General features: G+C 41.8%; 4 protein-coding genes across 4 annotated transcripts; 3 read left to right on the top strand and 1 right to left on the bottom strand.

Annotated features, from left to right (window-relative positions):
• Positions 1-26,040: 26,040 nt before the first annotated feature.
• nsun2 (NOP2/Sun RNA methyltransferase 2) lies at positions 26,041-38,229 on the bottom strand. The gene is made up of 19 exons (XM_078268581.1): positions 38,002-38,229; positions 37,126-37,283; positions 36,449-36,553; positions 36,258-36,363; positions 35,956-36,027; positions 35,711-35,795; positions 35,346-35,538; positions 34,105-34,179; positions 33,814-33,944; positions 32,470-32,543; positions 32,138-32,268; positions 31,293-31,389; positions 30,894-31,102; positions 30,516-30,608; positions 30,284-30,419; positions 29,162-29,242; positions 28,527-28,665; positions 27,397-27,436; positions 26,041-27,142 (listed from the first exon to the last, which is right to left on the bottom strand). Exons 1-19 carry the CDS (start codon positions 38,065-38,067, stop codon positions 26,842-26,844), a joined length of 2,292 nt encoding a protein of 763 aa, XP_078124707.1. The 5' UTR covers positions 38,068-38,229; the 3' UTR covers positions 26,041-26,841.
• A 304-nt stretch (positions 38,230-38,533) lies between these two features.
• Positions 38,534-48,086, top strand: srd5a1 (steroid-5-alpha-reductase, alpha polypeptide 1 (3-oxo-5 alpha-steroid delta 4-dehydrogenase alpha 1)). Its single transcript, XM_078268582.1, has 5 exons — positions 38,534-38,991; positions 39,278-39,444; positions 43,204-43,305; positions 46,279-46,429; positions 46,584-48,086. The coding sequence occupies exons 1-5, from the start codon at positions 38,681-38,683 to the stop codon at positions 46,648-46,650; spliced, it is 798 nt and encodes a 265-aa protein (XP_078124708.1). The 5' UTR covers positions 38,534-38,680; the 3' UTR covers positions 46,651-48,086.
• Positions 48,087-50,817: 2,731 nt separating this feature from the next.
• On the top strand, positions 50,818-66,444 carry tent4a (terminal nucleotidyltransferase 4A). Its single transcript, XM_078268580.1, has 13 exons — positions 50,818-51,875; positions 55,278-55,401; positions 56,782-56,828; positions 56,927-57,047; positions 58,039-58,146; positions 59,515-59,643; positions 60,264-60,477; positions 62,298-62,424; positions 62,513-62,616; positions 63,136-63,317; positions 63,847-64,005; positions 64,243-64,416; positions 65,866-66,444. The coding sequence occupies exons 1-13, from the start codon at positions 51,055-51,057 to the stop codon at positions 66,040-66,042; spliced, it is 2,487 nt and encodes an 828-aa protein (XP_078124706.1). The 5' UTR covers positions 50,818-51,054; the 3' UTR covers positions 66,043-66,444.
• Positions 66,445-82,908: 16,464 nt separating this feature from the next.
• On the top strand, positions 82,909-130,794 carry adcy2b (adenylate cyclase 2b (brain)). The gene is made up of 25 exons (XM_078268460.1): positions 82,909-83,555; positions 91,352-91,549; positions 96,918-97,079; positions 98,081-98,230; positions 101,017-101,165; positions 102,515-102,626; positions 103,648-103,775; positions 104,586-104,744; positions 105,898-106,030; positions 110,244-110,420; positions 110,529-110,569; positions 110,699-110,779; positions 111,969-112,038; positions 112,333-112,430; positions 113,201-113,285; positions 116,485-116,625; positions 118,681-118,830; positions 120,679-120,863; positions 122,252-122,336; positions 124,291-124,449; positions 125,086-125,232; positions 125,411-125,518; positions 128,976-129,090; positions 129,688-129,812; positions 129,899-130,794. Exons 1-25 carry the CDS (start codon positions 83,292-83,294, stop codon positions 130,049-130,051), a joined length of 3,375 nt encoding a protein of 1,124 aa, XP_078124586.1. The 5' UTR covers positions 82,909-83,291; the 3' UTR covers positions 130,052-130,794.
• The last annotated feature ends 845 nt before the right edge of the window (positions 130,795-131,639 follow it).

The following is a 131,639-nucleotide window of genomic DNA, read 5'->3' as shown; positions in this document are numbered from 1 at the left end:
ATAGCCTATGTATTAGTGTGATCGGGGAAGGTGTGTTTATTTGGGGGGATTTCAGGGAGTAAAGAAGGACAGAAGGTTGCAAAGCCTCAAGATTATAAAAGGGAGTATTTTCTTCATTGGGAGAGCATCAAAGTGGAATCAAGAAAATTCCTACGCTCCCTTGAAGACTTTCTAGTCACCTCCATGATGTCACTACTGTCCCTTCCCCGTTGGTCCTCCTCTAGACAGTGATTTGGCTTATGGGTAATGCAGTCAACACAAAGATCTGGACTGAAGTTTTCCCCAGTCACAGATCAGGGATCAGTGAGACCTCCCTATGCTTCAAATCCCGCTCGTAAAGGGAACGTGCACATCTGACCTGTGATCAGTTACTCTGGGCGACTTTATCCCACTCCTGACTCGAGTGTTTGGTCGAGACTAAGGTCTTAAAAGGTGAAAGGTCGTTGCAAGACCAAACAGGAATGTGCAATAAAAGTTACAGCTTATTCAAACTCTGCCTACTGGATTTGTGGTTTTGTTTCACATCTGCATTATGAGCTAATGTCACACCTGGGAGCTTCGTGTGCTGCTACTGTACACTTGCATGCATTTTAATGACCTACTTTAGGCTGCTGTGTCCTATGCGTGGCACCTGCATTGTCCTAGTTTCATTTACTGCAGTCAATAAGACATTGTTTCTAACATCCTCATTTAGGACAGACTCTAATCACACATCCTCCACTCTTGGGCTTTTATCAGATGGCCTCAAGCTTGATGGAAACACAGTGTTCCCTCTCTGTGTGTGGAGTGGTCGCCCTAATCTGACACAGGCGCCCATAAATGGATGTGTTAAAGAGAGTGCAAGGGTAATGCTGACAGACTCCTACTGAACATACCATTTAAAGAAAGTTTTGTAAAGATTAAGTTAGGTGTACTGTAAAGAAAATACACATCTTAAAGGAAAATTCTGTTCCATCATTTCTAAATTGGGGAGAAATTACCAACATTGGCTGCCAAGATTACAGCTATCTGGCGCTAGCATACAGCTACTTAATAGTTAGCACTAGGCTAACGTTAGATTGTAATGGAACAGAGCAGCACTTTCTACCGTCAAAAATCACAGATAAAGGCTTCTGAACCAATCGGAAATGTTCTTGCGACCAGAAATTGGGGAGAATGTAACAACATTGGTTGCCATGATTACAGGTTTCCCTGGCGTTAGCACACAGCTACTATAGTTAGCAGTGGACACTAATAGAATATAGCAGCACTTTCTACCGTCAAAAATCACAGATAAAGGCTTTTAAACCAAATACTACGGAATAGATAAAAAGATACCCGGAATTGGGGAGAATTTAACAACATTGCAGGCCAAGATTAAATTTTTTACTGCCATTAGCATGCAGCTACATGTGACAATGTTAACACCGCAGTAGCATAAAAAAACCACTCCAGTAGTTCCGGCTTGGCTGGAGCTTATGACCAATCATAGAAGGCCGGCTTGAAGTTGCGTAACAGTTAGACACCCCCCCTGGCCCTGATTGGTGCATCTGAACATCGGATTTTTTCAAATCGCACTACAGGCTGTAGGTGGTGCCAGAGGAGCTGGATTTTTTATTTTTTTATTACCTGCTTCATGTAGTTCTACTGGAACATAGGGTCAGTTTCAGCAAATGTGACAGAAACTTAGTTTTATAAGTCTTATCTACGGCACCTTTAAGGCCTTTGAACACCAAGTCTGAACCAAAATTGTCTAAAATACGACCTTGCGTTGTGTCAATCACGTTTCACTGATCATGAAACGTTTGTCCGTCATTAAAAAATTTGCAACAGGTTTGATTTTCAGCATTTTTTCATATGCACTCATCGTGACCACTCAGAGCCACCGTACATGTCATCATCCGAAATGGCATCTGATCATCTGATTCACTTAATCTCTCAGCACAAAGCACTTCACTTACAGATAGAGATTGGCAGGTGATTGCAAAACAGCTTGGTATTGAGGATTGGAATCGCAAAACAAAGTATGTGTGAATGGATTAGACAGTGATTGTGCATTGACAGCTAAATGTTACTTTTTGCTAATGTCATTCATTACAGGAGCGGGACTAGCGCATCCATGTAGGCTAATTAATTCAAGAAGTGAGAGGACCACAAAATGATTTACTGCTCGAAGATTCCATTTGGTCTCATATTGCGAATATTCGCAACAAATCGGAATCAGTGTGCCAGAGGTTTCTGTGGGTTAACGAAATACCGATTAAAAAACGCATATGACAAACACATTTTTGGTGTGCATAGGCCTTTACCAAAGGTGACCACCACACATGTAGCCTAGTGCTATGCAGTGAGGGACTGTAACTGACATCTCTGTTGTGTTCACTTTTACTTGCACTTCTAGAGAATTGATGGGGAAAATATGATTAAACCAGGGGTTACTTTACAACATTTCTGCTCCTGCCATATTGGACTCCACTCTAACGATGTCACAGCATTTTCAGTAATAAAGTTGAGTGAGTAACATGTTATCATAATTGACAAGAATGATGGACAAAATCCATAAAACAGCATGAACAACAGATGATATATCACCATAATCCATATTGTATCACACGAGGATTACTCCACCCACCTCCAACCTGAGCAGAGATCTAATCCAATAACTGAAAACACCTGTGTGGGCGTTTAAGAGAATTTGATTTTCGTCCAGTGAAAATCAAGTTGTACAAGTACCTGAATTGATCTCAACCCAGTTAAAATTCATTTCTTACGTCCAGAATATATGTTTTTCACTGAAGAAATGTTTTTGACATGTCATAGTACAAAAAGCACAGGCGCAAATAATAAAACTGATTTACCTGCTTCAGTTTCCAGGCAGTGTGCTCACAGACACAGCTTAAGTGAAATGGAGGCATCGTTATTAGTAACACCTGTGCTTTTCCTGCTATGAGTCAAAATGCCCGCTGTGAAAAAGTCATGTCTGTACAGTAGATATGTAAACAAAAGATATCTAAAATTAAAAAAAAGACCTGAAGGTAATCGGTTCCAACTAACCCACTGCTCCGAATAAGTGACAAATTAACGCCAACATGTTCCTATTTACATGTTGTGATTTGTATAGTCACAGTGTGTACAAATAACAAGGTCACATGAGACACAGCAATCTTCTAACCATATATAAACTGGGAACTATATTCTCAGAAAGGCGAAGCAGTGCTACCTCTGCTACTTGGGCGGAGTGATTTGCTAGCAGCACCTGAGAAGCCCCGAGCTGAGAGTAGAAATGCTTCGCCTTTCTGAGAATATAGTTCCCAGTATATATACGGTTAGAAGATGTGTGTGTCTCATGTAACCTTGTGATTTGTACACGCTGTGACTATTCAAATCACAACATGTAAATAGGAACATGTTGGCGTTATTTTGTCACTTATTCGGAGCAGTAGGCTAGTTGGAACCTGTTACAACTCCAGGATCCGTGCTAGGCTAAGCTACCGGTGGAGCCGTCGGAAAGAGTTACGACGCGCACGTAAATGAGAAGGGTATGTATGGACTTATCTAACTCTGGGGGTTACGGTGAATAAGCTCAAGTCCCAATAAGTCGGCGTGTTCCTTTAAAGCTCACTAATTTACATGTTATATCTAGTTTGCTTACAAAAACTGAAGTGTAAAGAACTTGGTTTTACAGGGGGTGACTGTTCACTGTTCAGTAGGTGTTAAACAACACTCCTATTTGCTAAACCACGCAAATTTGTAAACACATACACACACACACACACACACACACACACACACAACACACACACACACACATACATCATTGCTGACATATCCCAAATTAATTGATCCCTGAGCACTCTTGTTTTTGTCTAGTTGATATTTCCACACTGCTCATTAGGGCGGGAGAGAGACTGAGCAGTGTATCCGAGGGATTAAGATATTGATGACACCATGCTGAATGCTCTGAGGCAGGGGTCGGCCACCTTTTTAATGTGTAGTGCCATTTTAAAATGTTCTTGAATCAGTGTGACATATAATCCTTAAAACTGCAATCATCTACCAAGCCCGTTCTGGCAGTGTTATTTTTTTCCCTTTGCGTCGCATTCTGTGAAGAAGGCTATGAATACTAGCCAATCAGAGGCAGAGTAGGGCGGATCTTTGTGGAATGCGGATGGGGAAAAAGTCATTCAAACTACTTTAAATAACAGGCTCTGCTCCTGCCAATGGCTGTGAAAGAGGCCTTTTTTCCAGGTTAGAGCAATATCTCCTCCAAATGTCTGTGCACGTCCCTGGTTCTGTGTGTATGTTTGTGTATGTGTTTGCACTCCTCTGCTCCAGTGGAAGCAACAGACAAAAACATTTGATATTCAATTGTGTGATAACAAGACACAATCCCCTGAAGGTAACTTGACACACAAAACATCCAAAAGAACCTCAGCGAGGCTCTGAGAGACAGAAAGAAAAACAGGAGGCAGAGTGAGAGGAGAGGGTGAGCTAGGAGGAAGTTGGCCGTCACTGTGTTTATGTATTCAGGTTGCTTTTATTCCAAAAAATGAAAAAAGAAAACCCCGGAGGAAGCCGTTTATGTTATTTGTAAAAGCAACACGCAGCATGATGAAATAGCGGCATGACAGTCTGAGCGATGCAAGCGTATGGCACCTGTTTTCATGGGGCAAGCTTAGTTGTAATGAGATTTTAATAGGGGTGAGGAAATGGTGATAAGCCTTTTTTTTATGGGTGCTGTCGTACCTGGAGTATTGTTTTCTTCAGGATTATGGATGTGGTGGAGGGTAAAACCTCCTAAAACATTCTAGTCATGTTTTTATCTGTGGAATCGTTTTTTTCTCTCCTTTTCGGAGTGAACATAAATTTTTAGGATAAAGTCAGAGGATGCATCACTGCAACTAGTAGCACACTGGGGTGTTCTAAGGATAAGGTTTTGTAAGTGTTCCAGCTTAAATAAATGGTTTAGTATCCTGTAGATTTCTTTATATAGAGGTGGCTGTTTATACACCTTTTTATTTACCAGTCATTACTACAGGTGGTACGGTTCATGAAAAAACATCCGAACCGCTCGGTTCGCTTGTCTCGGTTCGGAGTGTGTGTGTGTGTGTGTCGCACGGTTCGTCAGTACACTGTTGTGTACTAACGTACTACCTAACTGTGCACTAACCACTTACTGCCGTAGTGCCCACTTTCGACACCTATGTTAAAACCCTTACTGGAAACGACGAGGGGGATGAGCGTGACGAACGCAACACGTGGCAGCTGATTGGACGAACGCGTCACGTGGGTCTTGCTGCTCCCGAATTTCAAAACAGACTCTAATGGCGTCTCGTTCTGAATACGATCTTGTATTTTACGAAAATAGCTCACCGAAAAGTGTTTCTGAAAACATTTTAAGCAAGAAATAGGCCATACAGTTGCTGAATCTGTCTGCTTTTTTGATCGACAAAGGTCATTTTAAAAGATTTTCGTCAGATTTTGAGAGGCGCCAAGCCGAGCGCTCCTCAGGTGGAGTGTGGAGTGCTGCAGGTCACGTCACATGCAGAAATGTCAAGTGGGAGAGATGAGGATGTTATGGGCAGCTCTCTCTCCGCCCTGTTTTGGGTGTTTTTGTTCTCTGTTTGTCTGTGTGTCTCTGTGTGTATCTGTGTTTTTCCACCTGGAGTACTGGAGGTGTGTTCAGAGGAAAGTAGGTAAAGGGGTGTGGCCGAATCAACACTGCACAGCTGCAGCTCATCTACAAGATTCATTCCAGCAATACTTAAACCCGGACTGATCACCTCTTCCGCGCCAGTTCATTATCTACACCCATGTGGTAACTTGGCTCTGAGTTCTCAGTTTACTCAAGTTGTGTCCGTGTTGTCTTGTGCACCCTAGCTTTTGTCTTTGTTCTCCTGAGCTCATACTTACCCTGTGCTTCTGTCCAGTGACCGCTCAGACCTGCTGCCTCCTCCGCTGTGCCTACAAGCTTCCAGCCTCACCGTCCAGCCTTCATTCTCCACCTGTGGAAACTTCTGTGAACTCTTCCCTGCCTGTCCGCCTCGAGTCTCGTACGACCTGGATCCTTCCCCCCTTGGCTCGCCTCGGTACTCGGACCAGCCAGGAGATTCCCCGCTCAGACAAAACCCACACTGTATCTCAGAGTACTATTTTGTTCATTAAAACCTTTACAAACGGCTTTCATTGTCTGTGTGTGAAATCTCTGCGTTTTGGGTCAGAACAAGCCCCTAACAGAACGAACTGGCCATGGACCCTGCAGAGGTTTCACAGTTACCAGACGAAGACGGCATTTTTCGAGACATTAAAAATCAAGGAGCTCTGTTAGGACAACACGACCAGTTAATCCATAAATTGTTGGAAACCAACCAACAATTATTCAGTCGAGTAACTCTGTCTTCTCAAATTACAACTGTCTCTTCCCAGTGCTCCTAGTGCTCCACCCCTCCCTGCTCCTCCTCCAACTCAGTAAGCGTCCTCTGCCATGGAATCTGCGCCATTCTTCCGGGAACCCCCTGTGACTTCTCCTGAACCGTTCTCTGGGGAATTGAACAAGTGTCGAGGTTTCCTGCTTCAATGCGGGTTAATTTTTCAACAGAAGCCATTGTCTTTTCATCAAAGGTACACAATGCACTGGGGTTACTCAGCGAAAAGGCACTAGTTTGGGCTGAAGCTATGTGTTCCAATCAACATCTCTCCGGATTAACCTTTTCTGATTTTTTTTCCTCACATTTGTGTACCGTTTTTGACCACCCAGATCATGACCACCCAGATCATGTCGGAAACGCTTCCAAGAGATTGTTGGACCTCAGACAGGGTACACAGAGTGTGGCTGGATACTCTATTGATTTTTGGACATTAGCAGCTGATTCCAAATGGAATGGTGAGGCACTACAGGGAGTTTTTGTTCATGGTTTGAATCACACTGTCAAAGATGAGCTTGCTCTTCGCGATGAACCCAGTAACCTGCATAGTCTTGTTTCTTTGGCTATTAAGATTGACAACAGGATCTGAGAGAGGAGACGGGAGAAGAGTGGACCCGCACCCGTTCCCATTCGGGTTTCCAGGACACCAAGACCCAGTTCATGTTCTCCCCGTAGAGAGCTCTTGGCAGCACCTGTCCCTGCTGCGAGAGATGAGGGAGAGCCCATGCAATTGGGTGGAGCTCAGCCTTCCCCAGCTGAACGCTTATGCCGCCGACAGGCAGGTGAGTGCCTGTACTGTGGCAACTCCTCCCATTTTCTCGCTAATTGTCCTGTACGCCCAAAGGAGGAGGCTCGTTAGTGAGAGTGGGTACACTAGCGAGCCCCATTCCTGTAACTGAGCCCACATCCCCTTGTCTGTCGCTCCCTGCAACTCTCCCATTGGGTACGCAGTCACTACCATTATCCGCCCTTATTGATTCAGGGGCAGAAGATAACTTTAATCTGACTAAACAGGCTGACATTCCCCTTGAATCACTCCCATCCTCTATTAATGTCACAACCATTGACAGTCAGCTACTGGCTAAAGTTACGCAACAAACCATCCCAGTTACACACGTTCTCTCCGGTAACCATCGAGAGGAAATCTCTTAAAGTAGTGTCAGCTTCCTCATCCCCTCTCATTCTCGGTTTTCCATGGCTCCGGTTACACAACCCTCAAATAGACTGGCAACACAAAACTATCAGCAGTTGGAGCAGTTTTTGTCATTCCTCGTGTCTCGGTTCAGCTATTCCTCCCAACGTGAACACCCCTTCTGTATCAGAGAAACTGCCCGATCTGTCATCAGTTCCCAAAGAATATCTGGATCTAGCGGTAGTGTTCAGCAAGGAGAAAGCATTATCTCTGCCACCCCATAGACCCTATGACTGTGCGATTGAGTTGTTTCCAGGAGCTCCCTTGCCTGCTAGCCGACTCTACAACCTGTCCAGACCTGAGAGAGAGGCCATGGAGAAATATATCGGAGAGTCCCTGGCCACAGGTATCATTCGTCCATCATCATCACCTGTGGGGGCGCTGTTCTTCTTTGTGGACAAGAAGGACAAGACACTGCGCCCCTGTATAGATTTTCGCGGTCTTAACAACATTACTGTAAAAAATAAATACCCTTTGCCACTAATCAATTGTGCTCAAACTGTCTTCTCTAAACTGCAATGCCTATCATCTCGTCAGGATTCGGCAAGGAGATGAGTGGAAAACAGCCTTCAATACACCACTTGGGCACTTCGAATATCTGGTAATGCCTTTTGGACTCACAAATGCACCAGCTATATTCCAAACTATGGTGAATGATGTGCTAAGACGTGTTAAATCATTTTGTTTTCATCTACCTGGACGATATTCCGATTTTTTTCTAAGTCCCTTAAAGAACACATTTCCCACGTCCGTCTCGTCCTGCAATGTCTGTTGGAAAACAAACTTTTTGTTAAAGCAGAGAAGTGTGAGTTCCACCGGGATTCCTTGGGTTCATTATTGAAAAGGGACAGGTTTCAGCAGACCCCGACAAGATTAAGGCAGTATCTGAATGGCCCATTCCCCAGACTCGCAAACAACTACAACGTTTTCTGGGGTTTGCTAATTTCTACAGGAGATTCATTCAGGGCTTTAGTCAGGTGGTTGCTAACCTCACCAAACTCACTTCCCCTAAAGTTCCATTTGTGTGGTCTCCTGAAGCTGATCTAGCCATGAGTACCCTGAAAAAACTGTTTTCCACCTCCCCTCTGCTCATTCACCCCGATACTTCTTTGCCTTTTGTGGTGTAAGTGGATGCTTCAGACTCCGGTGTTGGAGCGGTTCTATCACAACACTCCCCAACGGATCAAAAACTCCATCCTTGTGCTTTTTTTTCCCAAGAAGTTATCTTCAGCAGAAAGACACTATGACGTGGGAAACCGGGAGTTGCTGGCCGTGAAACTGGCGCTGGAGGCATTGGCTGGATGGGGCGGAACAGCCTTTTGTGGTATGGAGCGACCACAAGAACCTGGCCTTCATCCAGTGTTCAAAGAGACTAAACTCTCGCCAGGCCAGATGGTCCATATTCTTCAGTAGGTTTAACTTTACTCTTACTTACCGTCCAGGATCTCGCAATGTAAAACCTGATGCTTTGTCCCACCAGTTTTCCATCTCTGAGTCCAGTGAGCTCTCTACCTGCATTGTGGCCGCAGTTCGCTGGAAGATCGAATCTCTGGTCAAGACGGCCCAAGTATCAGACCCTGGACCAGCAGATGGACCATCTGGCCGGCTCTATGTCCCTGTATCTGTGCGGTCCGAAGTGTTGCAGTGGGTCCATTCTTCCCGTTTTTCCTTCCATCCAGGGATGCAACGTACCCTTACGTTGCTGAGAAGACATTTTTGGTGGCCGTCAGCAGAAGCTGATGTCCGGGCTTTCGTGGCAGCATGTACCACCTGTGCCCAAGGTAAAGCATCCCACCAGTCTCCCTCGGGTCTGCTGCAACCCCTTCCGGTCCCGAGTCGTCCCTGGTCACACATAGCCCTGGACTTTGTCACTGGTCTCCCTGTGTCCGAAGGTAATGATACAATACTCACCATTGTGGACAGATTCTCTAAATCTGCTCACTATGTAGCATTACCAAAATTACCGACTGCCAGTGAGGCAGCAGACCTCTTAGTCTTACATGTATTCCGTCCCCATGGAATACCTGTAGACATTGTTTCTGACAGAGGCCCACAGTTCATTTCTCAAGTCTGGAAAGATTTTTGTTCTGCTCTCGGCACGACTGAGTCTCTCCTCAGGATTCCATCCACGCTGTGTGGCGGCTCAGCATCCATCTTCTTGGGCGAAACACCTTCCCTGGATCGAGTATGCCCACAACTCCCTAATCACCTCTGCTACCGGCCTATCCCCTTTCGAGGTGTCGCTGGGGTATCAACCTCCTCTGTTTCCTGATCAAGAGAAGGAATTGGCGGTTCCCTCTGTTCAGGAGAACTTACGTCGCGGTCATCAGGTTTGGTGTGACGCCCGTGAAGCGTTGCTCAGGACCACAGAGCAGAACAAGAGTTGGGCAGATTGGCGCAGGACCCCAGCTCCCCAGTACCAGCCTGGACAACAGGTGTGGCTTTCTTCCAAGAACATTCCCCTGCGGACTGAATCGCGCAAGTTGGCACCTCGGTTTTTGGGTCCCTTCGTTATTGATTCGATTATCAATCCCTCTGCTGTGCGGTTAAAGTTGCCACGGACTATGAGGGGTCATCCTACCTTTCATGTATCGCAACTGAAACCTGTCTCATCCAGTCCTCTGTGCCCGCCTGCGGATCCTCCACCACCTGTACGCATGATTGACGACCACCCGGCCTACACTGTCCAAAGGCTTTTGGATGTTCGGCAGCGGGGCAGGGGGCTCCAGTACCTTGTCGACTGGGAGGGTTATGGACCAGAGGAGCGTTCCTGGATTCCCAGAAGTTTTATTTTGGATCCGCAACTCGTGAAGGACTTCCATCAAGCTCACCCTGACAAGCCGAGGCCTAGAGGGACACCGTGAGGCGTCCATTGAGGGGGGGGTCCTGTTATGTCAGAACAAGCCCAAACAGAGGAAGGCTGTCCGGAGCTGGAGGATGCGCCAGCATCGTATATAGTCTGGTGTGTGGGAACATGTTGGATTTCATGTTACCTATGATGACAGCGGAAATAAAACCATAGATAGAACTGCCACTGTGTGCATGTATTGTGCAACATGCATTCAATATGCTAATTTTAGCTATATATCATATGCTGAAGTATATTTCTGGAGTGTTAAAGATTAAAAGAAAAAATAACAAGAACCGTACAGAATCAAAAACCGTGACCCTAAAACCATGATACGAACTGAACCGTGGATTTTGTGAACCGTACCACCCCTAGTCATTACTGAGGAATAGAGCTTATTAACGACATTTATTTTGAATGAATAGTAATAGAACATTTTGAGAGACTTATTTGCTTTGCTTAGTTGGGATGATTGATTGCACCTGAAGGGAACGGTTTCTTTTCCATGCAGGAGTGTTTGATTTAACCTTCCTGCCTCAGGTGTGGTCACGTGGCCTCTGCTTGGAGACGTTGTCACTACCCAATGTGAGTCGAGTGCAGATGGGAGTTGCGCATGGATCACTTTGCAACAATGACCAGATTTCATGCAGATCTGTTTTGCTGTTAGCCACAGAATAATGAGATGGATACATTACATAGCAGTAATTTATTATTTAGCGTAATGCATCACATTTTCACGGCATGATCCCTGATGTCAGTTCTAGATTAGAGGCTGACGTAGCCTACAAGAACCTAAACAAGAGACTTGTAATGTCAATACAATAAAAATGGACCTACATAACGAAGTTCGTTCACTGCTGGCTACTACTTAGCAATCAAACACAACAAAAGCTGTCACTTGAATGGCGTTTTGAGCTAACGTTAGCAATCAGACAATCAGTTCACTGCTAGCCGGTTGTTAGTTTTATTACAAGTAGCTAACCTCTTGTGGTCATGCAAATAATGAAAATGAAAAAAGGTGGAAACACCAATAGGACATTGTTCTAGCGCTGCAAAACCAGCGTGGATGGTTGGAGGCAGCAGATCAAAGCATTTATATGAATACTTTTTTGTGGTGAAAGGCGTTGTATTTAAACTATGGATGCACCAAATCCAGGATTCAGACTCGGCTGAATATTGGGCTTATTGACGGGGTTCGGTTTCTGCCGAACCTTAGAATTTTTTTTCCAACGAACCAAACCCTACGTTTGCACTACGCGCGGTATGCTGGTCGACGTAATGACGCCGCCGTTGATTACGGGAAGGTGTTTACTTAGGTGGACCGTTCAATGCAGTAGGCTGTGAGAAAGTGAAAATGGACCTCGTGAGCAGAAAAAGTGTTGTTTGGTAGTACTTTCAGTCAAAAGAAGGCGATTCAAGTCCAGCTACATGTTCAATTTGCAATGCCGATTTGTCTCGTGGTGGCAAGGACCCTAAACAATACACAACATCGCCGCTGTTAAAACATTTGCGTATGAAACATCCGAAAGAATACGAGTTGTGCATGAAGGAATCTACAGCCAGCAGCCAAAATGCAGCAACTTCAGGTATGGCAAAGGAAGGACAGTCACAGCTAAAAACCTGTGGTAACCAGTCAGCCGTTCTCTCAGCAAATGAGTCTCCCTACAGTGGGAGCGGAGCGACCGAACGGCCCGCTGCTGCTCATTGACTAACGTTAGCTTTCTAATTTCACCCACCCAACATACCTTCATCATACACTGGTTAGCTGGTAATTTGCCAAACAAAATCGGCACTCATCTGGCGATAGGGATGCGCTTTCCTACGATGTGAAAAGAGGGTGTGAATTCAACATTAAGTTGTTACATTTAACTATTTTAGAGGCTGTGGACGTTGTTTACTTCATTAATGTGTTTACTGTGTTAATGGACTGAGGAAGGGAGTAGGGTTCGGTATTCGGTTTCGGATTCGGCAGAATCTTAACCAGTGGATTCGGTGTTCGGCCAAACTCCAAAAATCGATTCAAATGGATTCAGTGCATCCCTAACTTAAACTCATTGAAAACCCACTTTTTGCTTAGCTATGAAGCCTAGTTGGATTCATCGGTTATCAGTATTTTTTTTCCCATTAATTTTGGTCAGTTGACCAACCTATTAGAAACCTATAGGAATAGTGACCCTCTGTGAAACAAGCAGAGACAAAGAAAGAAGGAGATTGTGATAAAGAAAAAGGGATGTAACAAGACAATGAAATAAGGCCACATAGCCTGAAGAGGAGAGGGTTAGTTCCTCCTCTCCATCTGAATTATAGTAGCTTCATTAGATAAGATGTGATTTGTGAGTCCCCCCCATTTCCTCGCTGACACACCCGATGCCGAGGAGATTTCCCAGAATGTCTCTATATGAGATCAGCCATGTCGAGAGCTGGCGAGAGGACACTTGGTGCTGGCAGACCACACAAACGCACACCCCATTAGACACACGCATGCATCGACTGCTCTCACACACAGAAACACTTGCCGTTCAATAGGTGACAGAGTTAATGTCAAGAGGATCAGTAAAGGCAGAAAGGGGCTGTAAACGAAAAACCAGAAGGGCAGACATCTCAGGGTAGAAGCCATCAAAAAGCCTGTGTTACATTATAGACCCTCCCCTCCCTCCAACATACATAAGTCAATCCATGATGTATAGCTGTCTTTTAAAATGCATGAAGTACTGAAAGTGCTTTTGCATGGGTGATGTATGGATCACAAATAATATATCAGCTGTTGATTATGCTAATTCCCACAGGATGACATACAATGATGCTGTCATGTCAGAGTAGGAGCTGAAGGATGCTTCTCCATCACAGCAGGATGAGAAATGATATGAAATATTGTGTGTATAAGTGATGCCATGGCTTCAGAGCAGATGTAGCTTCACTGTGCAGAGTGAGGGACACTGGAGATGTGAGTTCCTTCTTTACAGGCTACATGCATTATGCATCCATGTCTCACTTGGAAATACGGTGTTAAATAATGAATTTGTTTTCCCTGTTGATACACAGCTGTATGGATAAGATGGACTGTCTGTGTGTGGGAGGATTTGCACATGGATCATGCATGCACTGTGCATGTGTGTGAACTGGGGCCATTAAAAATGAATTTTGCTCAATGAGAAAACATTGGCTAAATAAATTACACTTAAAGCAGTTTGAGGAATGGAAGCTGTTTTGCAGCAATTAAAATAGGCATGGCTCTATCAGAGCTCAGTTAGCATAGCTGTTGTTGCTCATTAGTACCACTGTGACATTTACAAGCTAGGTGGCTAACTTTTATGTATGGCATGCCCTCTAAATGCTGCTGATGCAATTTTCTCTGCTCAGCATTTCTATATTGTATTGTATTGTATTCTATGGAAGTGTTCATATAAAGTAAGGGATGGAAATCTTAAAACACTGCAGTGTGTTTGTAGTCTGCAGTTTTTTTAGCTTTTTTTTCTGGAAATCTGACCTCTTTCCTTTGGGCACAATCCGATTTCTTACAACAAGCGACTAAAAAGTTCTCACTCTGTGGATTTAAAGCGTTAGTTTTTGTTCATGGAAAAGCCACTTTGTTATCAAGTGTGTAGTCTGGTGCAACAGAAGTACATTGCCTGGATAAACTTTGCCCCTCCCCTTCTGCTATCTGTGTGTTACCATTCTCAAAATCTCCCCCCCCCCCCAAAAAAAACAAAAAACAACCCACTGAAAGAGTGGCAAAGATCCAGATTCAGAATGGTCAGTAAATCATGTAACATACATTTCTATTTGTGTGTGAAGTGCATAATAAAGGATCATTGGGTAATCAGAAAATGATAAAGGTACACTGTGCAGTGTTTTAAGTATTGTATTAGCTAAAATCAATGTCTTCATTCATAAATATGTCCTCATTGGAGTAAGATTACCTCTGCCAATGATCTGACTTATCCTCGTAAGCGAAGAATTTCTTATCTGTATTTACATTGGACGGGCAAGTCTAAGGAGGCTTCCATGTCGTCCCGCCATTTGGAAAAACTCTAATTGCTGAGAGGGGCATAAAGCACTAGCCTACCTGTCTAGCTAATCCACAACGCGTTTTCGTTCAGAGTCAGCGTCACATGACTGAAACCAGCTGAAACGGAGAAGGAGATCAGTGAGAGGCGCTTGTCGCTGCCCCAGCAAATTTGAAAGCCTGCACTGCACTTTAGTTCATAATGGAGTTCAAATACAGCAACGTGACACATACCGTAGCTGCAAGACGCATTTGAAAAAGTGAGGCGCTAGAGAGCACTATTCGCTTGAATGCAAAATACAATTTCACCGATGATAGATGGGAGAAATTCCTACACAGTGTACCTCTAAACGGTGACTTTTTGTTGAATAGATTCTTTGAAATGGAAATTTTTTTCCAACAAGAAAGTCTGTCATCATCCTGTATGAAGTGATGACATAACTGCCTTGAAAAAAATTATGCTTGATCTTTATAAGGAAACTATGGTGGAAGTCCACAACCTTCTACAGGGAGGAAGTGCTTTTCCCTGGTACAAATCATTTGTCCAAAAAAAATGTATTTGAAGTAAAGCTTGTAAAATGGGTATTTCCCACTTGACAGCCTCATGACAAGAGAAGTGATCTTTGATGTGCGCTGAAAACCCCAAATAGTCCAGAGAGTATGGACAGTGTAACAGCTAACTGTCGATAGTACAGTACCATTTTTTTTTTCAGCTTTCTCTTTCGGTTCCCCTGACTGTATTACCAGTTGCGACAGCGACACTGGTATTGTTTTAACCTGTGTGTGTTGTCCAAGCAAGGGTACCGGAAGTTGGGGGAGTAGGGAAGGGACCATCTTGCACCCCCCCCCCCCCCCACATTACGCCCCTAGCCCAATTTGGCGTTGCGTATCCCATCGCAAGAGGGTCTTTAGTTGTATACTAATGCATAATGGAATATTAATGCAATCTAAATCATAATTTTGTGTTCTTCCCTCACACGTTTCGGCTTTGAATGATAAATAAGTTTCACAACTGCAAGCTTGGTGAAATCAGGACATGCGTAGTATCGAGTTGTAGATTATAAAAAGGGATGATTCATTTAGATTTCTGGAGAAACACAGTAGAATCACTCCTCTCACTTTTCCCGTCTTTCTCTGTCACTCTGTTTGAGAGTGCATGTGTGAGTTTGTGTGTGCGCGTGTGTGTGTGTGTGTGTGTGTGTGTGTAAAGCTCTGTACTCCTCTCTTTCAAACTGCAGTTAGCTCTTATGTAAGCTCTGGCACTGGGATGGAGGCTACCGAAAGCTTTGGCAGCCACCCCTCTCTGTCTCTCTCTCCCTCTCTCTCTCTCTCTCTCATCTTTGCCATTCTTAGCAGACTGGGGCTCACTATAAATATTTTATATGGCACAGTGCATGTGGGAAAAATTTATTTTTAGCCCATTTCAGTGCTTTCGCTAGAAACCAGCTTTCTGTGAAGCCAGACAGCGTTTTGGTGTGGATTAACTCTCCTCGTCTGTGCATGTGTACGCTCATGTGCATCAGCGTCGGCCTTGATTAACCAGTCAATCAATTCTGACTGCTGTCCACTGGCAACAGTTGCATCATCGATTCTTAATGACTTCCTCTAAGGTAGGATATGCTATGTGAGCCTTAAATTCAATAAAGTTACAGTTTTAGGGACCTGCTGCGTCTCAGCGCATGTGTAGATTTTCCACAAGGTGATCCCTCTCTCCCAGAGGACAATTAGAAAGACACTGATCGCTCAAGATGGGGCCTGCAAGGAAAAATCAAAGAATAGGAAGAGAGAAAAGCCTTTGCAGATGTCGCTAGCGAGGGATGGGATGTTAAAATGCAAAGCACGCCCTTCCCCGGCCACCAAGACATGCATGCATGAACATGAGCGGCAGACAGCGGTCACACACTTGCAGAGCTGCAAACACCCGAGGATGTAGCCGTTTGTATCTGCTTAGACATAAGAGATAATAGGAAGATTAAAGAAAAAAACACTAGAGACACTCATTGGTAGCCCAGGCATTAGACATATCCTTGGATCATTAGCCACATCATCAGTGATGCAATTTGTGTGTTTCCGTGCATGGAGAGAGAAGAATCTGTTCGTACCACGTCATCATGGAGCAAAGATACAATGTGATCATCTGTCTCTCTGTATTTTTTACACCAGATCTGTTAGCTGCTGTATTTTTTAAAGAAGGCTGCAGGTAACTGGGTTGATTACACGCACGCACACACACACTCTCGCACCCAGAGTGCCCTCATTCTAACCTTGATCAATGCTACTAAGGATCATGATTGGATGGAAGCTACAATAGCACATTGAGTGCCTTATTGAGCCGCCTTCCATACTCATTTTATAAGCTCTCTGGTAAGACGCTGAATATAAATCTGACTCATTAAAAGCCATCATGTTGGTTGGATGTGTGCTGTGTGTTCGAAACAAGCTCTCACAGAGCAAAAATGATGAGAAAGTGTACCGGAGCAACAAATGCTATGGCAACAACCTTTGTGGATGTTTTCATACAGGAAAGATTTCATTGCATTTTCTCTCCTCCGTGTCTACTTTTTCTCCCTAATTCATCTCTCTCCTCCTGCCTCTCGTTGCCTTGTTGGTGACAGGAGGACAGCAGCCATCCTGACTGCTAATGAGGAACAGGGCTTTTGCTGTGAGTGTGACAGAGTCTGAGGGAGAAAGACAGAGAAAGAGTGTCTTTTGTCTGTGTGCGTGCCTGTGTTGGGATTTTGGAAGACGGTTAGGCCAGGAGCAAAAAGAGAAAGAGTGAAAAAATAAAGGGAGATGTGCTCTCCAGCTCTCGTCCCTCGATCGGTTTCCTCTCTGTTACTAGGCAACACCTGCAGGTATGCACTAAATAAAGCCTTGTACTCACTATTCAACTCCCCCCACCCCCCCAACTCCAACCCCAACTCTCACTCTCTCCCCTCATCAACCTCATCCATTTCTCCTTCTCTCATTCATCCCTCAAATGACCCTTACCCTTCACCCCATCATCCCAGCACCCATTACTTTCCCCTCACACATCATGTTCTTTCCTGTGTCGTCCTCTGATCAGGAACGACAGCACTCTTTGGTTTGGAAAAAAAAAACAGGGTTAGAGACACAGTAGGTAAATCAGGTTACAGGATACTTTTATCAGTAAAGATGAATGTGACCTGTAGACAAATGTGAAGTAGAGTAAACAACTAAGATACAAGGTCTTCAGCTGAATTGCGTTGCTTCAGCTATTCATAAATCCATTAGTAAAGAAGACCTTTCTAAGTTCTTTGTAACTACAAGCTAGTTTTAAACTAGTGATTTAGCTACTCAGGTTGCTAACAAATGTCTTAGGTTGAAGACTTTACCAATAATTAATAAGTTATTAGTAAACACCTGTAGCACAATGAAGCAATCAAGTATGTGAACAAAAGGTATGGCATTTCAAGCTTAACAAACAACAAAATCTGATGATGCTAACCTAGCTAACGTTATTAGGTAGTTTAGCAAAACCTTACTGACAAGGTTTTGTAATTGGGGGGTATGTTGTGTTACTTTTGTGAAATATATTGAATTTCATTTAAAATCACTTCATAAAGTTTATAAAATGTTATCAAGTTTCAAGTATCGACCATATTCCTTCTTTTTTACTCTTCACTCTAAACAGGGGTCATGTATTGGCAAGCTAACGTTAAAGTTACAAACTAGAAGATCTCTGTTTCGTTCTCTTTGTCGGCACCTGGCGATAAGCAGTAATTGCAGGTGTTAAGTTTCATCGTCAAATTTGACATACCTTATTAATCCTGCGAGGGATATTACAATTTCTGTCATTATCTGTAGTCATCACTCTTTTCTTTGTTTGTCTGGCCATGGTAACTGTTTATTTGCAACGCTAGCAGAGACGGTCCAGAGCGAGTCTGTTGCGGTAACTCCTTCCCCCTCTCTGGCGGATCAACCATTACTGGCTGACATCACTAACTGGGTGCCGCTTATTATTTTTGCTGGGAATGTTACCTCATTTAGCGATACATAGTGACTTAACAGATATTTTTATTTAAATGAAAATCTTTGAGAATATTTCTTTAATTTGTTAGTTAGCTCAGTTGGCGAACAGTTAACACCTGGCAGTTACTGGGTGTAAATATTTAGACCAGGGGTCTTCAACGTTTTTTAAACCAAGGAACCCTTAACCGAGAGAGACAGAGCAGGGTCCCCCTACTACATATGTATCCCCTCTGTAACTTTTGCTAGAAAACAGCAGACATCTCCATATTATCTCATGTTGTTTATTGTGACCTGGTAAAGACAGAAAATAACACACATGACAGGACAGACCCTTTGCATGTTAGGGGAGGAGATACACATTATATCAGTCAAAAAACGGCCTGATATGATGTGTATCCCCCCTGTAACCTTTGCTAGAAAACAGTAGACATCTCCACAGCAGACATCTCCATAATATATCATGTTGTTTATTGTGACCAGGTAAAGACAGAAAATAACACACATGATGACAGGACAGACCCTTTGCATGTTAGGGGAGGAGATACACATTATATCAGGTGAAAAAAAGCCTGATATAATGACTGTCTAAAATGAAGTTGCATATTAAACTGGGCCTAGAGTAACATGTAGGGTGGCCTAAAGCCTTTATACATACCTTTTTTTCCATATAATACTAAATTATTAAAATAGCCTAATAATTGATTGCATGATTTTATAAATCATGTTTTAATGTTAAAACAGAAACGTGACTAAACGTAGGATTAACTCACTGTATCTGTGGATGGCTACCATAGTGACTACAGTTCCTTTCCCTACAGGCAAGTAAGCTTATCATCAGTGGGGATTTATATTTGCTAATAATATTTTGGATTCATGTTAAACTTTCAAAAATTAACTATAATTTGGAGGCCCCCCTGCATCGACTCTGAGGACCCCTTAGGGGTCCCGGACCCCCTGTTGAAGATCCCTAATTTAGACAATTCATCTCTGTGTATGAACTAGTTTGTGGGGTGCTACCCTTTTTGATTTAGTAATGCATAAATCTACACTTCAGTGTACTACTCTGACTCACATAAGCACATTTAGATTGCCTATAGCTGCAATAAGTGCTTCAAGGCACTTTTAAAGCAAAAGCCATAAAATGCTTTATCGAATGGCTGAACACAAAAGTAAAAGTGGTCTTCATCATGGAGAACCAAATGAAAAGAACGTGTGCAGAGGCGCGTTGATTTCAAGTAAAAGTCTACAAGCTGTTCTTTTATAATTAGTCCATGTAATGGAGGCTTTTTATTCTATTTGTAAAATGCTCTTTTTACATATTATTTTTCATGCAAAGTGCCCCAGAACTCCTTGAGAGCACACCAAGCACCAACAAACCGCCTGCACAGAAACACTCTCCATCCTTCTCTCTTTGAGCTATACTATTCTTTTAATACATCGGCTAAAGAAGCTTCATGCATTATTAAAGGCTTTTTTTGGTGATAAAAGCCTCCAGCACTATTTTCTGTTACTGTACTTGTTGAAGATTATATTTGCCACTTTTTTGAGCAGTAAAGTGCAGAAACGTTGAGTGGTATGAGCTTCATCTGTTAAGAAAGACGGATCCGTATGGAGGCATTGCTGCCAATTTAATGCAGTGGGAATCCCATGAGCATGCAGTATTAATGTGCATGGTGAACAGGTGACCCGGCCCTCACTTGGATTCTGCCCTAAACCCTTATTTCATTTACCTTGAGATTATGATTTCTCTTTTGGTGATTCATCAGCGCAGGCAGGATAAGGGCTGAGGTTACAGAGCCACAAAGACGGAGATGGATGGCAAGAGAGAGGCAGTAGTTAAAGACAGCACACTTGGGGGAACAGACAGGTCAAACTAACTCCAAACTGTCATCCTGACATACTACCCCATCTTTCTCTCCCTGCTGCTGAGAAGGACAAATCTTTGGACCATATTTGAGCTCAGTCAACCTGACAAACAGCCAGCAAGTACAGTTTGTAAACAATGAGCCTGGGCTGTGCGGTAATCTTGGATTTGACCGATACGAAGGGATTTTGTGCTTTTAGACTCCCAAACCCTTCTTTTTAAACCCTGTTAAATAATAATAACACATACATGTATCCATATTACTGAGTCATTTATCAAGACTGTGATATTTGTTTAAATCAGGAGAGATTTCATTAAGAGTGAACAATCCATTTTTACTCAAGTGCATGATAAAAATTAGAGTCCCATTGGGACTTGGTACAGTATATTTAGGGGGGGGGGGGTAGTGATGCCGTGATTAATTCAGGACATTCCCCCCTGCGATCTAGACACTGGTGGTGGTGGTAAAGAGAGTTGCTGAAGACCTGGATGATGGAATGTGGAGCAGGACTGGGTGCTGATATGAAGAAGACTGGAGGTGAAGGGGTGGAGGAGGGTCACATCCGTTCTTATTGAAACGACAACTGACAGCAGCAGGGAGGAGAACACATTTTAAAGTTTGACAACATGGATACGATTGGCTAAGTGAGATCGTGGCAAGATCTGGTTGGACTACTTAAGAGTGAACGACCACAGATTAATAGCTGGAGAGAGACGAGACTGAATGAGTGAGTAAAGGGAGTGTCCCTGATTTAACTTTAGCTAAGCTTCATATCACTGATTTGACCACGTTTGAAGAATAAAACGCTGATATGAGTTTTATATTTGAGCTTATTTCACTTGTCACACTGATACAGTGATGTGTAAGCAGAGAGAGTCATCGTGATGTGGGTGCTGTTCAGCATTACCGAAGAGGACTGAGAAGAGGACTCAAGTGGACCTCTTGGCTTTAATTTGGCCTAATGCAAGAGTGGGTGTTTGCTCATGTGTGGGAGATCATTTCATAACACATTAGAGGTAAATTCAGGTTTAAACCCCAGATGTAGTCCTGGGACACATTAAGTGCTAATGGTGCCACAAGAGGAGTACGCACGCACACACACACACACACACACACACACACACACACACACACACTCAGGGAGAGAGGGGAAAAAATAGGATTAAGCCTGTGAAAGCTGCAGCATGATAGGCTAGAGAACAGTGTGTGTATCAGGGATAGGAATAAAATCGCATAGGGCGGGCTCTGTCTCTGTGCATGTGTAGAGTGGGGAGGCAGCTGCCTTAAAATTGTTAGATTTTAAGGATGCAGACACACACACACACACACACACAGGTGTTACACAATGACACTATCAGACAGACACAACATCCAAAACCAGGGATTTATCAGCAGATTTTAAAAGGGAGAGCAGTTGTTTTGTGTGTGTGTGTAAAGCTGAGTGGGCTTTGGTTTAATCCAAACATGAAACACAAGATTCCCCCCCACCACACACAGACACCGACACACACACACACCCCTCACTCTCTCTCCCTCTCCCTCTGTGTGTGTGCGCGTGCGTGTGTGTGAATTTGCCTCCCTCAGTCTTTTTTAGCGTTCCGTAACAGCTTGATTATATAATCCCAAACATATATGCATGTCCATGAGGCTGAGTGCTAGAGTGCATGAAGTATGCAAGAGCATCAAACTGAAGTGGGGGGGAGACGATGAGATGGAGGAAGGAAGGAAAAGAAAGAGGTGAAGAAGGGACAACATCCATAGCGGCACTGTGGGTACATTACTTGTCTGGATTAGAGCTCTAATGACCGATTCACACACTTACTCCTATAAATCATGTCGATGTAAGATCATCTAAAGGTGAGCAGAGGAGGCGGCATGTTTTATTAATTTCCTTAAATAGTGCAATGTAGCAAGCAGAGGGTGATGTTATAAATGTCAAATAGTGTACATATCAAATAATGTCCCTCAAACTGGGTTGAGAACAATAAACACTGAATGTATAAAAATGCTAAATAGCCTACTAGAAATTGTTTTCAAAAAAAGCATTTCAAAATGCTAGCATTTGCCTACACATTCAGCTGACACGGAGCAACATTAGCATTCATTTGGAATTGTGTTTCCAGCCACCTGGCAATAAATCCAATATTCACTTTTCTTTTATCTTTTATAGCGGCTAAATGTTTGACTTTCTTCACCAGCTATCTCGCTAACTTTGCCACTCTTGCGCTGGGCAGGTAGCCTACAGTGGGTTTGGTACCACTTAGATTCCAGGTACTGGTTGATGAGCGGAAACTTGTAGAATCCCAAAAAATAAAAAGGCTACTACGGAGCTGCCACAAAAATACAAACTGTCATACTACCCCACTACAGCCAACATGTGTAGCTTACATCTAGTACAATGGCTTTGTTGTTTGGTTTGTACAAATAAACGTGAGGTGCACAAACAGTCCAGAGGTCAAATTGGCACAAATATTGCAATATCACTTTCTTTTCAGTCGTCGCTACAAGTGATACCTTTCACATAGGCCACGTCCACACGTACGAAAAACGATCCCCCCCGTCTTCCCTGGCATCATTTCAAGAATATTTGCGTCCAAACGGATCCATTTGTAAAAGACTCAATACGCTACTTCAAATTCAGGCCTATAGGTGGCACTGTTTCTGCTACAGAAATTCACAAAAAAACGGAATAGAGGCGGCGCATGCGCATAAAGCTTGCGCGCTGTATACAGACAGTATATTTTGCCCTAGTAACCCTAATAGGCTCAATATCTTCTCCAGCAGGAACACAAGCATGTAGTCCGCCATTGTTGTTATCCATTGTGGATAACAGGTCGAAGACTCAAGTATGCGCCACGAACGAAGACGCAAGGGCGTCGTTTTCAAAAATTTTTTCACCCTGGGATCAGGTTTCAAAAAAGTGCGTCTTCAGGCAGTGCGTTATACAGGATTCGCTTTGGACGATTGACAAAACGATGCAAAACATGTACACCAAAAAGCGTTTCCATGTGGATGGCCCCTCAGTCTTTTGATCCACTGTACTATAAAACTATTAAGTAGTGCAGCAATACCCAGTTAATGAAATTACCGGGAACTAATACTTTATACTCTGATACAATGTCTTTGAAGCCTTGAAAAATCTCAGTGAAGGCTACCACACACATATGGATGACAGAAGATCAATAATGCCCCGTTAAAAAAAAAAAATAAATTGTGTATTGCGGAGGAACTAAAAGCAGAGACTTAAATCGAGATGACAGTTTGAGAACATTTTAGAATCTGAGCTTTGGGAGGCCGTGAGTGCTTTCAGAAAGCTCTTCCAGGGAGAGAGATAATCAAAATGGAAAGGGGAAGTGAGTGGTATGAATATGAGAGACAAGGACTGGATGGACATTTCAATTGAAAGTAAAAAGACAGGAGAGGAGATTGTGAGAGAGTATGAAGGAGAAAGAAGTTAACGTACGTGTCAGTCATTGCTAGTGTTAATAGGTTCGCATGAAAACTTGGGAGGCTGAAAAGGCAGAAGCTAGGCATCACTTCACACTCACAAACCAGCACACACACACACAAAGACGAGCTTAACCGAAGTATACACATATTCATGCACAGGCTTGACTCAAACACACACTCCCACGCACAGACAGGCCTATGACTCAGCGACAACTTTTGCCTCATCTCCAAACCTTTTTCTGGTTTGTCCAATTCAATTTATCCGCCCCCCCCCCCCCTCTCTGTAACCCTCCAGTCACTCATCTCTCTTCATCTTCCCAAGGCTTTTATCATTTTCAACTTCTTCCATTTTCATGTGCTATCCCCTACTCAGCTCGAAAGAATTGAGCATTTTTCTCTCCTCGTTCATCCTTGACTGACTCCACAAGCAGCTACCCCCCCCGGCCATGGCCCAACGTTCGCACTAAAATACACCTGTTCCAATCTATCCCTCAGCCATGTTGTTCAATCATCAACCATTTAGTCTTTCATTTCCATCTGTCTCGGTCATATTAGCAGGGACGAAGATTGGAAATCAGTCCAATTTGGTCAAAATGTCTCTCTGCTTTCCTTTCGAAACCGGTAAAACAAGATACAACCCTCCCACTCCATCCCAGCGTGTAACCTGAACATTGACTTCTTTTGTCCCAGACTTGTACCCTTCTGTCTTTGCAAACAGCGCCGTCACTGGCAGAGCCACAGCCGAGGGAATTGACATGACAGCCGCTCTCCTGCATGGCAATACTGCCGTGCGCTTTAGAGGTCAAGGATCAAACAATAATAAAAAATAAATAAATAAGACGACGCAGGGAACGAGGGACAACAGGGGATAAAGAAGAGAAGTGAGGATGGAGTTGGGAGAAGAAAATGAAGAGAGCGGAGGAGTGCTGGATGCTCTCTGTGGTCCCTCTGTCCTCTGTTCCCTCCCATCACCAGAGAGGTGAGGGGGCTGGTTGTCATGACGGCTGTTGTCATGGCAGCTGGACTGGGTAATAAACAGGAGGAGCGATGTCTGTCCATCCAGTGCAGTGAAGCTGCCGTGGCAACTACTAACAAGATGCAGCAAATATGCTGTTGTGATGGCAAGTTTAACTTTGTGTTTTTCATATTTTGATCATCGCTTAAAGAAAACCACGGCTCTCTGTAGTCTGAGGAAACTACAACCTTGGAGTTAGGAGACATCCGTCTTTGAAATTTGATTTCATGGCACCCTTCCAGAACTATGCCAATTGACTGAAGGACACTCCTGCACTTTTTCCTCTGCCGCTAAATTCTATTATATTCTACCTCCACCTCACGGTGAACCTAATAACAATCAGTGCTCTGTTACAAGTCTACTTATGCCCCGTCTTTTGTTGTCTGTCCTGTCCCTCGTCTGTCTTAAATGCTCTACTTTTAGTAATTGCACTTTATGTATATCTATAATGTGTGTACACTTAATGTAGCCTGTCTCAAATGTCATTTGTACATATTTTAAATGTAACAGTGTGCTCAGCGTGTAACACCACTTGATCCATGGTGAAACGTATCGTCTCACTATACACAGTGTATATGATTGAAATGACACTAAAACCCACTTGACAAAAACACACACGGCATCCTGCGTTGTTTATCCATTTTCATATCCTAGTTTTTCGAAGTCAATATCTTGATGACTTGTTAAAGAGACACGTATTGTCTTGATGTCCTTTAAGCTTACTTGGTATCACAGCAGCCTTAGTCTTTGTTTCCGATTGCTGTGAACCTGAAAAGCTCAAGTTTCGGTAAGTGTGATGCATTACTAGATCAGCTTATTTCTTTCATTATTCTACATTTGAAAACTGAATATGAAAATGTAGTTAATATAAATGACATTTTTATTAAAGCTTCCCGTCATTAAAAAAAAAAAAAAAAGTGACAAGTAAATAAATGCAACACACACATGGTCTGTCCTACCGAAAGTGCAGGGTGTAGGGCTGGGCCATATGGACGAAATCTTTTGATATTGGACAACTACATATATCACGATATGCATGTTTTCTCAAAATTAAATTAATGGAGTCTGTGTGAAATATCCACATGCTCCTGTGTTATTAAAATACGTACTGAGGATTTTCTAATTAATTAAAAACTTCAGTGCAAAATGAACATAACGTGCAAGGATCGGAAGGTAATGCATCGTCCAAAGGACGTAAATATTTTTGCAAACACAGTTTGGCTGCTGGTTGTTTGATATTGCGATAAAAACGATATAGAAAAATACATGCGATAGACATTTTATTACGTTGACGATATATCGCCCGGGCCCTAGCAGGATGCCGCAACACCCACTTAATTTACAACTTTTCAGGGTCCATACTTCTATTTAATTCCTCAAAGCCGTCTTATTGTCTGTAATTTGCAGAACCTAATCAACCCCTCAAACATGCCTTTAGTACTTCAGTGGGCCAAGAATGAGCATAAAGTTAAATCATTTGAACAGGTGGTGACACAGTTAACCTTTAACGCTTTTAATCAACCCCATATTTCTGCTTAATTACAGGTGTAAAAAAATTAGACCGTTCACGTAAACCTCTCTAAACATGATAATTGAAGCCACTAGGTCAGTGGAATAAGTTTGTTAAAATATAAAAAACAGATCAATAAAATAAGCATTCAACTAAAAAGTTCCTGTGGGCGTTATTAGGAATGCCACCACTTTCCTTGACAAGACCCGCCCTGCGTAGCAGCTGAGTGGTCAGGCAGATTGTGGAGGTTAGGCGTTGACCTCGAGTGGTTAGGTAATGGGTAGCCCATTGGTCAGGGGATAGGACATGAAAGAGCAAGCATGGAAACTTGGCCAATACTAGCGCTTGAATGCTACGCAGGGCGTACCTTGTCAAGGAAAGCAGTGGGATTAATAGTGACGCCTCCTGGGAGAGGTGGGGGGAATCCAAAAATTAACAATTCCAAAAGGAGTCCATCTGTGGGAGGGAATCCTTCTGCAATGGCAGTGATGTGAACAGAGAAACCCGGCTTCAGTCAGTCCTCCTTTCTCTCTGCCGTTTCCTCTGCATCCTCACCTGCTAGTCTCCTGCTTGCTTTTTTGGTTCCGATGATCGGTTCTCTTCACCGTTCTCCAAGTCCAGCTTTGTCTCGTTTTCCACAGCACCTTCCTCCTCTGCGTCCTTTTCCGCTGCATCCTCTACCTCTTCCTTTTCTCCACCCCTCTCTTTCTCTGCCCCGACGCCCTGTTTGTCTCTGAAGACCTCCACGCCTAACAGTCGGAGGTAATGAAACCTCTCGTTGCGCGGGACGAAGGCTCGGATGGAGGTCTTCCCCCTCCAGCCACACAGCTGGATGGGACACTGAGGCTCCGCCGGGTTACTGACAAACAAGAGGGTTATGGAGGGTGTCAGTATGACCAAAAAACTAAGAGAACCATTTGCTGACCTGCTGCTAGTGACATGGTGGTTGACTGAATGACTGCAATGCGGTTTATTTTGTTGTTTTTTATGTGACTGGTTGACTGCAAAATTGCATTGCCCTTTTGTAGTTTGATTGATTGAGAAATCACTTCCAAAAAACAAAAAAAAAGATAATGGACATGCATACACTTCAAATATAGAGAAACAACTTACTTTGGGTTGGGGATGTACTTCAACACAATGCTACCCATTACTGTGGAGAGAATAACAGAGAGCAACAACAGATTATTCCAAAAGCCATTTTGGACCACGACGCTTGTCATGTACACTTAATTACATCTGAGAATTAAAAGAGTAACTAGTTTTCTTTCGCTGGAAGTGCTCCTCTTGCGAGTGTGTTTCTGGGTCAGTGCCTTGCTAAAGGGCAGCTCAACACCAGTTCTTGAGGAAGACAAAGCATTACTCATTCACTTTTCTCTTTCATTCGCATGCCAGCCAAGTCAGAAACCTTCCAGTCACTAATCCGCTACTCTAACCTCTAGGCTGCTCCCCAAAGAAATATTTATTTTGTTTTGGTATCAGAAAGAAAAAAATGGTGTAGTAAAAAGTCTGTAGTAATACTGATTACAGAGCTTCACTTTTCTCAAAGTGGTTATTTAAGTTGGAATACATGTCATATTTTGGAGCAACATGGCATCATGACTTTGTGTAAATATACAAGCCAACTTTCTTAAGCCAAGTGGCGTGTTATCTGTACGCTTTTTGAGCTATCCGCGTGTATGTCCACGCTGTATACAGCGGGCGTACACATACACGCCACTTGGCGTGTTATCGCCCCTTGGTGATAGAACGTGTTATCGCGAGAAGAACGTGTTATCGCGAGAAGAACGTGTTATCGCGAGAAGAACGTGAGAACGTGTTATCGCGAGAAGAACGTGTTATAGCGAGAAGAAAGCTATGGTTGAGTTTAGGAAAAGAAGAACCGGTTGGCTTTAGTAAAAGAAGAAAGCGACGGTTGAGTTTAGGAAACGTCACACACGGGACGCGATCCCCGGTCTCCTGGGTCAAAGTCCTGCGTTTGACCCATCCTCCATCCCGACCAACCTCCCTGCGCGGATTGGCGCCCTTTCAAACAACTCGCTATGGCGTAAATCCACACGCAATCGCAAGGTAATGTCGCAAGGTAATGTGGAGGCCAAACGGCGTTGACATACACGCTAAAAAGCGAGTATGCGTTTTGATAAACACGCCAATAATGGCATACGAGTTGGCGTGTCATACATACACTACTTCATGAGATCAGTCTGTTTGGAGTGAGATTTTTTTTTTGCCGTGCCGTTTACCCATTTTCTTTGCCTGGGCGTGGGCGTCGTCCTCCAGCTTGCTGAGGAAAGGGTTCTCCTGGGTCAGCAGCACTTTGATGTCCTCCACACTCACTCGGATTATCCTGGAGCGAATATACGGCTGGAGAGTGTAGATACCCTTGTAGGACGGAGAGGAGATGTAGTTGACAATCTGCAGACCCTACATAGTAATTCCAGATCCTTTACACTTGCATGATGCATTTAAAATGAATTAAGTTACTAATTAAGTTTATTTGAAGTGTGAACTCGGCCGTCTAGCTCACTTGTTATTCAGCTGTGTTTGTGGCCTCTGTGCTGAATACAGTAATGATAGTAAGATTGACCTACTGCAAGTTTGAACACACCTTAAGGAGCTTCTTTTACAATGAAATGTAGTATAACATCAAAGAATATGTAAAGGGTTTGAAGCCCTAGAAATAGAAGCTATGCATCACTGCGTGTACCACTTCAAATCATGTTAGTTTGTACGCAAATAGGATTATGGGAATTACGTGAAAATGTGCAACTAAGGTGTGAAGATTCTGAGAGAATGCCATGTTTCACGATAAAAAAAACACCTTCTGATTGATTGGTGAAAAATAGGGTGCTGTGGTGTGTGTGCGCGTGTGTCCTACCTCCTGAGCCAGTCTGAAAGCACAGCCAAACTCCTCTCCATCACTGTTGCGAGACCACACCTTCACCCCTGTGTTAATGACCTGAGAAACCGAGAAAAAAAAAAGCATGCCGACTTTAGCTTCACTAATTAATATCTCTCCTGAAAACATAACCAAGGGTGGTAATTTAAATCAAAATTAACCTAATTATGTTACGGGCTTGTAGTATTACACTGGTAATGTGTTGTGTGTGTGTGTGTGTGTGTGTGTGTAAATAATTAGTGATGTTCCCCAAACTGCCTTGCTCAAGGCATCTACTGTACAAGATATTCTAAATGTGTGGGTAAACACCGTGCAGCTGGTCTCTGGTGTCCCAGCACGAGTGGGAGGAAACTGTCAGCGATCTGCTGAGCAAAATTCAACAACACTTCTGAAATAAAATCGCATTATTTACCGACCTACGGGAAGTAAAACAAGTACAATTAGCTTAACACAACAATTTAATTTGAGAAATAGAGATTAAATTCTTCTTAAGATTGAACTATTCAACGTTCTGAAAAGGCCCGATTCCACTGATTTTCATTTGTTGAACTTGAGATATTATTAGTGTGTTTTTCAGTCACCCCATCCAGAATGTGTGGAGTGAAGACATGCAACTCACTGTTGTTTAGCCCAATAGGAAGGGACAAAAAAGTGAAGAGCATCAAGACACAATGAGGAGAACAAAGACACTGAAACACACATTTACACACAGTGCCACCTGTGCAGGTGCTACAGGGTGGAGGACCAGAGGGATTTGGGATAGGAGTGTCCCATCTGTTAGGCTCAGACGGGTTGGTACTGTACAAGCACACACACTATGTGTGTGTATATCTAATGTGCCAAAGTAAAGCCAATATGTCCGTATCCAAAAACTGGCTCGTGCACCGATATAATAAGCATAATGCAGTTAGTCTGACTACACTGTATAGTGTGATCAATACTAAATGCATTGCATCCAGGAAAGGTTTGATTATTGATTTGTTGGATCCATTTTTAAAATCGCATTTACTTGCAAGAAAAAGCTTTGTCATCATCATCACCTGGCGTTCCACGTGTGCGATGATCTAAACGCTGTTTCAAAACAAACAAACACACACACACCTTCATGCGCTCGCTGTTATTGATCAACACGTTGCGGAGCTCTTTGGACACCATGTACAAGTGTCTCTTTTTGCCGTCGTGGGTCCTGGTCAGAACGTTGAGCTTGGGGAAGTTGGATGACAGATCATAGAACGATCTAGAAGAAAACCGAAGAGAAAAACAAAAACAGTTTCGCGACACTAAAATGCTGAAAACTATAATTTCCATATCTAACGCACATAGAGACACTTACTGTATGGTGGTGAAGACAGGGTCTTCTTCAGTAAGGAACACAAAGGGGTCTTCTTTATAACCAAACAGCCTCATCTTCTTAGAGGCTGGAGGCCTGGAAAACGCAGAGAGAAGACAGACATTCATTTATCACTCAATTTCTTTACTTATTATTAGTAGTATATTTTTGCAGCACCACACGAGTTATAAATAAACAAATAAGGAAACTTCTTATTTGGATATATAATAAGCAAATTACAGATCAAGAGTTTCAATAAAGCTTTCTTCAGGACCGGTGCTGGTTTTTTGTTAACCCAAACAGGAATTTCTCACTCAAAGCAATGACAAAGACCTCGCAGCTTTCCTTTGTTTATTAGCTCATCACACCAACATGACTCACCCGCACGCTCCGTCTTGTTTGGCAGTGGTCTCCTGGGCCAAGGAAGCTCCTTTGGTTGCCTCCTCGTCTGCCTCCTGGTCTACTTTCCCCTCTGGGCCTTCCCCCTCCTCCACAGCACTCTCGGGGAGGCGGGGAGTGTCTGCGGGGGTCGAGGCCGCCGAGGAGCCTTCAGTCGGGGCCGCTGAGCTGGACGAGACGTCCTTCCTCAGCTGGAGACAACGGACAGAGAAGAGCCGACAAAGAAGACAGAAGAAGTAGTCCCAGCTGTGATTAGTAACAAGTGAGTGATGCAGGGGGACAGGCGTACACACATGGGGGAATTCTGCTCCGGTTCCCTCCTCAAGTTAAGACCGACAATCTAATCATCCATTAAGTGAGCGTGTGTTTGGAAGGAAGTACCTTGGGATATCTTTTGTTCCAAGGCATCGGGGCTTTCTTCACTAGCACAGCCACAAAGAAACCTCCAGTGTTCTGGTGATGTGGCAGAATCCTCATACTGACATTTAAAAAACACACACACACACAAACATAAATCACGGCTGAGTTTTACGGTGCCACCTACTGTGAAGATAAACAAGGATCTTTTTTTTTCCCAGTGTTAAATACAAAGGTTCTTAGACGTGTGACAACAGCTCCCTCTGCTGGCCAGCCACGTGCCTGTGAGGCTGAGCATTAAAGTGAAAGCTGCAGAGGAGAAATGACATCATGCACCATTAAGTGAGAGTGCAGGTGTGTACATCTGTGCGCCAAGGAAATACATCAGACACATTACTCAGCTAATGAAGTTGGCATCAAAACAGAAACGTGTCTTCAAGTGTGTTTTAATGAGAACAAAATACTCTCAGTAGGATAAAAGATAAGGAAAATGAGCTAAATTAAGAAAAGGGTTGGTTGGTGTGTGTGTGTGTGGGGGGAGGGGGGGGCAGTTTGATCACATTAAATGACTCTTCCTTTTCTATACACAAAAATACCACCTGGGGAAATTTTTAATAGAGGGTTACATTTTAGGAGAATAAGAATACGCTCTGATTATTTTGGCACTCAAAGAGGCGTTAAACAAGGCTTCCTGTCTCGCTGCTCATGTTTGCTTTGGCTATAGAGCCTTTAGCTGAAGCTATTAGAACCATGCCATACATGGACTTAAAAGGTTACGGGTTTGGTATGGGAAAGGCCTTTGCTTAGGGACTGAAACAGAGTCCCTCACACTATATAACAGCACAAACCTTTATTGAGTGTGTACATACCATCTCTCCAGATGCATGCTAGCAAGTTTCTCCGGGTCTGTTGGCGGGAACATGGTGGGGCGGATCTGTGTGTGACGATGGTTCGGAACCTCGGACCAGTCAGCGTACCACTGGCCCTCTTTGGTCATCAGCTACAGAGACAACAACTGCTTTAAGTGTGTGAGCCAGTCAAGGTAATCCACGGTCAGAGCACACATACAAAGTACACAGTGCATACAAAGTTCTGTCTGACTGAAGCACTTCCATGACCTAAATACGGTTTGCCTTTATGGTTTATTGTCGTAGCGGTTGGTTTGTAGTAATGGCTGTCAAAGACTAAAACGTTACAGTACCTTCCAGGAAGTGACCCCAGGCATCCACTTCAGCCCTGGCAGCTCAGCCGAGCCGTCGGCCAGCTCCAACGCGCCTGCAACGGGGAGTGGAAAGACATTACAACTTGGCAGAAAACGACTGAAATTTATATCTAAATATAACGCAAGTTCAAAAGCGAATTAAATTGTGGTGTTGGCTCTGCAGCTATTGACCTTATGCGTTTCCAACTCTGCCGTTTTGTATGGTCTGACCAGTTCTACAATCTAACATACAGCGTTAAAACTACTTGATAGCTGGGAGAAAAGGAGACTTCCTTCCACGGCAGTCTGTAACAGTATAATAAACAACAGAAATGTTCTGTGTGGGCATTCAGACGTGCTAATACAATATCTCTGCATCCGGAACACACGGTCACATTGAAGACTCATTTCGCTTTAGTTACATTATGACACTACACAGGATTTTCAAATGGATATGATGTGAATGCACATGACAAAGTTATATGATCATACCAAAAATTTGCCGCACTTAATTCGTTTTAGTGAATGCTTGTTTTCATACCACCTCGATACGAGTAAATTAGGTTCAGAGAACCCGATATAAACCTATAAATGTACATGTAAACATCAGAAGAGTAAGCTTCCAGACCAACAAATCAAAACGTAGCAGGAATAGGGTGCAAATAATGTTAATAACTTATCAATATGCATCGCTTGAAGAAATTAGACCATATTTCTTTAACAAAAAAATGGCACACATTTTCTGGTTTTAGGATCGCAAATGTGAAGATTGAGTATTTTTTTGTGATTTTTTTGAGCTGAATATTGTTGCGGTTTAGACTGCTGGTCGGACAGAATGAGCGATTTGAACACGTCACCTTGGACTTCAGGAAATTATAGTGGGCAGTTGTCCCATTTTAGACCAACAATAATTGATTAATTGAGAAAACGATTGGGAGATCATTTAATAATTAAAAAATAAAATCATTGACTGCAACCCTAATAATAATTTTAATAAATTAAGCATCGGTGCTCTTGAAATGTTTCACCATCAAAACATACACCGTAGGTAACTTTGTGACAGAGATCATCTTTTAATTCCAATATCTGCTGTGGATGTGGTTGAGTCAGGCGAAATGAATTCCCCCTGAATGTGAACGCGTGTTCCCAACTTTGAGAAATGTATAGCAGGCTGCTTGAACCAATCAGGCCTGAGACTTTCGACTTGTGTTTACTCTAGCCAGCAATAACAACTGGAAGAGAAAAAAAAAAAAGAACTGAAAACAGAACATTGATTTAAATAAAAAGTCTAACGTGTATTGCTTAAATTGAATAGCCCTGTGAGCGTTTGTGTAGGTTGGTTACCTTCGCTCTTCTCCAGCAGTGCTGCGATGACAGCTTCGTCCTCTATAGGGTTGAGTGAACAGGTGGAGTAGACCATCCTCCCTCCTACAGCCAGCTGTTCAACCCCACGCACTGCAATACGCAGCTGGAGCCTGGTGAACACACACAAACTCTGTAATACTGCCACCTTTTTTAATTAGTAACAAAGGAACACACTCCATTCCCTTGTCCTTTAGTCAATTTGGTCTACCACACAAGTGCATGAATTCCTATGTTGTCACGAAAGCACAAAAGCTCAGTCTCCCCACTCACCCGTGGAGGTGCAGGCTGTTGCTGGTCGTCCATTTCTTCCACACATCTATGTTCTTCCTCAAGGTGCCGTCACCGCTGTAAATCACAGAGAAGACAGCAGAACCAGTCAGACACAACCCCAGTTTGGCCCGAGGCGCCGAAACCACAGGAGACCCCCCCCCCGACACTTTTCACAGGGCAAAAATGTCTGCCAAGCACAAACTGTCTACATGCTGGGCTTTAGCTGACTGGTCACATCACTGCTGCCTGCCTGCCCACCTCTCTCTGTCTTCATTACTGCTTTTCCTCCCCTCCCTCCCTCTCTCTCTGTTGTGTTTGGCAGGGGCTTCTGGCTTCAGCACCACAGCTGGCCAAACTCAGGCAGCATTCAAATGCAGTTCTGTTTTGGCTATAAACTGACTGGCTAGATTTCAAGAGGAGGATGTCTTACCACTTACCCCGTACTGAAACAAAACATTATTAAAAGCCATTCATAAAAGGGACCTGTAAATACCCTGCATTGGGCAGACAGGGTGAAGCCTCATCTCCATCTGTCACAAATTCTTTTCTCCAGCCAAACACCCACGCATACAGCAAAGCTCATCAACCATATTTCACTCTTTATCCACTTCCTCCTCAGACTTCCAAATCCCAACTCTCCAGGATTTTGCGGCCTGGAATTGTTGCGGCCCAAAATGCCTAATTTTGCGGCAGCTTTGTAAACAATTGCGATAAAAGTTGCAATGTCTTCTGTATTTTTGTAGCTATGGAATCGTGGAAGACCGTGAAAATTGCAACAACAACAAAAGAAATGCGATTTTTCTTTTTAAATAATTCTTTAAAAAGATAATGAAAAGTTGTTTCTGGGAGAATAAAACTACTCTGGGCTAAGTGTTCTAAGTAACCTTACTAAAAAGGCTGAGGATTCTGCAAATGCTGGATCAATATAAAAATGGCGGGTGGATTTAATTTACTATTGAATGAATGTTATTGAATCATCTTCACTAATATATCTGCTAGTGGCTGGTTGATGTTCACACTGTAAAATGTAAATTTCCCATCCTGGCCCGAGACAAGCATTCACTTACGGCTTGATAAAGAACTCATTGGCCTTTAACTTTTTATTGCACTAACGGTAACGAGCGATAACTGAATTGTTGCGATCGCGACGCCGCAAATTCCTGGAGAGACCGTGTGATGTGTGTCAGTGATGCCGACGCAAGCCAGATGCATAAGGCAAAGTCCTGCAGCCCTTTGCTGACCTGCAGGGCACGTCACACAGGATGCGGTCGTAGAAGAGGATGTCCTTCTGGCCGTCTACGTCGATCTTGAGCGTGGGGATGCAGGAGGCGTCGTGGTTGACCACCATGATGCAGGGGCTGTTGAGACGCTTGGCTTGGTGCACAAGCAGGTAGCAGCGTTTGTTGTCTACGTCGTTGGCAATGACAAAGCCCTCTGGAGGTAGAAGAGTGAATTAAAGTGAACTACTGTTAAAGTGACAGGGACTCCACTAGGTTATTTTGTACTATGTTTATATTCATAGATCACGAAAAAAAATTTTTTTAATTCAATACAAAGAAATCAGTTATTGTAGCATCTTTCCTGGTTTTAAATGTGTGAATCTTACCTGGAAATGGCACGTCCATGTCAGAATGGAGCATCTCAATCAGCTGGGCTGTCTTCGACCCTGGAGCTGCACACATGTCCAGGATCTGCACAGATACACATGCATGTTAACAATATCTTTTTCTTTAAAGACAGCGGGATTCAAGCCACAAGGAAAGTGTTTTACACAAGGGAGAGAAAACAGAAAATGCATTAAGCACAGACAGACCTACCATTTTTAACCTTCAAAGAGGAGAGTCCTTTTACCTTGTGGTGTGACTCAATCTTCAGGAGGAGAGGAGGGATCATACTAACAGCTTCCTGTCGGCTGATGTTACCCTGCAAGGACAAACAAGAATGATGCTCGCCTTTCCATTTCTCAGACGACTTCCGACATTTTGTTTCACTTGAGTTTTCTAACTTCCTATCCAGGGTACATTTTGTGAACATCGGCAATATGAACAGCTGCAATTCTACGGTTATAAGTTAACTTCTTTAACAGGGATAAATAATGACGTCAAAATACTGCCACGGGTGTTTGTGGTATATTTCTGTTTGTGTTGACTCACCGACTCAGTCTCGCTGACCAGAAACTGGTGGAACTTCTCCAGAAGGGGAGACTTCCTGATGATCTTCCTGCTCATGTTGGTGTGCCAGGCCTGCTCATCGGGATACCTGGAGAGGACAGGCACAGTGTGTACTGAGTGTCTAGTTTGAACCTGTGTGTTCTTTTAGCCTTGGGTAAACCATGACATCTTACCAGCTCAGAGGTTGTGGAGCCTCAATCTTCTGGCCATCGATCTCCACTTCCTGAATATCCTTAAAGTATTTTTCCTTCAGACAGTGGAGGATTTCCTTGGCATGGCTGGGGCATGACAGAAAGAGGAGAAATTGGACATGTAGTAACAACAAATACTGCAGTCATCAAACATGATAAATACAATAAATTCAAACCACTGTCCTCCTTACAATCCCAAACATGGTGACTTAGATCAAGATGATGCACATGTACCAAGTTGTGGGTTTACTCCTACATACCAACTTTCATTCATGCCTTACTCTTTCACATCTATCATTATTAGGGTTGGGCATCGAGAACCGATTCCTACTTGGAATCGTTTCAAATATTATGATTCCAGTAGAATCGTTTTTCTTTATTGGAATCGTTTAGAATCGTTTGGAGGATTTAGTTTCAAATCTGATCATGGGTTCAAAATTTAACATGTGCAAGTTTTGGTTTCCGAAGCGGCCAGACGCTTGTTGTGTTGCAGCCTTGGAGCACAGTAAGCAGCGCTCTAGTGTGGCTTTATTTTATGTTGAAAAACCTGTAAAACTGCAACTCACCACTCAATCAAAATAAAACGTTCCTCTTATTTGTGAAATAAGCACGTGACCTGTTTCAACTCCACCCATGACACACACATCTGTCTGGCTCACCTCTTGTATCCAGTGATGCGGATGGTTGCTGGCAGCGGTTCCCTCATTGCATCCATGAACTGTTCAAACTCTCCCCCAGGCACCAGGCCTTGCTCTTTGTAGTAGTGCTCAAACAGCTTATTCTCCTTGACAATGTCAGCATAGCCAGATCCCCAGCCCTGAACACATGAATGCATGGTTACTAGTATGGGTCATATCTACTACATTTTTTTTTAACTGTCTTTGAGTACAGTTATAACTGGAAAAGCAACTACTAAATAACAACTTTTTTAAACGAAAAAAATAAATGTCATTCAGAAATATGTAATTGTATTGTTTTCTTGCTTATGGTCGAGGGCGAATAACTAGAACACGTCATAAAACCTGCTACATTATTTTACTATGGTATAATGATCAATTCGGCATGTAGTAACTTTAATCCACAAACTACGCACTTATTTTAATTACATTTCAGTTTTCAACCCTGCTTGCTTCTTCCCTTCACGGTGTTTTCATTCAGACTTCAGGCTCGTAAGAGGTGAACCGATGTCTGTACCTGTACGCATGGCAACATAAAATAAACACATTTCGGAACTAAGTCTGGTGAAGCCCACGACCCCTCCGAGCAAAAACAAAAAGGCTCGTATAGACTACCGTCACGAATAATGGTCACACACTCAGGAAATAGCCAAAATAACGGTAACTAGCTAACAGTAGCTAAAGCTCTCTGATATTGCAGCTGTTTAGCAGTGTATAGCCTGACTGTGTATATGACTGCACAGGTTTTCGCAATTAACTAAATAAAGGTTACGCTAGTATGTGGCCTGACTGAGCACTTTACACCTAAGGTTGACATTAGCAAAAGTTGCTGCACAACGTTAGAAGTGTGAATCTTACAGCGTTGTCTCTGTCGTCCCTGCCAGTAGTCTGGTTTTTCTGCCTCTGCCTGCTTCTTTTCCCCATGTTGGTATAGCACACAACTCTGGAGAAAAGTCTGCGGGAAAACGTGGTGGTAGATGCTGAGAAATGTCCTTGCAACTCGGATAAAATGTGAATCTACTGGCGTTTGAAAAATAATTGCTATCCTCGAAACGTGTTGCCTCTGACGCACGTGAATCAGGACCGCTCGAGGTGGCCACGAAATCTGCCTGTTCCTTTGTTGACACCGAATACGATTTCGATTTTAATTGTTTCAGTGTAATATAAAATATAAAATTATTAACATTATTGCACTGTTAAACTCAACATTCAACAGTTCTGCATATATATATATATACATTTTCTAATTTAATATGTCAGTACAGAAGGTGATGTAAATAGTAATGAATATGTATTAGTGACATCAGACACAAAAGAGAGCATTTTCATTGGCTGATAAGATCCAATGCCATATCTGTTCAGGGACTGTGATTGGTCCTGCATAGGAAACACATGTCGCGTGTGCGTATAGGCTACCGCTTGCAATCGATTCGTCAGTATAAGCTAGTGATGCAGCATTTTGGCAAATAGTTGCAAACATTAGTTACATTTGCATTGTTTCTATTTTTATTTTTGTAACAATAGCCTCTCAGCCGTGATGGACGCACTCCTTTCCAGGCTCTTCTCCTCGGAAGAAGAGGAACTGTACATTTTGGACTGCATGGCTTACTCAATGGTTTTCATGGCAGCCTGCACTTGCGTTACTTTGCTTTTCGAAAATGTTCCATACGGACGATATGCTACCAGCAAATATGGATTTCCAGTTAATGTCAGGCTTGCTTGGTTTGTTCAGGAGCTGCCTGCGTTCCTGGTGCCTTTGTGTCTGGTAGTTTGGACATCATCTGCGAAAACCTCACTACTGCCCAACCGGCTGCTCATTGCCATGTATTTCTGCCACTATGTTCAAAGGTAGGTAATTACAATCAATTTAATCAGGAGTTTACACCTGGAGCCAAGTGTTTGCTGACTAAGTGTCACCAGCATAAATACGGTAGTAAGTGGCTGTGTGGCAAATAAAATGATAAATATCTGAATAATTATGTAGCTTAATTTAATGGACACAGGAAGAGATCAGGGTGTAAAAACGTACATTAGATGTATATTGTATTAGTAGTACTAGCCCACCATGTTAGAATGTCAAAGCAAGTATTTCAAATGACTTAGTTGTGTTGTTAATATTTTTGTTCTGCTGCAGATCCCTTATTTATCCATTTTTAATCCGAGGAGGTAAACCAACACCATTCGCCTCATTTGTCCTGGCCATTGTTTTCTGCGTCTATAATGGCTACATGCAGATCAGGTACCTGAGCCATTATGCTGAGTACCCTGCATATTGGGTTACACATCCATGCTTCATTGCAGGTTGGTGTTCTGTGTCTGCTACCTCACTTTCTACAAGGGAAATATAAATTGTTGTTTTGGTTTTTTTTTTGCACAAGAGCTTGTCTTGGTGAAACTGGTTTGGCATTCACTACCTTGACTCAAGGTATCAAATTGATGTTGTGACATTAGCATAGGTGAAATGAAGGATTTCTTCTATTTTATATTGTCAGATGTTGACTAGGGTTGCACGATATTGACAAAATGTGATATTGCGATATCGATTATGAATATTGCGATATCGATATGAATTTCGATATTTTTAAACGCATGTAAAATTACAAAAGTTACTGGAAAACGCATCAAAATAGATTCATAACAAATTAAACAAGTTTTCTTACAACACAAAGTTTATTTCAACTGACAGTCATATTGGACTGGTACAACATGATTCGTTCCGTTTTGTTTATCTATTTCTTCACTTACACTGTTGAAATATGCACACACGTCACGTAGTGGACCCGTACGCTGACGTGCACTAACGTGCAAGTGGCACGGTAACTGGCCAATGAAACATGATCCTTATAGCGTTTGAAGCGGGCTCTAAATCAAACACAACTAAGCCACACAGCCAACAGACGGGACACAGCGCTGCACAAAATGAAATAAATATTGCATACTTATTGCGACACTTTCGATATATTGCGATAACGACACTGAGTCAATATATCTTGCACCCCTAATGTTGACACACAAGGTACACGGATAAGAGAGGGTGCAGTGGTGTTTAAACTCTATGAGAAGAATACTCAAGTTAAATCAACATTCACATTAATAAAATAAAAATCAAGTAATAGTCAGGAAATGCAGGATCCCTACCTCTGCCATCTCTCCCAGTTCATCCCCTCTACCACTCTTTCGTCTCCTACTCCTCTCTTTTTCCATTTGAAATGAAATGACTTAAACACACACTGCTGTCATTCAAACTCTTTGGTCCATCTAGTCATTTCCCTCTTTTGGCTTTTGCTCCACTGCAAGGTGCTTAATGTGCTATAAATGCTCGCCTTACAATCCCTGTTGATCTGTGCGCAGGCCTGCAGCAGATAAAAACAAGTGTAACGAAATTAAAAAAAAATATCCTAGTATAATGGTGTTGAAGCCATTTCTATGGAAGTAATAATATTTTGAGTTTATTTTGTAAGATCTGAGAAAACCTGTGTTGCAAAATGGAACGTAGAAATTGGAACGTAAACAGTTGACTAGGGCTGCAACTATCGATTATTTTAGTAATCGAGTATTCTACCGATTACTCCATCGATTAATTGAGTAATCGGATAAGAAATACTTTTGTTTTATTGAAGAGCAATAATAAACAATAGTTTGGTTAAGTTTTCGGAAAAAGCAACATTTGTGTTGCCTACATTGCTTACAATATCATCTCTCCAAAAACTAAACATATGAAGTGCATTTAAGTGCCATATAACATTGTAAAATAAAAAAATTAAAACATTTTGTGAAATGACATCAACCTCACACTAAGGCATACAGTAAACATACATAAACATGACCTTAAGTTGTGCAACTTAACTTTCAGAACTACAAGTTTCATCCTGAGACTGATCTGTATATAGGCCTATATGTAAATATATGTATATGTAAATATTAGTTATACTAAACCTATTTGTATTTATATATTTAATTACAATGTCACACAGCTCTGTTACACTTATGCTAGTAGATCGTTGATCAGCTGTTTCTCCGTGAAGAGAGAGTGAGAGAGAGTGGTGCGCAACAATAGAGGATTTTCACCGACGTCACGTTCTGGGCGGTAATTAGTATTCTATCTTCAGTTGCATATCCCGATATAGTCACCTACCTGGTTTTCTCACCGAGCCCATACACAGCGGAAGACCTTAAATCCTACAAAAGTTTGGAGGCTTATAACCAGATGGTGTGTGGATGGGTGAGGGAGACGCAGTACCAAGTCATTAACGACCAATGTGTTGTGAAGGCCAAAGTAAGTAATGCAATAACGTCTTTAATCAACCTAACCTTAACTGTATGATATCATTGTGATACTCGAGGTGTAGCCAAGTGACTCTCAATAGTTGTTTTTTTTTTTTTTTCATTTCAAAGACACAAGAACAAGACAGATTGTTCCCTCGTAGATCCTGGTTGAGCTTTGCCAACCACAAGCGCCTCCTTTCCTCTGATAACTTCTGGCATTCCTCTCCCTGGTTTTTAAAAACTTTTGGAAGTCGATAATATTCCAAATGTTTTTCTCGGTCTGACCTATTGGTACAACCTAAAACAACAGCCCTCTACAGCCCAAAAAATTAAAACCGGCAGCTCATTGGACGAACGCGTCACATGGGTCTGGCTGCTCCCAGATTTTTCAACCGGGCATAATGGCGGCTCGTTCAAAATACGATCTCATATTTGACGAAGATAGTTCACCGAAACGTGTTTCTGAAAACATTTTAAGCGAGAAATAGGCCGTGCAGTTGCTGAATCTGTCTTCATTTCAGATCGACAAAGGTCCGTTTAAAAGATTTTGAGAGGCTTAGTCACACTCATCCCGCTCGTCATTTCCGGGTTAGCAGTCTACCAATCAGATTGTTCATGGAGTCCGACTGCCCGCCCTCCGACGCAACAAGTCAGGTCAGCCAAAATGAAGGCCGACCGCTCCTCAGACGGTCAACGGCACGGAACACACCGAACAGACTCGAGTCACCGACCTCGCCAGACTGTCTGACGGCCGATTATCGGCTTGGTGTGTCAGAGCCTTTAACAGGTCACACTGTAATTAACCAGGACAAACCTGTTAGAAGTGACAGAACTCATTGTCTGAAATATCATGTGTATGTTTAGTTTTTAAATAACTATTGTTACATTTGTCATTATGTAGGTGAATTTGAGAGTTTCTCATGATATGACGGAATATGACCTTCTAAACAGATATTAAGTGTACAAAAATACTATATATCTGTTTCATGAAGTGTGTTGTGTAAGAAGTTTATTTTGAGCATTGTAGGTCACAGAAGCAACCATACTGATGAATACTGTGTAAACATGCTCTAACTGTTAGGAGGGGGGAATGGATACAGCATAGTATCGCGATATTTTCCGTGGCAATACTGTATCGATACACAGACGTGTTGGTCAGTTTGTCTTGCTTGGCAATCCCCATTTTGCAGTAATAAAATTGAAGTGAGATGAACAAACGGAGAAATGTATCTTTGTAGACAAAACGGATGTTGACAACGTTTCCTTTTGGGGACATCATTTAAAATTGGGAAAAATTTGAAGTTGAAAAAAAAGGTGATAAATTCCAATATATATCGCAGAATGTTGCAATGTTTAAAATCGCGAAAATATCGTATCGTGACATAAGTGTCGTGATGATATCGTAGCCTGAGGCCTCTGGTGATTCCCACCCCTAGTAACTGTAATAGAAACGGTCAACATTTTTCGCAAATACGCTCATTTGCTTTCTTTTTGAGACTTGGATGAGAAAACTTGAGCTCAGAACCAAGCTCATGTCTGTGCATGGAGTGTGGCGCTGGAGCCGGGAGGAAATTAGCTGAGCTTAGCATAAAGATTGTAACCAGGAGGAAGCGGCTTGCTTATTGCATAGATACATATGAGAGTGGTATTGATCTGCTCATCTCACTATTGGAGAGAAAGCAAATAAGAGTACTTCCTAGAATGTTTTAAGTATTTTTTTTCTAAACACGAGTTGGCTTTTTGGTCAGTAAAATGTCATGCTAAAGCAGCTTTTGGTCCGTTGACTGTCTCCAGGGTCCGTACTGTGGTTGGTCGGGTGGCTGGTGAATGTGCACTCTGACCACATCCTGAGGAACCTGAGAAAGCCCGGAGAGACTGGTTACAAGATTCCCACAGGTAAGGGCTTTAGTCACGAAAACACTGGGCCAAATTATTTCTCTCACCACAGCGAACAAGTCTTATACTCCTGTTACAGTACATCTAACCTTCAAAGAGGGAAACTTGATGAGAAGTTTAAAATAATAAAATACATTTATTTAAAGATATCAAATGGAAAAAATAGCAGGTTTGGCGAATCATTGCTCCTAGATTGCAAGTTAATGCATGCTCTATTCCAGTTGGTGCCCTAAAGTTAGTTGCCAAGCGGCAAAAAAAGTAGAAGAGGAGGAAGCATAATGACGGATAGTGTCACGGAAGCACCTGCTGTAACAGACAATGACCACCCCGACGACAGTGGTGATGAAGATAGATAAAGTTCATAACCAACTTTTTTTTTTTTTTTTTACTTCTAATACTTAAGTACATCTAATATCAGAAAATTACTTGTGATACTTAAGTACTGTAAATATCAGCTACCTTAAGACTTTTACTAAAGTAATATTCTAAAAGGAGACTTCTACCAAAGTCTTTTTCTGGTGCTCTAAGCGATGTTGGGTGACGTCACTTCTTGTTGACGTTCAAAGTATTTTCAAACAAAATGAGGCTAGCTCGCCCCTCCCTCCTCCTCACCCCGTCCCCTCCTCGCACTAACCCCCCCCAACCCCCACCCCCAAATCCTTTTTGTCGGTTATTGGCTGGAACGCTGGAACACTGTTTGTTATGTTTGGTGGTGCAGGTTGGCGCAGTTTGTTTTTGTTGCCGTTTGTGGAGCCTGGGCTGTCTACAGAGACCACGTTTTTTTACAGTGTGTTCAGGGGACGGACAGCGTTTGCTGTATGTGATGTTTGCTGTATGTGACAAAAAATGTTGTAGCCTAAAAAACGCGTGACATCGCTTAGAGCACCTTCAAGTATTGCTTTCAAGTATTTTATACAAGACTGCTAGTTAGTGTAGCCAACCTTGACAATGTACAATTAAAAATTCTTATATTTACCGACTGAATGGCACCATTCTTCAGAGGGAGTATTTTTAATTTTGAATGCAGGACATGTAATGTCAAAGGCCCATTTGACATTGTAACGCTACTTCTACTTAGGTTTAGGACTTTTTTTCCACCACTGTCGTGGGGGTGACAAGAAAGTCAAGAAAGCAGTAATCACATGATGGCACAGAACTCTGCGGTCTTTGTACACAGTGCTAGATGCTAATTTTCCAGTGTGGTCACATGATTATACAGGATCAAACTGTAAGCAGAATCACAGGTTGTCAATAGTTATCTTTTCCTCTCTGCCTTGCCCTCTGTGAACCCTCACATTAGTGTTTAAAAATGTTCTTCCTGCTCTGACTGGTCTAACTCAGCTGTGTGTCAGTGACTCACAGTACTTGTAGTGTTTGTGTGTGTAGCTTTGCTGTGCTTGACACAGAGAGAAACATGTTCTAAACCACACAGTGTTTTATAATAATCATGTTAGACAGCCCCATGCTGGAACATGGACATTAAGTCTGTAACTTGACTGATTGAAGATACATGCTAAATAAAGTCAGTCAGACACTCATGTTTGTACGGCAAATATGAAGCTACAGCTGGTTAGCTTAGCTTAGCTTAGCTTAAAATGAACACTGGAGACAGGGGGAGACAGCTAGCCTGGTTCTGTCCAGTAACAAAGGTAGAAAAGTCTGCCTGCCAGCACAGCTTAAGCTCACTAATGTGCTATACATTGTTTGTCTAATAAATACAAAAATAAAGGGTAAAAAAAAGTTTTACAGAGCCATGCTAGCTGTTCCCCCCTATTTGATTTCAGTCTTTATGCTAAGCTAAGCTAACTGCCTGCTGGCTCCAGCTTTGTATTGAACTGACAGATATGAGAAGATCATCTAGCTCAGGGGTTCCCAAAGTGGGGTCCGGGGACCTCCAGGGGTCCTTGAGAGGGGTTCTAGGGGGTCCCCAGCAAAAAAGGGAATCGTTTATTTTCACAATAATTCCATCCATAATTATTACAATGGAAGAATGACTATTTTGGTCATGAGTTTCATACACTTTCTGTAATAAAAACAATGGTTGGGATCCACTGATCTCAGCAGGGAAACAGGTTTATTTCCCAAAATATGGAACTGTTCCCTTAAAACAAAGAATGACAGGGCATCGCCCTACTTGTATCAAGAAAATGAACATTTCTGAAAATTGTACAACAAGTTGATTAACAATGAAAACAATTCACTGACAAAACGGATGAAAGATGGTTTTGATGGTGGATATTTTTTTTAGAGTGTATGACCTTTACTGTGTTAAACATGGATGCACATTTAATAAGAAGTGACAAGGACAGGGGAGGGGTGGTTAAACAAGATTTTGGCCAATCTCCAAATTGACAAATAGTTTTGAGGGCAGTGTGTATTGGAAAAGCAAAATTCCTTTTCCTTTGGATTACATACTTGGCAAATTCACACAATAAGTTGGATTGTTTTTTCCTTTGCTAACTGAATCAGTAATTATAACAGGTTCACAAAGAGAGTGGCTCCCCTGACTAGAACATAAAGTCACAACAATAGCACCTTGAGTCTGAACTTGCGGTGAACCTGTAAAACAATCTGTCCCGGACCCTCAAGGAAAATAAAATGGAGAAGGCGAGGCAGGAGGAAGCTGTGAGCCGTGCTGCTCCAAATGAACTCCCAGGCACCTCTGGAATCCCTTCAGCCAAGAATGCCATTTTCACATAGAGGGTAGCAACACTACACACGGCCTGCAGTCAAAGAGGGAGTGCTCAGCCAGCTATGGTCAATGTGGAGCTATTAGCTTTGAGACTTTAGCGGCTTGCAGACTCAAAATTACATTGAGATCGTTGAAATGTCAGTACTCTTTCAGTTAAGTATTGTAGTAGATGAAAATCCATCCCATTTTATGTTCGTCCAGAGTAAAGTATTTGGGATGTTCTTGCTTCAGTGAACGTACGAAAGGGTAAGCGTCCTAATTCCTGTGTCTTCCACCCTCAGGCGGAATGTTTGAATATGTGTCTGGAGCCAACTTCTTAGGTGAGATAACAGAGTGGGCTGGTTTCGCTCTGGCTAGCCACTCTGTTCACAGTTCAGCTTTTGCCATCTTTACCACAGTGGTCCTCGCCAGCAGGGCTGTGGCCCACCACAAGTAAGAAATATAACACACACACACACACACACACACACACACACACACACACACACACAGATTAAGAAGGTTTTCATGGATTGTATTGCACACTGTGAAGCAAATACTTGTATTAATAGAAGAAAATGCCTTTTTTCCCCTCCTCTCTCTATAGATGGTACCTCGCTAAGTTCGAAGACTACCCTAAAAGTAGGAAGGCACTGATTCCCTTTCTGCTCTAAAAACACAGTGGGTACTAGAAGCCTGAAAAGCTACTGGTTCTTACAATGGCTAAGAATAACATTTTCACAATAAGTTCTTATAATGTAGGAAAGCTCTAATGTCAGAACAAACCTGACATTGAAGACACAGTTGTTTTGTTTTTTTACTGAAAACAGAATCACTCACAGGCTGCATGCTTTTAAATGCTCTCATCTGAGCTGCTAGCAAGCAACGGTTAAAAACCATCATCTTAAATGGATTAGTATCATTACCTTTGCTTATTACTTTGTTAATAATGTCCATAAAGCACAAAATAACCTCAACAACCATGAACTGAATGTACTGAAAGCGCTATGTTTGCTGGAGAGGCAACATTCAGCGCCCCTCCAGAGGAAATAAGCTATCAAATGGAGTATACCTCAACAGTAATACAGTGGATTTATAACATTCTGCACCAGCAAGAAACACTTTTAAGACTCTCCGCTGATCTGTATTTTCCCCCAGATGGAACATAAACTTGGAAATGCAAAGCAGACACTTAAAAGTTTTCATTCACTCTCGAGTCATCTGTTGCAAGTGCATCTTTTTAACATCCATTTGAATTGCACAGATGAAAGACGAAGGACCTTGAATGAAGTCCCAATACATTTCCCTACCTCATTTTGCTCTGGGTAAAGACTTTTTACTACTCGCCTTATCATCTCAAACTCCTGGAAGAGAAGCCACTTTGTAACAAAAGGTAACTGCATCACTGTCCTGTAAAGACTTGAGGCTGTAGCAGGCCTGTCCACAGCGTCTGGGCTGCAGGGAAATCAAGCATGGCCCTCAATAACTCAGCCATGCCTGAAATGAGAAGAAGATAGCGTTGGCTCAACACGTCACTCCTGTCGGGGCTTCTGAGAAAGAGAGCAAAGAAGACCTGGTGGAGAGATGAATGAGTTATGTTCAAAGCAGGAGCACGTTTGACGTAAACAACACTGAATGGATGAGCTTGTGTGTGACTGAATGAAAAGAGGGAGCCTGGGAGAGAAGATACGAACATTGGAATCGATTCTTAAGATTCTGTTTTTGTTTCATCTTATGAGTGGGAGTTGGGACTTTTCTGAAATCATGTCTTATTTTATAGATACTAACAATGTGATCTGCCTTATGTTCAGTATTTCTCACAATAGGTTTAGATAGGAAATAAGTGCAATTATCTCATCAATTTTTTCACAAGTTTAATTCGTATGCAAGTGAAAACGACATGATTGCACCGAAGCTGGGTTTATACTGAAGCGTTCCCTATCCCCAAAAGTGCCAGCTGCAGTTTCCTCCCATAACTCTTAATCAGTTCTCCCTTTCCAGTCACAGTCAAGGCCACGTCATTATGAATTTTATTAATGTGTTGTATTTGAAAAATATATTTTGTCATCGTTTTTACACATGGTCTCATCAATAAATAATAGGACCTCTGTGTCTGAGTGTGATGAAGAATGAAGGCTGCGTGTCGCTGAAGGCTATGCCGAGTGACATCCTTCATTTTCGAGGTCCCCACTGTCTCTCTCTTCTAGGCTATTTCCTCTGTGTATCCTCTTTGTCCACGCATCGTGTAATTGCATCTCTATATTACACAGCCAGTCTTTACTGAGCCTGCCATCTGACTATAATACCATTAATCTTTAGGCAGGCGCCAAGGGATTTTCTTTTTTATATGCTAAGTATTTCATTGAACTGGCTTTTAACTCCTCAAACATATTCATTCGCTGTTCTGAAATATTGTTTTTACATATGCCAACCTGGGCCCCCCATAAGAAAGCAAAGCAAAAGCAGCAGTAGACCTGCAATGTCACCTCGTACAGACAAAGATAGAATAGCTGCTTTCATTTGAACACCTCTTCAATTACAGCGTCAGTTATTCTTTCCTTTTGTCTTTAAAACACCAAATGTAAGCTCTAGAAGATGATGACTTTTGTTTGCAAGTTTTTTTTCAGGAACTGGACCATGAGAAACAGTCAGCTGATCAGAGCTAACTATTCTGGCCTTACACATGAGTAGTTCAATTGATTTAATAACGTAATAAAATGTTTAGATCAATATTACTGATTACAGAACTTAGTCAAATTACCGTACAATGCTGATTTCATTTGATCTTCATCTTTGGCCTTTGCATCCCATGGCCTTTTTGTGTGTGTTTGGATTGATACAATTTAGTAAGGATCCTCCCCCTCGGTTTCCAAACCCACCGATAGGTGTAAACAACAACTATGCTCTAGTTAACATAACACACATGACTGGCTGGTTTGTGTGAAAGCCTGATATGCAAAAAGCAAAAATAAAGCCTCAGCAATTGCCTGCAGGTGGTGCGAGTGTTAACATTAAAGAAGCTGGTTTTCCTTGCCTATTATGGCACACTTCAGGTCTAAACAGCTTTTGTAACTTTTCGCAGGTTGACTGGAACTGGCAGGTCCGGATTTGCAGTTCTGACCCCGCAGGAGCTGCAGCTCTGCAGTTGGATGATATTTGCTGGGCCCATTGTAACTCTGTCCTTGTTATGCTGTATAAAACCCCACAGCGCAGTTGACACACCACAGGCAATATGTGCCTGTGTAGCGATGTGAAATAGCTGTTGATATAAACGTGTAAATGCAGCTTTCCACTAATGTGGGTTAAATATCAGGAACATGCTGCGGCCTCATTATTATTCAAGCCACATGCAGTCTCACAGACTACTGGCTGCTTCCTTAATATTATCTGCCATTACTCTTATGCATACTGTTGTCTTTTCCAGCCCTGTCTCTGTGTATATACTGTGTGTATGTGTTTGTGTGTTAGACATCTGTCAGCTGTGGTCCAGTCGTCACCAATGTGGTAATCCCATGAAAGCTGACAATGAGACAAACCAGCCTTGAAATCGCACACGCACATAACTCTGGCACACCGTCAATGTTGGCGTTTGGCTTGAGCCGAGACTGTGACATGAGAAATGAGAGGAATAACCTACTCAATCTGGTGTTTCACTCAAACGCCTGTGTTTCACACAGTGTAAGATAGAGGGAGATAGAAAGAAGAGTTTAGATTTCTACAGGCATACAGTGGGAGTGAGCAGCTGTGTGTATGAGTGTCGTACAGAGGGCTGCATATCCTAGCTGGCACATTGCTCTGGGGGGTTTTCCTTGACTCTGTCACATGCTGCACGTGAGTAGCAGGGGTTGGGGGCAGGCATTATGCAAGACACTCACTCTCTCGTCCTCTCTTTTACATGCATACACATCCCAGAAGGTGGTGGTTATTCCTTATCCAGCCTGTCTCCGCTCCATCCTAGAGCTTAATGGGCTGGGAGATGGTTGTTACTCGGGCAGGGTGGCATACAGAGTCTGGGATGATCAACACCATCTACTGTGTATTGCCCCTTGACAATGAGCATTTTGATTCATGGGCTGCAGAGTACATCTGAAATGCTCCATTTGCACTTAGACAGTAAACCCCTCTGTGTGTTACCCTGTGGAATGCAGTTTTCTGCTCTTTGTATGTATGTGAGCAGCATTTCAAGGGCCAGAGGTTGTGATTATGGGCCCCAGCTGTATTTCAGATGCCAGCTGACAACACACTGTGGTCTCCCTCTCTGGCTAATGTTTATGTAAATTGTATTTTTTGAAGAGTGATGTTTTTTTATATTTCAATAGATTTTTTTTAGACATTCAAATTAATTGTTAACATTGGGCGATTTTATGTCAGAGCTTTCCTAAACAGAAGCACATGAAGTTGTGATCCCTGCCTGGCTTACTAGGACAGACAGATTCCCTTTGAATCACAAACTATTAATGTCCCCCAAATCCACAGCTTTGCTTTGCATGTAGTATGGATATGTTATGTGCCAATATTTAAAAATAGCTATCTGAGGCTGACAGTCATTGATGGGGGATGCCCTATGAACCCACCCTCCCGTTCCCCCACCCATTGGTGATGGCCGGGGGATATAATGTATAAGGACCTCTGGGTTCCAGGTCCTGCTTCAAGAGCCACTGGATCACAAGATCCTTATTCATTGCTGACGATTTACCGTGGACTCCGTTACTTGTTGTTCAATTAAATATTTATTAAAGTAAAATTAAAATATATATGCTGTGCAATTCATCAAACGGCCGGAGTGATAAAGAAGTGGGCGGATGGGGGGCGCAGTCATCGTTAAAGAAACCCCTCGTAGAGCGCATGCGCATGGATTTGAAGAGATAGAATACGCCATATTGAATTCCCGTAGGAAACTGCTAGCGGTGTAAAGGGGCCACTTTATCTATGGTCCTGATTCGGTTTCATGTTTAAATAATTATCTTCTTCGCAACCCCGGACAGAGCAGCGACATTTGAACGGCCCAGGTAGTGGCGCAGATTCACAACGGGCTCGCTAGTGATACTTGTAGAGGGGTTACCAGAGAAAGAAGTTGAATGGATCCGAGGGTAGCTTGGATTCAGCCCGAACAGAAAGGACCTGCGAACGCCTTATGGATGCACGTCTGGGAGACCTCTCAGGGAGTACGGACACTCTCCGCTCAGCACCAGCTTCACAATCAAAACCACAACCAGTGCGTGAATTATGCTGCGTTGGATGTTTTAAAAAATGTGGCGACCGCGGTGGCATCGAGCAAGAGCATTTGCAGCAGCACCGGGAACGTTACTGCCAGTTTAAGCAGCGGCAGCAGCCATCACAGCATCATGAACGGCACTACTAGTATTAACGGCGCTGCGATTTCCTCGCTCGGGATAGCGCTGTCCAACGGGAACGTGTGTAACTCCTTCGCCACGACAAACGCCGCTGAACCAGGTAAGGGTAGACCCCTGCCCCAGAAGACGGGATCTGTCTCTTCGTCCTCCTCACAGGAATCCGGGGCGGACAGCCCCCCTTCCAGCTGCTCACTTGAGAGGACTATGGGTAGCAATGTAACGGGCAACATTAATAAAAACGTCGGGGGTGCCAATCTGCTATTTAGCGTGAGGGACAGCATGGACAATAATGTCAACCTCTATCACAGTCGTCTGTTACAGGAGCACCCGGCTTTTAATTTACCGCAGGTTTGCGTGAGGCGCCATCAGGTTCACCCCTCTGTACCTGTAATTCACACACACAATCACCATCCAGGCCGAAGGAAAAGTGACAACAAAGCAAGCACTTATGGGATGAACTACTTGCTTTCAAACTGCACTAATGGCAATTATGCGAGCACTTGGACGCCCTGGAAGACAAGGAAGTACAACCCTGGGGTCCTCGGGTGAGTGAACACTATTACTGCTGTAGGATTAAAAGGCTAACGTTAACATTTGCTGTTTGTTTTCACGTTAATGGTTAAAAGACGTTGTTACATCTTGCGCAATGACGTGTGTCAAGTATTATGGTAACGTTTGAACGTGATGTAGCTAGCTATTTTCAACGCTATCCACGACAGTATACCCAGCATTGCAGTTTAAACTGGAGTTGGGCTGTTTGCTGGATAGCTAAAAGCCACCGATAGACAGCGATGGTTGGCTACAACAAGACCGGAAGTGCTCTGATTTCGTCTGCTGAAGTTTGAACTGGGCCGCTAAAAAAATACAAATATACAACACAACAAACCATTGTGAAAAACGATTAAAATACGTGCATTGTGTGAACTTGATTTAGAAGTGGTTTTTCGATGGGTAATTTATTTAGGTTTTGACCGGATATGTGCTTTTTAGTGTTTGTCAGCCTGATGAGCCTAACTTAACGTTAGCTAACGGTTGTTCCCTTTTGTGTCCACATTAAAGTTAGGAAACTAGCTATTTAAAAACAAAACGAATACACTTCTCCCGTCAAAATTATGCCGAATTAAAAAGTAGAGTTTAAACTCTTAATAGCAAACTGAAATAATTATAAAATACTTGAACCTGGCCTGGTCTTAGCTAACGTTGTTGGATAACACTTAACGTGTGTAATGGGTGAAGTTAACTGAGCTGTTGATTCATCCCCGGGAAATCCCAATTTTTTTTAATTGCTTGATCATAAAAGTTCCGTTGATCAGTCTGCTTAGAGTGAGAGTATAATTAAACTGTGGGTTTAAAGGAGGAGCCTTGGTATTGTATGTTTTAGTAGTTCCCACTGCATTAAACTAAATGAAGAAGTTAAACGTCTTCCCAAGTTATTCTGGGTGCAGTCACAGTTAGCTGTCTTTTTTTCCTTCAGGGTGACATAACAGATAGGGTGGGACTTAAATGTACATATAAGTACCATTGCCAAAATCTTCCAAAGTAATAAATAACAATTTCTATGAACACAGTTTGAATACAGCTTAAGTGGACTATATATATATTTTTTAGTGTAATCTCTAACTTTGTTTTCTGTTTGGTATTCATGCATGATTTGTGGGGGTTGTATAAAAATGCATGACGCCTACATTGTTGTAGTGAGAGCTGTGTAACTGAAATATATTAAGATTTTTTTTTAAAACATTTTAACAGTAGGTATTTTGCTCTGCCAGAAGCCTTTATCCATAAGAATTGACTAAAGAACTTCCAGATGTGTTGCAGGACCGTGTGATATTTGTAATGGCTGGTTGCACCCATCTGGGAATTTTCTGTACAAGGAATCGGTGTTGTTCATGACAGCACGTCCACATGCTTGATGTTTAGTTCCCTAATAGCCCACATCCTAAATGAACTGAACATTTAAGTTGTTAATTGATATTTTCTCTTGCAAATAGTGAATGAATAACAAGTGAATTTGTGTTTGTACAAGTTTTGGCTTGTGCACTGATAAGTCTTGCAGTAGTTTGCCTTCAGGGGTACCCTTTGAAGTCCCACATAGAGGGATTTGCACTTCAAATTGAAAATGCTATTAATTGTGTAGTTATGCTGCATTGATATTGGGATGATCAGAGATAAGGTTAAAAGAAACTGTGGTAGTGTGGTCATATACAACACCATTGATTACTTGGAACACTTGGCCCTAAAGTTGTTGAAGAGGTGATGTTTGACTAGTTTGTCAGGGATGGCAGTTCTTATTTTGACTGTGGGGGGGCTAACAATAACCATGCCCTCTGTCAGCGGTGGACTATTGCCATGGATATGCACTGGCTTGCTGGCAGAGTTTTTATCAAAGAGTGGGCACATGGGCTGACTGTATTTCCTCCAGGGCTCTGGTAATTGATTGTGACAGTCTCCCTGTTCTGTATTTCACACTGACATCATGGCATGCATTCCTAGAAAAATGAATGGCCACAGGGTTGAACAGGGTTCCACTCTTCAGAGGCATGTGACTAGTCAGAAATCTTTACATTATGTGCGTTCCTCTGTTGGGGGGGAAAAAAAACAAAACCATCCATATCCGCAATAACGATAAAGCCAGGGACATCAGGCACACTCTGGCTGATATGACCCTCAGTGTTTTAATAAACCCGCATCAAATTATTCTAAAAACCTCCATATGCGTGTGTTGTTGTACCCGTTTCTTGGCGAGGAACAAATGTTCTCACTGAAAGTAAGATTAGAAAACGTATAGGCTACAAAGTCTCCCTCCCTTTTTTATCACGACCTCATGGTTTCACAGAGTTGTGATTTTAAAATAACAATTCAATAGAAAAGTAAATGTAGTCATTAATACACAGAGTAATTAGTTTTTTATGGATTTCCCATTTTCAATTTACAGTTACTAAGATGTAACCCCCTGGGGCCGACAATGTCGTATACGACAGCAAACTACACGTTGTGTCATATTCAATATCTCCTAGAGCTGGGACGATATGCTTTTTCCCCGATTTTGATTATTTCACGATACATAAGAGACTTTTATTAATTCCACCCTGGGGAAATTCCTTAGGTACCGATGGGTGCCGATTAAATTTGTATTGAGATTTTCATTTATTGCAGTTCTAGAAGTATTGCGATTCCATAGTATTGTGATTTTCTATTCCTTCCTTAACAAAAACAAAAGTTGAATAATACACTTCTAGAGATATCACGAGGCATTTCTAAAAACCTAATTGTTTTCTAAAAAGAATGCACATCACAAGTCAGTCAGTCAATCTGACATGTATTTCATTTGTAAAGAAGTACGTAACATGTATTTTCTGCTTTCCGTCTGCTTTGCTGGAAACGGATATGATGTAGTCGCCGTCAGCGGTAATGTATAAACAGGAAATATTGAGGTGACGTTGGAAACAAAAATGTAAATCGCGATTCTGGGGAAAAGAATCGATAAAAAAAAAATCACAATACTTAGGATTTTGCTATTGTGCTATGCACCTTGTGCTTTTTGGTAATCAGGTCTGAAGTAAAGTAGAAGCTAACCAAACGGAACTCCATGATCATTTTTTAGTCGAACATACTATGCTGTTCCTTTGCTTCCCCGGCTCTGGATTGATTGCAGTTAACCAGCACAGAGATAAGAAGGTAGCATATCGTGGGCCATCTGGAGAGTGTTTTTAAATTCCAAAATGTAAGCCAAAAATGGTGTATGTGTAAGTAAAAATTTTTTTAGAAGATATTCTCATTTTGATTGTTAGTCGTATAGAAGTTTGCAATAAGAAATGTGAAATACTCCAAAGCAGAAGAGAGAGTTCCGCCTCATCTACAGGGCCTTCTTTCATACTGGTCTGTGTGGAGCATGACTGTTGTAGCTGTGAGAATAACCCTTATCTGTCATCCTCATCTCTGTCCAGACTCCACGAGGAGGTGATGGACTTCTACAACTTCATGTCTCCTCGGCCCGAGGAAGCCGCTATGAGGAAGGAGGTGGTGGACCGGATAGAGAGGATCATCAAGGAGCTGTGGCCCACTGCAGATGTAAGATACACACACACACATGCCGCTGTTTAATTTGGATGGATTTCCCCCTTTCAGATTCTTAATATCTTAGCGAGCACTCTCTCAAATCATGCAGTCCAGTCTTGGAGGAGGAATTATTGGTACACAGACGAACGCTTTCTTGATATGCTGTGTTTTAATTTTTTTATTTTTTTTTTAAAGGTGAGGCAGTGTTTTTACAGTAGCCGGCTAACTTAGCTTAGCGCAAAGACTGGAAACAGGGTAAACAACTAGCCCGGCGTTGTCCAAGCGTATCCGGCCACCAAAGTCACTAATTAACGTGTGGTGTCTCATTGTTTAAACCGTACAAAAACCAAATTGTATAGATGACAACTTGCCATTATGTACCAGACTATTTCTTGGTCAGGAGCAATAACTTCCCGGAGTCTCTACTGGTTGCGTGGCAACTGGTACTGGGCCAAGAATTAGTTTGGCACACAATGTCATACATAGGAATATTTCTTAACATTTTTAAATTGAGCTGCTATAATCAAATATAGTAAAAGTCGTTGTGACACATTTGTGGGAGGTCCCGCAAAACTGACACCCGACCAACACTGTATTCTGCCATTTTTCTATTTGTTAGCAATGGGGCTTTTACTTTGTAAGCTAACCGGCAAGTGCATTATCATGATGCTGAATGATGTTTCCGTAGAGGAAAAGACCAGGCCACAAAGTTGAAGTTACAAAAAGTAATACAAAAATTATATTTTTGAAGTGCACTCACTTTCTCTGTGCAAAAGTAGTGATGGAGGATCCTGCTTCTGGTTGAGTAGTGCAGCGACGTAGGGTTGACGTAATGTCCCTCTCATTGCTTAATCATGTAAAACACGCACAGTTGTGATTTGTTGGCTGCCAGTCTTCCCCTCTCTTCCACTGTGAGCCCGACTGTCATGGAAATGGATCAAGCCCCTGATTTGTACCAGCCTCCCTTTTCATTTTAACCTATCAATCCCGGCCTGTCTTTGTGCTATTGCCTTGTCGTATTTACCAGACGGAAAGGGAAAGAACTCTACTCTGCTTTCTTTGGAGAGCTTTCGCTTGCAGCCCCCAAACACCGCATTTTCTTTCCTTCTAGCTTTTGTATACTTAATTTGGCAGCTTACTCCGCTTGTCAGCGTTTACTGTCCCTGAAGTGGCACAGGGAAATACCTAGTTCCTTTTAGTTTGCAAACATTGGAGTTGGATTTGTTAATCATCAAGACAAATGAGCTGTTGTACGATACAGGATCTGTACTGTCAAAAGTGTGTGTGTGTGTGTGTGTGTGTGTGTGTGTGTGTGTGTGTTCGTGTGTGTTCGTTCTACACAACACTAATTTTCGTCAAAGTTTTCATATTTCTTCAACATTGCTTTTTCAGGTCCAGATATTTGGCAGCTTCAGCACAGGGCTGTACCTTCCAACAAGGTAAGACCATAGTATTTAAGAAAGGGGAAAAAACAACTCAAACTGATGTGTTTTGCTGGCCGGCATTTTAACGTTCGGCCTATTTTTTTTGTCTTCAGTGACATTGACCTGGTGGTGTTTGGGAAGTGGGAGCGCCCGCCACTGCAAGACCTGGAACAAGCTCTTCGCAAGCATAACGTGGCAGAACCGTTCTCCATTAAAGTGCTGGACAAGGCTACAGTAAGTAACTTTCTGTCTTCATATTGAGTCCCTAAATAAAGCCATACTGGTTTGCAGCAACAGATATCCATCAAACCCACATTGACACATCTTATCACACGTATTTGATAATAAAAAATAAAAAAAAGACCATTTAAAATTCCATGTACACTGGTGCAATGATTAATGATTTGGCACATAAAATAGTTTGACTGTTAATTTCCCAAAGGTTTAATTCTTCATAAGTATTAAGAATATTACAGCCACAGTAAGTGGGCAACCAATTGTAACAAACCTAGCCAAATGAAAATTTGGCAGCACTTATTACATTCCTAGAAAAGTTGTTCTGGACTTCAAATGGTCAGTTTGATGTACAAAGCTTTGGCTCTCATATCCATGAGAATGTGAGGGGCGGGGGAAGGAACCACTCAATTAGTGCCTTCCATCTGTTTGTGTGATAGGTGGTGCCCACTGCCAGTTGTGTGTTTTATGTTTCCTGTTAAACTGTAAATATACAGTGTATTGTTTATGCCCATTATAATATTACAATAGCAGTGAATACTTTGTCAGCTCTAGTCCACCTAAAATTAAAACTGGTCATCAACTACTCTGCCTCAGGTCAGTGATACTCCACTGTTTTCTTTTGTAGTTCTTCTTTATTGTTTTGGAGTTCAAATACAATTTTGCAGCTAAAAATGCATATTGTGCCTCAAGGCCATTTAATGTGGATCCCCACTCTGGTGGAAGTGTTTATAGCTAACAAAGTGGTATGGTAGCATGCACTGTCATCCTGTGGCGTGTGCACATAAACAGGCTGTCCACTGCAAGCTACAATGCTGTCTTGACTGACATGATAATAAGTAGTTAATGGCAGGATTTTTCATTTTTGAATTCATTCCGTCTAAAAGGCTGTCAGTTGTCAGTCGCCCCCCCCCTCCTCCTCACATAGTGACTAAGCTGATGACTTGACTGTAATGTTTGCTTATACTCTGTCACATTTTTCTCCCTTCAGGTGCCAATCATCAAGCTGACAGACCAGGAGACCGAGGTGAAGGTGGACATCAGTTTCAATGTGGAGACTGGAGTCAGGGCGGCAAGCTTCATTAAAGATTATGTTAAGGTGAGATGTACTCTATATATAATGACGCAAAGATATCCATGTGCACCTTTTGCTACTGCATTTTAAAACCAGATAGGGATTGTGAATTGAAGTCTTCGTGGACTAAATGAAATCCGGCCACAACGCACAATACAAGCAATACTTAGATATGGAGGAGGAGAGCTGGAAAAGGTTATGTAGACGTATATAAAAACCACCAGAGGAGTCACATAATTACCGTTTTACAGCGGGGTCTAAATACAGAACTTTGGATATTCCCTCTGTGAATCGGGCGAGCCAGCAGTTTAAAGCACGACACTTTACTTCACTCCAATCTTGCATTGGCACATCTCATTTCCAAAGTGGAGCTGGAACGGACCCCAGCAACCGTGCTCAGTATAATGGCCACTTAACTCAAACTGAGTCTGTGTGTTGCTGAAAACCTTGTTGCCAAATGTACTCAGCAGAGGTGAAATCCACCCCATGGCTCGGACAAGATTCCTGCTAAAGGTGGATCTCTGCCTGCTTTAGTTACGGTTGTAGTAGAATGCAGGAGAGGAATTCCAGGTGCTGATGTTCAGCTGAAATCTGACTTTTTCCCCTTTTGTTGTTGTTGATTTTTGTATTATGGGACTCTGGGAAAACGTGTCGGAGCTTGAAAGCCGGCTGCTGACAACCACACTTAGCATCAATCCAGGGATAGTTGATGTTGAATGATGAATGCGTGGGTGAGACCAGACTCCAGTGAAAAGGTCACCTCGAAGCCAATCCTCATACTGTATGTCAGATTCCCATGCAGCCACTTGGAGCAGCGTAGCGCCCAGTCTTGTTCTCACTTCTTAAAAGCATATTTAAACAGTCTAACCAAGTCCTGCTGCTCCACTGGCACAGATATGCACACACATACTGCCAGGAGGTCATGCTTTCCTTTTCAATTGGAAAATGAACATATTTGTAATTCCCATTCCCAGGCCTTCTGGGGTTTCAGCACATTATCAAGTCACAGGCTCTTGGAAGCCTCGTTGAACACCTTTTTTTTTTTAAAAAAAGGTTTGACCCAGTTGGAAAATTGAGTATTTATGTGGTAAGTGAGAGGGCTATCATTCATACATAGCATTGATTACAAATTATGATTAGTCAACTGCCTCAACTTAAAGCTTGGGGAGGCAGTTTCTGCCGTTGTTTTTAAAGGTTTACCTCTTGCAGCTTTAATTAAAATAAACAAGATTGAACCAGTGTGGTTTCAGCAATAACCGCGGCATCAGCAGGGGTTTTTCACTGGTTTGGCACAGTATGCATTAGTCACAGTTACTGCGGAAACATAACTAATGTATAAAACTGTTTACCTGAATCAACCATTCTCACGCCTATCTCTTCTTCCACTTTCAGATGTATCCAGTGCTGCCTTACCTGATCTTTGTACTGAAGCAGTTTCTGCTGCAGAGAGATCTAAACGAAGTCTTCACTGGGGGAATCAGCTCTTACAGCCTCATCCTCATGGTCATCAGCTTCCTACAGGTACATTGAGATGCAGATACACACCCCGAAAAAAGACGTGTTGTAATATGAGCAGAAAGTAGCTCTAGTACAGGATGTGGTAGCAGTTGCACATTGGGAGAAATTTCAGAGGTAGTAGCAGTGCTAATAATGGCGACAGTAGCAGTATATTAGCCATAGTGTGTCTTAAAGGTCCCATATCATGCTCGTTTTCAGGTTCAAACTTGTATTTTGGTATTCTACTAAAACACGTTAACATGCTTTAATGGAAAATCTGTCTGAATATACCAGTATCTGAAATGCTCCATTTTAGCACCTGTCTCTTTAAGCCCAGTCTGCTCTGATTGGTCAGTGTTTCCAGGTCTTCCACACATGCACTCTCTGCATCTCTGTCATTTCAGCTGAGGAATGACTAATGACACTATAGGGAAATCTCACTTTTTACAATATGGGGCCTTTAAGGTAGTAATACCAATACTGATAGTTGAAGCAATAAGAGGATTCATAGTGGAATTAGTAGTAGTAAACGGCTTCCCACATATCCAGTGTTGGGCACAGACATCTATGGTAATCTTGACTAATGCATAGTAATACTTGTTTTAAATACATACTAATCCAGTCTTTCTGTGCTTGCTCTTCAGCTCCATCCTCGTATCGATGCCCGAAACCCCAATGAGAATTTGGGCATTTTGCTGATCGAGTTTTTTGAGTTATACGGCCGCCATTTCAACTACTTGAAAACAGGGATTCGCATCAAAAATGGAGGCGCATACATAGCCAAAGAGGAGATCATGAAGGCCATGATAAATGGATACAGACCATCCATGCTCTGCATAGAGGACCCACTGCTCCCAGGTGTGTGTGTGTGTGTGTGTGTGTGTGTGTGTGTGTGTGTGTGTGTGTGTGTGTGTGTGTGTGTGTGTGTGTGTGTGTGTGTGTGTGTGTGTGTGTGTGTGTGTGTGTGTGTGTGTGTGTGTGTGTGTGTGTGTGTGTGTGTGTGTTGCTGACTCCAAGAATAAAATACCTCTGCAAATTTCAAACAGACAAGCATCAATCATAGAAGTCAGTCAGTATGAGGTTGTTAGTGAACTGATTAACCAGTGAAATGAGGCTGGACATGTCATTTTAAACAGCAGAACATGGCAAATGTCAGCTTAAAGTCACGTATGTGTAGGATTTGAAAATTTCTCATTTTGGTGACATCTGGTGGTAGTTTCAAGAGCGACACGGTGACATACAGCAATTTGACACAGTAATGGAGCTAAAAGCAACACAGACTGCACCAATTTTCACCAGGATTATTTTATGTATATATATATATATATATGGGCTGTCAAACGATTCATTTTTTTAATCGCCAAATTTCTATAGTTAATCACGTGTTTTATCACATGAATAGAATTGTATTTATTTTGCATTTCAGAACTGTTTTTAAGTACATATTAACAATGGAAAGCCATTCTTACCAGTGTATCATAATTTGGAATCAAATGAATGCAAAGAAAGTTACTTTATGAACTTGACTTTAAGATTTGTAGTTGTTTATTATTTATTTACGGTAAACAAAAGAAAAATGTGTGAATCTGTCATTATTGCACAATTCCTCCAAGTACCTAACCTAACTGAGATGTAACACTAACTTTGCTTATACAGTACAAACAAAATGGTCCAAAAACCAGATGCCACAGCAGGACATTTGTAACCTTTACATTTTTCTAATAAGGAATGTAACAATTCTCCTGGACAGAAAAGGGGGTGGACAATGTCCCAAATGACAAGAACGGTAAAAAAAAAAACGATACAAACAACACAGTCCTAAAACCGTATGCTGATATACATAGTCAATATAGTGTTTAGTAACTCCTAAATAATGTTGATTACTCACTGACGTCCAGTGATCACCGGTTAATGAGACAGCGTTTGCACTCTGCAGCAGTTCTAGTTGGGCTGCTTTCTCCATGGAGTACAGGCTGTGTATGTGTGAAACTACTGTCACCCTCGACAACTTTTTAAAAGTAAACTTTCCGTTCAGAATCTTATTAGCATCCATTTCTGCGTCTCGCGCTCGCCATCCACTCAAAACGTAACGTTAGCCTACTACTCTTTGGCATAGCTCTTTGGCCGGCTCGCAAGCCCAAACAAGTGTGTGCGGCGTGTCTGTTGTTTTGTTTCCGGTCTAGCTAGATCTGGTGTGGTGTTGTAGTTTTTCTAATGTTACTAGTTGTTGCAACAGCATGTGAAAAAAACTACAAAGTTTGCTAGGCCAAAAAGAACGTTAATCTCAGGATAAAAAAAATTGACGCCGTTAAAATGGGTTTGCGTTAACACCGCTAATAACGCATTTAACTGACACTATATATATATATATATATATATATATATATATATATATATATATATATATATATATATATATATATATATATATATATATATATATATATATATATATATATATATGTATATATATATATATATATATATATATATATATATATATATATATATATAGAATAAAAAGTTGTGGTGCTAACAGAAATTGCAAATCTCTATGTATGAGCATATAATATTCCACAGCAAAGGAAGAGTTAGTTCAGAGTTTGGGCCCATCTTATTTCTCTTTACCCTTTTAATATGTACTATTGTATTGTCGTGTTTGTCTTTACTCCATGTAGGTAATGATGTGGGGAGGGGTTCCTATGGTGCCATGCATGTCAAGCAGGTGTTTGACTATGCCTACACTGTCCTGAGTCACGCCGTGTCCCCGCTTGCACGGTCGTATCCCAACAAAGACTCTGAAAGGTTAGTATTCGATCCACTCAGCAGCACCAAAGATATCCTGGATATAGGTGGTGCTCTTTTAAACCCCTTCTCTCTCTCTTTCCCGCAGCACCATGGGCAGGATAATTAGGTTGACCCAGGAAGTGATCGACTACAGGGAATGGATCATCAAGAAGTGGGGGGGCAGGGATCTGGCGCGAACTGACAGCAGAGGTACGGTTCCTCTGACTTTAATATACAATTCTACAGTAATGAAGAAATAACTGCTTGTGCTTATCGTGATAATGTCTTTAAACTAAGACGGTATGAGGTCTTAGTTTGTGCAGACCTCTATCCAATTTCACCTCTGTATATTCTATATTATCTGATTATGCAATTGACATCCAACATAATGCAGTAATACCGCCACCCACTTGGTACAAAAACATGAAGCATATCCTATTTTATTCCCTCCAACCCATCTAAAGGAAGCACACCCAATTTGCATCTAATTTAATTGTAGTATTTAAAAGTAGTGTTTATTCTAGTAAGTGGAAAATGTGTTATTAAACAGATTTGTTTGCATCAGATAAATTAAACCTAATTGAACAGCTCCAGATATTATGGGATAACATTTGAGAGTTCAATAGTCTACTGAAAAAGTACACTATTTTTAATGTATACATAATAAAAGTCCACTTGGCATATCATGTAGAATTTGTGAGTCCCTGAACCTTTCATTTGTTTTGGTAGTTTCACCTCCCAAGGAGCCAGTGTCGGAGCAGGAGCCTTGCACGCTCGGTGGTGGTGTCGGATCGGAGGAGCAGCAAAGGGACTCTGTGTCGCCCCACAGCGCAGACTCCCCCATGTCCATCTCCAGCCCCCAGCAGCACTCTTCAGCCTCCTCTGTCTCCTCACTGTCTGGATCAGACAACGTAAGAAAATGCATACACACAGGCAGGATAAGCAGATGAAGCGCACACTGATAAAGCACTTTGTGGGTTTTGTAAGTAAGAGTTTACACTCAAAGATGGGAGATAGAAGAAAGATTTGTAGTAGAAGTAAATTCTGACATAGTTAAGAGTCAATTAACATAACGGCTACTCCTGTTGAATGTGGACAGCATGAAATGCAGTCGACACTAACTGGTATGAAACGCCCATGACAAACTGGTAAATTGCTGCAGACCTCTACCCAATTTCACCTCTGTGAATGATATATTATCTGGCACAACTACAGTTTGTTTGCGATTATGCAATTGACATCCAACATAATGCAGTAATACCTCCACCCACTTGGTACAACATGAAGCATATCCTATTTTATTCTCTCCAACCCATCTAAAGGAAGCACACCCAATTTGCATCTGATTTAATTGTAGTATGTAAATGGGAAACATACAGTAGCTACAAGTGACATGCTCAACCTTGCTCATTGTTTTCCCCTTTTTGTGTCATTTGCCAGGACTCTGATTCAACACTGCCCTGTCACGTCCCTCCGCCTGCCCTGCCACAATACCCATCTTTCCCGCATCTGGGCCTAGCTTTGCCACCAGGCCTCAACATGGGCACCGGCAAGCCCTGCATGGGAGGACACCATCTCCTCTTGCCTCCAGGCTCACAGGTAGGCACACAGCATTAGGGATTACACTGCAGTTTAGATAATGTATGGAAATTAGGAAGTGATGGTTAACATTTGGATCAGGAGTTAAGGGGCTATATATAGAATATCAGACCAAATAGCTCTAAGAGCAAGGGTGTTTTTGGACCCAGACATGTACAGCATTTGATTAAATCAAGAACAACTGGATATTGTTGCTCTTTCCTGTTACTTAACTTATTGTCCCTTTCGTCCTCCCAGGCTCGCGTCTCACTGCCCGGTGGTCTAGCAATGCACTCCATACCTGGCAGACAGGTGTGTATAGACACCGGGCTCCCCCCCTTCTTCCACATGCCCCCCCCAGCCCATGCTCATGCCCCTGCCCCCTCCAGCCCCCAGCCTCCGCCCAGCCCCCACTCCAGCCACACACACAAGGTAGGCGCCGGATGCCACAAACACACTCAAACGCACTGCACTGTCGAGGCAAACTTGCCACACACACTCTGTTTATCTCATATTTTCTGTTTCTCTTCCACAGTTTCTCTTCCAAGTGTGTGATTTCTCTACCCTGGAAATCCAGAATTCTCGCGAGAGCACAATTAGAATTTGCTCAGCGAGTCACTCTGGCGTTGAGTAATGATGCTCATTAACTATGCCCTTGTAGCCGTGCTGCACCGATCACATCGGTGTATCTGATATTGGCCGGCCAGAGGAGAGCTAAACAAATTACGACAGTTTAATCTACCAGTTACTGTAGCTCCGCTGGTAGCTAAGCGTATGGGGCTCTGGATACGTCACCCCGTGTATTGTTGTGATTGGTCGTAGTGTTATCCAATTGCGTGCAGTGAGATTTTCAAATGCATGCTTGGTGCCGCCCCTCGAGTTTGGCCATTTTCATTACTCAATGCCCGACACTTAATCTTTCGGATTTGGGTCTGGATTTCCAGGCTACGATTTCTCTCTCTGACATTGCCATTTGTAGTCCATAACTATCGCTGCTTCTCTGTGGCCTGATGTTCCAACATCTGATGTGTACCTGTTGCTATGAGAAATGTCATAAAGAGGGACTTTTTAGTTCTCACAGCCTACTGGCTTATTAAAGGAATAGTTAGATTTTTTTTTTTTTGGGAAAGATGCTTAGGCAAGGCAGCGTTATTTGTATAGCACATTTCAGCAACAATGCAATTCAACGTGCTTTACATAAAACATTAAAGAACAGTAAGAGAATATAAAAACAGCTAAAATAGAATGAGACCGGTATGAAATAAAAGAATATAAGTTAAATTGCTGTGTAAGAAATGAACAATTACTCAATAAAAGGCAGCGTCAACCAGAAAAGTCTTCAACCTTGGTTTGAAAGAACTGAGAGTTGCAGCAGACCTGCAGCTTTCTGGGAGTTTGTTCCAGATATGTGGTGCATTAAAAACTGAACGCTGATTCTCTGATATTTAGTTCGGACTCTGAGGACAGAAAGCAGACGACCTGAGAGGTCTGGATGGTTCATAATGTAGCAGCAGATCAGACATGTATTTTTGGCCCTAAACCATTCAGTTCTTTATAAACCAACAGTAGTATTTTAAAATCAACTCTTTGAGAGACATGAAGCCAATGTAAAGACCTCAGAGGAAGGCTTATTCCCTTTGATGCAAAGAGTTAGATGAGAAGATTGATACCACTCATATTTGTACGTTAATTATGAAGCCACAGCCTGCGGGGAATTAGCTTAGCTTGACATTTACACTGAAAGCAGGAGGAAACATCTAGCCTGGCCTTTTTGCTTGGTTGGTTATTTTCCCTTTTTGGTGCATCATCAGTAAAGTAATTAGAAGTTTGTTTATATATCTTCTCTCTCACACTCTCTCTATTCTTTCCACCCCTCTCCAGAACGGAGCCAAGTTCAACGTGAAGGGCTTCCACAACCCGCCGCTGGTCAGCAACCCTGTTCTGGCTAACCGCGGACACACGCACACCCACACGCACACACACACGCACACACAGTATCACCGCAACACTTGGCGACGCAGAAAGAGGGACAGCCTACCGGTTAGCCTCAGCAGATAGAAACCACTCCCCTTCCCCGACTTTTGCTCCCTCTCCTCTCTGGTTGCAAAAGCCCTGGCTCTTCGCTCGTCTCAAAGGAGGATGGACAGGCAGGCAGAGGACCAGAGACCAGCAGTTTTCACTCTGGGGCTGCCGCCACATGGAGCAACAGCCCTCAGCTCGGCATCTTCTTCCTACTATCTCTACCTTTTCATTTCTGCATGACTTTTGTCGCAGTTTTCTTTTTTAGTTTTCAGTATTATGTTGATTTCAGTATTTCCCCCCCAATCTTTGTTTCAGGTCTGTTCCTGTATTATTTTTTGTTGGACTTGGTGGCGCCACCAAGTTAACTTGACCTCGTGTTGACCGTTGCAGCCAAGCTGCCTGTGGTTCAGTGTAATTATTATCATTAATTTTTTTTTACAGTTTATACACTTAAAAACAAACGGTTTCATTTTGTGCAATAATGTTATTTTTCTTTTTTGGAACTAAAGTAAATGGTTATTTAATTTGTGTGTGTGTGTGTGTGTATATGTAAAGGCATTTTTATACAGTTGTTTTATTTTTGTAGAGTTTTAAAATTTTGTTTACAAAACCTTTCCCCAGGCAGCATCTCTGGAATGTGTGTGTGTGTTCCTCAGTTGTTGTTTCGGTGTGGGCGTGTGTGCGCCAGTCTGTCATCAGGTTGAGATGGACCCCAGTTCAAAAGCCCCCCCTCTCTCATTCTCTTCATCTCTTCCCTCTGTACTTGTGTTCTGTTTGAGAAAGAGAAGCAGGAACAGAAAGGGGTTACGAAAGCTCTTATCTTGATATTCCTTCCATTTTTTTCCTTCATCTGTCCTGCGATAATGGGCGAGGTTAACATGGAATTCCTCCTGGTAGTTTTGTTGCTCAGTCCAGTTAGTCTTAAGGCTTCTTGAAGGGAAGTGGGGGGGAATGGAAATTGCACCCTGGGATATCCTGAGAAACGAGAGGATGTAATTCTGTTTGGGCCTAGAAGAGGTAGCTCCCGAGCAGATGGAGCTTTAGCAGTGCGACCTCGAGATTGTGTGTGTGTGTGTGTGTGTGTGTGTGTGTAATGTGTATATCTCCGTATGTGTGTGTGTGTGTCCCTCTTATGGGACTGTACTGTTGCCATATTGCGTCGGTCTGGGGAAGGCTGGTAGTGGCCTGCTAGTTTTCTCTCCACTGGAGGAGATTTTTTTTTTAAAAGAAAAGCTTCCAGACAGTGCAGAATGTTGGCCTAAAAAGGCCTGTTCTGTTAGACATATATGCTAGTGTGTTTTGTGCTCGTCTCTTTTTATTACATGTCATAGGAGGGTTTGGGCCAAGAAGGCAACAGCGTGTCTGACTTGAATTTGAAGATCAAAGATTAGGGTGAGAGGGCAGAAAGCCACTGATTCCAGGTTCAGAGAAATCCTCAGTCTCTCTAGAACGTGGTTATGGATATCTGATCCCAGGGCTGAGGTCAACTCTTGCCCAAAGCTGTAAATCAGTGCAGACCAACACTAAGATGCTCAGCGATAAGGTTTTCTCCTTTATGGTCCTGGAAAAAGGAAAAGGAGGGAAGGAGAGAGAGAGGGGGGGTGGGGGGGGTGTCTTCCTGAACCAAGGACCCTAGTGAAAGGGAATTATATTTTGATTCCATTCAGGAATCTTGTGTATATTTGATTGCCAGGTACTTCCGCTAATTGTTTGCAATGCCTTTCTTTGTGTTTACTTGGAGTGTGTGTACGTCGTTTTCGGCGAGCACACTGTGTCACAAATACACACACTCACAGACAGGACTGTCAAAGGCTGTGCCTCGCCCAGAACACTACACACGCTGGTGTTATTACTATGCAAGTGGATTATTCTAATTATTGTGTCAACGCTCGTCTTTCTGTCAAATGACAACACTGCTTGTTGGACTGTAGTAATGTTACTGACTGTCAAGACTCGCAAGTCAACTACAAGTCCACCGCACCCCCCCCACCCCTCTGTATTTGTATGAAGACATGTCCTGATATGTTTCAAAGTCTAGTTTTCTACATTTATCAGTCAAATGTAAGGAATGGGAATTAATATCAATGGTTGGGTCTGTGTAGTGTGTGACTAGTGAAACGTGTGTGAGAAAGTATCGAGACTCATGCCTTGCCTTCACAGATTTTTTTTTAATCCGACGGTCCATGAGCCAAGTGCACTCAGAGAGCGACTTGCACTCTGCAGGTGCACTTCAGAAGGGGCCGAAGTGTCCACCAACAATTCTCTAGCTTTTACTGAGACTCTGTTCAGTACTGTTACACTATTTATGGTTCCCTTCTTCTTTTAAACCATCGCAACTCTGATCCCTCAGTCAAAACTGCACCTGGCATCAATTAAATCTCAGACGAAGGGTTTCTGTTTTGACCGATAGTTTACAGGCAGTGCAGATTGTAAGCTAATCATCACCTCCAGCTAGAGAAATCCCTTTCACGTTTTAATGATTTGACCCACACCACCAAAAATCATTATGGCCTCCACAGTCTTTTTCGGATATGTGCCCGGCCAAACTGTCGTACCCTTTCACCCTGTTTTTCCCCTATGGATGATTATTTCCATGCGTAGGGAGGTGATCACATTGGCGCATGAAATGCTCAGTTACATGCAGTCCTAGCCTGATATAAATTGGATAACTAGGTGGATTTAGATTCAAACTTGCAAGCTGCATCCCCTGTCAGCCATGTCTGCTTTTAGAGATTAGAACCAGCATTGATGAGAGGCTGAGAATGCAATTGGTAATGGGAGGTTTTTGACTGGGTTAGAGTTGCCTGCATCTCCACAGCAAAGACTTGACATGCAGTATCTAGAAAGTCTGTATGGATTAAAATCTATGTGCATCTCAGCGGTCTGAAGCGGCTCATTCTCCGTGTTCACGTTTCAGTGGGGCTCTGCCACATTGCTTTCATTTCTCCAGACTGGTATAAATGACGGTAAAAGGAAGCAACAGGGAGAGGCTAGGACCGCTGAGATTTTGGCGTACACAAGTACATGTAGATGCAATGTAATAGTACTTCCCCCATTGCAATACAATGAGGGATTTTAAACTGGCGGCTGCTGTTTCAAGAAAAGTGGCAGCCCGTCTTTGTCCTGGCTGATTCATGTGAGCAGTGGTGCTCTAAATGGACACTGAGCTACCGGTGGCCAGAGGGAACCACTGCCCAGCCTTTGGTTGTTGTGTTGTTTTTTTTGTTGTTGTTTTTTTTGTTTTTTTTTTGGACATTTTTATGTAAATATATTTTTTTCTATTTTATTTTTTAATAAACATTTTAAAACTGCCACTCAGCGTGTGTTTTTCAATTTGTATTGACATAGAATGATATGACAGGATTATATGGGCACACATTTCTGACCACATGGATTATCATCGTATGAAGTATTTATGCCGAAAATGTAAGTAAACCGTTATTTTTGCACTTCCAGCAGACACGGAGCAACATTAGCATTAATTTGGAGTTGTGTTTTTGGCCACTTGGCAAATGTAAGTCCAATATTCACGCTCCTTTTTAAAGGGATAGTTTGGATTTTTTTAAGTGGGGTTGTATGAGGTATTTATGATAGTCTGTGTATTATCTACAGTAGATGATGGTCGGTCAGCAGTGTACAGTGTTTTTTTTTTTTTTTTAGTTGTTTAAAAGAGCTGCCTGTTGTGTCTGGAAGCAACACTGAGAGTGGTGAGACGCAATCAAAACAGTAAAGGTGCTGGCCATTAAACCAAAAAAATGTGCTAAACAACATGCTGAACCACTGAGGTGAACTGCAGAGTCAGGTGATGATTCTCTTTGTATGTGTGTGTGTGTGTGTGTGTATATATATATGTATGTGTGTGTGTGTGTGTGTGTATATATATGTGTATATGTATATATATGTGTGTGTGTGTATGTGTGTATATATATATATATATATATATATATATATATATATATATATATATATATATATGAGATATATAGATAGATAGATAGATATGTGGATTAGTGTAGCTCTAACTTGCCATTCTTGAAAGAAACCTACTATGTGTCTACTACTACTGTATAAGAGCATACTCCAATCCATTCTCCTCTACTGTTCCCCCTGCTTTTTCAACATGTTAACTACCACCAACAGAAACAAACTCACTTGCGTCACCCAGATTGCTTCAAAAATAATTGGCCCTCCCACCCCCAACCTATCAGACCTCAACAGCAAAGCCACCAAACTTAAAGCACGGACAATCGCACATGACCCCAGTCATCCCTTCTACCCCTTCTTCACACTACAGGTCCTTGGCCTGGAGACGGGTCCACCACAGTAAGTCACAGTTTTGTGCCTTCTGCCATATCATCCCTAAATGAAGCTCCACAGCAATGATGTGTGTGTGTGTGTGTGTGTGTGTTTTTCGTTTCCATCTGTCTGTTTAGTTCCCACTGTGTCTATGAGGCTCTGATATCCTCTTTAGTCAACATGTGAATCTTCTCACCAACACTGGGTGGTGCACAAGTACTGCTGTCGGTGCTGAGTTAGGAGAACCTCTTAAACACAAGGTTGCTGAGCTCTCTGGTGTCTTCAGTTCTGTTAAATCCCTAAACCAAATATACAGTAGAGGTCTTAACTCCACGCTGCCAGACTTTGTCCACGAGCTTCATATCCAATCACAGGCCTTCAATGGATGTCAGGTGTTTGAATGTGTTTGGTTTTGTTTAGGATTAGGTGTACTGTCCTTGCCAGCAGCTGTGCTACTCGTGATAGAAAGGAATCAGTACAGCCCACTCTGAAGCACCTGCCCAGGCATATTGATGACGATCCTGATCCTCTTGTCTTAACCTCGCTGATATGACCCCTGAACAGTAATACAGTTGCGGAGGAAGGCTTAAAAGATTAGACCTAAAGCTTTGTTTGAAGGTGAAAGGGTCCAATAAGTGAGTGCGTTTGAATTGTGAAGCTGTTGTAACGTGAGACATAAGGATTAGTGTCCAGTGCAAGAGAGGTTGAACAACATAGAGAGGGATGACAGGAAAAAGATGAAGAGATGAGAATCAAAGGTTTCTCAGAGAAGCCTGGGTGCTCTTAAAGTGACAAAAACTCCAATAAGAAATGTGGAAACAGAGACAACTAAAGAGCCTTTTTTCTTTCTTTTTTTTAATGCTGTTGACATAGTGAACCTTTCTTCAGCTTGGAAAAGTGCTGTATTTTACCAGCAAACCAACAAAGAACTAAAGTCAACAATCATCAATATTGAATAGCAACAATAAAAACTATGCAAAATGTATCTGTTTTAAAATAAAAAGAGCTGTACAGTGTTTAAAATGAAGGCAAATTATTGACTATTTAAAGACCTGTTCACAGTACAAGGAATATGTGCAATAATAACCCAAGAATCTGTCCAACAAACAGATGCTGGCTTCAGTATGTCTGAGCAGTACCAGCCACTCAACCTGACGACCCAGGCCAGCACTCTGTCCTCAGCCAAAGCTGAATTAAATAACTTGAAAGGTAATTCAGCACTGAATGAACAGGTCTGTGATTAGCTGCATCCACACTTGGTTTGATTTTGCACAGAAAAGGCAGAGCAGAGTAGATTACAGGCAAATCTCCTCTCACCATAATGCACTTAATGCTTGAAATTTAATTTTAGAAGTGTGAAATTGAGCATATTTGTATTGAATTATAGCAAGAATGCCACACTATTACGTATGAGATGCCATTTACACCGTAATTCATACTTTCATGTACACACTATAACAATCTCATAAAGACACTGTTATGCCCCAAAGCCTAAATGGCCTCATACTGTTTTACTCATTACAAAATTGCACAATTTTAAAAATAAACATTTTTATGTTTTGTTTTGTTAATGATCCTATAAACCACAACCCTTTTGGCTGTTGACATATAAACATTTTTTTTTTGTACATTTTCTACTTACAGTTGACCCCCATCTTCACAGTTTGCATTAGAGTTGTGAGACGTTTAAAGCTGCTATAATCTATATTTTTATTTTAACAATGGATTCCGTGACTATTTGTAATGTGAAAGGTGTCACTTATAACAAACCCACAGAGAATTATCATGGATTGTGCAGCTCTCTTCAGCTCTATGGAACATTTCAGTATCTTTTAACTCATTGCTTTGGTTTTAGGGGCCGCAGCTTTTCTTTTTTGTTTCACTGTCACCGTTCTCATCCGCATCATCTTCATTCTGACTAAAAAAGCTTTAAAAACCCAGTGTACGCTACCTGTCTGGCACCAGACAACAGACAGGCAAAGTTAGCAACCAGCTGGGTAAGACAGATAGGCAAACTAAAAGGAAGGTAAATATTGGACTTAAATTTGCTGGAGGATGAGAAACTTGACTCCAAATGCTAATGTTGCTCCATGTCTGCCCAGTGTGTGAAAAAAACACTGTTTGCTGAAGGCTTGATGATACTCCGACACCATTGGCGTACTCACGGAGGCGGACTGTATAATTTTGGCTTAACAAGTTCATAATTTCAAGTTAAAACTGATCAAATGTTAACATTGTGTTTCCTTGTGTGGCCAAAAAAAGCTAGTGTGGATGATTCTTGGCCTGGCTATCACCAGACCAAGCTCAATCTTTTAAGATTGAACATTAGTCTGGGGAGTCTGCTCTGTATTTTCTACTGCACAAGAGGCGTGATCAACGGGCATGGTTCAAATGACTCTGTACGCAATTGGATAGTCCTTCAACCAATCAGACCACAACAACGGGGTTTGAGCTGAGCTCCATTCTTTTGGCCAGGCTAGCTGGTAAATTAGGCTTTTACCAAAGCCGGTTGGTAGTAAGGCAAACACATCCTTCTTTTGTAGGAATTGTTCCAGGGCAAGTTTCTGTTCCGTTTTCAGAGAAAACTTACCTTTGAAATCTTTTAAAACAGCAGCGACAGCGGCATCAACGGGTTGCTGCGCTTCAGTGGCCGTTATGTTGAATGTAAACAAAAAGCTGCTTGCCGTCGCTTCTCTATCGTCATCATGTTGAACCCGCCAATAGCACGCCAGGTGGATATGCCAGTTTGTGATTGGTCCCTGCAGATTTGTAACAGAAGCAGGATAGAAGAATGTAGAGGTTTCCAGCCTGAGCTGCAGGGCGAAATCAAATCGCCAGCAGATCAGGCTGGGTTTACCCAGTCTAGATGATTCTCCCTTCCTAGGTTGTTTCATTTGAACATTTTTATTTGGTTGAACAGGATTAAGGAGAGATTAGAGGGGATGTTTTGAATTATCTGTTAATTATCTTACATCCCTTAGATTTATCCTGTGGGTATTTAATGATGTTGTACAGCCGCAGGGAGTCTTCGACCTCAACAATCATCCACTTCTCAAGATTTTGTACTGCAGAAAACAAAGCCTAACCGCATTTTAACAAGCCTTGTAAAGATCCCCTGAACAATAGCAATCAATGGCAATTAAAGCAACACCAAAGATTATTTTGTATCTTAAAATAAAAGGTTTCCAAAATCGTTTCAGTGGTTCATCAACTTGTAACAGGGTGAACGGCACTTCTGCATTCGCTTTGCGGCCCTCTATTTGCTAAAACCGCACTATGCAAGTTTGCCAGATCGGGTAGCGGATCTGTAGTTCCAATGAGAACGGTAATGGACAATTCTGCTTCCAACCTGTAGGGGAACCGAAGACGAAACTGCTTTAGTGTTGCTTTAAAAGCCTTATTAGTGTGTGTGTGTGTGTGTGTGTGTGTGTGTGTGTGTGGGTGCACTGCACATTCTGTTTTGACCTTTTAATATGTGTGCGCTTCAGTGAATCTATTTGATTGAGAGGATTGATGTCCCTCACTGTTGATTTCCCATATGAGTGAAGGTGCTGATTTCTGACAATCCTGGTGGGTACATGTGTGTTGTTGCTGTTACTCGTAGCAGGCAGGTGTTTTCACTGAAAAGCTCTGCTCTGCTCAGATAAACCCACTACACACTACCTGCCCAGATATTTCCCTCAGGAGTTGGTGGAGACCAAAACAAAGCTAAAAGGAAACTGATTAATGCCAGTTAAACTGTGTAAGGTCAGATTATGTTTTCAGTTGGTTCAACTGGCCCCAAACGTCCCAAAAAATATGAATGCAGTTTTAATAATGTATTCTTGTCAAGGTGAGAAATCCTCAGAAATAGTAGTAATAGTGAAAGTAATAACATACATCAGTTTTAACCTTCACATTAGCCTTAAGCAATTAATTAGAGATTAATTGTGCATGCTCATTGCAGTATTTCCCACAGCACACAGAGGCAGCATAGCGCCGTCATCTTCTCTCCATCTGCTTGTGTTCCTCGTCTTCTATCCTGACACACAGTGCCTCTGTCAAGTGGGAGGGTGTTGATGCAGAATTAGTGTGTTAATGCCGCTCTTCCTCAACGTGCTCTCATTCTTTTATCCCATTTAGCTGTGTGTGTATGTGTGTGGTCTGTCTTCTATCTCATGAACCCTTCATCGAATCTACTTCACACTTGGTTTCATAGGTACCCAATGAATTTGGGTTTTGGAATTTGGAGCAGTTTGGACAGCGTTGGATATTAAACTGTGAATAAAATGAAAAGACTGTGGAAAAAAAGCATTTGAATTGCCTTCCACCTTTTCCACCGCCCTCTCTGTCTCTCTCTCTCTCTCTCTCTGTGTACACACACACACACTCTCACATTACGAATCTGTCTCTGTAGCTACTCGGTCCGGTTCTGTTGTTTGATTATCGCAGATATTTGCTGATTGCTCTCATTACGGGCTGGATTGGGTGGGGCATGGCGCCGACATCAGTCTGTAAGGCAAATGTCTGTGATTACTCCACATTTTTTTTGTGATATTTTGTGAGTAAATTCTGAATCTGCCACGCCTGTCAGGTAATGTGGGAGTACAATGTTTTTCTCTGAAGTAGGAGTATATAGTAAGTCAGTAGTAGGCTATAGGGCCTACAATGTGGTTGCTAAGTGCTTTGGGGTCCTTCTGTAAGTAATTTTGGGGTACAGTGGTTCTGGAGAGAACTTCAAGCAGCAATACTACAGGTCAAGCAATTGGCCCGTTCCAAATAGGCACATTTTGAACAGGCACTGTACTAGTCTCTCAAATAAGGCCTTTTTGTCAAGGGATTAAATGCAAAACAGGCTGAGTATACGGCATTGTATAAATCACTACGTTTGATTAAGAAAAAACATTGTGCTTCCAACTTAATGAATCCCACAATGTTCATCTTAATGATAAATCAGGAGTTTTCAGTGTGGATGGTCTCTCTCTCTCTCTCTCTCTCTCTCTCTCTCTCCATCACTCCCTCTCTCTGTTTCCCACCTTACCACCTTGTTTGCTACTTATCTGGGTCATCTCAGTGTGTTTTAATCACCATTGGGTTGAGAGAGACCCAGTTAGGTGATGAAGCCCTCTTTTCTCTCATCAAGGTGGGAAATCAGCTTAATTTCTAGCACATTGCCAGTCGTACTGTAATTATCATTGTTCATGCTCAGTTGATATCTCAATATCTTCAAACACTTATTATATATATTGCATATAGAAGAGCACATTCTGTTTTGACCTTTTAATATGTGTGCGCTTCAGTGAATCCATAAGATAGGATTGATGTCCCTCACTGTTGATTTCCCATATGAGTGAAGGTGCTGATTTCTGACAATCCTGGTGGGTACATGTGTGTTTTTGCTGTTACTCGTAGCAGGCAGGTGTTTTCACTGAAAAGCTCTGCTCTGCTCAGATAAACCCACTACACACTACCTGCCCAGATATTTCCCTCAGGAGTTGGTGGAGACCAAAACAAAGCTAAAAGGAAACTGATTAATGCCAGTTAAACTGTGTAAGGTCAGATTATGGTTTCAGTTGGTTCAACTGGCCCCAAACGTCCCAAAAAATATGAATGCAGTTTTAATAATGTATTCTTGTCAAGGTGAGAAATCCTCAGAAATAGTAGTAATAGTGAAAGTAGTAACATACATCAGTTTTAACCTTCACAATAGCATTTAGTAATTAATTAGAGGTTAATTGTGCATGCTCATTGCAGTATTTTCCACAACACACAGAGGCAGCATAGCGCTGTCATCTTCTCTCCATCTGCTTGTGTTCCTCGTCTTCTATCCTGACACACAGTGCCTCTGTCAAGTGGGAGGGTGTTGATGCAGAATTAGTGTGTTAAGGCCACTCTTTCTCAATGTGCTCTCATTCTTTCATCCCCTTTAGCTGTGTATGTGTGTGTGTGTGTGTGTGTGTGTGTGTGTGTGTGTGTGTGTGTGTGCAGTGGTTAGCAGAGGGTCAGCACACCCACACCTGTTGTTAATGTGATGGAGTATAATAGCTTATACAGAATGACCCATTTACAGTATAGCAGAATGGATACACACATACTGTAGATGATGAATGGGATGTCTGACATGTTACAAATAGGTGTTAGTACTGTATGTTGTCTGTACTAGCTGCGTATGTGTCTTGCATAAAATTTCTCATATCTGTGTGTGTGTGTGTGTGTGTGTGTGTGTGCATGTGTGTGTGTGTGTGTGTGCATGCGTGTGTGTGTGTGTGTGTGCGTGCGTGTGTTATGGTGGTAAAGAATAGGATTCCCCTGATTTGAGTTACATTGCTCAAGGGCTCACAAAAAAACACATTTATCACACTGAGCGAAGGACAAGTTGAATAAAGGAAGACAGTTCACAGTTTAAGCTGTCTCTCACTTGCACAATTACAAGCACACATTTGTGCACTCTTAAACTGTCACATGTTTGCGTACAAAGAGCTCAGCTCAGTTTATTAATCTTGTCTTTGTTGTTGCAAGGCAGACCTATTTAGATAACAATACACATGCTTAAACAAGGCAACCAAGCAGGAAGCATATGCTATGTTGCATATGGTATAAGCATGGTATGAGCACACACACACACACACACACACACACACACACACACACACACACACACACACACACACACACACACAGTCACCAAATACTGCAGATTAAGACCTCATCACACGTTTGTCAAATGTCTCTGTTACTACCAGGGAGATTTGATGTGACAATGAAACAAAGATTCACACCATTTTCCACGGGGTGAAAAAGCCGCCGGGACGGCGCAGACTCGCTGGAGGCAGAATGAGCAATACTAAATGGCTGTAAATACATCACACTTCATGTCATACAGCTACCAGCTTGTCAGGGAGAATCTTGGTTATTGCGATGTGGGACTCCTGGCATCAGTCATCCCTCCTATCTCTCTACTGTCTTTCCTGTTACTAACATAAATATTTGGGCTTCAGCTGTTCCAGAATGCCTCATCTTTTACAGCAGCGCCCTGCTTAACATTTAGGTTACTGACACTGAGAACTTGATCCTCTTCTGACCAACTGGAGCATTTGGCCTTAAGAAGACTGTGTTTATAATTTTTTAAGACTGTAGTGGTGTTGTTGAAACGGAGAGCATGATATATAGTTAGGGTGAAGTTGGGTGTGTTTAACTGTCTTGTCATTGATTAAAAAAGGAAGGTTATTCAAAGTGAAATATAGGCCACTTATTAGGCTACCTACGTACCAGAGTGACTAAAAACAAATCACTTTTTGTTAAGAATAATATATAAAAAAATTGTAAACAACATTACGGTTTCTTTTTTAATTGAATTAAACCCACTGAGAAATAACACCCTTCTGTGTAACTCTAGTTGCACAGCTGAGTGTCACGACTCTCATTACATCCTTTTATAAAACAGTCGTCAGCTATTTTCCCCAAAGAAGCTGCCCAGCAGTCAGTGTTGGGGAGTAACGGAATACATGTACCGGCGTTACATATTCAGAATACAAATTATGAGTAACTGTATTCCGTTACAGTTACAATTTAAATAGTTGGTATTTCGAATACAGTTACATTGTTGAAATCAATGGATTACATGACGATACTTCTCTGTTTCACGAGTTTATTTACTCTCTGAATAAATTAAGGCAGCTCCATGCATTTCCCAGAAGCCCCAATATGAAAACGAAAAAATTAGCTATTTGTGTGATCAGTCACAATGCACCCGGAACCAGCACAACAGAGCCAGGGCAGGAATGCGTTTCTATCTTGGAAATTCAAACAGCATTTCAAATTAAAGAAAGAATAGGGAGAACGAAATATAACTGTGCAGTGCAACCTCTGCTTGCCAGCAACCAACCTCCTTTCAGCGTCCAAATTACTCCACCTCCAACCTGAAGGAGCATCTAAGTTAGTAAGTTATCTTTTTTTAATTAGCCAAGGGTAGTCGTCTGCTGTAGTTTTACTGGTCACCTTGCCATTTTTATAGTTGACGTGCGACTTTACATTCTCCTACATGCTGATTTACTACTGCGGTCACGCCATCTGTGCTTCGGAGGAGCGCGGTCACGCCATCTACGCTTAAAAATATATTGCGCGTCTACACGAGGTTGCGTGGTAGGCTCAAGGTGTATGTGCTTGGTGTCGGCAGACTTTAAAAAAAATATTCATAATAAAATAAATAAAATAACATTGTTTTCTGCAAACTCCACCAGATTCTTGTTCTACATCTCACATACTACCACTGTGGTGATTTTCATGTTGCTTTACTGTTTTATTATTTAATAATTGCCTGCCAAAGTCTGGTGTCAGAATCTGGTGGAGTTTGCAGAAAACAATTTGATTTGAAATTTTTATGAATTTATTAAATATTGCTGTATAACAAGGTATACAGTATAGGACTTTGGCAGGCAATTATTAAATAATAAAACAGTAAAGCAACATGAAAATCACCACAGTGGTAGTCTGTGAGATGTAAAACAAGAATCTGGTGAATTTTTTAAAAAGTCTGCCGACACCAAGCGCATACACCTTGAGCCTACCACGCAACCTCGTGTAGACGCGCAATATATTTTTAAGCGTAGATGGCGTGACCGCGCTCCTCCGAAGCACAGATAGCGTGACCGCAGTGATTTACTAGCCCCAGAGCCGTTGAAAGACTGACTAGCCCCGTTTGACATGCTAGCTAACGTTAGCTAAAATTAGCTCTTGGCAGCTTAGATTGCGGTTCGATTTTTGTAGTATGCAGTTCGGGACTACAAATACAAAAATATATCTGCTTGTTCAGGTACACATTCAGCCAGTTGGAACAGAAGAACACACCAGAATAGGCCTGTTTATTAAGCTTTATGTGATGGCCGCATTCCTACACTTATAAAATGCAATTCAATGTGGAAGTAATCCAAGTATTCAGAATACGTTACTCAGATTGAGTAATGTACCGGAATACGTTACAAATTACATTTTTGGGCATGTATTCTGTATTCTGTAACGGAATACGTTTTGAAAGTATCCTTCCCAACACTGCCAGCAGCAACAAGAAAAAGACATGGCTGGCTGTTAGAAAGTCGTACACCTAGCAAACTAAAGACTGATATTTCTTCTTAGGAATGGGTTGACACCTGGTTGACACCAAAAACAGAGATGAAAGGTGAGTGTAACTTTTACCAGGTGACTATAAACTCCAGATAAATGCTAATGCTAAATATGCTAAAATTGCATGTTAGCAAATATGTTGGCAGAAAGTATTGATGCAGCCTTATACTAATACGATAAAGTTTACACTTTATATATATATATATATATATATATATATATATATATATATATAACATCTAGCTAGCATACAAATACAAAACATGCACAGAAGGATGTAAATAATACTGTGACATTAGCATGCTAACGTTACTGCCAAAGTAAAAATTGGAAACTCATCAGGAATAAAGCAAAATGTTTTCCCATATATTTATTACTTTGTTTTGTCTTCTATTTTATTTTATTAGTTTCTTTTCTGGAGCCTTCTCACCATTGTCAACAATTCGTTTTAAGTTCTTACACCTGTGAGTAGCTCCTTACATTTCGATGTAGGCCTAGCTACATGGCTTTGTGGGACAACACACTTTTTCATAGCAGACTTTCCACTGGTCATACATAGCAGGAAAAGCAATTGTGTAATTAATAACTCTGAATCAGGCAACCTAAATGGAAATAAATAATGTTGTTAGACCCAGCTGTGCTGTTCCTACTGTGGTATGTCAAAATGTCTGCCCTGAAAAAAATAAACTATAGTATCCATCAACAGCACACTGGAAATACTGACATTTTTGAGTATGATTGATATTGCCATTTTCCCTAGCTAAATACATTACTGGTAAGGATGCCCCCTGGGCGCCTCCCTAGGGAGGTGTTCCAGGCACGTCCAGCTGGGAGGAGGCCTCGGGGGAGACCCAGGACTAGGTGGAGGGATTATATCTCTAACCTGGCCTGGGAACGCCTCGGGATCCCCCAGTCGGAGCTGGTTAATGTGGCCCGGGAAAGGGAAGTTTGGGGTCCCCTGCTGGAGCTGCTACCCCCGCGACCCGACCCCGGATAAGCGGATGAAGATGGATGGATGGATGGATGGATAAATACATTACATTTACACTTGTCATCAAGTTTAGCATTTGCTAAATAGGCTAAATATAATGTAATTGACCTTTTTCATGTCATAGTAGGAAAAGCACAGGTGTATTCAAAGCCATTAATGATGGCTGCATTCCACTTAGGAGAGGTCCTGGTATTGTTCATGCTGACTCACTGAAATAGCTTACTGGGATACTTGATGGAATTGATCGTTAAGGTTATCAATTTCAGCTGTGCTTTTCCTACTATGACAAGTCAAAAATGTCTGCTGTGAAAAAGCTCCATACATTCAGTATTGAACTGGGGGAAACTATACAGTATGTCTCTGAAACCCAGTGGTCATAAAATTGCTGTTTGCAGCTTTGATTATATGTCAGTTATTAAATTGATTAGTTTTTAAACGTGTCAGATTAGAATCAACAACCAATTTCCAATTTGTGGTGTATGACCAAATACCTTGCTGATTGCAGCTTTGATTTAATGTCAGTTATTACATTTATTCGTTTTAAAAAATGTGTCAGATTAGAATCAACAATCAATTTCCAATTTGTGGTTTATGACCAACTACCTGCAAACCTAATGAGATTCCCATCAGCCTTAGCTGTACTTTGTGTCTGCTTATTGGCAAACATTAGCATGTTAACACACTAAACTTAGAGCATTTCAACACGGTGCACTGAGCATTTTGGCATTGTGATGTTAGAATTTTGCACAAAGCCCCGCTGTGTCTAACCCTGCATTCATGGGGTGTCAGAATATTTGGAAAAATTTGTTCCCAACTGGCAAATTCATGTGAACGCCACACTCAAAGCTGGATAACATCTCAGAAAGTGGGCAAAAACTTGACACACAACTTGCTGATTTGAAGTCATATTACGCAGAATTGGGGCGAAAATAAATGTTGAATTCTATGAATTCACATATTGTATATCAATGATTTGCTCACATGTAATTTGTAATATGGTGTTAGGTTGTAACCATTCGTTGTAGTGACCCAGATTAGTTAAAAAAAAGTTATTTATTAGCATCAACCTGATAACAGGTCAGGTAAAGCAATATTGTAATGGTTTTAGGGAATGTCCTGCTGCAGCAGCAAGTCTTGGACAAAATCACTAATATAAAGCTTCAAACTGGAAACAAATACTGGAAACAGCTATCAATGTGTTGTTTCAATGCTATGAGCAATAAAATACAAGACATTCTTGTAGCGTCCATGTTGTTTCGACTTTACAACCTAAGGTTAATAAACACACCGAAGTTGGAAGAACGACTTCCCCAACTCGGGAAGCAGTTTAATGCACCATAGGTACAGCCTCACAAAGCCACAAGCAGCATGGCTGTACAGTCTGTTCAATTTGTATAAGTTGTTACCAGTTCGCCCACAGGGCGGGTGTATTATCCACTATGGATGATATGTTTGTTGCTTTGCGTATGGCTGCCTGTAAGATTTAGTGCTCTGGGACAGAAGCTCATTCTGTTTGGATAAAGTCAACACTCATCATTTATCTGAAAATGACTTTCGGTTCTATGTACAGTAATTAGCATTATTAGACAAGCTGTAATGCTTGGCCTCAGCATACACACTCTTTCTGTCTGGTTAGATTGTGCATCTGACACATGGATGTGGCACGGCCATTTCACACTTCACAGAGCATCACATGTAGCATGGCAAGAGGGGAGAGAGGGTGCCCGCCGTTGCAGAACAGGAGTTGAAGAGAAATCGAGAGAAATGAAAGCTTGGAGGAGGAGAGGAATATTGGAGTTTATCAGATCTTATTTTACTCCCACCGCCGACATACACAGTCGCGCTCAAACTTTCACTCATTACAAGCTTTATCTTCCCGCTCCTTCCCCCACGTTAGAAGCACTGATCTCTCTTCCTCCCACACTCTCTGTCTCCTGAGGTTTTTCCCTTCCTCACTTTGTTTCTTCTTCCCCTTCCTCCCCGTCCTTCCCCCTTCTGTGTTTTGTTTCTTGCCCATCTTTTTATCTCGTTGCCGGCTGCTGGATGGCATTTTATTCTTTCCCTCCACACTCTGTTGCTCTTCTTAGTTTAGCATAGCTGTTACAACCCTTCTCGCAATCTCACTCTCTCACTTTTGCTCTGCTTTTCACACACACACACACACACACACACACACACACGCATACAAACACACACACTCTCTCTCTCTCTCTCTCTCTCTCTCTCTCTCTCTCTCTCTCTCTCTCTCTCATGTAAATTGTGAAAGACTCTTCTTTTTTCCACACCTTGCGCACACACACACACAAACACACACATTTTGCCCACCAGCTCTCCCCACCACACACATTGGTACACACCCTTTCGCTCTCTTTCCCTCCCTCCCATTTATACACATTCTCTCTCTCCCTCAGCTCTCTCTCCCTCTCATTTCTCATCTGCACCTCAGCAGAGTAACATGTTGCCTCGTCTGAGCTACAGCGCCGTGCAGTAAGCAGATGCTGCCGGCTCTCTCTCTGACTGACCAAACATAAAGAGCAAATAAGAAGGAGAAGCAAGAGGAAGGAAACTGAAGTCTCATCTCTCGCCTCTCGTGTACGACCACTTTCGCTGGAAGGAAGAGGAGGAGGTAGAGGAGATCGGTTTTCACACTGTCCTGACTCAGTTTGTCATCTCAAGCAGAGCGGCAGAGGATGCAAGGGAAAGAGGAGGAGCTGAAAAGTTGGCTGTCTTTAACTCAGTTGTCCAGCCATCACTCACAGCTGACCAAACTTTTTTTTGCCAAAGAGGAAGAGAAGGTGGACTTTTGAGGGTGAAGAAGCATCCCTCACCCCAGTTACTTTTGTGTGCACAGGTTTTGTTCAGAAAGAAAGCAGGACCGTCCTTCCAGAGGCAGCTACCCATGTGGCAGGAGGCTCTGTGGACCCGCGGACGCTACCTGCTGGAGAAGAGTGATGGCGCTGAGGGTGCCGAGGGACCCGAGAGCCTGGGAGACGGGTGCCCGGGGTTCCAGGGTGAGGTGTGTGTGGACGGTGAGAAGCCCCAGGACTGGCTGTACGAGTCCTACTACAGAATGAGCCAGCAGCATCCGCTGATCGTGTTCCTGCTGCTGATCATCATGGGAACCTGCCTCGCACTGCTGGCTGTGTTCTTTGCCTCAGGACTTGTGAGTAATTGTGTGTGTGTGTGTGTGTGTGTGTGTGTGTGTGTGTGTGTGTGTGTGTGTGTGTGTGTGTGTGTGTGGGGGTGTGTGTGTGTGCAGAGGTAGTCTGTCACACAGCACGTCCGTGCCAATAAACAGGAAATGTTATTACTGTTGTGAATGTCAACATTTTCACAAAAGTAACAAACAATATAATCAGAATCAGAAATGGTTTATTGCCAAGTATGTTTGCACATACAAGAAATTTCACTTGGTGATGATTTGGTGCATAACAATAAACGCATTGCAAAAGTATGAAGACATGATATACAATTACAATAAGTAAATTTACAGAAGAAAATGAAAAAAATATATCTGTCATTCAAGTGAATAATCACAGTCACTTAGTTGCATTTGGTCACATTTACATGTTTTGCTCTCTCGTCATCAGAAATCACTTTTTTTTATTAATAGGAGAAGAACTTGAAGGTGCAGTCAGAGATTCTAATCCAATACACAGTCCGATAGTTGTCCGTTCTGTGTGTTGAATTTAGTTAATATACTGTAGTGTTTTTATGCTGTGGAATGCTGCACAGTTCATTTACAGTACCATAGCAGATTCTGCATGGCTACAAGCATATGCAATTATCATGTAACAGATAGAAGCCCTCTTGTTAGGATCACTAAGAGTGTTGGAATAAAAAAAGAGTTTTGGCTCGCACGAGACTTAATTAGACAGGGAGGCCTATGTGCATGTGTGTGATTATGTGTGACAACATGAGAGGCTGTGAAGCGGCACTTTAAATTGCAATGCCGGGTTTGCAGAGTGGCTCAAGAGCGGGATGAGAGTTTAGTTTGCAGCTGTGTAGGTGTTGGTGCTTTTGTCAAATGAAAAGTGGTGTTTTGGACACAAACACTCAACCACGAACACAAGCTATTGTTTCTCAAGTCCTGCTTTTATGTTTTAATGAAAAAGCCGTACAAAAGGAATCCCACTCATTTCTGTGATTGTTGTTGTTTCAAAATGATTGTTTTGCTGCTATATGTTCCCGACTATGTGTAGCCTTATGCCTTTCTCTGTGTGTGCGTCATGCGCTCTCTTCAATCAGACCCTGGGGTGGGGGGGGGGGTGGTGGGGGTGACCAGTGTCTGATTGAAGTGACAGAACGCCCAAAAACGTTTGCACGCGCTCACAAGCCGCATGCACAGCTGGTTCACTGTTCACTGACATGCATACAACATGAAAAAGGATGAGTTCAGTGACCATCCATCCAGTGTGTTTTGGAGTCTGTTTAGTGACACTGAATTATGAAGGGAGTTATTTGATGAAGTGTCATTACTAATATTGGGAAGCATGACCCCCCTCCCCCCACAGCAATTAAGCGCTCGCTCGGGGCTGTCACTAAAGTCCTGTTACATTCACTTGAACCCCATAACAGGGTCGTTCCCAGGAGAACCTCCACCTTAATCGATTTCTCTACTTCTATTTAAGACAAATCAATAGAGCTTATTGCCCCAGCCGGTCGATTTAATTCTCCTTTGTCTTCGTGGGAGGGGAGGATGTTGTTGTAAGTGCTCGGGCTTTATCAGTGAGCCAGCAGAAACTCAACCAAAGCAGCACTAATGCTCCCAAAATTACTGCACACTTTTATCTTTCTTCACAGATCAGGGCTGTAGTGATCCCATACTGTACAGTGTGTGTGTGTGTGTGTGTGTGTGTGTGCGTGAGTGTGTGTGTGTGCGTGTGCTGTACGTATATGTACGCTTGCATACATTTTCCTGGTTGTGACTGTGTATGTGTGTTGTTTGGGTGTGTTTCTGAGGAAGTCTCTCATTTCCTTCTCAGACTTATTCAGCATTGTTTTTTAGAAAATAATAATTCTTGTTCTTTCTTCTTGCCTTAAAATTGTATTGATGTGAATCTTTGTTTCATTGTCACGTCAAATCTCCCTGGAAGTAACAGAGACATTGGACAAATGTGTGATGAGGTCTTAATCTGAAGTATTTGGTGTCTGTGTTGTATTCCTACTATTATGTGTGTGTGTGTGTGTGTGTGTGTGTGTGTGTGTGTGTGTGTGTGTGTGTGTGTGTGTGTGTCTTGTGTTTTTCAGTTTATGCTCATTGCAACACATATTCTTGATGTTATATTAATAACATCTGTAAACACTGATTTTAACATCTCAACATCTCAATGACAGATTGATAGATGCAGGGCAGTGAGAGCAGAGTATTTTTCATAATGATGGATCACCAATCCATTACTTGGGGGCAGGAAGGTGAATGAATGAGGTGAAATAGATGCTGTGACGTGACTGACTGAGGTGTGGTCAGAGCTGCAATACCACAAACCACTGATGTTCTGCACGCAAATACAGGACTTCATACAAAAGATGTGGACTTAAATATGGAAAGATTCTGACTTTTTGCCCATTTTGACTGGATAACAGATATTTTGTACCTTACCTCAGTATGTGCCATGAACAAGCCAACAATCGGTATAAACAAACCAAGACCATTATGTTGATCCCTTGAACTTTTCTCTCTCTGTTTAGGTAACACCCCCAATGACAGCTAAAGTGACTTTGGTGTCCAAAATAGGTGAAGTGCCCCTTTAAGGTTGCAAAATGATTTTAAAATGCCAAATGACTGTGATTTTAAATACAGCAGTAACTCCATTTGCTTAGTATTATTATTGCTGATTGGACCTTTAAGCTTTCAAGCTAACATTCAGATTTCCGTGAAATTCGAAGTGGTTCGATCCACTCAGCAATCCCACTGCTGTGCCCTCTTGCATGGATTATGAAATTACCATTTCTTCACACTGTACTGATGAAGTCCTCCCCTGGGGTGCTGTGATGAATGGATGTACGGTTACACAGTTGAAGTAACAAAACCTCTCAAGATCTCTTAAGTACAAAAAATACATGATTAAAGTAATGTATTCCGAAATATTATACTGTATATTGTAAATGTGTTAGTGTGTAAATCCACCAGATTTCATGACATAAGGTCCTCTATACAAGTGATCAGGACATCACATAGGGTACATATTATGCTTCAAACTAGTTTTAATAATTTCTATCAACATCTTTTGGAGAGCAGAGTGCAGAAATCTGCAGTGAATGCTGCTTCATCATGCAGTATAAATATAGAACAGGCACCAATGCATGGGAAGTGCATACTATCATGATTTCAACACATGCTTCTGTGCCACCTCTTCACTTCTCTCTTTCTGATAATGTATTTGGTGTGTTTGTGTCATTTCTATGCTGAATAATCTCTTTTGGCTGATGCTGCTACTGCTATACCTCCCTCTTCCCCCTTTTTTTCCTCCCAGTATAATAGCTGGATAAGCCGGACTGGGCTAAAAAAGGAAATAATTGTTCTGGATGACAATGCAGTATATTATGGCAGGCAGGCGCAACTCCCTCCCTCTGTGCCATGTCGAGGGAAATGGCTTTAAATGGTTTCAAAAGAGTTTTAACAGGATTAGATGGCCTACAATCAGAAATGTGCAAAGAGCAAATGCTTCTTTACCTCAAATACATTTTTGACACAAAGCTCAACTAGACAGGTGATTCAGGCTTTAATATTGTCCAATCTTGACTTTTGTCCAGCAATATGGTCTAATGCTACATTGGATACATAAATGAATTACAATTGGTACATGTGGCTCTGCTGTGAATACAGAAAGAATGTTGTTGCAATGCATAATTGTCCGTTATTTTAAGAATAGTTACCCTATTCATTGTATCAAAAATACAAAGGCTCTGTTTATTTTTTTTTAATGATAATATATCATTCAGTTTAGCTAGGCATAGGTTACACTCTTCAGACATGCTATAATAGCAACAACAACGCCATCAAATGAACGATCATGTACTGAGTAGAGATGCACCGATAGACCGGCCGGTGACCGGTGACCGGTTTTCACGTGCTCGGCCATGACCGGCGACCGGCAGGTCAGTCTGACATATGCCGATTTCATGCCGGTCAATGCTACAATTAACTGACAACATAAGTTATACGAGTTACAGTTTTCAAGGACGCATGCACGCACGCACACACGGACGTGACTGTTTGGAAATTCTTCAGCGTGTGTGCAGAAGATAACAAGTTTGCAATATGCAACACCTGCAAGGAAAAAGTAGGGCGTGGAGGGACGACACCAAAAACCCAAATCACATTTTTTTTAGTTGGATATTGGATGTGAAAAGAAGGAAATGGTTCTAACATTGTACTTTAGATGTGTGTGAATTTCTCACACCAGGAGTAATTTATATAGTTCTATTTTATAGTGATCCATTATCTGTTAAAAAAATTTCCTATGTTCTGTGCAAAATGTTCTATTAAAGAAAAGTACAAAATAAATATTTGTGTGTGCTGTAAAGTGGTTAGAAAAAATGAAATCAGAATCAGCCTAGAAAGTTGTAATCGGTGCATCTCTAGTACCGAGCTATGTAGGAATGAAATGTACTCCCTTAATATATCACTTAAGAACACAGTAAAATTCGCTTTAAGATTTTAGTAAAACCGCATCTTTTGACTAGAGACAATGAAAGAGTTTAATAAGTTTTGAACAAAATACAAAGTGAGTTTAATTATGTTGATTTGTCTTGTGTGTCTTGTGGACTCTTTCATATGTTTTGATTATTGTATTGAATAGTGGCTTGTTACGGACCATATTTATGATTTGTAACATGTTGGACACTGTTGTGTGATAGACTATTTAAAATGTTCTGATTATTGCTTGTTGTGTGTGTTTGTGTGTGTGTGTGTGTGTGTGTGTGTGTGTGTGTGTGTGTGTGTGTGTGTGTGTGTGTGTGTGTGTCTGTCAGGGGTCAAATTGGGTGTCACAGGGGGGGACCCGGGGTATTTTATCAGGTATGCATAGAAAATCTGCTTAGAAGTATAGGAAATATTGGGTCGGATAGAACAACACACTGTAATTTTGCTAAATAAAACACATCACAAGTATTATTAATTTCAATTGTTTTTATTTTCAACAAATTGTGTATCCAAATACAATTTTCTATGGGCAAAAAGTTGGATAGTCATCATGGAAACATTAATTGGTCATGTGTCAAGGGCTGGGATGATTTTTTTCACAGAACCATATAAAAAATAAAGTGCAGTACAATTACAATAAACTTGCGTCAAATTTCAACATAGAAAACATTGCTGTTACATTACAGTTTTCAGATAATAGGAAACAGAACGGTAATAAAGTACAATACACAATTTATTTCTTACAGCAACAAGTGCTCTACAGAGAGTTCAATAAGTTTCTACTTCTAAACTGGACTCAACATTTCAACAAAGTACAAAGTTGCCATACAATGTGTTTTAAAAAGTATATATCCATTAACCAAATGGCAAAGCAGCAATTGGCCAAACCTGCAGCCAAGTGTACTTTGATCCAATGGAAATCACAATTGTCAGATTGAAAGCACTCTAGCCCAATGCATTGGGGGGGCACCAGGGGAGGCCAATCATATTTCAGGGGGGCGGGTGCCACCATGGGCCCCCCCCTCTAGACCCGCCGCTGGTGTGTGTGTGTGTGTGTGTGTGTGTGTGGGTGTGTGTTTTAGTCTAGTCCTGTTTATTCTGTAAAGTTTTGGTTATGATGTAAGCTGCGATGGTTGCATTGTCATTATGTAAAGTCTTTTTCGTGGACCCCAGGAAGAATAGCTGCTGCAATGCTGTAGCTAATGGGAAAGCTAATTAGCTAAACTAAACTAAGTGAAAAAAATACAGAAGTGGTGAGAGAGCGGCTCCCTACCTAACCTGCAGTTGCATGTTTGCGTGTGAGCATGTCATTTGGGCAAGATGTGGGTCTTTGACGCACTAACGTCCACTCAGGTATCCCTGCGGTGTTTCAGTTTGCCAACATGCTCACATCCTCATTGGGATTCAGTCTGCGCTCCAGGCTGACTGTATAGCTGGTGTGGCGTCAGCAGTTATGCCACGTTCTATTTACCTCGCAACTCGGTTTTAACGAGGTCAAGGTCGTAAACACGCCCCCTGACCTCGGATTTACGAGCTCGGAACTCGTACAACCTCGCAGTAGCCCGAGTTCAAAATCCAACATGGCTGCCCCCTGTATCAACAGTTGTAAAAAAGCTGCAGTAACATAACATTATAAGCACTTCTGTCTTATTTGTGTCACTAAATCAGTCGTTCACACAGGCATGTTCAACTTCTATCTGTGGACATGTTGTTACGCTGTTTGCATGCACAAAAAACGGCGTAATGCGTTGTTATCAACTGGTATTGCTAACAATAGCTAACCGGGCTAGAGCTAATGAAAACAATGAAAATCCGACTTTTAAATAGAACGTATTCAACTCGGGTATGACGTCATTCCCAGCATTCCAAGGTTAAATAGAACGCAGCATTAGAACCCATGGGATTCCTTCGCCAGACTCTGACTAATACTACCTGTGTTACATCACGCTGATACACTGATACACAGCACTCTTCTCTCTTCCTGTTTTCGCTCTGGACAAAATAGCTTCTGCTATTCTCAACAAGCAGCTCCAGTCAATAAACTGTGAAAACAGCCTCAAATTCAAGGTTGAGTCCGTAACATCTTTTCATTCTGTTGCTCCAGTGAACTGCATGTTCTCATTTTCTGTGCTCACACTAATGTTCATGTTACTGTAAAATCGGTGACAACTAATCTCACAGTGGCTTGCTAATTTAGCATATACAGCTGCTGGACCTGTCAGTGCAATCATGACTTTAGAATAACTTAAAATGGTTTGCATGGGTGTCGGGTAGGATCGAGTCTGTGAAGGTGTGCTCTGTGCTCAGTGTTTGGAAGCCCTAAGTCCTCTCGTCGATGGGATTTTTGCTAAATGTCTTTTAGTCAAAATCAGAAGAGGTACTTTCACCACAGAATGTACAATTATGTTTAGCGCACACACACACACACACACACACACACACACACACACACACACACACACACACACAAAGGTATAGGGACCAAAAGGCTAAAAGTGCTAAGGATGACGACATTAAAGGGGCTGAAAGGTGCTGCAGTCTCCTGCTGTTAACACTAATAATTTATCGGGACACAATCAAACTTCACCTGAATCTTTCCAGATAACTGCACAAATGTTGGTTTATCATTTTGCAGTGTCTCCATGTAAGAACATTTCATTGACCCACAAACCGTGAAAGTTTGGTAAAAATTAAGTGTAGTGATTGATAGTGGAAACACACTTTCAACTGTAAAAAAAAGTTTTAGTCAAAGAGAGAGAGATAGTGTGTGTTGACAGCTTCTAAATGCTGACTTTGACAGTGTGAGCGCAGAAGTGATGCTGTGGCACATTCTCTGGGCTCAGACTGTCTGCCGAACTGTGTGCCGTCTGTTCATCTGATTGTGTGTGTGTGTGTGTGTCAAGGACTGAATGTCCTCACTAGAACACAAAAATAGGGAGAATTATCCTTAAGTAAGCACCGTTTTGTGTTATTTTAAACTTGTTTGTTGGGTGTAAAAAGTTTGGGGTTAACATTATCTGTAATAAGTCTGGTCCTCCGTGCTAACATTGTAGCATACAATGTGCTGAGGTCGAGCATGATTCAGAGTTGTTATAAATCCACATGGTTACAAATTCACCCAGTGGACAGTTTTCACTAGTATATTTGTATTACAAATTGTATATGTTTGTGTGAGTGGCCTACTGAATATGCAAACAGGGAAATACTGCAAATCAGTGTGTCCAGATTGTGAATGTGTTTAACCTAAAACTGTATAAACCAATAATTCTCTCTCTCTCTCTCTCTCTCTCTCTCTCTCTCTCTCTCTCCAGAATACAGAGGACCACTTGACGTTCTTGATCACGGTTCCCGCTGCTCTCTTCCTCTTCCTGTCCATCTTCATCCTTGTCTGCATTGAGTCGGTCTTCAAGCGGATGCTCCGCCTCTTCTCCCTCCTTATATGGGCCTGTCTGGTCACCATGGGCTACCTGTTCATGTTCTCAGGAGGGATACTCAGCCCCTGGGACCAGGTAGATAAATCTATGTGTTTTATGAGTGTACCCGTTCTCACTCAAAACTCATCAAATACAGCAGCTTGGTCAGTGGCTCTCAGCATCTGATCATGTTAACTTTTTTCAACCTAATCCTACCCTAAAAATGATGCCAGAAGGCTGAAGCTGCATGTCCCAGGTGAAAAGTCCCCTCATGAGTTGATGATAAATATAGAAGACATGGGGAAAAAACAGCACTGTAGCCAGAGGCGGCATCAGCCGATTTTGCTGGGGCTTCAGCCCCGAATGTTTTGAGTGTAGCCCCGAATGTATGTTGAAAAGTTGACTGACAAATATGAAACCGGACAATAGCCTATGTAAACGTGCCTGATCGCCTGGCCATTCTTACCTGACACTTATTTCTCTGTGCCTGTCACAAAGCAATCCCTCTCCTCTCTGCTGCTCTCGTTCTCTCTATCTCTCTCTTTCTCTCTCTCCGATAGAAAGAGACAGTATGAGTGGGGAAAACTGTGGTAGCCTAATTGTAGCCTATATGCAGCCCTTGCATTACAGTGTTTAGCCTACATGTTTTGGGGATGACTCTAATGTGCTGGGGTTTCTGGTTGTTACATGCTACAAGGTGTAAAGGGGAATCTAACTCCATAAGGGAGTGAATACATTATATTATATATATTATATTATATACGAGTATAAGGTGAAAGAAAAGTTCAAAATAAGTAGTTAAAGTAGGCTACTCCTCCACGACTCCTCCAAATCTCAGAGAGCACAGATGAGATATATTTTGAATGTGCAAAAAGTTTTGAACATGAGCAGAAATCTTGCTCAAACACATCTGAAATATTACAGTCCAGGGGTTTATTAATCCATTAAAATGAATAGTGTGTCATTGAGGTGAATAATTGTCATGTGCACATTTAAGGAGGTTACTTCCTCAACAAAAGATGCAAAAGAGGAGGGAAGAGTAAATTATAGGCTACATGTATGGTGACTCAGATATAATTAGAGAAGTCGATCCAAAGAAGAATAAATAGTTGAAAGCAATACAGAATGCCTGAGAGCCTTATTGCAATATATTCCATTATGTTTTTATATTTTGAATTGTCCCCTATGTTTCCCTTTACATATTTCCAGCATAAATTGATTCAGAAAAAGGTAGAAATATAGGTGCATAGAAATTCACCTGAATGCAGGAAATGAAGTGTTTAATGTTCAAAATGTTCTGGGGGAGGACCCCCAGATCCCCCGCATCATAGGTCGTCACACAGATCTGGAAACAAAACCTTGGCCTTTGGGTTGCCAGGCCAGTTATGATTAGGCCAAATGTTGGTGACATCTAACTAACATCTTCAAACTGGGCAGCTAAAATGAATATACACTGGCTATTAACAAGCTGAGCAAGCCAATTGCTGTTTTGCATTGCATTCAGTTTATTTAAATGGGTCCGCGCTAAGCCCTGAACCTCCTCAAGTCCTGGAAACGCCCCTGACTGTAGCAGCACTGAACTTTTTAAATGTAACCTGTAAAACCACAAAACAAGGAAGCATGAAATGTTACTACTGGACATGCTAAACTTGCATGTTACATTAGAGCAGACGGATTACTGTTTAATCCGTAGGCTACCTTACATCTCAGCTCTAATATTTTTGGTCAAGGAGACAGCTAAAATAATAACAAGTCACCATCTAAACTCTGTCCTATATGGAGCATTGCTTTCACTAGACATCATGTTGGCATGTGGAGATCTTTAAGATTGGCAGGCCTGCCGTGTAGTCACGGTTGTGAAGTTATGATTGAACAATCATTGTTCAGGATAGGGGTTTAAATAGAAAAGGTCAAAAATTAACTAACCAAATTACTGTACCGGCAAAGACAATACATAAAAGAAATCACAGCAGTACTAACTTAAAGGCATATTCCAGATATTTATTGTGTGTGTGTGTGTGTGTGTGTGTGTGTGTGTGTGTGTGTGTGTGCAGTCGAGAGTGAAGAATTAATTTCATATGTGACAGGTGTTAATGAGGCCTGATGAGAGCTGGAGGTGAACAGATCAGCAGGCAGACACATTAGTTTTCAGTGCCAGACTCCTTCTTTCTCTGTCTCAGGAATCCTATTTTCTCAGTCTAGCGCCCTGTCCCCCCCTATTCATCACATCCCATTTTCTCTCCCCTGCTTCTCCACCTGCCTCCTCCTCTGCTGTTAAGACCCCCCTTCCCCCAACCCACCATGCCCAAATTTCCTCTCTCCCCTCTTTCTTTCCCTTCACTCCTTCCCACACTCCTCTGGGAGATATTTTTATCATCAGCCACCTGTGAGAGCATATTCATTCTGCATTATTAATCACTCTATTCTTCTCCCATGACTCTCCAACGTATACCCCTCTACAGAGATGGCAAAAGTACTCACTTCCCGTACTCAAGTAGAAGTACAGATACTTGTGTTAAAAAATACTCTAGTAGAAGTAGAAGTACTGATTTCAATTCTTTACTCAAGTAAAAGTAACAAAGTACAGGCTTGGAAATTGACTTAAAGTATAAAAGTAAAAGTAGCCTAGAATGTCTTGCTGCTTGTCTGCCGAATCTCTGGGATCTCTGTTTTCTTCATTTTCAATCATGTCGCCCTCTGTACTACTATTTGCTAATGTTATCACCATCAAGCCGCAATGATTTGGCGGCAATGAATGCTGCCGAATCTGTCGCGTCATCTTGTAGTGGTGCGTCAAATGCAACGTATATTCCCATCCAATTAGATTGAATTTGGAATTGATGACGCGAAAAATAATAACGGTAACTTCACTGAAATTATTTGAAACTAAAGTAACGAGCCAATTTTGTAAAATGTAAGGAGTAGAAAGTACCGATATGTGTTAAAATTGTATGGAGTAAAAGTAAAAAGTTGGCACAAAAATAAATAGTAAAGTATAAATATCTGAAAAATCTACTTGAGTACAGTAACAAAGTATTTGTACTTTGTTACTTCCCATCTCTGCCCCTCTATGTCTATCTCTCTAGATCTATCTATCTATCTATCTATCTATCTATGGAAAGACGGAATGACAGGAAAGGAAAGAAAGAAAGACAGGAAAAGAAAGAAAGGAAATAAATAAAAGAAAAGAAAGAACAAAATACAAAATGTAGGAGAGCAAAAATCCAGTGAAAAGAGAACAGCTGGATTTGCAGCCCGCTCAGTGGGTTGGATTGATTGTGATTACTGAGGGAACAGCATGTCTGGTGGAGAACACAGAGCTTATAACAGTGAAGGCCAGAGAGAGAGAGAGAGAGAGAGAGAGAGAGAGAGAGAGAGAGAGAGAGAGATTTGTTCTGCTTTATATATGTAAGGCGTCCTTGGGTTCCTTGAAAGGTGCTATATGCTCGCCTGCTCACCCTCATTCCGTACATATACAAATACATTTCTCCTCCACATACAGCACAAGCCATGTCTGCCACCATCTAGCTACACTGGTCTGGGCTTTATTCAATTTCTTTTCAGAAGGCAGATTGAACATAGCTCCTCAGAATCATGATACTGTGTGTGTGTGTGTGTGTGTGTGTGTGTGTGTGTGTGTGTGTGTGTGTGTGTGTGTGTGTGTGTGTGTGTGTGTGTGTGTGTGTGTGTGTAAGTAAGTATATGTTGGCACATATTCTTGCAAAAGACGAGGGCGCTTGCATCCAGAAATGCTGCCGAGCTCCTTGCGCTCATAAATGCTAAAGTGAGCAAAGAGCAAACATTTTTGATGTGGGTATTCAAGGATGCATATCTGTGCGCCTGTGTGTTTGTACGGAGGCAAATGAGCGTGTGCTGCTTTTGTCTGAAACACAGAGGAGGGTTGGGTATTCAGAACAAGAGAGTGCAAGAAAGTAATTGAAGAAGCTGAAGTGAGGTAATGGCTGCAGCTCCAATATCGAGGTGTTTAAGGGTTTATTAGGATTCAGGCCGGTGTGCCGTGGAGGTGATGTGTGTCGGCTGTCTGTGTGGCCGACAGAAGCAGGTGACGCACCTGAATTTGGACCGCCATTATCGATTCCCACAGCAACCCAAACCGACTGTATGTCACGCACTCCAACTGCCCTCTGTCCTACGTTTTTTTTTAGAGATGGAAGTTCAGTGTTCTATACAGGACCTTCAAAACGCTGCATCTGCTCCAACGTCATCGTCCTTCCCTGTTAGTTCCCCTAGCAACTGAAAGCCACACAAAACACCTCTCTGCTCTCTGTGTTCAGGTCTTCTTTTAGAAGGAACTCGGTCATCCAAACATTCACTTATATCCAATGTTCTAGTCATGTTTTTTGCTTGATAAAACACACAGTGTGGGAGTAATAATTAGCTTGTAACGCTTCACCAGGTAACCTGTCACTGCAAATAATGTTCATAATGTTGACGTCATAAACAATGTGAGTAGCATGTGAAGAGCTCTTCCCGGCTAGCACTTTCCTTTTTTTTTTTTTTAGCAAATGTGATTAGCTCCAAGCTGTCACTCTCAGTGGATTTGTGTTTGTAGACCGACTCTCTGAAGCTGAAAGACACAGGAAGACACAGAAAATAAACAGACAGGCAGGAAGGTCAAAGTTCATCTGGTGTCCCAGTTGAAACTGTGACCCGTTTGAGCTGGTTTTCCACCAAAGCATAACAGGAAGGGATGGACTGACAGCAGGGGAAGTGGGCAGGGACGAGGCGAAGGTTATGGCATGAGGTGTCGATGAGCAACACAGTAGGAACACACACATCTAACATGTGTGCACATGACACAGGAAAATGCATAAACACACACACACACACACACACACACACACACACACACACACACACACACTCCCAAAGTCAGAGCAGATGAGAGGTCAGAGTAATAGGCTTTGATGGAAACCTGGAAAGAGAGAAGACTAAATACAGTAAACAAGCAGAAAGCTCCATCTAAACATTTCCCACAGTACTGCAGTCTTTCATTCATTCCCATATTCAAGGAAATATTTGAGATGTCATTGTATTATACTTCAGTATCCAGTTGTTATTTGTAACGATGAGTGAGCAGCCCACTCATCTCTAAATAATTTATCATAAGATCAGCAGTTTAACGTTTAATATTTTTGTGAAGGCTGGGCAGCCCACTCAACTCTAATAAGTTGCACAAGATCGGTTGACCTGTGACGTTAATGGTAATTTCAGGGAATGCTGTCCACTATGCTAGTAGTTCTGTAAATCAGACAATGATCATCATAGCTGAAGCATGATGGTGTTGAATGTTTTTTTTGCTTACATATTTCTCTCAAGCAGCAGCTGAATAATTCAATGCACTCTGTTTACTTATATTTATAGAGCGAGGAAAAGTTACACAGTTGGAGAAAAGAATGTTTAGACAAATGTGCCCCTTTCCCTACTGTTTCCCTGTTTCCAGGTGTCCTTCTTCCTGTTCATCGTGTTTGTTGTCTACACCATGCTGCCCTTCTCCATGAGAGGGGCCATTATCGCCAGCGCCATCACCTGCTTCTCGCACACTGTCACCCTCAGCATCTGTCTGGCCTCCACCGTCACAGAACTGGAGCCTCTAGTCTGGCAGGTAAGACAGATAATTGTTCATGTAAAATGTAACTGTTGAAATCTACAATTTACTTCCAGCTTCCAGCTTCTGTGGCAGATGTGGCCGAGACAACGTTTCTGTGAGCTTCCTGTTTTGGTTTTCTGAAGGCCTAAATTAGTGCTGCGACCTGGTTAGTTTTTTGAAATCAAAATTGGTAAAGATGTTTTATTCATGCTTAAAAATGTGAGGGTACAACATTTTATTAAGGCCTGTGTGAACCTATCCTGTATCATCGTGACACAGCACATTCAGCAAAGCCTCCAGAGTCAAATGACCTGCCTTTTAATGAACTCAGGGAACAGCTCTTCAAACACTGGTTCTAAATGAACCTTCTGTTGATACAGTAGCACAAAAAAGTCTCACCACAAAACAGAAACCTCATAATGCTTTTTAATAACACACCAAACATCACAGCCCAATAAGACAAGTATAACATCTGTACATTTAAATTAAGATACAGAAATGTGCCAGATAACATAGAATTGATTTTGGATCACATGACATGCATGAGGCTGTAAACACACTGATAACACACGATCAGGATAGTCTCTCTCTCTCTCTCTCTCTCTCTCTCTCTCTCTCTCTCTCTCTCTCTCTCTCTCTCTCACACACACACACACACACACACACACACACACACACACACACACACACACACACACACACACACACACATACACAGTGGAAAAGCACAACAATAAAACATGCTCGGAGATGCTCATTGCCCTTGGATACAGCACTGAAGACCAACCAATTGACATGCAAGGCCAGATTTTAAAGAGCTTAAGGTTGACATAGTGGTGGAAAAGCGCCGTCAAAGTGGGCTCTGGCCTGGTTTTTACGAGCTAATAATGTAGGCTGAAGTGGAAGAAGGTAGACAGTGGGGAAATTACACATACAGGTATATCTGGAACATGCGTCACCTCCTGACATTATTTTAATGCCTTATTCTTTGTGTGTGTATGTGGTGTATGTGGCAGCTCTTAGCCAATGTGATCATCTTCAGCTGTGGCAACCTAGCCGGGGCGTATCACAAACACCTGATGGACCTGGCTCTCAAACAGACCTACCAAGACACCTGCAACTGCATCAAGTCCCCCATTAAGCTAGAGTTTGAGAAGCACCAACAGGTACACACACACACACACACACACACACACACACACACACACACACACACACACACACACACACAAAGATAGATTTGAGATGGATGTGTGATTAAACTCTGGTTTCTGGGAATGCATGTGACTCATTAAAGATGATGTTCCTGGTGCTAACATGTTTCAATACAAGACTACAACATTTTAATAAATAACAATCTATCTGATACTTTAGTTTAGTTACAACTATTCTTGACATCAACTCATTACTGTAATATCTCTGTATACTCAGTAGAACTACTTTTTTTTTTTTACATGTAGGAATGGCAATGTGTGTTGGTCCGTCGGTTCACCACTTTGGTCGAGAGTGAAATGTCCCAACAAATGTTGTGTTGCTTTGAAATTTGGTACAGACATTCACGTTCCATTCAGAACTAATTGTGATAGTTTTGGTGAACCACACATACTGGATAAGAGCCCAAATTAATTTCAAACTTCAAACTGCCAAAATATTTCAGTTTTGTCAGGGATGAAGAGTTGGTAAGTCAGTCATGTCTAAAAAGGCATTATGCAGTGTGACATTTGCTTGACATTAGCGTCTTTTCCGTGACATTAGCCATTTTCTCCGACCAGGGAAATGACATATAAAATGACACATTAATAAATGGGGTCCACTCATTAGGGACTAGCTAGGATTCTTTTTTTTAGAATTGAATCATTTGGTGTATTTCCTTGCTAATGGTAAAATACATAATTTATGATTAATATATTATTTTTAAATGTATGTTTATGTAGGAATATTACAAATATCAAAAATCATTTAAGTAATTTATGTATATGTACATGTTATATATGTAATTTATTCTACAGGTGGGCAGTACAAACATATACTACATAATAGTTCATTTTTATTTTTCATCTGAGTTCAGTTGTAAAAGGTGTATTACCACATGTCAGTTACACACTTTATGAATATTTATGTGTGCTTGTAGATGGTATTTGAACAGGAAATATATACCTTTAGCAATAATTTTCGTGTTGGATATGTTCACTGGCATAATGTTTCTGTGTAGACTGGGTAAACCCAGCCCGATCTGCCGGCGATTTGATTCCACCCTGCAGCTCAGGCTGGAAACCATGGATGTATTAAGGGAAGAAACCTGTACATTTTTCTATCCTGCTTCCGTTACAAATCTGCGGGGACCAATCACAAACTGGCTTATCCACCTGGCGCGCTATTGGCGGGTTTAACACGATGACAATAGAGAAGCGATGCCCAAGGGGGTAAGCGATCATCGGGAAAGCGTACCTCCTATGGGGAGATTCTGAGGCTAACAAGCCATCACCTTTTGTTAGCATTCAATTGACTCCCATTCATTTTGGCGTCACTTTGACAGCGAATAACTTTACATCTGAAGTGTACTCTATTTGTCCATTGTTTATTTCTTAAGAAACATGACTATGTATAAAAGGCTCCATTACCTTGTATCTGACGTAATGGCCCCGTAGCAGGCATTTTTGTAAAAATAGGCTAACGATTGTGTCATAACCACGCAACTTTCTGTCGCACAGTAGATACATTACCGTATAGTACAGGAGAAGCTCGCAGTCAGTCAGGGGGACGTGGAGGCATACAGTCGAGGGAGAAGCCCATAGAGAGTTTTCTCTGAAAACGGAACAGAAACTTGCCCTGGAATAATTCCTACAAAAGAAGGATGTGTTTGCTTTACTACCAACCGGCTTTGGTAAATTCTTCTGGTGGCCAAAAGAATGGAGCTCAGCTCAAACCCCATTTGTGTGTGTGTGTGTGTGTGTGTGTGTGTGTGTGTGTGTGTGTGTGTGTGTGTGTGTGTAAAGTACATCACCTGGATCGTTGGTCTGATTGGTTGAAGGACTATCCAATTGCGTACAGTCATTTGAACTATGCCTGTTGATCACGCCTCTTGTGCAGTAGAAAATACAGAGCAGACTCCCCAGACTTTCTGTGCACTTGCACCAGTCTATGCATTTGTGTGTGTGTGTGTGTGTGTGTGTGTGTGTGTGTGTGTGTGTGTGTGTGAAATGCCAGTGTAAAATTAAACAATGCCAAATCTTATTCAATAGCTAAATACAGATCACTTTAATTTATTAATCAAACACATGATTAATGAAGCTACAATCTCTTCAGGCTATTATATCCCCTCTGCATGCTCACAGTAAAGTGTTAATATTGCTTCAGTACTGAATAAATAAATAAGTGCAAGTGGTGTGGATTTCTATTTTTAGTGCATTCCCCCCCTCTCTCGCTACTTAATTTGCTGCTGTGTTTTAGGAAATGAGCCCGTGGTGTGTGAACAATGTAATGACCCTCTCTGCTGTGAGCCGCATTTATGAGTCACACCCCCTCAGGCAGCTATACACACACACACACACACACACACACACACACACACACACACACACACGCACGCCTAAACACTCACGCACGCTCAAAATCACCCTCAAACAATCCTCCATCCGATGTGGATGATGCTAAATTAAAGCAAAAACACACAACTGCCATGGTTATACAACAGCTGAGCTATGAATGATGGATCTTGCATCTCATCGCAATGTCTCTTCCTCAATCTCACTTTTGTACTTGACTTAAGCTTCCTGTGCTTATTGCTGACCAATTAGCCCCAATGAACCATAATTTAGGAAATGTATAAATCTATTTAGGAGGTTAAATATTATCTGTGGACGACAACCGCTATATTTATATGTACATATGTACTCAAGTGGCTTTCATCCCTACCCATCCCATTCCTACCTTCCCCTCTCTCTGTCCTCAGGAGCGTTTACTGTTATCCTTACTGCCAGCTCATATAGCCAGAGTGATGAAAGCCGAGATAATCCAGAGGCTGCAGGGACCCAACTTTGGTCGAACTGAGAGCACCAACAACTTCCACAACCTCTATGTGCAGCGGCACACCAATGTCAGGTAAGATTCCTTCTCCATTATCTGTGCCTCCACATAATAAATGTTATTATTTTCTGCTCCCCTATACCATCCTGTCCGCCCCTTCATCACTGCTCATCCCTCGTCTTCTTTTGTCCTCCCCTGTCTATGTGCGCTCACATTTGGATTGCTTCTTTATGGGCTTCTCTCATCCTCTATCATCTCCGTTTAATTCTCCTCTCTTCTCTTCTTTTCTTTTTCGCCATCTTCTCTTCATCCCCACAATGGCCAAATTCAATTGAGAGTTAATCTGCTTCCATTGTACTCTAAGGTCACTCCGTTCTTGATGACGCCATCCTCTATACTGTGGAGGTTCATAGAAACAAATCCAGGCTGGCTATAAGAGCCTCTTCATAAAATGTAGTTTTCCGTCTTACTGGAGCCTTAATAGTAAATTAAACAATATCAGCGTCCTTTTTAAGAGGGCCTCAGATGGATGTATGCACGTCTGCGTGCTTGTGTGCGTGCATGAGGGTGTGTGGGTGTATGTGTGTAGGTGCATGTGTGCGCTCATGTTGATCTGCCTATCATCCTTCCAATAATAACAGATTTTCACATTGTAAGGCTCAGTGAAGAGGGCAATCTTCCAGAACAAAGAACTGACACCCAAGGACATGTGGCCGTGTGATTCTGCTGGGATCCTCCTACACTAGGCAGTTAGTGGAGAACCAATGCAGCCACTATCCTGTCCACAGCTTTAATAATTGCTTGTTGGTTACATTGTGTTTTTCTTTTGCTTATTGAAAGATCATTCAGTCTCTTTGGGAAATCGTCAATACTTTTGCAGACTTGTCATATTTTGGAGCTGGAGGCATAATGTATAAAGTGCTGTTTGTTTTGTATATTAAAGAAAAAGAAATCGAATGTACATGTAAAATATTAATAGGTAAGGAAGTGCACAATATTAGCATGATGGAAAAAAACAGCTTAGCTGCATAATCCAGAGAAGTTAGCTGCACTCTGGATATAGAAACCAGCACAATACAGTATGTGTCTTGCATTATTTCTTTTTATTGTATTGGAAACCTGAGCAAAAACAAATGTGTTTCTTCATTCAAACCTGTTAGATTAGCACGATAAAAGTGCTCACAAACTCAGTGGGTTAATTCATTAATTTACAAGTTAATTCAAAGCAAGTGCAACAGTGTTCTATATCCATGTTACTCTATTAATAAAATGGCCCCCAAAGATGAAAAATTGTATCCCTGTCCTCATACAGTACAACGAAAAACTTGGTATGCAGTGAATTGTGTGCTATTTGACTGGTTGTTATTCAGTATTTCAATATTAACCCTGGTATTTGTTGTTGTTGTTGTTCTGGTTTTGTGCAGCATATTGTATGCCGACATTGTGGGCTTCACTAGGCTGGCCAGTGACTGCTCCCCAGGTGAACTTGTGCATATGCTGAATGAACTTTTTGGCAAGTTTGACCAGATTGCAAAGGTAATTCAAGACAAGCCCATCTTCATTTATGTATCATGTCATACACAATGACACTGTGTGCTTCAGATGAAGAAAAAAAATCATTGCAGAAATGGATGAAACGGTAGAAAAGAACAGTATCATATCTCCTAAAACACACATATGCATACACTGTAAGAGGATCCTGTAAAAAAGTAATTTGGGTTAGAGAGGGAGACAAGATGCCATTTAAACTATGATAAGTAAACCACTAATTGCCATGTAAACCATGAAAAGCATGTGTCACATATTCCTTAATTTCTAAAGCCTCAATGACTCAACCCAATAGCAATCAACCCACACTATCTTAAATTGCAGTATGGCTTTTTTGACCAAGAATTAATTTTGGATTTGATTTTATTTTGGATGTTTAAGACATAAAATAATGTGCTTTTGGTTCACAAATTAGGTTACCTGCCTATAACAGTTGACCTAAATTGAATAGTGTGCACAAATTCGTGAATTACGCAACAACCAAGAAGAGAGAGCAGGATTTGTCTTGTGCTGTCAATCCGAAGAAGCACGGCCTTGAAATTAATGTTTTCTCTGTCCTGCGGCCAGCGTCGGCCTCCATACCGTACCTTCCAAGAGCACTGTGCATGTTAACAGCTGCAGGTTGCAGCAGTGTGGGCTGGTCAAAGTGTATCTGGCGGTCTCATGGGTACTCTGTTATACGGGTCTAAACAGTTGAGTCACGCTCTCTCAACTTTCTGTCCTCGCCGTTATATAAACCCGATCCAACGATGAGCTGTTACACATCCCACATGTGGAGTGAGAGCTAATGTGTTATGTGTGTGGGTGTATGATTTTGGGCTTGATGGATGTAACCGTGTGTGTGTGAGGGTTGTGTGGAGGTGAGAAAGAGCACGAGAAGCATAATTTTATAAATGAAATAGTTAATTGTGACTAAAGATATTGATACTTTTGGACAGATTATGGAGTGTGATGATAAATGTACACTGCTTCCTGTACCACTTTAACCCCCTCTTTACCTCTCTTTAAGGAAAACGAGTGTATGCGAATCAAGATCCTGGGAGATTGTTACTACTGTGTGTCCGGTCTGCCTGAGTCACTGCCCCACCACGCCAGGAACTGCGTGAAGATGGGCTTGGATATGTGTGAGGCCATCAAGTAAAATACCAGATCTCTTCCAGATCTCTCTCTCTCTCTCTCTCTCTCTCTCTCTCTCTCTCTCTCTCTCTCTCTCACACGCACGCACACAAACAGAAACACAAACAAGCACGCCTGTCAAACAGATTGAGCAGAAGGAATGCCAGACTCGATTACAGCTCTTTTTGAACTCTATAGTAAACACATTATGAATTCAATATGATAAGCCTCACAACTGGATCAAATTAAAGATGCCATGTCGTCCACCTCTGACATGATTTTCAGTATTTTTTTCAGAATTTTCATATTTCAGTGCTGTTTTCAGTGCTGGATTTTCTACCCTGACTAGAATTAAATTCCAGAGGAAACACTGACTCATGTTGACATATGTCACAAAATACAATATTGGTTACTGGCAACATTGGCGGTAGTAGTGGTGGTCTATAAATGACTAGTCTCCACAGTGCTGTGTCAGCGCTGGAGTATGGTTTGGTCTAAAATGTGTCTTTTGTTGGGGTAGTCTAACAACTACTTTAAACCAATCACAATCGGCTTGGCCAGTGCTAATCCCCGGAGGCAGCGCCGGTGCCCTTGCAAAACAGTCCAGATGTCAGGCTTTATCCTAGCACTTCACACCTTATACGTTTGAGCTTCAGAGGTGTATTTATGAACTCTGGACAGGTCCAGACTAGCAGTTTCCTCCTGCATCCAGTCTTTATACTATGCTATGCTATGCTAACCACGTCCTCATCTCAAAAAAGCGAATACGCACATTTGACACTTTAGCGAACTGCTTCTTTAAAGATTAATTCTGCTCCGCACTCTCCACAGGAAGGTCCGAGATGCCACTAGAGTCGATATCAACATGCGTGTTGGTGTTCATTCTGGGAATGTCCTGTGTGGTGTGATTGGCCTCCGCAAGTGGCAGTATGATGTGTGGTCACATGACGTAACGCTAGCCAATCATATGGAGGCAGGAGGTGTGCCAGGGTAAGATATAACCAATACTTCAAATAATGTTTCACTTGAGCGATGTATGTTTCACTCGCTGGTTCTGCTGTGCTGCTTTGCAAATCCACAACCACAAATTAGAGTGTGGTTGGAATATATATTACTACTATAGGCATGTACCTGCAAGGTTGCCCGTTTCAGTTTGTAAAGCAGACAGGGAGCCTTGGGATTTGACTAACACTTCCTGCTCTCTCAGTGATTAACGTTGAGTTGCACTTAGCATTCCATGTGGCCTAAAGTAGAAGTGAGCTAGTCCCAGAGGCCAGCAGTGCACAGGTACTATTATCTTGAGTTTCAGAGTGGAGCTAGTGTTTCAAAGAGGCTGTTTTAGAGGCTTTTCACTCTGGAAAGAATAACACTCAATGCTTGCTTTTTTGCTCGTTTCTTTTCGTCAGCATGAAATATCATAGATCGGCCAGGCCAACCTAAAAAATATTCATATCAGTATTAGTGTTCTAAAATCAGTGTTGGCTGAGCCACAGTAAACCACCCCCTCAAATCCAAATATGAAGATACACCTGAGGGAACAACATATTGATGTGTTGCAGCAGCACCAAGAACAAGCACAATCAACACCCAGCTGAAAGCATTTCTATTTAATTCTACTGTATGAATAATGTTCCTTCTTACCCCATTGTTAAGTTTTACATCAGGAAATGCACATGTTTACAGACTGACATGGAACATTGGATATATGTCTGTTCTAACTCTACCCTGTTATAAACATTTTAGTCAATTATAGCCACCTCATTTGACCAATCAGCTCTTCATTTATTATGTGGGCATTAGCTCTGCCATCCTAGCACTGTAACAAGCATGGGTAAATTGGCTGGCAGTTATGTGTATGCTACACAGAAAATCAGCTCTCCAGTGGCACCACGTTGTCTCACTGGACTGCTAATGGTTTTATCCGCTGTTATGCCTGCTGAAAGATGAAAAACATATTCCCATCTCTCCATCCCTCTCAGTTTGCAAGGGTAACAAACATAGCTGAAAAGGGGGTATTGCAGGTTAGTGTACTTATAAAGCTGGAAAGTTAATCATATGTTTGAGAGAGCTGTTAATGGCACAATGACGCAAGCTCTTAACCTCTCATCATCTGTCCTTTTATCCCTTCCTGTCTCATCTCCAGAAGGGTCCACATCTCGTCAGTGACGTTGGAGCATTTAAAGGGCTCGTATAAGGTGGAGCCTGGAGACGGACAGAGCCGAGACTCCTACCTGAAAGAACATGGAGTGGTGACCTATCTGGTCATCAACCCCAAGGTTAGATACCATAACCAACATTGTTTTAAACATTCACACAAAGTCAGAAAGCAAAGAGTGTACTCTTAAACAAGGAAGAGCAGAGGATGTAGCCAATTATTACTTGGAGAGTGATTTCTAGTCTACATGTACTGTATACTGTAAAATGTTATTGCTATTATTATATTCATACACATTAGCGTAATAGCTCTACAATAAGTCCTAACTTTATATGACGTTCAGTTTTTGTTCCAGCATTGTTGAAAAGCTGTTTATTCGACTCTGTGGGGATTCTGGTGATTGATGGTGATAAGGTCTTCCTGTTAAAATGCCCAACCACTGACCCTAACCCTGGCAAAAAGCAATTACTTCACAGACAATATACTACATATTAATTCTGTCCATAGAAAACCATGTATCTCCAAATTTGCTGCTTTTGAATTTTTTTGAATGTTTCAGATTAACTGTAGGTTCTTGAAGTGAACTTTTTGAGCTAAATAAACTGTTCAAAAACCCAGTGGCTTAGCTGAAAAAAGTGTGGTCAAAAAGCTGAAAGCAAGAATATTTATCTTAGTTCATGAAAAGTTGATGTTTTGGAGATGCATGGTTTGAAGATATATTCACTCTAACATATCACTATGACATATACAGTATCCTGTATATGTCATCATTTATGATCCAGTTTGAATATTTACATGCAGTAGTTGTCAGTTTGCATGCTACTTATAGTATGTGTGTTTTGTGTTATGACTTGGGTTTTCATGTCAGTTATAGTACAAAGTAGATATAATGAGCTAGAATGCAAAAATACTGCCACACTGCTTTACAAACATTTGGAAGTGCAGGCCAGGTTACACATAAAATCCCACGCCACCTTCTCATCCAGCCAAGAGGACAGCAAGCAGCTAAACAATATGACAATATAGGAAAATAATACTAGTGTGCAGTGAACCAAAGACACTATTATCAAATGAACAACATCTCTGCAAGTGTTCAGTCAGTCACTTTACTGAGAGGAGATGATGTTTGAAGTGAAGTCCCTTCAGAGACATAGTGCAGCGCCTCCTGTCAAACCAGGACATAAAGGGCTGGCTAAGGACATTTAAGATCTGCCTCTTCTGTGAACTTTCTGCTGAGAATATCTCTATATAGAATATGTTGTTGGCATCCAGTCTGTGCTCAATGTTTTTGGCTTGGCAAACGAAAAAAAAAAAACGCGCTTAGCAGTCCTCTGCCTTTCTAATCCCTCCATAACTCGGCCAAGATGCACCCACCCCCTTAAATATGTGCACTAAGGCCTTCCTTTTTTCTCCTTCAGGCATCCTGTGTTCATTGTCTGCTTGCTTCATAGACATCAAGGTTCTTCTGAGTGGTAGCTCTTTTCTGAAGAATTAAGGACTTTATGCTTTCTAGTGCATCTTTTGGAAATGCCACCAGTGACACAAAACGCATCGGTGTCTTTTCAGCATTGATTCCTCCCTAGCTTGTTCTTTTCATCTTCTGATTCCTCTCACAAAGAGCTTGACCAAGCATTGGTAGCTTTCCCTTAAAGTCATCACATCACTTTAAACACCCTCCCAGTTCTTAGAGTGAAGAATATTGCATTTTCTGTGTAAGAAATATGTTATTTTATCACGCAGGAGTATCAGATGTTCACTGTTCCCATAGCCTTCATTGATGTTGTGAATATTATCTATAACAAGGTTGGATAAAGAAGAAGTCATCTTTCTGTGTGTCCAACAAACATTAACATATTTTAACACAGTTGTTGTAATTCCATCGGCTGTGTTTCCGTTTTAAACAAGAGGTTATTTTGGCAATCATACAAGCTGCATGTTGTCAGCTGCCTTTTTAAAAGCACTCTCTCTGTTCTATGCAGTATATTAGTGCATCTCATGAGAGATTGGCACTCACCCTGTTTGCATGTGTTCAGCTTTTTTCTGGTATCGCATTGAAGAATGCAGTGTGGCAACAATGGAGTAGAGGGACCTAATTTACTTTTGCTTCATGCAGCCCTACAGTAATCAAGTAAACCAGCAGTTTTAGGCCTAACCTGAGTCTCTGGGTATTTAAATTGTCTTCTTACAACGTAACAGTTTGACCTTACAGGATGCCTCTACAACACAGACAATATGCTACTCTCTATCCTTTACTGTAATGGAGATATTCTTTCAATTTTCAGTATATCAGTATCAGATATTAAAAAAAGGCTGTGGGTGCTCCGTGACATTTTCAAGAAGCAAATATGGAGTATGGATCACAGGAGGTGTCATCCCCACTGTCATTGTCATTGATTGTTACTGTCAGATCTGTTCAGTACACCCGCAGGAAATGAATACCGCCATTATGGACAGCGTCTTTTTTCATTTTTTATAGACTGATGTGCCATGCTTGGTCAGTCACAATGCCTGTCTCTATGAGCAATTTAAAATGAATAAAGGAACATCGTCTGACTAATCCTCCTAGATTTTACCTATTTCATTTTGGCAAAAACACGTGTACTTTCACTGCTGTATGGCTCTATGCCGGGCAATGATTCTGTCAACAGTAAAATGGTGTGGTGTTGGTAAGAGAGACACACACGTGCCAAAATAAGAGGAGAGCTGCATCATTCTCTAAAATGGTTTGAAGTAGCTCAAAACATTGACAGGCAGGACACATAAGTCAAGAGTTGCCAATGTAACACTGTTCCCAAAGTACCTAGTGCTTTTTACTTTAGCATGGACTGCTGTTGCAATATTTATTTATTTCTACTCTTAGAACATCAGCTTGGTCAGAAATGAAGGTTTGTGCATGTGGTCCCAGAAACACAATGTATGTTTTACTCCAAACGATAATTTTAAAAATGTTAACAGCTAGTGTTTTTCAACTTCTGTGAGGTTGACTTTTTGGAAAACTATACTTTTTGGTAGAGTACATTGCAGGACATAGTATTTTGAAGATAAATGCAAACTCAGATTGTATAATAATATTGATAATAATGATACACTTTATGAAGCACTTTTCATACAAGAGATGTAGCTCAAAGTGCTTTGCAATAAAAAAAAAAAATGCAACACATTAAAACAAGGGCAGACAGACAATAAAGTTAGACACTAAAGTAGATTTAGTAGATGATAAAAAATGTAAGTAAAAGTAAAAACCGAGACTATTAAGAATAACAGTAAAAAGGAAAGAATTAGTAGAAAATAAGAAGAATGACATCAATTGAAAGCCAAGTTAAAAAAATAAAAATGTCAACAGAGCCATGTAGCTTTTGGTAGCGTATTCCAATTGTATGACATTGACATCGTGCATTGTTAACTTTAATTCAGTTGAATGCACCTCAGTTTACCTACTGTACATTAATCACAATGATCATTATTTGCATGACATGAATTAACTGAACATGTTTTAAAAGGGTTCACAATGAGAGGAAATGATCGCAGTGTTAAATTGTTCAGGTATCAACATGGGTTACACAAGTGTTAAAGCGAAGTTATGCAACTTTTGAACATAAAATTGTCTGTGTGTAAATTGGAATTTATAAGCAGTAAAACACACCCTTGCTCAGTTTAATACACTCAGCCAACTTCAGATAGATTTAGACAGTGTTGTGACCAAGTCATCTTAGCTTGAGTCCCAATAAGTCTAAAGTCATTGGTCTAAGTCTCAAGCAAGTCTTGAGTTATTTATTTTTGGGCAAGTCGCAGGTTATGTCAAGTCAAGTTTAGTCCTTAGTTAAGGCAAGTCAAGTCACTTTTTTTCATCACTAATAGAGTGTTTGGTAGATCTTTTCAACATTTATTGAAACAGCACATTCAAATAACCATCCATGGAAATCTAACATATGCAAACACACTTCATCATTGAATGAACTGAAAATACTTTTAAAACAACATTAAAAACATTAAAACTTATGAATACATGCAAGTCGTCCGAGTCATCATGCCTCAAGTTGCCTCTCAAGTCATTCATTTTTTGTCAAGTCAAGTGACTCGAGTCGACTCGAGTCCAAGTCATCAAGTCTCATGTCCATATCTCTGGATTTAGGTAAATCAGACTTTATGAAGCGAGTCCACTACGCTACGCTATGCTACCTTATCACATAATTGTTAAATGTGACCACGGGGGTCACTGTTTCAGCAAACGTTACATAATCTGACTCTGTTGGTTCCGTGTCATTCAACTCACAACAAAGTCACTAATGTCAGTCATCATCTGTGTCCTTCCCTGTCCCTGTTGGTTTTCCCAGACTGAGAGGCACAGCCCTCTGTTGGCTGTGCGCTCTCGTCCCTCTCTGGACGGTGGGAAGATGAGGGCGTCTGTCAGAATGACCCGATACCTGGAGTCCTGGGGTGCTGCCAAGCCCTTCGCCAACCTCCACCATCGAGACAGCATGACCACAGACAATGGCAAGATCAACACAACTGTAAGTAGTACAATGCAGTGCTCTCTGTCTTTCATACATACACACACAACTTCCCACACAGCTGCAGATATCAGTCATTAATAGGTTAACGTCTGATTCCTGTTTCAGGACGTTCCAATGGGGCAGTACCACTTCCAGAGACGAGAAAGGTGAGCTAGGAGCAATACTGCGTGTATAATCTTGACACATTGCTCTGTCTTTACATTTCATCACACATATGGGAGCACCTTTATTATGTCTCCATGTTTGAATCTGTCCTTCCTTCCCTTCTACCCCAGGTCCAAATCTCAAAGGAGGAGGTTTGAGGAGGAACTCAATGAGCGAATGATACGCACCATCGATGGCATCAACTCGCAGAAGTAAGCATCCTGTCTGCTGCACAGCTCATATCTGCATCACTCTTCACAATTGCAGGTCATGCACAGTCACTTCAGATAAAGGTCCTCCCAGTACTAAGTAGTGGAAACATTAAAGTGCCCATATTATGAAAAAAACACTTTTTCTGGGGTTTGGGGTGCTATTTTGTGTCTCTGGTGCTTCCATACGCATATAAAAACCCATCCATGCTGTTTTGAGTGAGATACGGTTTCTGAATGTGTTCTGCCTTCAGTCTCCGGGTGAGCTGTTCAAAATCTGCACGGCTTTGTACATCACTAGCCGAAACAAGGGGCCTAGGGGGCTAACCGTTAGCATGCTAACCATTCTCAATGGCAAAACACTGCTACAATACACACAAATTCACCCTAATCTACAAAATAAATTGTATAGAACTACTTACATGTCCCTGTTCTGCAGGTATTCCACACAAAGTTGGAAGTGCGCCCTCATTTAGAAGAAGTCTCCCAGCTGATCCTGCCTTGTACAGGCCGAAGTTGCACAAACACCTAACTAGCTCATCCAATCCTTACTTAGCTACTGAGCATGTGCGACTGACAACAAAGATGTTACAGAAGTTGTGAGGTCTCACTCTGTAACTAAAACAGAGACCTGACACAGGGTGAAAAGAGGTTCTGCAGAAATGTGCAGTACAGCAAAAATATGGTGTTTTTTGAAAATTAAACCATGTAAACCTATTCTGATGCAATCTCAAATTACAATTATGAACCTGAAAATGAGCATAATATGGCCACTTTAAATCAGCATCTACACTGAGAAGAAGAATCTTTAGGAGTTATTTGATTATGGTACTGAAGTTATTATATACTGAACTATAATAAATATAAAAAGTCAGTCTAAGAACATATGTTTATATGTATTATCCTTTATTTTGTTATACGTGAAACAAGAAAAAGTGTTTGGGTTGGCTTTATTCACTGAAAACAATTATGTCTTTGCCATTATCATAGAATCGTAGCTATTTTAAAATTGTAATAAATATAAGTATTAAAGACTAAAAACGGTACTGCTCATGTTCAACTCATACTTTAGTATTTGGCTCATTGCAGCACCGTGAAGAGTTACAGAATAGTTTTCAGATAGCACATAACGCCACCCAGAGCCTGGTCCCTCTGCACTGTCTGAAACCGTCTGATTTGCTTGTGTCTCCAGACAGTGGCTGAAGTCTGAGGACATCCAGAGGATCTCATTGTTTTTCCACAACAAAGCTCTGGAGAAAGAGGTAGGCGAAGTGCATACAAAACACCTGACAGTATTGTTCAGTGGTGTTCAGTTGTCAGTGAAACACAAGTCTGTAGGAGGCTGTACAACCCTTATAGGACATAGATTGTCCACACGACAACTCTGTCCTTACATTCCTATATTCTTTTCATCATTTATGTTCATTCCACATAGAAGTCTGGTATATTTTCATATTGTGTACTTTGCCTTAGCATGTTTTACTGCTGCTATGTTGCACATCCTCATAACGTTGTACCCAGTTGTTTTTTTTCTTTTCTTTGCCTTCTCTCAACAGTACAGATCCACAACATTGCCAGCCTTCAAGTATTACATCACCTGCGCCTGTCTCATATTCTGCTGTATATTTATAGTGCAGGTCCTCGTCTTACCCAAGTAAGTATGCACCCCTTCACAGGATTTTACAATGCACAGTCCCCTTGGCATCAGCCAACTCCAGCTGTGGCAGCTGGTTGATGTGAAAAAAAGCCATTTGGCACCTGCTGTCTCATCAACAGGACCACACTGAAATTAAAAAAAGGGAGTAGGCCAAGAGGCAGAATGCTAAAAAGAAGATCAAATGAGAGGGCAACATGTCTGGTAGTTATTAAAGATCAGGTGAAATCAAAGTCTGTTGTAACTTTAATGGGAGAAGAGAAATTCACAGTCATGCTAATGTACTGCCTCTGAGGGCCAAAGGTATAATTCAGCATCTAAGTGGTCATTGATTGTTCAATTCACCTTTCCCTCACTCTCTTTATCTTGGCTCCGTGTGTCGCAGCATCACTCCGCACATTTATACGTGACATCATCTGTTTTATGGCAGGGAGCCCTAAATCAGCCATATTGAGTTCCTCCAGAGAAAATGTGATACACAAGCATAACTGCATTACGAAGCACATACGGTATGCTACTGTACCATCCACAGTTCTGCTTACTCAGTGTAAATGGATTGCAGCTCTGACATAGAATACATTAGAACCTGCACTACATTTATTGCCCTGGACGGCACTGCAGAGGGCCGAGAGGTGCCAAGAGGGTTTAGGGTAATGTGTGTGTGTGTGTGTGTGTGTGTGTGTGTGTGTGTGTGTGTGTGTGTGTGTGTGTGTGTGTGTGTGTGTGTGTGTGTGTGTGTGTGTGTGTGTGTGTGTGTGTGTGTGCTGCAGAACTGCTGTGCTGGGGATCTCCTTTGGTCTGGCATTCCTGCTGTTGGCTTTGATCCTGCTTCTATGCTTCGCTGGTCACATTCTGGTGGGTTTGCATGGATTTATTAGTTAACACACACACACACACACACACACACACACACACACACACACGCACACATACGCTACATACACACACACACACACACACACACACTACACATAAACAAACAATTTGGAAAGTACCTTCATTCAAGTCCTGTTTGTTTTCTATATGCTAATAATTTTACCTACAGGTTGACATCATTAACCTTAACACTTTAAAATGTTTTTTTGTAGAATTGCCTGCAACTTAATTACTTATGCACCAGAATATTTGTGTCTGAAGACAATTGCCATGCAAAATGTCTGACTTTCAATCTTCTAGTAAATGACTTAGAATTCTCTACAAATCTCGTCTATTTCATTGAGAATGAACGTGGCAATCACCACCAGTAAGCAGTTCACAAGATAAGCTCTGGTGTTGTACAACACTGACTTTTCATAACTGATTCAGTCATTAATGAAAGTTTTACTTTCAATTTTAAAGCTACTGTGAAAACAAAGAAACGGTTGAATTCCCTATTTTTGCATTGCATATCTAATCTTGTATTTCTTTCTTTTTGTTTGTATTCTCTGGATTTACACTTACATTGTTTGTCTCATTTTAAGGGTGTTTTAATCAATTAGTGATGTGGTAATTGCTTAAGCTGTTTGACGTAAAAACGTTTCTTCATGTCAGAGTCAATACTTCCCTTCTACACACTCTTTAAAAACAAAACTTTTTAATCCAAGAACCATTTTAAATTTAAAGATGTAACTGATTCTTCTATAACAGCTACACAATTCAACAGTGACATGTCCTATAGGGGCCCAGTTGTCTCCTGTATTTTGCTGACCAGATGTTTCCAACAGCATTATGCTGCAACTGTTGGAACTTTTATCAGCTGCATGCAGCCATTCTATACAAGGTGTATATGAGCTGATCTACCCTTTGTTCTCCTTCATGAAATAGTTAATTCATTAAGTCTCTGCTGTTGTTTGTTATCAAGCATAAGTGCATATTTGGGGTTATTTAGTGTTATTTACAAGCTGCTGCAGCTACCTGTCACAAGTATTTTATGGACAATCAATAAATGATGTCAACCCTAAGAGCCTATTTTATCTATTTCCCTTCCTCTTGCTTCTTAAGAGAGTATGATCATGCAGTAAGTGGGTCACTTAATTAATATAATATAAATAATAATTAATGGGGGGGTTATCAATAACGTTGGGTCTGCCCTGACCCAGACACTGCTTCAACAAGAACAGACCATCAATTTAACACTCAACGTGTTCTCAGTAAAAGCTGTTGTGGTTCATCGGTGAAAGAGCCCACAGTTGACTAGGGGCATGTCTAACATAATCTGTGTGTGTGTATGTGTGTGTGTGTGTGTGTGTGTGTGTGTGTGTGTGTGTGTGTGTGTGTGTGTGTGTGTGTGTGTGTGTGTGTGTGTGTGCGTGCTTGTTTAACTATATTCGTGGAGTTCAAAAACCGGGAGCCCAGTATACTTGTGGGGTCCCGACAGCTTTGTGGGGCCAAAATGTTGGACCCCACAACTTTAAAGGGCTGTTTGAGGGTTAAGACTTGGTTTTAGGATTAGGGTTAGAATTAGGTTATGGTTATGGTGAGGGTAAGGGTTAAGGTTAGGCATTTAGTTGTGATGGTTAAGGTTAGGGTAAGGGGCTAGGGAATGCATTATGTCAATGACGGGTCCCCACAAAGATAGTGCCACAAACCTGTGTGTGTGTGTGTGTGTGTGTGTGTGTGTGTGTGTGTGTGTGTGTGTGTGTGTGTGCGTGCGCGCGCCTAACATCCATCCATTACTTTTTAAAGTGGCATATTAGTTAAACAACATGCTCTGTTCATTTGTGAAAGAGAGCATTACACGGTTATTGTGATCAAACACGTTTCTTGGGAAATGTCTCTTTAAGTAAAATGAGCTAAGCTGTTGCTAAGAAGAAAGCAAAACCGTAACCACTGGACAAATCTGTTACACCTAAAGAAAGAAAGAAAAACAACACACAGTCTCTGTTTAACGGCAGTAGGGAAGGAAACATCATTTTGGCAAACAAGTGTTCAGTGTTCATTTTTGTTCTCAGCGGACTACTCTAATGTCACAAAACCAAAGACTCAATCCAAGTGTGAGAGCCCTGTTAGAGCTCTTATTGAAGTATGAACATACTGTCCTGAAAGAAGAGAAAACTGTCACACTAATATATAGTTGATAATAATTTAAAAGAGGAACAGGAAGGGACACGATATTAAGGATTAGACTCTAATAAAAGAAAGATGTGTTTCAGTCAAAACTCTTAAGTAAAAACAACAACGTTTTTTCAACTAAACATAATTTCACTTCTCCAGTTGCCATGAATTCAGCCTCTCCTTTTCTTTCACATGAATTAATTTCCCTATGCAGCTGTGTGCATTAGATAACACTGATAAACAGATATTTCCCTTCTCTAGTTGATTGCAAATGAAGCTCATCCATGTTTTACATGTAAAGTATGAAGAGGAAGAATAAGAGGTTACACTATGAGTTGTATAGGTATATTAGCCGTCGCCCGGAGTCATTATCTTTTTTCGGGCTGTCCTTCCAATCCGTCCGTCCCATTCTCATGAACGTGATATCTCAGGAACCCCTGGAGGGAATTTCTTCACATTTGGCACAGACTTCCACCTGGACTCAAGGATGAGGATTAGGACTTGGTACACACAGTCACTTTGACCTTACATAACATATTTTTGGCCATAACTCAAGAATTCATATGATAATTATGACAAAATGTCACACAAATGTCTAATAGGATAGAATGATGAAGTGATGATATTTTATACCCTAAAGGTCACCTTTGTGACATCATAATATTCTGCAAAAAATGCTTTTCAGGCCATTATTCTACTCCGTAACTCAGAATCAAAAGGGGAGACATTTGGTCGGATACTGAATTGGTGACACTAATCTTGAAACTGAGGTGATTGTACAGATCTTGTGTGCTGCCAGGTTGAAGATGTATGTGAATGTTGCCAAAACTTACACTTAATACCGCTATCAAATTCTTTACTTCATATATTATATGAGTCTGGACAGACATGGATGTAAACTGCAACTTGACTGGTTGGTGGAGGCAGTTTGTTCAGCAGAGGGGAGTGCTTTGGGTCTATCCACTGCTTCTCCGTCTTTCTTCCTGTTGTAATTATTCCCTCTGATTCTTTACGTCCTTAGCAGGGAAGGAAGGGGTCCTTCTGCTCTCTAACCTGGTTCCCCACTTCCTCCCGCATCATCGTCACCAATAATCCCTGGCTGCGATTGGTCCTCACCATGACGACCACTGCTCTCATACTTGTGATGGCCGTCTTCAATATGGTGAGAAGCCAGTTACAGGTTAAGATGTTGTGGATGTGTTTGGTCCATTGATGTGGAACAGTCTGGGTCACTGCATGGTTAAACATCTCTTTAATTCATTGCTGTTTAATAATTACGGTATTCAATTCAATTCAATTCAGTTTTATTTATAGTATCAAATCATAACAAGAGTTATCTCGAGACACTTTGCAGACAGAGTAAGACAAAGCCCCAACAATTACAATAATTCCCTCAAGAGCAAGCATTAGTGGTAGCTATTGCGACAGTGGCGAGGAAAAACTCCCTTTTAGGAAGAAACCTCGGCAGACCCAGACTCTTGGTAGGCGGTGTCTGACGGTGCCGGTTGGGGGTGTGATGAACAGTGGCAATAATAGTCACAATAAAGATAATGGAACAGTGACTACAATGGTAGTCGTAGTAGTTCATGTCATAGTAGGGCACAGCAGGGCATTACGGGGTGTAATGTGGGACAGCACAGCATGGGTGGACGCGGTAGGACGCAAGGACGCAGCCGGACACTGCAGGGAATCGCAGAGCATAGCAAGGTGTAGCAGGTCCACAGCGACAGCTGCACCCAAAACCCAGGTCTTGGTGCCACCCTAATCCAAGGCGATATTCTGGGTGAAGAAGAAACATAAGGACTCCGGGGAGTAAACTCCCCAGAGCTAGATTAGTAACAAGCATTTCTGGGAGAAGGATGCACATAAAAGGAACAAATGAAAAGAGAGATGAAAGAGCAGCTTATTGTGTCATAGGGAGGAAGGAACTTCCCCAGCAGTCTAGAATTATAATAGCATAACTAAGAGAGGCAGGCTAAAGAGAGGTGCCGGATCGGGCTTGAACTCTCCCCTGCCGGAACGGGCTGTACTTCCAGCCTTCCTCTACTCTCACTATATTATTGATTATGTGATAGGTAGATCTATTCTATAGTTGGAAAAAGAACATAAGGACTGCGGGGAATAAGCTCCCCGGAGCTATGTTAGTAACAAGCATTTCTGTGACACGAATACACACAGATGGAAAGAGAGAGGAAAGAGAAGCTCAGTGTGTCCTAGGAGGTACCCTGGTAGTCTAGAACTATAACTGTATAACTAAGAGCTGCAGAGAAGGGGAGATAGGGAGGCTGTGTTCCGTGATTGTGGCTACACTCCTTCCCCCCGGTATGACGCCAAATATAACACTTTCAATGGCGTTCATAGCTGCATTATACAGTGCTGATGCATTAATTATAAGAGTTGCTAGTGATTCACACAGGACACATGTGTGTATGCTATTTTGAAAATAGCTAATTATTGCCTCATAAAAAAAGAAAGAAAAGTGTTTCAAATGGTAACATGTACTGAGTAGAGAGATTTTTGTAGTGTTATGTTATGTAGTGTTCTAAATACTTGCGTCCCCTATGAAGATTGGAAGGATAAAATGATTATAGACCATCAATTTAATGAAATATATTGCCTAATATGGAAGATAGAATCTTTATATGAAGTGAAACTGCACTCAGCTTCGTCTAGCTCTGCTTATCTCCCCACATTATATATATAATATTTAACAATATTTTTAGTCAGAGAACAGTAAACTCTGGTAACTTGCAACCGTAATGTGAATCCGTTCTGGCTGCTGCGACAGTTATGCAATTGTGTTAGTTCAGGACATCTGGGGCTGGCCTACTGGCTATTAGACAAGCCCGACTCTGACCACTTCTGTCTGTCCTATTTTACACTGCCTACTCTACCCAGTAATGGCTTCAAATGTATCTTATTAGCTTAGCTTTTAATTAGCCTTAATTTGAATGTTTTTAATGTTTCTAATATAATTGAATTGTGCATCTTAATGTGGGAGTGTTTGTACTTTTATGTTTTATTTTCATTTGAATTAAACTGCACTTGCTTACTTTTTTAAATGTTGTATTCATATCACTAGCCTGTACGTTTTCACTTTATAAGTTGTAAATATATTTACGTACCTTTGCTGCATTTTTACTACCCTGTAAAGCAAATTGAAATGTCCTGGTGTATGAAATGTGCTATACAAATAAAGTTGCCTTGCCTTGCCTAGTTCTTCGTGGAGGACCCTGGAGGATCCACGGAGGACGTCCTGACAACTACTTCACCTGAAGTCCTGATAACTACACCTGTGAATCTGACTAATGACAGCCTCCTGGACTACCAGGAAGAGAACACAGGAGAAAACAAGTTTTATCTGCCAGTAAGTACAATAGGGAGAGGTCACTAGTATGGGCTGGAAAGTGTAAAAGTCTAATTACTGGCCTCCAGTATCCAAAAAAACATCTTAAATGAGTTGATAGGTATCTAAAACATCATATATCTTAAACTGCAAACTTTGAGATTTGTATTTAAAGTAATCTAGCTTTCATTACAGCATTCACCGTAACATTCAGGAAAACCTTCCTCTTTAACTTTAAATACACACATTTATGCTCACATAGACTGAGATATTTCAGCTGTGTAGCTGTCCATCTTTATATACAATCTCCCCCTGGTGGCTGGCTGCAGTAGAGGTCTTAAGTCCCGCCCCCTCTATAGCTTTCCGACCGGAGGGATTTTTGCAGTTCCTAGAACATAAAATTCCTAGAACCCTTTTTTTCTCGTGTTCCAACTGGACCACTTTTGGGATTTTTAAGTCCCTGTAACTCTTTCAGCTCCTACTTCAGGGCAGGGTCTTTTCTCTTTTCCCTTTTCAGCAAATGAACCTAGGTGAACAAGGGTCGGTTTTCCGGTACAGACAGACCAACAACGGGACAATTTTAACAATTTTCGCCATCTTATTCATCACTAATTTCACTTCTGACAACGTTTTAGGCGAGAAATTAACTGTTTAGATTTTGAATATAGGCAGTCTTGCGAAAATTGATGCCGAATTGACAATTTGTTTCAAAGTTTTCAGAGTTGAGAAGCTCCATGAAGTGAGGCGACAGCCAGCAAGCGCCTGCCCCGGCCGCTAGCTCATCGCTCGGCCAGTCATGCTCAGAGACCCCGTTGTGAGCTGGAGGTCTCTCAGACCGCTCTCGTAAATAAGAGGCTTTTATTTCGCCGTTGACGGTTCGTTTATTTAAATATCACAACACATCACGTCCATCATAAGATTAACGGGAACCTGTGGTTAACTGTCTTTTCGGAGTTAAACTCCACAAGCGTGTCCTCCGGCTGGCCGGCCATCACACACACACACACACACAGTCACACACACACGTCCACAGCGCAGCAGGCAGAGGCGGGGGAGAGAGATATGTTTCTCTTCAGGAGACTTGTTTAAAATATGACAAATATGCTATATACATTAGATTTAGTATTTAGTTCATACTTTTTTGGTGTATTTGTTTTCTGATTTTAACGCTATAAAGACCGTTGCATTCCAGTGCGAATGCAATTGGAAAAAACGGTTTTGGGGGAGAGTAGTTAGTAGATCTGTTTAGAAGTGGACTTTTCCTATAACTACGTTCCTGTAACTACTTGGTCAGAAAGCGGCTTATGTTAGCGGATGTGATATGGGCCAAACAAAAAAAAGAAATGTCAAATCCATTTTTCCCAAAGATGGTCTGTAATTTTAGGTAGTTCTTACCACGCTAATGTTTGTTTTATTTTTAGTTATTTGATCCAACAAAAATGGGGTGAAAAGTCATGATTGACAGCTGTGATTGATTCGTGATTGGTCGGGTGGGTGTATGGGCGGGACTTCGATATGCATTATTACAGTAAGAGGCAGCCATGACAATGTTTTCCAGTTGCACGAGGAAACTTCTGCGTAACCGTTTCAAAACTGTACTGCTGATGACATAATTTCACACCAAGCCAGAAGAAAAAAATCACCCCAGACAAACCAAGATGTTTATTGTAATCATGAGTGGCGCCAGATTATACACACATTTAGACACACAAAATAAATGTGCTGGTTGTATAAGAATATTGACATATTTTCATGATAGTATTCAAACTAAATGAAACATCAGGGTTATGTGTTGCTGAGGTCACACAGTGCTTCACCTCTGCAGAAAAGTTGTTTGGTCACCATGTTTCTTTCTTTCTCGGTCTCCAGTACTTCATTTACTGCTGTATACTGGGGCTGGTGTCGTGCTCAGTGTTCCTGAGGATCAACTACGAGCTGAAGATGGTGGTGATGCTGGTTGCCGTGGTGATTTACAACATCATCATCCTCCAGACACACGCCTCCCTGCTGGATGGATTTAGCAAAGCACCGTACCCCACCAATACACTGGATAGGTACCTGCAAACTGTACACGCACGCACACACACACACACACACACACACACACACACACACTCTCTCTAGCCCCCCCTCTGACCCTGCAACCTGCCCGCATCAGTTGAGCAGAGCCTATTAAAACGCCTAATGAGACTGGACCCAGGGACAGGTCCGCTGAGGGAGCAATATCCCATATGAATGTTGATCAAGTGTAACCCCTGGAGAGGAGGATGATGAGTGGCAGAATGAGATACAGCAGTTTGTGTTGATGGAGCTGAATTCATTTCTCACATTTGAGTGACGGCTGGAGTCTCACTGCTGAAGAAATCCCATTATGCAAAAAGTTTTCAGAGCAGTAAGAAAAAAGACTGGGGAAGAAATACTTTTTTTCCAACTCGCTTCTGTTTCTCTTCCTCACCGTGGCTTTATTAGCATGAAGAGTGTACTGCTGTTGCCAAAGCACTGGGAAATATAAATAGAATTGTAAGCCAGCGCCAAATAAAACTTAACAAGCATCAATTTACAATGCAATACCTTAAAAGATAGGTTTGCATGGCATTAAGCTGTGTGTCTCACTACAGTTTGGTGAACTGACGTCATATAAGTTCATCCTCTAATGTACACCAGTAAAAGCAAGTTGATACATGCCAACCATATGTTCTACTTGAGCAGTGCAAAATGAATGAAAGCAAATGATCTTGTAAGTAGAATCGTACAGGTGTTAAAGGAGACTTCTCTTCACCATGCTTTTTCCATTTACTTCACATCTACATCAATAAACAGACACAGGGAACTTTGAAAAGATTTAAAAGACCATACTGTACCAGGGATTTACAAATCATAATTACTACACATTATTGCTGATCTATTTTCATCATTTTTAAACATGTTTTTCCTAAAAATCTGGGGAGACATTTCCTTCTGTTCATTAAACTACGGTACAGAGTAGCAGAGTTTGGCAATCTATCATAGCGAAATTAATGTCTGCTTCAATGTTAGGGTTAATGACGCTCTGCCTTCAAAATGAGTAGGCGGTTCACCAGTGGTGGCAGAAGAATTCAGACCTTTTACTTCAGTACAAGTAGCAATAATACAGTGTAGAAATATTCTGTCATAAGTAAAAGCAAAACAAATTAATTGAAGCGATTTTAGTATGAGGCTGCAACATAACAACATGTGAAAAACTGTATGTGTTTTAATAGTTTGGACAACAATGGAGCACAGCACAGAGGAATGTGTTTAATCAGGCATTGGCTACGCAGACAATACATTTTGGTAGGATCAAGTCATTGTTAGTTTAGTTTTTTTCAGACGATTTGCTGACATAATAATTGATAATTGTATTCTCTCTCTCTCTCTCTCTCTCTCTCTCTCTCTCTCTCTCTCTCTCTCTCTGTGTGTCCAGACCAGGAGTGCTGAAGGATCTAAAGACGATGGGCTCTGTGTCTCTGTTCATCTTCTTCATCACCCTACTGGTATTAGCCAGACAGGTCAGTAGTCTTCTTAAACTGGCCACCACAGTGACATAACTAGACATGTCTATGTAAGCCATTCAGCGCTGTCACAGAATGTGGTTTTATTGAAATTCTCTGCATGAGGAGAGGCTTTTGATCAAGACACTTAATACCAATGGAATTGAAATGACCTGCACTACTTTCCAGAACAAAATTTGGAAGCAAGTGAACAAGGATTTGGCTCAAAATGCTCAAAGATCAAAATACTTGTTCAGACTGACATTTTGTAGCAGTGGGGTAGCCAGCCTGCCCCTTCATATGAGAGCTTAACTCAGCTGACACAGATTTGGTGTGTGTGTGTGTGTGTGTGTGTGTGTGTGTGTGTGTGTGTGTGTGTGTGTGTGTGTGTGTGTGTGTGTGTGTGTGTGTGTGTGTTTTATCTTTTCTTGGGGTACCATCTATCATCTCTGACCCCAAAACAGATGTTCTGTACAGAAGGACTCCCCCAAGAGCTTCTGTACCCAAAACTAGGGCTCCTCTGAGAGCCACAGTTGGTCCAAACAGCTCCATATGTTGTTCTCATTCTGGGTCACTGTCACCAGAAGGGAAGGAAGTGTTTTGGAAACATAACTTTGCCGGGGTAAACTCTTTGTTGCTATCATGTCTTATTCCAGGGGCTGCGCTCTTATCAAGGTCTTTCAGGGGTAATTGGGTTCGTCTTTCCAGATGCTTTTCGAGGATAAATTACTGCAGCAAAATGCTTCGTCAATTATCCTCAAAATAACAGGTCAAAAGGTGTTAGAAGTGACGTCACCCGAAGCCCTCGACGCAGAAGTACGTAAGCCGGTGCCGGATATGAGGGCACAGGGCCAAGGGGCATCCATTTTTACATGCTATTAACAAATTTGCCTTGCAAAATTTTCATCGTCAAATCTAATGAGCCCATTTCTACCCATTTAGTCAGAGGGAAGAGAAAGCAGGTTAGGAGAACGAATGCATCTGTAATTCATCCCTCAAGAACAGATGCACGATGGAGCAAAGTTCATTTACAGGCTTGTTGGCTGGTTTCTAAACGGCCTACTTTCTAGACTCCGGGATGTACTGAAGTTGTACTCGCTCCACACATAATTATAAATACACAAATGCTTCAGACTAACTATTCTTTCTATCATACTGTATTTCTATTTCAGCCTCAGGCTATCAACACTTTAGCACAAGATCTCAGCACAGAGCAGTATGGGCCTACTAAATTGGCACCACTTTTATCTCAAGGGAAAAACACTGAGTGCACACATACAGCATCCAAACTGCTAACTACACATATGAAATATGTCTCACAGGAGACAGAAAGTGCTCCCACATACATCCATACACACACTGTAGGGGCCAGCCCACAGGTAGCCTGGAGCTTTCAGATATACGCCAGCATAATGATGGTGTGTTCAGGGGACCCCATCTGATCAGCACAAACACACACTCCTGGGATGTTATGACCCTGATAGAAAGAAAACTCCCTCAAGCATGAATAATCCAAACATAAAAAATAAAAAGCGGTGGCTACCTTTTATGCAAATCAGTTCTGTCAGCTTCCTATTTCTTTGAGCAATGAGAGCAGAGAATCTCACACTGTTTCATCATCGTCTTTATTGGGACGTTCATTTTCTATGAATACCAAGCGAGCCCTTTAGTTTCAGTTGGTTAGGTTTGCCCTGAAATCCTGTACATTTTCCACTTAGTGGCAAATGATCAGAACATAATTCAGGTGGCCTATCTGTGAGAAATGCTCTCATATCATGGACACATTCGTGTAGCTGGAGGACTACTGTATAAGAGACAAATATCAGAATTTAACTGTCAGTTAAAACTGACAACTTTTCAGTCTCTTTCCTTAAACTTGATGAAGGTTTTCTTCTCTGTGGCCTGTAGCTTTGGAGCAGAGTGCTACGTGTCAATGACAGGTTTCTCTTTACTCTGTGTCCTCCTGTAACAGAATGAATATTACTGTAGGTTGGACTTCCTGTGGAGGGACAAGTTCAAGAGGGAGTGTGAGGAGATCGAAACCATGGAGAACCTCAACCGGGTTCTGCTGGAGAACGTTTTACCTGCCCACGTCGCCGAACACTTCCTGGGGCGCAACTGGAAAAATGAGGTGAATTCCCGAGAAAAGTGACAGTCTTACTATATTCATGTTGGTGTTGTGGTACTTAGGTGTAGGGGTGTGTGTATTTCCCAAACTGTCAAACTATTCCTTTGAATATATGAGATTGGATCTACAGTATTTGAGTGTGCTGTCACATGTTTTTTATCAGCATATTATTTTGTTACCCGTTGTATGCGTCATTCACTTTCCCAGTATAGTTTCATATTTTCTTTTCATTTTCTTAGTTTCCCTCTTCATGCTTTGCTGCTGTTGCATGCTGTCCCTGCATACATGCTGTAATTGATGTATAACATACTTTCCATACCTATATTTCTCCTTTAGGCTTACATTTTTGGTTCACTTGGTACCCTCATTTAGTCTGTTCTTACTTCTGTCTTTCCTGTGATGAATGCTTGTTACTATCTTGCTGCTGCAGGGACCCAGTGTCCCAACAGAGATGATTAGTTTCATTTTATTTATTCAAAGAGTCCGTGTCATTGATCTGTGTTAGGTATTCAGCTCATAAATCTTCTTTCTGTGGTTGGGACTCATTGAAACCACGGACTATTTGTCTTTAAGTCTCTTTCACCGTTGCTCGATCAATACAACACATCCAGTTGTTATCTTCTTCTTGCTTGTTATCAGGACCTTTATCATCAGTCGTACGAGTCGGTGTGTGTGATGTTCGCCTCCATCCCAGACTTCAAAGAGTTTTATACTGAGTCTGATGTCAATAAGGAAGGACTGGAGTGCCTCCGTCTTCTCAACGAGATCATAGCGGACTTTGATGAGGTAAACTCCACTCAAGCTGATCATCCTGCTTTTTAGAGAAGCAGCCACACTGGGTGATTATGCTCTAAAGTAGTAGAAGAAGCAGGCAAATGTACCAGCAGTGTACCAGGAAGCTAGCGTTATTTCCTACTCCTGTGTATGTCGTGATATGTACTGTATTCTTTTTTTGTGTCTCCAGCTGCTGTCCAAACCTAAGTTCAGCGGGGTGGAGAAGATAAAGACCATTGGTAGCACCTACATGGCTGCAACGGGACTCAATGTGACACCAGGACCAGAGTGTGCACAGGCATGCATTACACACATGGTGTCTTTGCTAGTTAAAAGCTGCTAACACACCAACCAGATGGCCAACCGTCGGCAGAAAAGGCAGTTGGACTGATCAGTCTCCCTGAGTTGGTCAAAAAAATGCCTCAGAACACACCAAAGAGACGAGACGTAATACTCCATAACAGCAGGCGGCGCTAATCTGTATTGTCGCCCAAAAATGAAAACCGGCAGCTGATTGGACGAACCCATCATGTGGGTCTTGTTTCTCCGGAAATTCAAAGACAGACTGTCATGGCGGCTTGTTCAGAATACGATCTCATACTACTAAAATAGTTCATCGAAACGTGTTCCTGAAAACATTTTAAGCGAGAAATAGGCCATGCAGTTGCTGAATCTGTCTTCATTTCAGATCGACAAAGGTCAGATTAAAAGATTTTTGTCTGATTTTGAGAGACTCTAGTCACGCTCATTCCGCTCCCCGTTTCCGGGTTAGCACTCTACCAATCAGATGGGTCATTTGAGTCCGACTGCCGGCAGTGCCTGCCCCGCCAATTATAAATGTCAAATCGGCCAAAATGAAGGCCGACGGTCCCTCGGATGGACGACGGCACGGAACACACCGAACAGACTCGAGTCACTGACCTCGCCAGACTGTCCAACGGACGATTATCAGCTTTGTGTGTCAGCGCCTTAAGACCGACGCAGTTGTCAGTTTCCCGTCCAGCGCCCACGTCATTTAAATAGCAAATGCACCTGAGCCCATCTTTGCGCCCATGGGCGTGCTGGTCTTACAGGGAGGTGTGTTCAGGTGCATTCTTGGCGTATTGTTATCTTGAGGCTTCGGGAATTGATCGCGCCATTGACCAACAAAAACCTGATCTAAAGTCAATAGCGCAGCATTTCATTGTTGTTTTAACATTTACCTGAAGAAGGTCGAAGACTGAAACGTTTTCTAAATAAATTATTGCTTGTAATGATCAGTGTGCGGGACTTTCTCTAAGCTTCTGATCTGCTACTTTTGATCATATCCTACGCACCTGCCCGACAAAAGAGGTGTGCAAAAAAAAGCTTTCCTATGTAACAGCGCATTAGTAAAATGTGCCTAGGCTTCTGCACAGCGTGCGCACACTATGCTTGTTACGCACACACAGGGAAGCGCAGCAGCACACAAACATGCAAAAGAGTACAAATAAAAATATTATGGTGCAAATCCGCCCTCATAATAGCAGTGCGCCAAGCAGGGCCGGCTCTAGCCCTTTGGTTACCCTAGGCGAGATTGAGTTTTGCGCCCCCCCCCCCTAGTCTCGCATTGCCAGATCACAGCGCTGTGTCAGCGATAGAGTAGGTATGTATGTTCATTTTAGTTTCTAGCTTCCATGTAAGTTAGATGGCACCAACATTTGGTCTAATCATAACTGGCCTGGCAACCCAAAGGCCAGTGCTTTGGTCTGGGGGTCCACCCCCTGAACATTTTGAGCATTAAACACTTCATTTCCTGCATTCAGGTGAATTTTTATGCACCTATTTCTACCTTTTTCTGAATCAATTTATGCTGGAAATATGTAAAGGGAAACATAGATTACAATCCAAATATAAAAACATAATGGAATATATTGCAATAAGGCTCTCAGGCATTCTGTATTGCTTTCATCTATTTATTCTCCTATAGATCGAATTTTCTAATTATATCTGAGTCACCACACGTCGCCTATAATTTACTCTTCCCTTCTCTTTTGCGTCTTTTGTTGAGGAAGTAACCTCCTTAAATGTGCACATGACAATTATTCACCTCAATGATACATTATTCATTTTAATGGATTAATAAACCCCTGGACTGTAATATTTCAGATGTGTTTGTGCAAGATTTCTGCTCATGTTCAAAACTTTTCAAAATATATCTCATCTGTGCTCTCTGAGATTTGGAGGAGTTGTGATATTTTGAGAAAAATGAAGTGATAATAGGCTATTACAAGAATAAAGTCACTATATTTCAGAAAATAATCTACTTGCACCATAGCCTGCTGTGCATTACGTGATTGCTCTGCTGATACGGTAGATCTCAGACCTTCTGACAGACTCAGAGCCCCGTTTGAGACTCTGGTCTCTGAATGAGCCAACGTTTAGGGAAGTGGCTGTACGCTGCTCTACATCAGAGGTGGAAACTCGAAACTACGGCAGAAATACACGGAGGACATACGGGACACATCTGCAGCAGCATGTCGACAGCAGAGCGCGTCCTTTATAAACCTGAAGCTGCACAGACCATGGAAGACGCGCTGCAGCAGCTCCGTGGTCTGTGCCGCTGCTCGTCTCTATTGTTACAGAGAGAGTGGACGCTAAGCGACGCACAGGTCTGCTTCAGAGCTCCGTGTGTTTGAGTCTGACCCATAGACTGGAAACATCACGATCTAATCATCTAATAATCAGGTTGACAAGTAAACGTGTGGCTGAGGGGGCGCCCTAGGATGATCATGTTTAATAAACATGTTTTATTTCACTTGTCATTCTAATTCTATTATTAAAGAGAAGTAGACCTAAGGGCGACACGGCGCCCCCAACACATTTGACGCCCTAGGCAATCGCCTAGTTCGCCTATAGCAATCGCCGGCCCTGGCGCCAAGGTACAAACGCGCCTGGCTTTTAAAGGAAATGGGAGATGACACTCTGGTTTATTACATGTTACGCCCAAAACACACCTATGAATTAATGAAGACACTAAGTACAACCCTTTTGAACCAAGCGCCCGGCGCACGGACCCTTTTTTTTATGCCGTCAAACTAGCAAAAGTGGATTCGTACACGCCCTAAACGCACCTGCACCAGGCGCTTCACGCCATGCGCTTAGATCGTTAAAATAGGGCCCATGCACTTCACACAGTCACACGCACACACTGACATTGCATGGCCTCGACGCAGTAAGTGGACACATATGGACACAAAGTGACACACTGACTTTGAGGTTAATGCTCCTGCTGTCCAGCTTTCAGTTGAGCTCATATTGGTAATATAACACCAGGCAAAGAACAAGAGGAGCTTTTTGCACATGGTCACCTCATTTCAGAGTGCCAAAACCATTTTGGCAGCTTGAGCTCACATTCAATAAACCTGTCCTTTTTCATTTATGGCAACCAAACAGGATAAAGCGTAAGCATCAAAGTATGTATTGCTGTCCAAATACATTTGGGAGCTTTGTGTGGGTTGCCCCTTAAAATATGCTACACATAACATTCAAGCATCAGTGATTCATTACTACACTCATTTGAATACATCTCTGTAGTCGCTGGAAGCAAATGAGATCATCACACAGAAATGTAGCAACATATTGTTTAAAAAATAAAAAAATAAAAATCTCCCCGACTGTGAAATCCCACCCCTCCTTAGTTACTGTTGCTACGCCTGTCATGCTTTCCAGTCCATTACAACACATGGTTCAGATAGCACCTTTCACTTGTTTTCTCCCCTCTGCATTTCCCTCAGGAACATGACAGACAGTACATGCACATTGGCACCATGGTGGAGTTTGCCTTTGCTCTTGTGGGGAAGCTAGATGTCATCAACAAACACTCCTTCAACGACTTCCGACTCAGAATTGGTGAGAATGTTTCTTCACAGCATGAATGTGGGTTTTTTTCTCCTCCTGTTTGAGAGCAAAGGTTAAACCTAATGAGATGTGATTATGCAGAATAATCAGCCATGTCATTTGTGATTTGGTATGGATTTCTGTTTCATCATCGTCTTTATTGGGACGTTCATTTTCTATGAATACCAAGCGAGCCCTTTAGTTTCAGTTGGTTAGGTTTGCCCTGAAATCCTGTACATTTTCCACTTAGTGGCAAATGATCAGAACATAATTCAGGTGGCCTATCTGTGAGAAATGCTCTCATATCATGGACACATTCGTGTAGCTGGAGGACTACTGTATAAGAGACAAATATCAGAATTTAACTGTCAGTTAAAACTGACAACTTTTCAGTCTCTTTCCTTAAACTTGATGAAGGTTTTCTTCTCTGTGGCCTGTAGCTTTGGAGCAGAGTGCTACGTGTCAATGACAGGTTTCTCTTTACTCTGTGTCCTCCTGTAACAGAATGAATATTACTGTAGGTTGGACTTCCTGTGGAGGGACAAGTTCAAGAGGGAGTGTGAGGAGATCGAAACCATGTAATTTGTGATTTGGTATTTTTTGCTATAGGTATTAACCATGGGCCAGTGATTGCAGGGGTTATCGGAGCCCAGAAACCTCAGTATGACATCTGGGGAAACAGTGTGAATGTGGCCAGTAGGATGGAGACCACTGGGGTACTGGGAAAAATACAGGTGGGATGTCTTACAAAATACAGGTGCATGTCTTCCAGCGTGCTAGTGAACTTCTTAATCTAGTTGTGTTTCTTTCTCTTGTACAGGTGACAGAGGAGACGCGTCATATCTTATCAACACTAGGGTACATGTGTTCATGTCGTGGCATCATTAACGTGAAGGGCAAAGGAGAGCTGAAGACCTACTTTGTTCACACAGAGATGACCCGATCTCTGTCACAAGGGACTGTGATGCCTTAAGAATGCCACGCTAACCGAACAAATAAGACTTGTGAACACAGTCTCACACACACAAAGTGGCCGTCAAAGTGATTTTTCATGCTCCATAACTAAAACCCATTACCAGCAGCCTGCAGCACAATGGATAGACAATTGTTAAGAAGCAGTTTTGTCCTTAGCGACACATCGAGGTGCACTGCCACAGTCCTTCAACGCTGCACTTTGGGTGGTTTTCACATCTCAAGTCTAACAAGGACTCTGCTCCGAGGAGTCTCTTCACTGTCTAAAGGAGTGCCTGACTAAAGAGAGGTTTGCCAAAATAGTGCAGCTCTCCTCTCGAGGACTGCAGTCACCCATCTGTACAATAGTAGTGGTGTGGAGCTAATTACCCGTGCTGGTGTTGCAGTGCTTCAGAGCCTTATAAATGAGCAAACTGAGCTGCCTGCCAAGCTGTGTTTTTAGTGGACTGATTTGTTCCATTTTATTCCACATGAATGTCACAATAGTTTACTGTCATATAGAGAGCAGTATGTGCCAGCAAATCGCCAGTGTGATGGGTAGTTTGCCAAAACCTGTGAATTGTATTTATAGCTTTAGAGCTGCGTCTGTATCTCACTGAAGAGTCGGTGGACTCGGGGGCTCAAGGATTTTTTTTTTTTTTTTTTTTATAATTTCATCTGAAACCAAACCAACAGCAATGTGTGTAAATGCCCACTGCAATCCTTTTGTTATTCATTAAACATTTGTACGTAAATTGACATCCAGTGTCTGTTTTAATGCTTTAAACACAAGTGCAACAGGAAAGACTCATCACAGTACAAACATTCACCGGATGTGCTCACAATACAGGCAAAAGATCGTAAGGTCATTGGTTTGAATGATTAGAGACAATACAGGTTTTCATTTGGAATATGTATTTATTGTATCAAACATGCCAGAAACATTAGTAATACTGGTCGCTATTTTTTTTACAGTAGCTCTAATAACAGCATATTTAACAGTATATGATCTTTTTTAAAGCAATAGAGAGAACACTTGTGAGGAAGCAAATTTCTCTCAGCATATTTCTCAAAATGTTGAATTATTCCCTTAAATATATAACATGATGGTATACCCTCTGGCTTACAAATACCAATTGTCACTGTTAACACTTCTGAAATCTCTGAGGATGAATCTGCTGTTTGAGGTGTGAAACCATTGTTTTAGACATTTGCATTTTACGCAGCTATTTTTCTTTTTTTCCTTTCACCTTCTGTATTAGCTCCTAATCCTCTTAAATAACTGCAGTCTGAACACAAAAACACATTCAAATACTGTATAATTTCCAAGAATAAATGGTCTATTTCTGCCAGAGTACAAAGGCAGAAGCAAATGAGAGATGTCTGTGCTAAAAACAAATCCTATTATGTAGGAGTCTCAGTTGCGTGGGTTCAGAATTTATACACGAAAAGAATCCAAGAACTTGAAAATCAAAGAGGTAAGTGATGCGGAGAAAGAAGTGTATTTACATGAAGCATGGGTAACAAAAAAATCAACTGCCAAGGGAGATCAAGTACAGACCATGTATATGAATGATTGTGTGTTTGGTTGAAGCAACTCTGTAACTTCT

This window comes from Sander vitreus, chromosome 14 (assembly GCF_031162955.1).
Source record: "Sander vitreus isolate 19-12246 chromosome 14, sanVit1, whole genome shotgun sequence".
Taxonomy (NCBI): Eukaryota; Metazoa; Chordata; class Actinopteri; order Perciformes; family Percidae; genus Sander; species Sander vitreus.
The sequence above is the reverse complement of the archived record's forward strand: the minus strand, read 5'-3'. Positions and strand labels throughout refer to the sequence as shown.

What these genes read in the sequence shown, in the direction of transcription:
- nsun2 (XM_078268581.1), bottom strand. Translation starts at nt 38,067, where the DNA reads ATGGGGAAAAGAAGCAGGCAGAGGCAGAAAAACCAGACTACTGGCAGG. An exon ending in CATGGACGTGCCATTTCCAG is followed by an intron (nt 35,539 to 35,710) that starts GTAAGATTCACA and finishes TTCTACCTCCAG; the next exon opens with AGGGCTTTGTCATTGCCAAC. An exon ending in CTGGGGTCACTTCCTGGAAG is followed by an intron (nt 32,269 to 32,469) that starts GTACTGTAACGT and finishes TTGTCTCTGTAG; the next exon opens with CTGATGACCAAAGAGGGCCA.
- srd5a1 (XM_078268582.1), top strand. Translation starts at nt 38,681, where the DNA reads ATGGACGCACTCCTTTCCAGGCTCTTCTCCTCGGAAGAAGAGGAACTG. An exon ending in TTCTGCCACTATGTTCAAAG is followed by an intron (nt 38,992 to 39,277) that starts GTAGGTAATTAC and finishes GTTCTGCTGCAG; the next exon opens with ATCCCTTATTTATCCATTTT. An exon ending in TGGTTACAAGATTCCCACAG is followed by an intron (nt 43,306 to 46,278) that starts GTAAGGGCTTTA and finishes TTCCACCCTCAG; the next exon opens with GCGGAATGTTTGAATATGTG.
- tent4a (XM_078268580.1), top strand. Translation starts at nt 51,055, where the DNA reads ATGGATCCGAGGGTAGCTTGGATTCAGCCCGAACAGAAAGGACCTGCG. An exon ending in TACAACCCTGGGGTCCTCGG is followed by an intron (nt 51,876 to 55,277) that starts GTGAGTGAACAC and finishes ATCTCTGTCCAG; the next exon opens with ACTCCACGAGGAGGTGATGG. An exon ending in AAGTGCTGGACAAGGCTACA is followed by an intron (nt 57,048 to 58,038) that starts GTAAGTAACTTT and finishes TTCTCCCTTCAG; the next exon opens with GTGCCAATCATCAAGCTGAC.
- adcy2b (XM_078268460.1), top strand. Translation starts at nt 83,292, where the DNA reads ATGTGGCAGGAGGCTCTGTGGACCCGCGGACGCTACCTGCTGGAGAAG. An exon ending in TGATGGCCGTCTTCAATATG is followed by an intron (nt 116,626 to 118,680) that starts GTGAGAAGCCAG and finishes TGCCTTGCCTAG; the next exon opens with TTCTTCGTGGAGGACCCTGG. An exon ending in GGGTACTGGGAAAAATACAG is followed by an intron (nt 129,813 to 129,898) that starts GTGGGATGTCTT and finishes TCTCTTGTACAG; the next exon opens with GTGACAGAGGAGACGCGTCA.